The sequence below is a fragment of the Sminthopsis crassicaudata genome, chromosome 5 (genome assembly GCF_048593235.1).
Source record: "Sminthopsis crassicaudata isolate SCR6 chromosome 5, ASM4859323v1, whole genome shotgun sequence".
Lineage (NCBI taxonomy): Eukaryota > Metazoa > Chordata > Mammalia > Dasyuromorphia > Dasyuridae > Sminthopsis > Sminthopsis crassicaudata.
In genome coordinates this window covers 145263143-145407321 of record NC_133621.1, presented here as the reverse complement: position 1 = coordinate 145407321, position 144179 = coordinate 145263143, and the positions used below count along the sequence as shown (strand labels likewise).

At 33.8% G+C, this 144179-nt stretch overlaps 1 protein-coding gene across 3 annotated transcripts; it reads right to left on the bottom strand.

Moving 5' to 3' along the window:
- Positions 1 to 47432: 47432 nt before the first annotated feature.
- On the bottom strand, positions 47433 to 130869 carry ORC5 (origin recognition complex subunit 5). Of its 3 annotated transcripts, XM_074268425.1 has the most exons (15): positions 130611 to 130869; positions 127420 to 127512; positions 123781 to 123981; positions 122969 to 123043; positions 120074 to 120185; positions 117303 to 117433; positions 111360 to 111408; positions 111153 to 111243; positions 108069 to 108121; positions 105031 to 105143; positions 88779 to 88826; positions 85672 to 85782; positions 58168 to 58266; positions 53021 to 53133; positions 47433 to 47984 (listed from the first exon to the last, which is right to left on the bottom strand). In XM_074268425.1, the coding sequence occupies exons 1-15, from the start codon at positions 130680 to 130682 to the stop codon at positions 47939 to 47941; spliced, it is 1407 nt and encodes a 468-aa protein (XP_074124526.1). In that variant the 5' UTR covers positions 130683 to 130869; the 3' UTR covers positions 47433 to 47938. The 3 variants fall into 3 exon arrangements, with proteins under 3 accessions (XP_074124526.1, XP_074124527.1, XP_074124528.1); XM_074268426.1 differs by lacking the exon at positions 58168 to 58266; XM_074268427.1 differs by lacking the exons at positions 47433 to 47984; positions 53021 to 53133; positions 58168 to 58266; positions 85672 to 85782 and adding an exon at positions 87688 to 87802.
- Between the last annotated feature and the right edge of the window lie 13310 nt (positions 130870 to 144179).

The window sequence follows — 144179 nt, the reverse complement described above, 5'->3', positions numbered from 1 at the left end:
GAAAACTGGTTTTGGAGTCAGAATGATCTAGATTTTAGTCTAGTTTTTGACATATACTGATTGTTTCTCTGTGCCCCAGTTAATCCAGAGGGTATAAATTGCATATCAGGTGTTAATACAGTTAAGAGAGTTCACCACCCAGGGTTCCTTACACTAATGAAATCATAGGTCCAGTTTAAAAAAAAAAAAAAGACAAATATCAAGTATCTAGAGGAACATGGAACAGTGTAACAGATCATGCACAAAGTTGATCTTCCTCTTTTGCTGATCACATGTACCTATAAGGGAGGTGGTATTTTAAGATAATAAAGCAGTCCCCTTTTTTTCTCTCAACAGGAAAAACTAATGACTCAATGGATTCATAAAAAGGAATAAATGTACCCTCAGAGTTTTCTTCCCTCCTAGTTACAGACTGTCAGAACTGTTTCCAGACTGTTTTCAGGATAAGAGAACAGCTAAATTCATATAAACATCAGGTGCAATATGGCTATGATCACATGGCAGACAAAGCCATATTGCGAGTTAAATTGAGACTGGTTTGTGTTGCCTCTTTTGCTTTTGTTCTTCCCTGATCTTAAGCTAAAACAAATTTATCCCAAGATGGATGTGACCAGGCTTAGAGGTGATCTTGTGAGTTGTAGAGTTTTAGAGGTATTGGGTCTTTTTGTTCAAACAATTGGTGGAAAAGAAAAGAGTCTCCAGAAACTTCTCTAGCTGTCTCAGAGAAATCAGACACTAACAAGAGAACAGATACTAACCTGGCCTATTTTGCCAGAAGACATGAAGTTAAGACAGACAATGCAAAACCAAAGTGAACTATAAATGTCTTTATCAGGAGACCTACAGATTGTTTCATGCACAATGGAATAAGAGAATTACTACTGATACTTTAAGGGATTCCTTCCTCCCTTCCTTCCTTCCTTCCTTCCTTCCTTCCTTCCTTCCTTCCTTCCTTCCTTCCTTCCTTCCTTCCTTCCTTCCTTCCTTCCTTCCTTCCTTCCTTCCTTTCTTTCTTTCTTTCTTTCTTTCTTTCTTTCTTTCTTTCTTTCTTTCTTTCTTTCTTTCTTTCTTTCTTTCTTTCTTTCTTTCTTTCTTTCTTTCTTTCTTTCTTTCTTTCTTTCTTTCTTTCTTTCTTTTTTTTCTTTCTTTCTTTCTTTCTTCCTTCCTTCCTTCCTTCCTTCCTTCCTTCCTTCCTTCCTTCCTTCCTTCCTTCCTTCCTTCCTTCCTTCCTGCCTCTTTCAGAGAAAGCAAGTTATACTTCTTCACTTTCAAGGATGTGCTAAAAGGTGAATTCTTCTATTCACATAACAACACGATCTAGTATTCCAGTACCTTGATCTTGAAACACAAGAAACAATGGCTCTTCTTGGTAACTTGGGGAAGCATCAGATTATTGTTTTCCAACAAATATACTATTCATTATTTGAAGACTTCTCATCCTTCAAGACAAAATTCACATCCTTTCTCCTTGAATTCGTCTCTGACGCAATGCAGCTTTCCATTATCTTTCCATTATTAGCCCTTATACATCTGTATTGTCTATATTTTTCATATCTGACTTATTCATCTCATTGCATCCCTCATAATATCTTAGCCCAGACAGAAGCTCCCAGAAAGTCCTTTTTCCACAGTGCACTATCCTTCTGCAAAGGGGGAATATATACAGTGGCAGGAGGAGGAGGATAGAGGGAAGAGAGAAGGGAGGCTAGGCTTTGATTATAAGAGACTCCTTGGAAAAGAGGACAATCTAATGGAGGGAAAAATGGGCTACATTGTAATGTTACCTTTTTCTATGTAGAGGTCTCATCTTCCCAAATAGTAAGTTCCTCGAAGGCAGTATCTTAAATAACTTCCATTATCCTAAAACAGTATACTGTACATATAGTAGAAGGGTCAGGGTTATTAACTTTTTTTGGTCCTTAATGCTTAACATAGTACCTTCCTTGAACACAATATGTGCTTAATAAATGTTTGTTCAACTGATTTGTAAATGACCACTAAATACTTGATTGATTGAGTTAAAGCAATTATAGCATCATAAATTTAGAGCAGGAAGGTACCTTTGAGGTCATTTGGACCAGCCCAATCATATCACAAGAAAAAGTTAAGAGTCAAATAACTAAAATGACTTGCCCAGAATCATAAAGTTGGTAAATTTCTGAGAGGGGATTCAAACTAAAGTTTTCCCTACTCCTGGCACAGAACACCATAGCACAAATTTGGGTATCTTAATGATACTTGTTTACTGTAGGGAAGACAATGAATTTGCTCCAGGGTAGGGAAGCTCCACCCATAGACTTTAGGGTAGTATTTTCATCTCTGAGATGAAATTTTAGAAGCACAGTGGATAGAGCACTTGGCTTGGAACCAGGAAGTCTCATCTTCCTGAGATCAAATCTGTCTTCAAAAACATACTAGCTGCGTGATCCTGGGCAAGTCACTTAATCTACTCTAGAATCTTTGCCAAGAAAATTCCAAATGGAGTCGCAAAGAGTCGGACAGGACGAAAATGAGTAAACAATAGTTCAATCTTGGCTAAATGTATAGATTACCTTATTTTAGGAGAGTGCCACCTTTTCTATAAATTGAGTGAGTATGAAATGCTGGATAGCTAAGAAATCAAACTACCTGACCATAGTTTGTAGCTAATTAATACCAGGATATGTATGAGCCTCAGAATATCTGAACAGCTTGTCTAGATTCTCCTAAGAAGTCAATTTCCTACTGAAAACCAACAGACAGCTAGAAGCATATAGAAATTAGAATGCACAAGTGATTAGCAAAAGTTAAAGCAGAAATCACAGAGGCACAGATTTAGAGTTGACGAGACATTAGAAGCACTCTGTCTCCATTGTATAGGTGAAAAATCTAAGGCTCAGAAAGATAAAGTGGTTTTTCCAAATTCAGAGACAAGATTTGAAGCCACGTCCTTTGACTCTAAATTTAGTGCTATTTCTTCTGTATAACAGCTATCTCAAGGGCAGGCTGTATAAGAGAAATCACTGGTTCCATTGTAAACCTCCAGTAACTGGCTGCCTAGGACAGGGCTTTTGTGGAAAAGGAATCAGAGACTACAGATGGAGAGGGAAATATTAAACAAGGGTAGGGCTAAATCCTCAGCAATTGTTGAGAACCTGGGTCAGGACTGAGCCTTTAGGTGAGATAAGTTAATTAGCTTTAGCTGCTGCAGGTGGAGGTAGGATAGGAGGAAGGGTATCTTGATTATCTGGGGAAAGCAAATAGCCTTAAAATGCAGCATGAGCTAAGGTACAGAATAAAATTAACTGTTAAGCAGGACAAACTGAGAGAACATGAATATGACGTTCTTTGTTTGAATTTTTTATTTACTAAAACTCTGTGCAGAGTAACTAGCTCCAAAGTTTTCTTTTAAATAATGCTCAAAAGAACCAGAATACTGTGCACAATAACAGCAAGATTATTGTGATGATCAACTACGGCAGATTTAGCTCTTCTCAGCAATATGGTGATCCAAGACAATTTCAATAGACTTGGATGAAAAATGCTGTCTGCACCTAGAGAGAGATCTGGGAGACTGACTGTGAATTGAAGCATACTCTTTGTGCTTTTCTTTTTCTCTTTCTTATTTTTTTCCTTTTGGTCTTTTTTTGACAAATATGAAAATATGTTTACAAGGATTGTATAACCTATATCATCAGATTCCTTGCTGTTTTGGGGAGAGAGGAAGTATAGGAGGGAGGGAGAAAAATTTGGAACACAAAATCTTAAAAACATGAATATTGAAAACTGTCTTTACATGGTTTTGGAAAAATAAAATATTATTGAGAAAAATAAGTAACGCTCTATATTAGACACTCTTTAGACATACACAAAAGGTTTGGTATATTTAGCTTCTGCTTCCTGTTTCCTGGCTGCAAATTTGTCTATTTATTATCTGAAACCAAATGAATACTTACTGTGGTATAGGTGATTATCATTGATTGAGGGCAGGATGACAGGTCAGAAGCCCTTAGTGTGACACTTAACATTTCTCACAACCTGGCATGTTCATCACTGTAAGATATGGCAAATGATCTACTTGGGATTCACTCTCACTAGAGCCCAAGGAATTGATAGAATATGATCACATCATTTGAAATTCATGCAGCTCCTGCTATTGCAACTGTAAATCAAAAGGATGACACTCGAGCCGACAGGCTCTCCTTGGAATTGTATCTGTAAGTTCATGTTACGTTCAATACCTAGCTTTCTAGATAGGCTAAAAAAAATTTTCCAGTGAATTTAAATACTTACCCTATTAATCTCCAGCAGAGGGATAGGGCTTAAAGGGTTCTCTTTCAAATCTCTTTTATCTTACCCCCCAGGATGTGTCAACATTTCTGTAAAAAGGACCACTCAGGAGGGAGAGGCTTTTCTCCTTGTCCTATTCAGTCCTTCGTGTCTGAGTTCCAACAGGGGTGTTAATTAGTGACAGAACTGACCATGGGGAGTGAGTGACTTGGGCATCCTTGCACAAGAAATAGGAAATGAAATAAATCACCCCCTCATCTATAATAACACCGAAGAGATAGCAGGCAGCCACTATCCCTGCTGATATTGATTTGGACCAGGCTTGAGTTAGTAGGCTCCATGAAGGAGAGTAGAATAACACACAAATATAGTAGGCCATCATTTGCTTAGTTCGATTTCAGAGACCAAGTAGAAGCCCTTAAAACCAGAAAATATTTTATCTTACTATTGGCAATCTACTATTAAAGACATTTCAATAATATGGAATCCCAATAAAATCTGAAATTTATGATTCTTAGGACTTCCATGTAGAGACCTTCATTCTTGTGTTGGCTCATTAAATGCAAATACCATTGGTAAAAGACATTATTATTTCTACCTTAGTTGGGATGAATTCAAAATCAGAGGATTTAAAGAGAGCTTATAATTTTATTTCCTATGGAATGTAAGCTCTTTGTGGACAGAGACTTTTCATTTTTTAACTTTATATCCATCATATGCCTGGTATGAGTAGAGTCTTCAATACTTTTTTGAAAAGTCCACCCTTTTATTTTATGGATGAGAAAATTAAAGCTTAAAGAGGTAAAGGTGTTTGAAGAAAGAATGAAAGTTTCTCCTCTACCCCTATTTTTAAATCATTGCTTGAGTTTTTAGCAACTTGGTAGTTATAACAACAAGAAGATTATCTGGACAATAGCAGAAGCAAGATGGCCAAGTAGAGGCAGCAACCTAGCTTAATTCTCCCAACATTCCCCTCTAAAAACCTTTAAAATAATGTATCAAATTGAATTCTGGAGCAACATAGTCAACAAAAGATTGGGGTGTGAAATTTTTTAAGCTAAAACAACTCAGAAAGTTAGAAGGAAAGGTTTTTGACAACAGGGTGGAAGTTAATCTGGAGTACTTGCAGAAGAAAACCCAATGATGGCTCTTGGAAGTGGCTGCTGAAAACACCAATATAGAAAAAGTAGGAAGTTTGAAACAATGCCCACCCACCCATGTGAGCAGAGCTCACAGAGCTTAACATAAAGTTCAAAGAAAAGAAATAGGCTGGGAAAATGAGAAAACAACAACAAAAGAACCTGACCATAAAAATCAACTATGGTGATAGGAAAAATCAAGATACAAATTCAGTAGAAGATAACAATAGGAAGGCAGCTTCAAGCAAAGCCTCAAAGAGAATCCACTGTCCCTTAAGTTCCTTTCCTACCCATTGAGAAGGCAAGCAATATGATACAATTATATATGTGAAATCATGCAAAATATTATATGTATATATATTTAGCAAAAATAAAGCAAGATCTTAAAAAGAAAAATAGGTTTCATTATGAAATTGTTCATTAGTTCTCTCTGTCTGCAAGTGAATGGAATTTTTCAATTTAAGTCTTTAGGAACTGTCTTTTAAAATAATCTTAAAAATAAATATTTTAAAATATTTCAGACAGCTAATTAGTACTTCAATGTAAGCTCAGATCCTCTGGTTTTAAAACCAGTACTCTTTCCAGTATTCCACAAATAGAATTCTGTGAGCAAGTTTTTATAGTAGAAAAAAGAGAGGGTTCAAAGGTGGTGATGCTGAAGTCAAGGAGAAGCTACCACTATTATTAGTCATTAACAATAATAGCAAGTGTTTATGTAGCACTTTAAGTTTTGTAAAATGCTTTTTGTTTGTTATGTTATTTGATACCTCACAAGGGAGAAACTATTACTATCCAATTTTGCAGATGAAGGAAAAAAAGGTTGAGAAAATTTGAATGACTTGTCCAGGTCACATAGCTAGTAAGTACCTGAGAGAATGAACTCACTTCTTTTTGACTTCTGGTCTAAAACTCTATCCACTCTAACCATTAAGAGAAGAAGAACTGGAATACAGAAAAGTAGATGAAGGGCAGAAAGTTGGGAGTACTGAAGGCAAGCATCCTTTTACTTCCTAATTTTGCCTAACTCTGGCTCTATTGTCCTATTAGTCTCCTTCTGGTCAATATTTATCCAGAAACTTGTATGTTTAAGCATCATCAAGACTAGAAGCCACAGCCCCTCAGCTGTACCCCAGGAAGAAGATGAGATTGGCTTCCTGATATGGAGTGAAGTACAAAGGGATTGATACCACAGTCCAGCGAGAAATAGAAAAGGAAAGGGAGGGATCCCATGACACTGTAATGTTGCTGGTATAGCAGAAGGAGCACTGATTTAGTGTGTAAATTTGCACAAGTCAATTCAGTGAAGGCAAATTAGCTTAACTACATTCAATGACTATTAACTAATAATCATCTATTCTGTATTGTTCCTTGTATTAAGTCTTTCGCATAGAAAAATAGATCTCCAACACAGGATTTAAAACCAAATAGTTTATGATCTAGTAAGGAGGACAAGGACAAATTAGAAATGATTAGGTAAAAGTGAATTGAGAAAAGTGGAAATCCAGGATTTTAGGATACATTTTAGAAAGGAGAGACCACTTTTACATTAAAGGTGCTGGGGTAGGGGATGGAAGGGAAGAAAGTTTGTCTAAAATGGTCCTTGAAGGGAAATGAAATCTTCAACAGATGAGATGATGGAGAAAGTTGAAAGCATATGGAGAATGATATGAGCAAAGACAAGCAAAAAAAAAAAAAGACAAGAATGAGAAGCAAGGATAGGATAAGGAGGGGATGGCTGAAGAATTTTATGTTTCACTTCTCTGTGCCTCAGTTTCCTTAGCTTTCAAATGAGGAGGTTAGAATAAATTATTTCTGTAAGACTTTCCAGCTTTAAATCTTTTGATTAAAAGATTTATTCAATAAGCATTTATTAGATGCCTGCTTTTGTGCAAAGTGCTGTAGAGGTGTGTACATATGTGTGAAGTATGTATAGGGGGGTGGTAAAAACAAAAGAAACTTATAATAAAGCACAGTTTTTGTTCTTGAAAAGTTATGATTTAGTTGGAGAAATGTAATAATGTGTTAGTAGCAGAACAATGTGACCCAACCAAATACAGAATAGTAAAGGGGAGAAGGAGGGAGTTCCTTAATCTCTTTTTTGGTATCATGTATCCCTTTGGCTTTCTGATGAAGTCCATATTCTCAGGATAATGTTTTTAACTGATTTAAACAAGATGAAATCTAGAAAAGAAACTAATTACAATGAAATGCTATTACCAAAATATTCTTTAAAAATTCATAGGCCACATATTAAGAATTCCTGGCCTAAGAAGAACCATATATTCAGAGCTGGGAGGAACCTCAGAAGCCAGCTAATCCCATCGTCTCATTTTACCAATGATGAAACTGAGGCTCATAGAGCTTAAGTGATTGGTACAGGTCATAAAAGTAGTAAGCATCACAGGTAGGAGTTGAAGCAAGACCTCTATGATTAGAGAGCTAATGTCTTATCCACTGTATCTCTATCCTTTATCCACGTCTGCCTCCAGATCCTTAAGTGCACAGGCAAAGCACAGCTGTTATCAGATGGAAGAAAGGTGCAACAGAGAAAGTTTCCTGAAACAGGGATTTTTGAGTTAAGTTTGAAGGAGATTTTTGGACATGGAGTACTAGGTTGGTCAAGGACATCCTAGGTGGGCAATTTCTTCACAACTACTACAACATGGATCAATCCATGACGATAGATTTTGGTCATGTGGGTCTTGCATGGGTATTTTTTTCAATAACTCTAACTCTTAGAGGCAGTTTGTCAATAAACTGAGTCATTTCAGCTGTCATTAAAAAAGAATCAATTTTTACTTAGCCAGTTGTGAATTGCAGTTCTTAAGAGTTACCTAAAAAGAAAAACCTTCATTTTTTTTAAGCATGCCTTACTTGGTTATCTCTACCTAGAACCTACTTTTCCTACTACTTCTGTACCCAAAATTATCAATATGTATAGACTGAACAAATAAGTATCAACAACCTACACCCACATACTGATAGGGCTCCAGGAACCTTTTGACTAACAACTCTCCAGTAAACTCAAAAGGCTTTTGTATATAGCTCCCTTTAGAGAGGCCATGTAATGTTCTGATTGACTTCATTTTCCATCAGTTGCTCTGCTTGGTGTAGACCTCCAAACATTATGTCTCCATCCTCTGCCCCCTCATCCTTCTTAATTGTTAGAATATAAACTCCTTAAGGGCAGATTATTTTCCTCATTTATATCCCCAGTATTTAGCATAGTGCCTATCACACAAGTAGTGCTTACTAAATATTGATTAATACTAATAAAGTCTCACTGACTATCCCTTGTCTCTATGAGAACCTATGCACTCTGAAATTACCATCCATCCATCTATATATCCATTCATTCATCAAACTTGTTACATATAACAAATTGTGAAAAGCACTAGGTTGAGATGAAGAAGATAAATAAGATGCTTTCATTCCTCAACAAGCATAAAACCTGACTAGCTCCTTTATCCAAAATTTCTTCAGATTGGAAAGGACATTGAAACCTAAAACAGATGAGTAGATAGTAGCAGAGCATCAACCATCTGCAAATGAACTCAAATCACCTGGTCCTACTGAATTACAACTTGAAGGATACTGAAAAAACTTGCCCATTTGACTAGAAGACTGGTAGAGCTGCATGTGAACTGATAATGGATAAACATTGCCCTGGTTTTTAAAAGAGTAAAAGATAGATTCTTTAGACTGTAGACTAATGAGCTTGATTTCTCATTAGGATAGTGGGTAGGGAGCCAGATTGTAAGAAGTGAAATGGGAGGAAGCAGTGATAAAGAAGGGATTGTAAGTGTAGATAGATGGCTTTATCTAGGAAAGGAAGAAGAGATATAGGATGATATCTTGAGAGCATGACAGGGTCAGGGGGAGGGCTTTTCTTTTTCTTTTTGAAGGAGATATTAAAAATGGAAGAAGTAAGAGAGAAACTGAGACAGATAGATAGAGAGAGATTGATAGAAGTGGCAAGCTCTCTAAGGAGATGGGATCTGAGGCTCAAATAGAGAGATTAGCTTCTTGCTTGGAGACTGGGACATAAGGTTACAGAATGAGTGAACATTTAATGATGTTCTGATATGTGGAGTAGAGACAACTCATAGAGGATAGCTTCTATTTTCTTATTAAAGTAGAAGTAGAGGTCCTCTTCTAAGAGATGGAATATGATAGCATAAAATGCTTGCGGACAGAGGTTTGAAGAGTTTCTCTGAGAAATGTGATGATTTAGGAATGGAGAAAAGGGCAGCCATGCAGGAGTTAGGATCTCATTGAGACTAAATGACATGAATTTTTAGTTATGATTTTTTCCATCAACATTTAACTTCACAGGAGTTAGGTGTGAATGGGAGTAATGAGAAGTGAAGTTTGACAAGGCATGAAAAATAATATGACAAAAATATCAAAGGATCCAAGGGTAGAATATAGTAGATATTTAAACTGCTCAACTATACAATGGAAAGTTATAAGGATGTGGTTCCTGCAAAACAAGAGAAAGGAATTGTAAGGGTCCTTCTAAATGCGCGGCCACAGAGCAAAAGGAAATTGAGTGGCATAGAAGTAATCTCTGTGAATATAGGACTGTCCTGTGGGTGGGATCCTGGCCATATTGAGATAGCTTCATAATGGGTGATGGCTCTCTCGCTGGTTGGCTGTGTGTGTGAGACCTCATAGGTCCTTTATATGCCTACTGCAGACAGCAAGTTGCTCTCTTTAACTTGGCTCCCTAGCCTGGGGTAGCCGAGCCAAGCTGATGGATAGCCCAGAGAGAACTTTGTTTCCACTATGATGTGGAAAGGCCAGGATGGCATTTGGAAAAGCCCAAGCTGGGCCAAGGTTTGGGGCCCTGGGTACATTCCTTTCATTCTAGGTGCAGATCCAACAGCAGAGGAGTTGATCCCCACCAGAGACATTTATGACCTGGGAATCCAAGAGAAGGACCAGACAACAGCCCAGAGGGACCAGACAGATGTCAGCAGCCCTTCAGACGCTGATGACAGCAATGTCCCTCCTGACCGTGACACTAGACAGAGCAGACACAGCTCCAGTGTAGCAGCTGAAATGGACTGTTTTGGGTGATATGCAATATAAAGACTGTAAATGGACAATGGGCCTGCTTACTTCTCCCATGGCTACTTGCCATATGGTGGTCTGGGGAGAGGCTTTGCCCTATGCTTTCTATTGAAGGACTATGCATTTAAATTAGTGGGTAAAAAACCAACACACCCACCTGCCATTGTTATTGAGGCAATGTTACTGGACATGACTTTGCTTATGTGCACCTTTATTCGTGAAACTAGACTTGCTCTAGGATTGTAAAAAGTGCAATAGAGAATTGTGAGAATCTAGAATTGAGATAAGTGCAATAGAATTGTGATAAATGTAACTAGAATTGTGACAACCTACTTCACTGATATTTAATTGTTAACTAGAATTGTGATGTTTTATCTTGTTGACTTCCCACCTCAGTGTTGACGTCCTACCTCATTGGCATCCAACCTCTTTGGCTTATTATCTCCTTGAGTATGACTTTAATGAATGTGTTGAACACTTGGCCATTGTTGAGCCTAGTTCTCATTGTCATACTTCTTTTTACTGATCTGCTGCTTTGTACCGCCTTGGGCATAACACTCTGTCATCTCATGGATCAAGTGAACTATAGCTGGTGCTAAAAGTTTAGCTTGATGAGATGTGCGGATCCTGCAAAACAAGAGAAGGGAATTGTAAGGGCCCTTTAAATGTGGACACAGTGCATCAGGAGATTGAGTTGCCCAGAAGTAATCTCTGTGGATATAGGACTGCCCTGTGGGTGGGATCCTGGCCATATTGAGATAGCTTCATAATGGGTGATGACTCTCTCACTGTTTGGCTGTGTGTGTGAGACCTCACAGGCCCTTTATAAGCCCACTTCAGACAGCAGTCACTCTCTTTAACCTGGCTCCCTAGCCTGGGGTAGCCAACCCAAGCTGATGGATAGCTAAGAGAGGTAAGGAGTTTGGTAGTGAACACATGGGTTTTCAGACCAGGTGTTCACTAAGGAGTTAACAAGTCAGGGCATTAAGTCAGGGCATTATATGAGTAGGTATAACAAAGGCTTTTAAGATTACATGTGGCTGTTCTTGAGTGCGCTACAGGTTATTAAACTATTCAAGAAATTGTGACCAGAGACCTTTGAAGGCCTCAGGGGAGGCGAGCCAGGTAGAGTTGACACTGCAAAGGTCAGTGGTCAAAGGTATTCTGTTGGGCCTAGTAACTGCCAGGAGGGCATGTTACAGAAAGTCAGGACAGAAAATGGAGATTAGAAGTCCTGAAGGCTATGATAAGGATAAAGAATAAGTCCTGAACAGGGATTCTTAAATTTTTTTGTGTCATGAACTCCTTGGACAATGTAGTGAAGCCTATAGACCCCTTCTTAGAATAATATTTTAAATATAAAAAATAAGCTATATAGCACTACAAAAGACCCCAGTTATATGGAGTCTCCAGATTTTTTTCTATCATGCCACAGCAGACTGTGGAAGTCCATTCTGGCCTTTGATCTCTTCAGCCTGGAAGCTCATACCACCACTGAAGCCCCTTGTTCTGACTGGTTTATTCTTCCTAAAAATTCCATTTTAAGGAAAATTTCCAGGCCAGACAATCTTCATTCCTCTCCAGGACCACCCTTCTAGACTTCTTCTGCCATGTCCCTTAGCACAGGGATCTTCTCCTCCTCACCCTTTCAGCTTTATGGGTTGTCTCACTGGGTTGAATGTAAGCTTCTTGGCAGCAAGGGCTGTTGTTCTCTCTGTTCATATTTTTATCCCTAAGCTTAGCATAGAGCTTGAAGTTCAATATATGCTTAATAAATGTTTGTTGGCTTGACTTGCATTCATATTATGAAAGATAAATAGAAAATAATTTGTGTACTCAAATATCAGATCAAAGAGTGTGCCAACAAGACCTGAGTGGGTAGAATTCTAAGCATAAGCACATTGGATAAATTGAATATCTATAGCAATTATATTTAACAAAGGCTCTCTTTTTGTTAGCTTCTAAACTAGTAAAAATGTCAATGCTATTATTTGTATTTTTTAGAATGGGTGTCACATACATATTAGCTGTTCTTCATAAGTTAAAGGGATGAGTTGCTAGTAATGTTTTATGATTCAGATTTTATTTTCTGAAGACTTTAAAATATTTTGCATCGTGAATTTAATTATCAGCACACACAGATAAGGAAATATATGAAGAGATTTTTTAAAAAGATTGTGTGAAATAACAACAAAATTCATATGGAAGAATAAAAGGTCAAGAATTGCAAGGGAACTAATGAAAAAAAACTCAGAGGAAGGTGGTCTAAGTGTACCTGATCTAAAGCTATATTATATAGCAGCAGTCACCAAAACCATTTGGTATTGGCTACGAAATAGACCGGTAGATCAGTGGAACAGATTAGATACAAAGGACAAAAAAGGGTACATCTATAGCAATATAATCTTTGACAAACCCAAAGATTCCAACATTAGGGATAAAAATTCATTATTCGGAAAAAACTGTTGGGAAAACTGGAAATTAGTATGGCAGAAATTAGATATGGATCCACACTTAACACCATATACCAAGATAAGATCAAAATGGGTCCATGATTTAGGCATAAAGAGGGAGATAATAAATAGATTAGAGGAACAGAGGATAATCTACCTCTCAGACTTGTGGAGGAGGAAGGAATTTATGACCAGAGGAGAACTAGAGATCATTATTGATCACAAAATAGAAGATTTTGATTACATCAAACTAAAAAGTTTCTGTACAAATAATACTAATGCAAACAAGATTAGAAGGGAAGTAACAAATTGGGAAAATATTTTTAAAAACAAAGGTTCTGACAAAGGTCTCATTTCCAAAATATATAGAGAACTGACCATAATTTATAAGAAACCGAACCATTCTCCAATTGATAAATGGTCAAAGGATATGAACAGACAATTCTCAGAGGAAGAAATTGAAACTATATCCACTCACATGAAAGAGTGTTCCAAATCACTACTGATCAGAGAAATGCAAATTAAGACCACTCTGAGATACCACTACACACCTGTCAGATTGGCTAAGATGACAGGAACAAATAATGACAAATGTTGGAGGGGATGTGGGGAAATTGGGACACTAATACATTGCTGGTGGAGTTGTGAAAGAATCCAGCCATTCTGGAGAGCAATCTGGAATTATGCCCAAAAAGTTATCAAACTGTGCATACCCTTTGACCCAGCAGCGCTACTACTGGGATTATATCCCAAAGAAATACTAAAGAGCGGAAAGAGACATATGTGCCAAAATGTTTGTGGCAGCTCTTTTTGTTGTAGCTAGAAACTGGAAGATGAATGGATGTCCATCGGTTGGAGAATGGTTGGGTAAATTGTGGTATATGAAGGTTATGGAATATTATTGCTCGGTAAGAAATGACCAGCAGGAGGAATATAGAGAGGCCTGGAGAGACTTAAATCAACTGATGCTGAGTGAAATGAGCAGAACCAGAAGATCACTGTACACTTCAACAACAATACTGTATGAGGATGTATTCTGATGGAAGTGGAAATCTTCAACATAAAGAAGATCCAACTCACTTCCAGTTGATCAATGATGGACAGAGGTAGCTACACCCAGAGAAGAAACACTGGGAGGGGAATGAAAATTGTTAGCACTAATATCTGTCTGCCCAGGTTGCATGTACCTTCGGATTCTAATGTTTATTGTGCAACAAGAAAATGATATTCACACACATGTATTGTACCTAGACTATATTGTAACACATGTAAAATGTATGGTACTGCCTGTCGTCGGGGGGAGGGAATAGAGGGAGGGGGGGTAATTTGGAAAAATGAATACAAGGGATAATATTATAAAATATATATATATATATATTTAAAAAAATAAATAAATAAATAAATAAACAGATAAGGAAACTGAGAAAAAAAAAATTAGTTTCAGACAAATACTCCAGGGAATAAAAACATAAAAAAAAAAAAAAAAAAAAAAAAAAAAAAAAGATTGTGTGAACTTGTATTGCTGTTCAGTTGTGACCCCATTTAGAGTTTTTATGGCAAAGAAACTGGAATGGTTTGCCATTCTTCTCCAGCTCATTTTACAGATAAGGAATCAGACAAACAGGGTAAAGTGACTTGCTCAGGATCACATAGCTGGTAAGTGTCTGAGGTCAGATTTGAGCACAGGAAGATGAGTATTTGTGATTTTCAAAGATACATGTATCAAATGTAACTTAGTTTTGAAAATGCCCTGTTTCCTTCTGTACATTGTATCTTCTGTTCATTTTTAAATACTTTATTAATATTCTTTAGATTTTTCTTTCATCTCTATAACTATCAACTAAACCCCTCCAAAAAAATCCTCCCTTTTGTAGTTAAGAAATAAATATAGATAAGAAAAACAACACATTAGTCATGTTTGAAAATATGTTTTGAGAAAAATTACCCATGAATATATCTTGTAAATAAAAAGCTATAATAATAAAAAATATAACATGGGAAAAAAGAAAATATATGTTTGAAAACTTTGTCTACATATTCTCTCAACAGTACATAATAGTGGCTTAGCTCTAAAGGCACTTGGTAGTAACTCTTCATCATGTAATCCTAAGTGGCCTTTCTGAAAAGAAAAAGCAAAAGAGGGCTTAGAAAAACTGAAGCATGCTTTGAATTTTTTAAATGAAAGAATTAGGGTGAGGGGAAAAATCTTTCTGTCTGGGGAAAAATAACAAAGGGCTTTTTTCCCTCATTTGTTACAAACTGCCAATGATGAACACTCTGAGCACTCTAAAAATGAACAATTTATATCATCACGTCCTGGCAAATGATGAGACTTTTAGGTGAGGGGGGCTGTGCTCATAGCATTCCTTGGCTTCCCAAAGCAAGTGAAACTCATGAAGTCTTTGCACTGCCCAGAGACTCTTCCGTGAGAATCAATCTTAAGCTATGCTATGGAAGTTCTTCCAAAGGACTGAAGATCAGTAGGTTCATTCTCCTTCAGGAACTTCAGTAGTGTGGAAGGGAAATGAAACATATGCAAGTCTGATTTTCAAAGATGTTCATGAATAAAGATGTTTGTTTCCAAGTAATCTGCACTGCTCTTCACATCAGCAACAAATGGTCTTTAATCAGCAGTTTAAAAAAAAAAAGATAATCTTGCAAGTACCTTTTCTCCCTCTTCTTAAAGAAATCTGATTGCTGATTATTAAAGAGTACTACATACCTCAAGCAAGTCAAAAGGTAAGGAGAAGACTGAAAGGTGAGTTTCTGGCCAATGGAAATTCAGAAGGCAACAACAACCACTCAATCTGTGCTTTTAAGGATCATCTTAAAATTCTGCTTTATGAGAGCCTGATTGCTTAAGGTATACAGCAAATGATCACTGCAAAAAAAAGGAGAAAATTTGCACAACTATTGGAACATTATATTTATTTGGAATACATATGTGTATACAACTATATACACACATAGAGTTGATAGCTGGGTATAATGGATAGAGGACAAATCTAGAAGTCAGAAGTCAAGGCCTGGATTCAATTCTTGCTTCTGACAAATGCTGGCTCTGTCCCTGGGCAAGTCTTTTAACCTGTTGGTACTCTAGGCAAACTCAAATAGATTTGGGGCAACTAAACTGTAGATAAGAATACCTGCAGTCTACATATTGACTTAGGGAAACCAAATGAACAATATCTGTTTTATTGTATTTTTGTCTTTGTTAAATATTTCCCAATTACATTTGAAATCTGTTTTGGATTGCACTTGGAAGTGTTGTGGGTTAGGTGTCTATATAGGTTATAGAGAAGGCACTGAGTTGAAGTTTTTCTTCTTTTTTTGAGTACGATGTATAGTATTTATTATATAGGCTTTCTTTTTTTTTTCAAATTTCTGATAGTATTTTATTTTCCCAAACACATGCAAAAATGGTTTTCAACATTTATTTCTGCAAGATTTTGAATTCCACATTTTCTCCCTCTCTCTCTTACCTTCCCCCAAGACAGAAAGCAATCTGAAACAAGTATGTCCAATTCTTTAAAACATATTTCTGTTTTTGTCATGCTGTGCAATAAAAATCAGACCAAAAGGGAAAAAAAAACATGAGAAAGAAAAAAACAAACAAACAAAAATACTATGCTTTGATCCACATTCAGTCTGTATAGTTCTCTCTCTGGATGTGGTGGCATTTTTTATTCCAGCTGTTTTGAAATTGCCTTGAATCACTGTATTGCTGAGAAGAGCCAAGTCCATCTCAACTGATCATCCCATAATTTTCTTGTTACTAGGTAAAATGTTTTCTTGCTCATTTCACTCAGCATCAGTTCATGTAAATCTTTCCAGGCTTTTCTGAAATCATCTCTTATTTCTCATAAAACATCAATATCCATTATATTCATTATACCATGACTTATTCAGTTATTCCCCAACTAAGAAGCATCCACTCAATTTCTAGTTCCTTGCCACTATAAAAAGGGCTGCTACAAATATATTTGCATATATAGGTTCTTTCCCCTCTTTTATGATCTCTTTGGAATATAGATGCATAGAGATGCTGCTGATTCAAAGAGAATGCACAGTTTGATAGCTCTCTGAGCATAGTTTCAAATTGCTTTCCAGAATGATTGGATCAATTCACAATCACTAATATCACTAGTGTCCTAATTTGCCCACATCCCCTCAAATATTTATCATTATCTTTTCCTGTCATCTTAGTCAATCTGAGAGGTATGAAGTGTGGTACCTCAGAGTTGTATTAATTTGCATTTCTCTAATCAATAGATTAGGGCATTTTTTCACATGTCTAAATATAGTTATAATTTCTTCATCTGAAAATTGTCTGCTCATGTCTTTTGACTATTTATCAATTGGGTAATGATTTGCATTCTTATAAATTTGAATCAATTCTCTATATATTTTAGAAATGAGGCCTTATTAGAAATTGGCTGTAACATTTGTTTTTCAGCTTTCTGCTTCTTTTCTAATCTTGGCTGCACTGGTTTTGTTTCTGAAAAACCTTTTTAATTTAATGTAATCAAAATGATCCATTTTGCATTTTATAATGTTCTCTAGCTCTTCTTTGGCCATATATCCCTCCCTTCTCCACAGATCTGACAGGTAGACTATACCTTCCTCTCCAAATTTGCTTATACCATCACACTTTATGTCTAAATCATGAACCCATTTTAATCTTATCTTGGTATAGGGTGTTCGAGATTGGTTAATACCTAATTTCTTCCATACTCTTTTCCAATTTTTGTTAAATAACAAGTTCTTATTCCAGAAGCTGGAGTCTTTCGGTTTATCGAAAATTAGATTACTATAGTCATTGACTATTGTATCAGGTAGACCGAATATATTCCACAAATAATTCACTACTCTATTTCTTAGGCAGTACCAAAAGGTTTTGATGACTGCTGCTTTATAAAAAGTTTTAAATCTGGAACAGCTAGGCCACCTTCATTTGCATTTTTCATTAATTCCATTGAAATTCTTGACCTTTTGTTCTTCCAGATTAATTTTGTTATTATTTTTTCTAGTTCTGTAAAATAATTTCTTGGCAGTTTGATTGATACAGGACTTAATAAGTAGATTAATTTGGGTACAATAATCATTTTTATTATATTAGCTCAGTCTACCCATGACTCCAGTTGTTTAGATTTAATTTTATTTGTGTTTTGTAATTGTGTTCATACAGTTCCTGACTTTGTCTTGGCAGGTTGACTTCCAATTATTTTACATTATCTATAATTCAAGTTAAAGGTTTTCAACTAGAACTTTTAATACTATTGAAATCACAAGTTCAGTCCCTATCTGTGAGTGTGTGATTGTATGTGTGCATGTGTGTGTGTAATACACATTATAATGTTGCATAAAATACATGATGTATTATTTTAGACACATGACTGTCCTATCACATAAAGAAAACATTCTTTTCATAATGCTTGCCTAGACTTAAAAAGGGGAGTGATTAGACCACTTGTCTATATGATATGGTGGTGATTTCATTGGTGTATAGGTTACATTAGATGGTCACTGAAGTCCCTTCCATCTTTCAAATTCTATGATTTCCAATTTCTTCAATAAAATGAAAATTATTTGAATGTCACACCTTCATTTAATAACTGATTGAGCTCTGCTTTATCAAGTTCTTAGATTCACTTAAAAAACCAAATATATCAAGTGGGGAATGACTAAACAATTTGTGGAATATATATGTAATGGAACATTATTGTGCCATAAAAATGTTGAAACAGACAGTTTCAGAGGAAACTGAGAAATTTATGAACTTATGCAAAGTGAAGCAAGCAGGACTAGAAGAACAATTTATACTATAATATAACATTATTATAGTGAAAAAACAATTTTGAATGACTTCAGAAACTTGATCAGCCCAATGATGTACCAGGACTCCAAAAGGATGAAGATAAAACTAGCCATTCACTTTCTGAGAAGCAATGAATTAAAAAAAAAAAAAAAAAAACAGACACATTTTCAGACATGGCTAATGTGAGGACCATTTTTTTCCCTTTTTTCTTTTCTGGCCATTAAAGATTTTTTTTTTCTCAATGGGAGCAGTGGGAGGAACATTAATATAAATTATTAGTTACTGAAAAAATAATAAATTATCAGCTTTTTAAAAACATCTCAGAGTACAAGAGCTCAACAGATAAATTCAAAGATACATAGATATCTATATTCATATCCATAGGTATATAATACATATACTTCTATACATCATAAGTACATAGATAGATGGCTATATGCATACATGCATACATAGCTAGCTAGCAATTGATACAGCATCATGAAAGGCCCATGTCTTCTGGATCAATCAAATATTTATTAAACATCTTCTATTTGTTAGGCACTACTCTAAGTTTTAGGGTTAAAAGTATGAAGTTGGAAATGGTTCCCACTGGCAAACAGCTTATGGGCTAATAGAGGTTTAGAAGTGACCTTGACTAACAGTGAAGTCCTTTTTGCTAATATGCTACTGTAATGACTAAATCACCTTGGGTAAAGACAAAGTAGATTATATTTAAGCTGAATTACATTACATAGTGAATACAGCTTCATAAAAATTGCAATATTCTTGTGTGTCATAAGTATGGATAGTCTATTTGTATATGATTTAATTATTCTATGCAATTCAATGCCTATTTATTGAGCACTGATTCTGTGAATTACTTGAAGAAAGTTTTAATCCCAAACTCTTTTATTTCTGTCACTCAAGGTACTTCTGGGACATCTTCCTTCTCCTTCAGCTAGTTTCTGTGAAGAGAATGAAAACATTTTAATATGAACCTAGGCAAAACATGATTAAAGTGAAATCCCTAAGTGCTGAAGTAAATATGGTACTTTCCCCAAATCAAATAATATATTCCAAATTCAATGATGAGAATAACTACCATTATGTATCATTTTATAGTTTACAAAGTGGTTTCCTTTCAGAAATCTTGTGATGTACATGGGAATTCTTGTATTATCTGCTATTTGGATCATCTGTTCCATTATCTCTCTCATGCCACTTTTTAAAAGCTGACTCTATATGTACATGTAAATCTATATGTATATGTAAATACACACTCTGTATTCTGTAGCAAACATTGAGGCAGCTAAGTGATATGGTGGACAAAAACACAGGACTTGCAGCCAGGAGGACCTGAGTTCAAATCCAGTCTCAGATATTTAACCTCTTTTAGCCTCACTTTCAACTGAAAACTGCAAATAATAATAACTCCTCTGTTTCAGGGTTGTTGTGAAGATCGTGCTGTGTATTTATATGTATGGATGTATACAGGCTAGGATTTATAAAGTACGTTAAGGTTTGCAAAGCTTTTTATATATGCATACATACATACATAAATGATATGTAGATAAATGTTTTATATATTACCTAAGGAAGGTAAAATTTTCAAAAAAGGAAAACAAAGAAATTACATGGTGATTTTGTTGTATATTTGAAAGGAATAGCAAGTTATGCTTAGTAGGTTAGCAGTTTCATGTACAATCTTTTGTTGCACTATTGTATGGAAATGTTAGTTTTATTCCACAAATATGTATTAATATAAAAGGGAAAATTTCTATGTAAATATATGCATTATTACATGTACACAAATATATGCATATATACATATCTATGTGAACATACACATACATATATACATATTATGTGTGTGTGCCCCAAGTATTTATAGATAAGGAAATCGTGATCCTATGTAACTGTTGGGATATAATACAAGCCTCAATGGGATATTGTATCCTGTCACGCAATAGCAACAGCAGAAGCCATGAGAAGGAAAGTTCAGAATATACTAGAACACTACAAAAAATGGAATAGAAGAAATTCTTCCTTGCAAAGAGGTTGTGTTTGTTCACAAGCAAAAGAAGACAGGCTCCCTTGGTCCAATTGAGGATAAAGCTACTTAATATATTTCATCTTTGATTGTACAAGTTACTTCAAGTCCCCAGGACTATGGTTATAAAGAGAGAGAATTCACAGAAATGAAACCAAAAAAGGATTTAACAATCAAGTTAATTGCACTTGGTGACTATGTTCTCCCAGTTTTTTGTTTATATTAAGAACCTGAAATAAAACATAGTTTTCAGAAAAGCTTGGCCCCAGGACAAACATTTTCTTAATGCTATAATTTATCCTATTACTAAGATATAGATTCTCATAACCTCCAAAGAAATCCATAGATTATATCACAGTTTGTCAGCCAGTTGCTACTACCTGTACTCCCTGCAACCTTGTGTAGAGTATCATTTTGAGTTACTGGAAAGAGGTGTAGACCTTTGTCTCTTCATTTTGCTCTATAACACTCTCAGATGCTCCCTCTTCTGACCTAGTGGCAAACAATTTTGTTGAGAAGCTTAGTGTCATTGAATAGAGGATTTTTTATTAAGATTTGTGATTCTACTGTCATAAGGAAGTACCAGATGGGGGAAAACTTCTATCAAGGCAGACTGGCATTTACCTTGCAATTTCTTGTGTTAGTAAGAGGCCCAAGACACCAAGAAATAAGTTTTATTAAGGTTATCCCAGTATTTGCCTCTTTTTCCAGTGTTTCAAAGCTGCCTTTTAGTCATTGGATAAAAATGAAAAAATGGCATGTAAAGGTAAATTCAAAGTATTTTTCAGGTTTTGACAGACTGTCTATTCATCTGTCTATTCATTCAGCCAAGAATGTAGTGAGTTAGGCAGTTTCAGAAACCATTCCCCTTGTCCCCCCAAGTTTATTTTTGTCTCAGATCTTTCCCCTGTCCTCTCATCTACAGGGGAACATGGAGAGGATTTGGAGCTGACAAACAGGAAATCCTCTGACATTTTAAGAAACACTGACTTTGAAGTCAGATCAGCTGGATTCCTACCCTACCTTTAATGCTTCCGGTGTAATCTGAGGTGCATTCATTTTATCTGGCCTCATTTTCTCATCCCATAAGAGAATTAAGTAGATGATATCAGAGTTTTCTTCTAGATCTATGATTCCGTGATCTTATGAGTAGCCCCTCCATGGACAATAGTCAGGTACAGTCTAAACTTCATAGATTTAAATCCCATGGTATAAGTAATGTTCATCATAAGTTAACAGTTAAGGTTTTTGACTAATATCTTTAGTTCAAAACTCAAGTTTAAGCTTGAAAGTATGTTGACTTCTACCCAGAGTCTTTCTTCATGGACCTTTCTGTTAGGAGGATCTGAGACCATCTGTGTCTTCTCTCAAAACTGAAAGGAAGGGGGGAGGAAGAAACTCTCATTTTCTAAGCTTTCACTCATTCCTTCTCTTCATTCTCCATTCTTTTCACTCTTAAGCAGTCAGAAATCATTCTTTGTACTAAAGAGACAAATGCCCAGGCTTGAGTCTTGAGTTACAACAGTAAATATCCCTCCTGCTGCAGAAATTACACTTACTCCAAATACATTTTGTATATAATTTATATGTTCATTATGTCTGTTTATAAGAATATATGAATTATATATATATATATATATATATATATAGATATATTTGTAACATAATATATAAGTATAAAATGAGTGTATATGTATACCATGTATTTATGTGGGAGACAACAGGTATATATATATATATATATATATATATATATATAAAATAATATACAAAATATATTCACCTACCTGCTGTTTTCTCCTAGACATGTGATATACATATAAATGTTATATTTTTATCACAATTGTACATTTACATGATCTTTTCTTCATTACTTATATATGTACTTGTTGTTTAGTCCATAAAAAATAAGCTCCTCAAAGTACAGTGTCTGCTTCAATGTTTGTTGATTGAAGAAAATTTCTCTGGACCACTCAAGAACTTAAAGAGCAAAAGATATGAAATAATGAAGAAAGAGAAATGGTACCTTTATTCTAGGCAAAGGAAGGAGTATGAAATAGAACAAAAAAGTGAAGTCTTCTAGAAGTGTCAAGAAACAAGTCTCAGTTATGTAACTCCTATAATATTTATTGTTGTTGTTTGTCCTTCCTTCTCAAAGAGACCAAGACATCAGGAAGGTGATCTTATGAAATGCAAGTGAATTGGATTTGAGTGAGGGAGGACTGTGCAAGGTCACCTGCCTCACTTTCCTCTCCAGAGCCTTTTGGGTTCAGTGGCCAGATATAGATCAAGTTATCTACTACATGTGGAATCAAAGAATGGGGTAGAAGAGCATGGTACAATGTGGAGGTATATTTTTTTGTGTGCTGAATGAACCACATAGAAAAGGCATTTTGAGGAAAAGATCAAAGGAAGCATTAAAAGATGTAGTAGCTGTTACAAGTACCCTCATGGGAAGTCCCAGATCACCAGGTTCTAATTCCTGGTTTTCTGCTATCTTTCTTCTTGATTTGAGTGAGTTACTTCTTAACTCCCCTTGGAGTTGTTTCCCTAGCATGGACTCTATGATATCTAAGGTACTTTGTAGCTCTAACCATCTTCAAGTATGATTCTGTGATGGTGAGAAAAGTGTGTTGGCAGATCCCAAGCCACTGGTTCTTTGAAAGTTCAAGATGAAAGGTAAAGATTTATGCTGGGTCAGAAGCTGTCCATAGTTCCCACCACTTTTATCTGGGCTAGTGTTCCTCTGCAATGCCTTCTTACATGAATTGCTACCAAATAATTTTATTTTCCAGATTTCATTAAAAACAGACAAATAAGTAGCTGTTATCTTTTGACATTAGTAAGAAGAATAATTTGCATTTCCTTAGTTAAATTTCTACATGCTTTTCCCCTTTTGTCCTATTTCTTCTTCCACAATATGACCAATGTAGAAATATATGAGATTGTCTTGTGCCTAGGCGTGAAGGGGAAAGAGGAAGGAGGAAAAATTTGGAACTCAAAATTTTTCAAAAACTGGAGGTAGAAAATTATCTTTACATGTAATTGGAAAAAATGCTGCTAAATAAAAAAAAATAAATATCTACATCTGGTGTTTGGGCTGTTTTGAAAACTGCCATGGTACTTGACTGGCAGGTAGTCCATGGGACATCTCTCTGAGCTTCCTCATCTGTAAAATGAGGGTGATTACACTAGATGACTGCTAGAGTCTTTTCAGTTCTACATCTTCAGTCTCATTAGATTTTCCCCACCTTTAGGTCATGGGATAGAGCAAATGAATGTCTCTTTACAGTGTTAGGCTGTATTCCTCCCCTCACAGAGCCCTGTTTCCACCTAACCCTGCAAAATTATACATCATTTTTTGTCTTTAGAAACCTCTCTTTCCCTAGAGATACATTTTATTATCCCCACTAGCACTACATGCCCAGAGCCCTGCTTGCCTCTAATGTCTAACTTCTCAGCCCTATTCATTTAGTCCCTTTGTCTTAGGATAGGGAGGGAGGTTTGTTATATATTGCTTTTATAATGCTTTAATCATGGATTATGAGTTGCTCTACAGCTCCCCGAATGCCTTGGCAGGAGCTCTATATAAATAAAATTATTATTATTAAAGTCAATTAATCAGACACACAAATCACTTTTCAGTCTTTGGCAGGCCTGAAGCCCAGTGATAGAAGACAGAATTTTTTTTCTCTATAGTTAGTGTGGCAACATTTTAGAGTGTCAATAATGTGGAAATGTCACTCATATAGTACACTATTGGCAACTTGAATGAGATCCTGCCTCACAGGCAGAAATGAAGGCTGAATGCCTCCTTCCTTCAACCTATTAGCAAGAGTACAGAATGCTTTGATTAGCTGTAAACTAAGCTGTCCCTGCAATTAGATTCATTTTTTAAAGGAAGGCTAGCATGGAGGACATGTAATTAATTTGGGAGGTATTTTAATTAAACATAAAAAAGGAAAATTAAGACAAAGAAAAGGGTTATTGGAATAACTCTTGCAAGGATTAGAATCTCTCAGCACTCTGGGTTTATGTTCCTATTCCAAGAAGCAGCATGGAATAGCAGCCATTGAAGATGGTCTTAAAACTGGTAAAGTCCAGGCTCTACTTTTGATTATAAAACATAATGGCTGTGGATAACTCAGAGCTACAGGCAAGGTGCTGCCCTGCATTGATAAAGGAAGGAGTTTCTTTCACTGGGAGTTCACAAGTACATTCACTATTCCTTCAGAATGAAATGAAAATGAAGCTATCTTTGCAGATTATCATGTTTTTATTGAGATAGAAAAATATTTTCATCATCTATTGGGGCTGAAGAGAAGGTAGAACAAGGGGAAGTAATGGTATCATCAGTCTTTTTGAAAGAAACTTGTAATTGAGAAATATTTACATATATATACATACATATGTATATATAAACATAGATAACATTACATTTTATTTTTGGCAGGGAAACACAGAGTTAAGTCTCTTATGTTACTTAAGGTCACATAGCTAGTAAGTGTCTGAGGACATATTTGAACTCAGGACCTCCTGATTCTGGGACTAGTGTTCTATTAGCTGTGCCTTCTGGCTGCCCTCTAATTTTAAAATTGTCTTTTAAAACTACGTTAATATGCAGTCCATAGGGATCCTGATTTACAGATAAGGGGCCCCTGTTTCTGAATTTGACGTCCCTGAAGTAATGGATAAAAGTTACAATTCTGTTTTTGACACAATAGCTTCACGAACCTGGGGAAATCTTCCGCAGACTATTTCCTCATGTATAAAATAAGAAATTAACTTTATTATTTTTTTATTTGAACACAGTAAAATGTTTCTTTCTTTTTTAAAAAATTTTTACAAAAAATTTATGCATAGGTAATTTTCCAGCATTGACAGTTGTAAAACCTTTTGTTCCAACTTTTCCCTTCCTTCCCCCCACCCCTTTCCCCAGATGGCAGGTTGACCAATACATGTTAAATATGTTAAAGTATAAATTAAATACTACATATATATATGTATATATATATATACACACACATGTCCAACAGTTATTTTTCTGTACAAAAAGAATCAGACTTTGAAATAATATACGATTAGCCTGTGAAGGAAATCAAAAATGTAGGCAGACAAAAATAGGCTGCTCATTTCATTCAGCATCAGTTCATGTAAGTCTCTCCAGGCCTTTCTGAGATCATTCTGTTGGTCAAGAAATTAACTTTAAATAAGTTAAAAGTAAGAAATCAGATTGTTCTTCTTTGTCCTACCATTCCATCCCAGCCAATCCTATTCTACTTTCTAATACCCAACACTAAATAGCTCTAAATCTTAGAGCCTACTGAAGGTGAAGAAAGTTAAATGTCTTGTTCAAGATCACAAGGTAGTGAGTGATGGACATATTAGTCTAGAGCAAGCAATACTAGCGTATGGTTCTCACTGTGCTTGTTGTTCAGTCATTTAAGTCGTGTCCAACTCTTAGTGACCCTATTTGGGGTTTTCTTGGCAAAGATACTGGAGTGGTTTGCCATTTCCTTCTCCAGCTCATTTTACAGATGAGAAAACTGAGGCAGATAAGGTAAGGTGGCTTACCCAGAGTCACACACCACAGAACTGGTATGCTTTCTACTGTACCACCTAGCTGCCCACTGGTTATCATAAGGGTTTGGGAATATGGTAGAAAGGGTGAAATGGGGAGGATGTAGGGGAAGAATGTCTAGCATTTAGAAAGCAGAATAGGATTGGCTGAGATGGGATAGTAAGACAAAAAAGAGGAGTCTAATCTCTTATTTTTAACTTATTTAATCTTATTTTTAATTTCTTAGTTTTTCTCATTTTTATATCAAGTCTTGTGACCTGACTCTGGTTAATTTATGTGTGGAAATCCATGTACAAGCCAAGTGCTATTCAGGCAGAAGTGTTAGGCTGGAGCAGATAGAAGTCTAGTTTTGTCTTTCCTTCCTTCCCAGAAAAATCCTAAAAGGTGGTTTGTGGCGATTGTCTGTCCCCTCAGAGGATGCCAGAAACCTCCATTATGTTCGGGATAAATAAGAGACCATTTCAAACACCAGCCAGAGCACTTGTTCTCCAGCCTCACTGATGTGCCAAGAATAATCCAGGCTGTATTTCTTTTTCATCTGATTCTGACAAGGTGGTTTCTGTATCTTTCCCACCCACAGCCTAGCTAATGGAAGGCTCGGATGGGAGCTGACTGGCTGAAGCTCAATTCAGACAATCGGTTCTGCACAGGCGGAGATTCAGTCCCCTTCCCTCCCTCCCACACCTCTTGCTTACAGACCCCAGGGCGGATTTGTGCAGTGTGCTGCGGTGGGGCCGCACTCTAAAATGCTGCAACTGGTAGCTGACATCAATGGCAGCAAAGTGTTAAATAGGTCAACCTCACTTAGCTGCATGCTCATTTAACATAAAACTAAAGCAGCCAGTGTTCTAATTTCCATAAGCAAGATGTTACTGGCTGCCAATAGCCTGCTGGCTATGTCAACACCTACAGGTCTCAGGTAAGAGGTGGTGGAATATTTTGTTATTAATTAGTCAGATGCTGGGGTCTACTGGCCTGGTGGGGGAAGGAGTGACTCAGGGGCCCAGTTGCTGGTCCTACAAATACTTTAACATCTGTATTGCTAAGTACAAGTAAAGACCAGTTTAAATGTCTGATAAATGTCATCTTGTGACTCCTCGATGGGGAGTTTGAATAAACACCCAGATTACTAGTGAAAGCACCCATGGTGGCTGCTTAAACTTTCAAGTTCCATGTAGGAGGTTTGGTCCCCTCTTTATTAAGGCTGTGCTATCTCTGATTAAAATATACAGACTGTATTTTATGGGAGTATAACATCCTGCGAATTATCTGTCTTTGAGGCTAATTTCTTGAAGAAACCAAAGGAGAGATAGCTGTAATTGCATCTACAAGGGTCAAACAGACAGGCATTTTCAAGTGCTCACTAAGGGCCAAAGGGCTGAGCAGAGTGGACAAATAGGTGGTCAGGAATACTTGGGCTTGGACCTCTGCCATACACTGTTGTGTGACCCTGGATGAATCACAACCTCTCACTGCTACAGGCCACTCTTACCGATGAAGCTGTTGATCTGCATTGATAAACAGTGTCCTCAGTGGGCCTTAAACTGGCAAAATCAAAGATCAGTAATTTAAAAAAATATATTCCAAACAGCACGTTAGATGGCAGGGATACTGCTGGGAACTTTCTCAACCAAGCAGAACCTGGGAGTATTTCTCACCAGTTTTTTGTTTTGTTTTTTTTAAGATGGGAGGTTAAGTAAAAAGAGTATTTACAATGAAAGGGGGGAAATCATTACTTCTCCTATGAAACAGATTTGGTTTCTCCAAATTATCATCATTCAGTAGTAGTAGTAGACAAGTAAACACTTGTCTGACCAATGTGGTGTTAGGTTCCCATATTTGGAAGTGTTAAGTACTGAAACTTATAGCATCTTCCAGATCTAGGAATCATGGGGATTTTGTTCAGTAATGAAAATTCCCATGGTATTAAACCAGAATGATTTGAGTTGGATGGGCAACCTTGTCAGCCACCTTGGTCAGAATGAAGGTTCTTAGTCATATAAAACATTTTTAAAATGGCACTCTTCCCCTACCACATTATAAAACCAAAATCAAAACAGTCCCTGCCCTCAAGAAATTTGCATTCTTGTGGAGCAGGACAATAGAGAAAGGTATAGATAAAAGAAAATACAAGGTAACTTTACAAGGGAGAGAACACTAAAATCTGGGAAGGAATCTGGGAAATCTTCCCAAAGGTAGTGTAACTGGGTTATGCCTTGAAGGAAGATCTTTCTGAAATGCAGAATCAGGTATCAGTTATTCTGTGTATATATACACAGATATAAAGACATATATGAATTAGGCTTTGCCCTCAAGGAGCTGACAACTTATGGCTGCCAATCCATATATAAGTCAATCTAAAATATGCATAAAATAAATCATGGTAATTAGGGGTCTTCAGGAAAGGCCTCTTGTGGGAAGGAAGCAAGCACACCATTTATGAAATACCAAGTACTTTACAAATATCCTGTGATCCTATTCTCACAATAACTCGAGATTTAGGTGCTATTATTATCACCATTTTACAGTGGAAGAAATGAAAGCAGATGGTGGTTAAGTGACTTGTCTAAGATCACACATTAGTGGGTAAGTGAGGCTGGATTTTTTTCTCCAATAGCATTTTATTTTTCCAAACACATGCAAAGATAGTTTTCAACATTCATCTTTCAAAATCTTAGTTCCAAAATTTTCTTCCTCCCTTCCTGCCCTCCCCTAGGTAGTAAATAATCTAATATAGGTTAAACATGTGAATTCTTCTAAACATTTTCCATATTTATAATGCTGCACAAGAAAAATCACAACAAAAGGGGAAAAAAAAACATGAGAAAAGAAAAAAACACAATAATTAAAAACAAACATCAATTTTAAAAAGGTGAAAATACTATGTTGTGATCCACATTCATTCCCCATAGTTCTGTTTTTGGATGTAGATGACTCCATCACAAGTCTATTGGTCTGAATCACCTCACTGTTAAAAAGAGCCACATCCCTCACAGCTGATCATTACATAATCTTGTTGTTGCCATGTGCCTTGGTCTCCTGGTTTTGCTCATTTCACTCAGCATCAGTTCATGTAAGTCTCTCCAGGCTTTTCTGAAATCAGCCTGTAATCATTTCTTACAGAAAATAATAACATTTCTATAGCTTAACTATATTCAGCCATTCCCCAACTTAGGAGCATCCATTCAATCTGAAGCTGAATTTGAACTCTGGTCTTCTAGACTCCACATCTAGCTGGTCCCATTTATTGTGACTCCTTGCTACCTCAGGTAAAATGTATTCTAGTCCTGGAATTTGGATAAGATTGACAGTTGTGTGGATTGGAGGTTAGCAAAAAATAGAAGCGGGGAGATTGATTAGGAGAGCCGTACAGTAGCTCGGAAGAAGTTTATAAAAAAGGATATATGAGAAAAATGTCATGGAGATCCATTTGACAGGACTTGGAAACTGATTAAGGGACATCTAAGTGGCTCAATGGGCCTGGAATCAGGGATACCTGAGTTCAATTCTAATCTCAGACACTTACTAGCCATGTGATCTTGGGCAAATAAGTTAACCTCTGTTTACTTCAGTTTTCTCACCTGTAAAATAAACTGAAAAAGGAAATGGTGACATTATTTTTGCCAAGAAAACCCCATAGACAAATCCATGGTATCAGAAAGAGTTGGACACAAGTGAACAAACTTTAACAAAGAAATTGATTATGGAGAGTTAGCAGAGGGAAGTTAAGGATATAAAGAAATGATGCTTCTTTTTATATTATATTCTCTCTTGTCCTTTGTTCTCAGGTTTGGCATAATTAACTGATGTGAGGACACTTGTTATACATTAAGGAATTGAAGACAAGGTCCCAAAAGGTGAAAGATCCCCTTTAGAAATTGAATAAGTTGTAATTTGATAGAAGCCACTTAAGTGATATCAGGACATAGTATAAGGCACTTTGCTTTTCTATGGTGGTTAGATCCTCTAGAAGGCAAGTCATAGATAGGTATTCTTAAAATAGGCTTAAGAACAGATTTTAAAACTAAACTTCAATATAGCTGGTTAAATTTGTAATTGTATATGTTTTAATGGATGCATTTAAGAACATTATTTTTAGGAGAGATCCTTAAGTTTTACCAGAATGCCCAATGAGTCCATGGTGTACACAAAAAAGTTAAGACCCTTGTACTATGAATAGTAATTTGACTTCAGAATCAGGAAAACATAGTGTCACATCTAGCCTCATATAAATCCTTGCATGGTACCCTAACGCAAGTGACAAGTCACTTAAATCTCTCTGTCCTCCAAGAAACTCTTTCAAGACTCAAAGGTTCCAACCTGAACTGGAAAATAAAGGAAGTTTATTCATCTGACAATTTTCCAAACCAATGATCACATATCTAGACCCTGTTGTTTTGTAAAAAATAATTTTACTGCCTGCCTTTAAAACAAAGCAGATAAAAGGCATTTTGAAAACTGTGATATGTATGATATGGTTTTGTTGCACAATGCATGAGAATATTTAATACAAATCCAAAACTTTCATATTGCACAATAGATTTTGTACAACTAATAGGCATTTAATCCACATATAAGAGGTGGGTGTTTTAAAACTTTAATATTTATTTTACAATAAGGCATAATATAATTTGTAAAACAATAAAAAAGGGAGTAGCAAAATCATGCTGATTTTTTTGGGGAGAGGGAAATTCCAAGAAATATACAAATTTTAAAAATACCCATAAAACTCAGGCTCTTGGAAAATTCTTTCCCAATATAATGAATGCCATATACTTCATTTTCCCCCCTTCTTAACAATACCTTGATTAAGCTTTTGTGATGTTACTGGGCATTTATTTTCTGTTTATGTAGAGAGTTTCTCCATGGAGATATGTCTGTAATATGAAGGCATCCAATATAGAAAATGACATGCAATGCCTTTATTCTTCCAATTTAATTAATGCTATGACAACAACTTGGCAAAAAGACTAGGTAGAGAATGGCCTCTGTGGGGAGCTGCAGGTTATAAACAGAAAGGAAACTATCAGAATGTTACTAGGAGTCAACACATTACAAAAGAAAGCTTTCTTCACAGCACACATAAATTCTTAGTGGAGTAGGCAAATCTAAAAACTGGGTGTTTAGTCTAAGAAAAGCAAAGGATCAAGTTAATCATAACAGAAATCAAGGACTTTTTTTCAGGTCAAATTTTTAGAAAATTATTTACTGGGTTTGTTTCCACTATAAGAGGCAGGGCTCAGAGGTTCTCAGTGTCTCCCCAAAATCTCAGCTCTTCTAACACTTTGCTTAAGAATGCTGAGACAATTCTAGAGACTTTATCTCTAGAGAAGATGAATAATAATTTCTGAAAAAAAGTCTTTGTTACATTTCTCTACTTCTTGCTCCATCTCATTTTACATTAAGATTATATATAGATGTATATATATATATATATATATATATATATATATATATATATATATATATTCATTTATTTAAATACTTTAAATATTAAATTCCTTCATATTGGTTAATTAGGCAGGCTAACCTAATATAGTAGGTTTTTACATAATTTAACTTATGGTATATGTGAATACATGTAAAAATGAGATTATCTATAACAAAATCTATTATAAGCAACAGTCAGCTTATTCCTCAGTACCACTCTAAACCTGATTAGATAAGACTTAGTACTTAGTTTCTTCTAATGTTCTGGGTCATCTCTTTCTTTCATTGATGAGGTGTGGCCATGTCTAGTTTTCTGTGGCCCAGATTTGAAAGCTCCATGCTAGAAGGATTATTGTTGGAGGACTTTTCAATTTCTTTTTACCATTTATTACAAGTTATCAAAGTGGTAAAGCTATATGTAGTTTGTATGTATTTGTTTGCTTATTGTCTGCCTTATTAGATTGTTAACTCCCTGAGGTCAAGAAGTTGTCTTATGCCTCTTACTGTATCTTCATTGCTTAGCACAGTGTCTGGCATATAACAGGTGCTTAATAAATGTTTACTGACTAACTGAAAGTGCTGCACCAAAGTAGCATTTTTGGGGTATAGACTGGATTCAACAAAATGACTGTATGTAACATTTTAAATTATCATTGAAAATGAGAAGGTGGTTTAGTCATATCAGATTTAAAACCATATTATAAAGCAGCAATTATCAAAATCATTTAATATTGGCTAAGAAACAGAGTGGTGCATCAGTGAAATAGGTTAGGTATTCCAGAAACAATAGTCAATGATTATAGTAATCTATTATTTGATAAACTCAAAGATTCCAAATTCTGGGATAAGAACTCACTCTATGATAAAAATTGATGAGAAAACCAGAAAAGAAAATGGCAGAACCTAGATACAGACCAACATCTCACACCTAAACTAAGATAAGATCAAAATGGGTTCATCATTGACATTAAAAAGTGATACTAAAAGATACTAAAGTGACACCAAAAGCAAGGGATAGTTTATATGTCAGATCTTTAGAGAAGAGAGGAATTTATGATCAAACAAAAAATAGAGAACATTATGAAAGGCAAAAATGGATAATTTTGATTACATTAAAGTAAAAAGGATTTGTAGAAACAAAACCAATGCAGCTAAGATTAGAAGGGAAGCAGAAAGCTGGGAAACAATTTTTACAGCCAGTGTTTCTGATTTCCAAAATACATAGAGAACTAAATCAAATTTATAAGAATACAAGTCATTCCTCAGTTGAAAAATGGTCAAAGGATATGAATAGATAATTTTCAAATTAAGAAATTAAAGGTTTATCTAGACACGTGAAAAAATTCTCTAAATCACTATTGATTAGAGAAATGAAAATTAAGACAACTCTGAGGTACTACCTCACATTTCTCAGATTGGCTAAGATGACAGGAAAAGATTATGATAAATTGTTATTGGTGAAGTTGTGAACTGATCCAGCTATTCTGGAGAGCAATTTGGAACTATACCCAAAGGACTATAAAATTGTACATACCCTTTGCATCCAGTAATGTCTCTACTGAGTCTGTATCCCAAAGAAATCAAAGAGAGAAAAGAACCAACATGTGTTGGGTTTTTTTGGTAGTGTCAAGGAATTGGAAACTGAGTGGATGCCCATCAATTGGGGAATGGCTGAATAAATTATACTACATGAATGTAATGGAATATTATTGTTCTATAAGAAATGATAAGGAGGCTGATTTCAGAAAAGCCTGGAAAGACTTACATGAATTGCTGTTGAGAGAAGCGAGCAGAACCAAGAGAACATTGTACACAGTAAAAACAAGATTTTGTGATGATCAACTATGACAGAGCTTTTCTTAGCAATACAATGATCCAAGATAATTCCAATAGACTTGTGATGGAAAATACCATCTGCATCCTATGGAGACTGAATGCAGATTGAAGTATACTATTTTCACCTGTTTTCTGGGGGGGGATTTGTTTATTAACCTTCAGTTTTTATTTCTTTCATAGCATGACAAATATGGAAATATGTTTAAAATGATTGTACATGATTGTACGGATTGCTTGCTCTCTTGGAGAGGGAGAGTTCAGAATGGGAGGGAGACAAAATTTGAAACTCAGAATCTTACAAAAATGAATGTTGAAAACTATCTTTACATGTAATTGGAAAAATAAAATATTATTGAGAAAAAAAAGTCAGAGAAAGGGAGTATCAGTTCTGGAATCAGAAAGACCTAAATTCAAATCACAGCTCAGATAGTTGACACTTAATAGCTGTGTGACCTTAGGCAAATCACTTAATCCTGATTGCCTCACAGAAAAAGAAAGAAAAAAAAAAAAATGGAAAAGAAAAGTGAGAGAAAATCAGTCAATGAACTATTATTTATTTAGTACTTATCATGTTCAAGGCAATGTGTTAAAAACTTTCTTGTCCTCCTCATTACTGCAATGGGGGAAGAAAAAAATATATATGTAAAACAGAATGTACAAGATAAATACAGAGTAAATGGAAAGTAGCCTTAGAGGAGAAAGCACTGAGAGCAGAGTGCTATAAAATTGATGGAATCTTTTTCTTAGGAAACTGATTTGTAGCAAAAATAATCACATTGTAATTCAATATTTACATTATTGGGTATATAATATTATCAGAAAGAAAAAGGGAACTATCTATTCAAAGATATTTATAGCAACATTATCTGTAAATTTTACAAACTAAAAGCCCATGCTAAAAACAATCAAAATGATTTAACAATTACAGATCTAAAATGTCAGAAAGACTTGCATATGCTGATTTTATGCCCACTGGTAAGTCATTTGACCCTCAATGTCCCAACTAATTATCAGTCATTCAACCAACTAGCATTTTTTAAGTGCCTAATAATTGTCAGGCACTGTATAAAGAATTATGAAAGCATTTTGTATTAAGCGCGTGCGCACGCATACCCCCCCCCCCCACAGCCAAAACCAAACAAAATTAACCCCCAAAGCAAAACAAACAAACAAACCACCAAAAAAAAAAAAAAAAAAAAAACCCACAAAAGATCCTAAACAGCTTACTTTTCTAAGGCTTCCCTACTCACCCCTTTTTGCCTGAGAAATTTTTATATGACCTTGGGGATATAGATTTCTAAAATAGGCATGCAAATCAAACATTTACTGATAATAAATCATAATTTCATGACCTCCACATTCAATTACAAGACCCCTATAAACTGTAAACCAGTTTAAGAAGATGGAGACTAGTTGATTACAGCATCAGAACATCAGTAGAGAAGATTACCACAAATGGGAGTCCTTCACAGCCATCCCTCAAAAAAACCCTCCCCCTCAAAAAAAGGGAGGGAAAGAGATAAGATGGCTTCAGTAAAACAAATTCTGAGAAGCAGACATTCAGGGATAATCAGGAGAACAGTTTGAATAGTTTAGGAGTATTGTACTTTGAGGAGGTGCCTTGGGAAGATTGTCTCCTATGGACACTGTGGGAAGAAAGCAGGGAGAAAAAAAGAGAAAGCAATGGAGAAGAGAAAGAGGGACAACAGAGTAAAGAGAAAGAAGAAGAAAATGAAAGAAAAGGCTTAGATGGGGGTAAACTGCCAGTAAAAAAAAAAAAAAAAAAAAAAGGCACCTTTGAAAATGAGGATAATGAAATCTCACTATGCGGATAGATAGTTTTATTCTGGCGGATTTGGGCTTGTTGGCTAGAGGGGGGCAGAATCAGGGATTTCTGTGGAAAGTAATAAAAACACCAAGATTTTAGTAATATAAACAGTGAGGAAACAAGGTAGGATTTTAAGCCAGATTTAAAACTTTTAAATGCTGTCCAGGGTTAGGGACTCCAAGAGATAGGTGAGGGCCTCTGTCTTGGATGTTTCATAATAAAAAAGATAGCAAACTTCTAGAAAGTCAGCAATGGGTAAAATTTCAAGATGTTGATGGGGAGGAAAGTGGTATTTAACATAAGAAAGAAGAAAAAGAGAAGGCATTGGCTAATGGAAAATACTTCATGCTCATTTTAGCTACTTTTTGTTCTTTGCTGTCCAAGTTTGGAAGATTCAGATAGGTACAGGGAGATATGAATACCCTAACCACTCTTGGGTCTTTAAATTTTAATATCTTTGCTAGGAAACAAATCTAGAAATGAAAATGTCCCAGAGGCAGGGACCATCATGCAGAAACATAACATGAAAGCTTAGAATAGGTTATTTATTGTATATTTAGCAAGACTGAAATATCATAAAATATTGTTTCACAAACTGCTTTTGCTCCAGGCACAGAAAAAGCTAAGGAGGCTTAGCTAAAATGGAAAGTTTTAGAGATGTAGAAGAAAAACAACTGGATTCAGCAAAAGGATTGTACAAAATAACATTTTAAATTGTCATTGGAAAGTGAGAGAAAATCAATCAATCAATAATCCTTTATTTAGTGCTTACCATGTGTTAGGCACTGTGTTAAAGTCTTTCTGCCATTGCTATAACGGAGGAGAAAATATACACACAAATCAGAATATAACAAAATAAATACAGAGTGGGTGGGGCTAGAGTGCAAAACTATTGATGGAATCTTTTTTTGGGGAAAATGATTTGTAGCAAAAATAATCATACTCATTTTTGCTTCAATAGTCACAATATCGGATATATATTTTAAGAACATTATCAGAAAGGAAAAGTTATCTATTCAAAGGTATTCAGAGCAACATTAGCTGTAAAATTTATAACATAAAAACCTGCATGAGAAAAATCAAAATGATCCAATAATTAGAGAACAGGTGAAAAAACCTCTGCTACACTGGCATAATGGAATGCCTTTATAACTAATTTGTCAGACCCATGACATTACAAATCAGGGCCAATCTCTAGGATGTTTCAGTAATAATCTTGAAAGCTCATTCTCACCTCCCCCATTACCTCTCCCATTCTCAAGCCACTAGCAAGGGCCCTAACTAAATTTTAAAGAAAAGTCATTTCCTTTATAAGTATTTGGATTAACAACTGCAATAAAAGGTTTATTTAAGGCAGTAATGAACCCAGAAAAGACTTGCAAATCAGCCTCTAGGAAAGAAATGGAAACAATACCTTCTGGTTTACTTTCCCAGATAGTTCTTGCAAATTTAAAGCACCATTTAGAGAGATCCCTGCATCATAAAAGGAAATATGGGACCTGAGGGAAGACAGGCAATGTGAGGTTTGGTTTAGCTGTGGTTTCTTTCATTCAGTCCCTTAGTCCGCCTAATTCATATCCAGACCCATTCCCATCTTCACTCAAATTCACAACACAATCTGATCAGTTGTATACTGGAAACATCACGACTTAATTCTCAGTATAAGTAGTCTATGTATTATAATGGGGTTTTGCTGTCATTTTGCACGTTTGTCATAATACTGTTTTATTAACTGATATTAATCTGTATATATATGGGCAGCTAGGTGGTGCAGGGGAAAGAGCACTAAGCCTGGAGTTGGGAAGTTCTGATTTCTGATCTAGCTTCACACTTACCTCTGTGATCCTGGGCAAGTCACTTCACCCTGTTTGTCTCAATTTTCTCAACTGTAACATAAGCTGGAGAAGAAAAATCCCAGTATTTTGAACAAGAAAACCTTGGGTGGCAGAGAGAGCGAGCTATGGAGACTGAAAATGGATAAAAGCATAGTATTTCTACCTTTTGTTGTTTGTTTTTTTCATGTTTCTTTTCCTTTCACCTTTTCATCTGATTTTTCTTGTGCAGATAACAGATGTGGAAATATGCTTAGAAGAATTGCACATGTTTAACATATTGGATTGCTTGCTGTCTATGGGAGGGAGGTGGAAAAAATTGGAACAAAAGATTTTGCAAAGATGAGTGTTGGAAACTATCTTTATGCGTATTTGGAAAAATAAAAAAGCTATGTTTAAAATTAAATTTTAAAAAGAGAAAGAAAACCTTGGATGGGATCACAAAGAGTTGGACATCACTGAAATGATGGAACAACATACCTCTTTGTATTTTTAGACATATATCTATGTCTACATACCCCTACTGCTTTTAGTAGTGATTTATAACCTAGAACAATTATGCAATTTCATCAGTGTATTTGGTCACTGTCTTTAGCAGATTAATATGTTCAAAATGAAAGAAGTTTCCAATATGAACCCAAAGCAGCATCTCTAAATAGCTATGGCTAAAATCATCCTGCTGTGACATATATTCTAATGAATGTTTCTTTTTTCATGGGGCATAATAAGAGTTATGCTTGTTTTGCACTAAGAGATTTTGCCAGGGATCGGCTAGGCTACCATATTTCAAAGAGTTGAGAGCAAAGGTCAAGTTCAGACCTCCACCACGGCTGTGTCAAAGTTTCTTTCTACTCTCTTCCTCTCTCATCTCCATTCACTTTCCATTTCTCTTGTTTTGGCAGCTCTGCCCAGTGCTCTGTAGATGTTTTATGCTTTTATTTATCTTAAAACAAAACAACCCTTTATTATCTTTTTCACAAAAGTAAATAGCTTTTTAAAAATTAATGAAAATCCATCTCGATTTCTCACTTCTTTTTTTCCCCATGGAAAAAGAGAAACAAAACCCTTGTAACAATTATGCACAGTTAAGAAAAAAAAAAAAAATTCTCACATTGGCCACGTCCAAAAAATATGCTTCAATCTGCACCAAGAGTCTGTCACTTCTCAGTCTCGGGTGTGGTAGCATGTTTCATCATGAATCCTCTGGAATCACTTTTGGTCATTTTGTTCATTGCACTTCTTAAGTCTTTCAAGTTATCTTCACAATTTCTTTATTACATAAATTGTCCCATTCTACTCAATATACTCTATTTTAGGCCACACAAGTCTTCCCAGGTTTCTTTGAAACCATCTCCTTATTATTATTATATTTTAATTTTTTATTATTGTTTTTTATGTACAAAATATATGCATGGGTAATTTTTCAACATTGACACTTGCAAAAACTTCTTTTTCAACTTTTGCCTTGCTTCTCTCCACTCCCTCCCCTAGAAAGCAGGTAGGCTCATACATGTTAAATATGTTAAAGTGTATGTTAAATACAATATATGTATACATATTTATACAGTTATCTTGCTGAACAAGAAAGATCAGATTTAGAAAAAAGATAAAAATAACCTAAGAAAAAATAATAACAGAAAGAATGGAAATGTTATGTTGTGGTCCATACTCATTTTCCAGTGTTCTTTCTCTGGGTGTAGCTAGGTCTGTTCATTACGGAACAATTAGAACTGATTTGGATCTTCTCATTGTTGAAGAGCCATGCCCATCCCATTATAATTTTTAAAGCACAGTACTATTATATTACACATTTCATAATTTGTCCAGCCATTTGCCAATTAACTGCCCCCATCCTGCCTTAGCTTCTAGTCAGACAGCCCCAAAAGGGCTGCTATAAGTAGTTTCGTGCATGTGTCTTTTCCCTCTTTCTTTTGATGTCTTTGGGGTATAGACCTAGAATTCTACTAGAGATAATGATGGGTTAAAGAATATTCATTCATACTGTATGAGGATGTATTCTTTTTTTTTTTTTTTTTTTTCAGGAAAAAGAACTTCCTTTTAATTAAAAACAAAACAAGAACAAATAAGAAGATTGGTAGCATAAATGGGGAGGTAACACATATGGGAATTAGGGATCTTTTTTTTTTTTTAATTCATTTTTCCAAATTATCCCCTCCCTCCCTCCACTCCCTCCCCCCGATGGCAGGTAATCCCATACATTTTACATGTGTTACAATATAACCTAGATACAATATATGTGTGTAAATACCATTTTCTTGTTGCACATTAATTATTAGCTGCCGAAGGTATAAGTAACCTGGGTAGATAGACAGTAGTGCTAACAATTTATATTCACTTCCCAGTGTTTCTTCTCTGGGTGTAGTTATTTCTGTCCATCATTGATCAACTGGAAGTGAGTTGGACCTTCTTTATGTTGAAGATTTCCACTTCCATCAGAATACATATGAGGATGTATTCTGATGGAAGGGGATATCTTCAACATAGAGAAGAGCTAATCCAATTCCAACTGATCAATGATGGACAGAATCAGCTACACCCAGAAAAGGAACACTGGGAAATGAGTGTAAACTGTGAGCATTTTTTGTTTTGTTTTGTTTTTGTTTTTCTTCCCAGATTATTTTTACCTTCGAATACAATTCTTCCTTTGCAACAACAACAAGATTCAGTTCTGCACATATATATTGTACCTAGCATATACTATAAGATATTTAATATGTATGGGAATGCCTGCCATCTAGGGGAGGGGGTGGAGGGAAGCAGGGGAAAAATTCGGAACAGAAGGGAGAACAAGGGATAATGTTGTAAAAAAAAAAAAAATTACCTATGCATATGTACTGTCAAAAAAAATGTTATAATTATAAAATTAATAAAAAAGAAAAAAAAAAAAAGAATATTCATTCACATGTTAGATCACAGTTCCAAATTGCTTTCCAGAATAGCTGGATCAGTTCAGAGTCACCAACAGTGAAATGTTATGTTTTCCTATAGATCCTCCAGTATTTGTCATTTTCCTTTTTTGTCCACTTTGCCAATCTGATCAATGGAAAGTAGAATCTCAGAATTGTTTTAATGAGCATTTCTCTAGTGATGTGGGATTTTTTTTTATATGATTATCGATAGTCTGCTTTGTCTTCCTCTGACAACAACTTCATATTTTTTGACCATTTATTAAGGAATGGCTCTCATTTTTGACATGTGAATCAATGATTTTCTGTCAAGAACTTTTTCCCATTCATAGGTGTGCAAGGAATTTTCTTGTTCTTCTAATTTGTTTCTAATGTGATAGTTTACATCCACCATGTTTCTATTTGGATCTTATCTTGGTAAAATGATATAAAAAATGTTGTTCTCTGCCAATCTGCTTTCCAGTATTTCTAGTGTCAAATGGTGAATAGTAACTCTAGTAGCAGTGGATCTTTGGGTGTACTAAACCATAGGTCACTAGCTTCACTTGCTTCTATGTTGTATACCTAATCTGTTCTCTTCATGGCATTTAAAACTTTCAAATCTAGCCTACTTTTCTAGGTTTATTATAATACACTACCCTAGGACACTAGACAAATCTTCCCCATCCACCACATTTTAGTTCTCACCCTTCCTTTTGCTTTTGCTCTTGTCTTCCCAACTCAAAAATGTCTCCCTTCTGACCCTGATCTCTTCTAATCTTTAGCTTTCTTCAAAGCTCAGCGCCAGTGACACAATGCCTTTCATGATTCTCTCAAGCTTTTAGTGCCCTCTAATACATCTACAGCTTTTTTTCCCCCTCTGCAAGCATCTTTCCCTCATCCTTCTCTTATCAACTGCCCCTCTCTGCTTCAACCACCCATTCACAAAACTTTATTGCAAAAATAACACAGGTCCATATATACATACTCTAGAGAACAATGAGCAGCAGTTGCCTTTTTATATGATCCTCCCTGTGGTATTCTAGCTTACTTTAATTAATTTTAAGATCAATTAAAAAATTCTGTTTTGGCATTCAAAACCCTATATAATCTGTCCTTTCCCTACATTTCTATTCCTCCTGTACTTTATAATTCCTTCTATTCCCCTCAATCCCACCCTGAACTCGTTTTCCAGAAACACTTGGTACACCTCCTCCAAGATATTCCATAGCATGTTCCTGGCTTGAAATTCTTTCCTTCCTTGTCTCCAAGTCCTGGCATCCTATACACACACATACACACGCACACACATGTAAATGATTATTTGCTTGTTGTCTCTCTTGTTAGATTGTAAACTAAGTACAAAGAGTAGGGACTATCTTTTGCCTTTCTTTGTATTTTCCACTTATAACACTGTACCAGACACATAGTCAAATGCTAAATAGCCATTACTGATCGACTGGTGTCAAATATAATCACTGAGCCATTCTTCCTACTGTTCTTATAATAATGAATTTTTTTAATCTATCAAAAAAAATTTTACTTGCTTCTTTGTTGACAATGAGAATAGACTACATATCTACATAGACATATGTGTATATGTGAGTACATATATTCAAGAGTGACAGCGAATTCATGTTTCACTTCTCAAAGTGACTTTCAGATTTGATAGTTGAATGCTTTATTCACCATTTGGCCATGGACATCTTTCTTACACAAACTCTATTCTCTAAGTATTCTCCGAAAGATCTATGTAAGGAGTTGTAGGGATATGACATGTATTTCATTGTACTATTTATTTATCTGTAGGTAATCTCTCCTTTTAAATTCTTTTAAATTTAAATTTTGCTAGCATGTAATTGTATATGGTAATTTCTGATAATTGTTTTTATTACTCTTTTGTAGTGTGCTATTTTGATTTTCACCTTAATCAAATTTACTGATTTATTAGGATTTTTTAAAATTAATTTCTAGTTTTACTTATGGAGGCAGTTGAGTAAATCAGTGGATAGTGTTGGACCTGGGATCAGGAAGAACTAAGTTCAAGTTTAGTCTCAAGATACTCTAGCTGTGTGACCCTCAGCAAGTCACTTAACCTGTTTGCCTGAATCCACTGGAAAAGGAAATGGCAAAATCTCTGGCAGGAAAACAACATGGACAAGCATTAGCATGCTATGGTATATGGCCTCATAGATAGAACAACAATGTTTTATTTGTAAATAATAATATTGTTTTCAATTTTTAAATCATTTTTTTAATGGTATGGAGGAAGCTTCTAATTTCCTGAATTGTAAAAGTATTTTTTAGTAGAACATCCAACTTCCTGATACTTTTTTTCCTTAAATTATTGTTGACAAGTACTTCAATAGATATATCCTAAGGACTACTTTTACTAAATTCCCAAAGTTTGGGTATGTGGTCTTAAATTGATTTAAAATTTTGATAAAGTTACTGTTTCTATGATTTGTTCTTGAACTCACTCATTTTGAATATTTTATTATTCTCTCTCTGTGAGTCTGGAATCTTTCTTCAAGCATTCTTTGATTATTTTTATTATATTGAAGTCTGTAAAGAATGTTTAATATTTCTACTTTTAATATTTTTGCTTTTCTTGGGTCACTGAAGTTATTTTATTTTGATAACTGTATTTCAATATATTTAATTTCTTCTATGGCCTTACACATTTCATTTTATGAGTTTAAAAATATTGTCTTGCTTCACCAGACTACCAAAGTGATGCAGGACACAAAAAAGGTTAAAGAACTCCTATTCAAGAGGAGATTGGGCTTGGTTATAATATTTCACAATGTAACCTTCGCAGGAATATCCAGGATAATTTCTCTATGCCTAAAATCTAGAAAAGGCTTTTAGCTCCAGTGAGGCATTTGTAGTGCACAGAGTTTTGGTTAGGATTTTTGGTACTCAAGGAAAAAGGCATAAATTGTATACTTAAATCAGCTATACTCAAAATATGAGAATACAAGAAATAAGACAAATTCATTTCCGTGGGAGGATTGGCTCTTTACATGAAGGCAGGGATAGCACAGTGCTGTTGAACACATAGTATGTGCAGTGTATGGGGAGTTGTGTTATCTGTTAAGCAAACCCAGGAAAAGGTTCATCTATGGTCTAGTTGCCGAGTTGGAAAGAAACATGAATTTGGTAGTTTTCCATTTTACCCAAATATTAGTGTTAGCTAGGTGCTAAGATCAATTGCTTCTATATTACTGAAAGAGTAAAAGTGCTGCCAAAATATAAATATGACAAATTAAAAAGTGAGTTATCTTTAAAATAATAATTTAAAATTCTAGCACTCTCTAAATTTTAGTACCTGAGGAAATCTTTTGGTTGCCTTACCCAACTTATACCTTTTCAACCACATGATTTATTGAAGAAGGAATATATATGCATCTTCTCCAAGCTATATTTTAACACTGGTCCTCTTAGATTTTATTTTCCCTTTCTGTTTTTTACTTAAGTATTCAATTTGCTCTATGTTTATGAAAACCCTTTAAGTGATAGAATCACCCAAATAAATTTTAGCACAGAATATTTACTTTTAAAGAACCAATGTCACAATTTTTCTATTAGACTTGAAGTCAGAATCAGCAATGCTTCTTAAAGTTCAAAATGGTAATGTATTTTTAATGGCGAGAACAATTTTTTTTTTAAGAACATGCAATTATTTGCACTTTTAGTGAGAGTCAAAAGGTAATGATAATAGATAATACTTAATGTCTATCAAGCTAAGATTGTCAAATTGGCTCCTAAATTCCTTTAAAGACCAGTGAAGGTAGTGAAAATTATAGAACATCCCATGGATAATCTGATGCAGCGAAGTTTCCCCAAGACCTTGAGGGTTGCTGTCAGTTGTTGTACCTGATGTTTACTGAGAGTTGAATGCCTTCCTAACTTCCCCATCATTATTGTGCATCAACATGCACGGGAATGTTGCCGTAGGAGAGCTTTCAGGTTAAAGGAATGAATGCACTGATGATGATTTTCTTTGCTCTACTGAATTATTCCTTCCTCATACTGTGCCTCTGAATGTCATTGCTGCAAAGTGAACATCAAGTGTATATTCAATGTATTTAACTGGAAATTTGATTGAAAATTTGATATCTCAATATGAAAGATGTCTTTGAGCTCTACTAAGCATTTCCAAAGAAAATTATGTCAGCAGATTAAAATTACATACAAAATTAGCTAATTTTATGCTCATAAGATAGGCAGTCATATTCAGGGATAGATGAAGCATTCAAAAACTAGGAGATAGCTGAGTACCAACTTCTAGTTTAATTATTTCAAATGATCTAAAATATGAAAAAAAAAGTTAGAAGAGGGAGCTTTCAGGTAACAAACACTATAACAATTCTCTAATTTATATAACTAGGTCTATTTTTGAATTATATCCACTGCTGCTTGAACTATATCCATACCATTTGGGTACGCCATGTACTTTAGAAAATTCTGGGTTTATAGTTGATATTGCCACTAAAAGCCATTTACTCCTCTTCTCTTCTTTCCTTGGTTAGAATAAGAAATGTGCCAGATTTGCTTTCACCCAAAGTTTATGCCCATAAAACTGTGGGCATTGAATGTGGTTCACAACAAAGTATTTTCACCTTTTTTTGTTGGTTTCGTGTTTTTCTTTCTTTTCCCCAATTTCTCCCCTTTTTGATCTGATTTTTCTTGTGCAGCATGATAAATGTAGAAATGTGTTTGGAAGAAATGCACATATTTAACCCATATTGGATTACTTGCTCTCTAGGGGAGGGAGGTGGGATAGAGGGAGGGAGAAAAATTTGGAACATAAGGTTTTTGCAAGGGTGAATATTGAAAACTATATTTGCATATATCTTGAAAATAAAAAAGTTACTAAAAATTAAAAGAAAAAAGTTAGCAACATTGCAGACCTATTTTCTTTACCCCTTAGATACACAATTAGATGTCCTTTTAAGTAAAGTTCTTGGAAGTCAAATACTATTTCTTTGTCTTTGAGTTTTCCAAAGTCTAGCACAATGCCAGACAATAATAGATGTTTAATAAATGTTTGTTGAATTCAGGTCATATTTTAAGTATGATTTGATGTCATTCTCCACCCTGAGGAAAAATTTGGCATTGAAAAGGACCTTCAGTTGAAGCTGTTCACTTTACAGATGAGAAAACCAAAGCCCAGAAAGATCCAGTAATTTGCCCAAGTTCACAAAGGGAAAATGTGAGCCTAATTCTTCAACTTAAATGTGAATGGATTAAACAATCTAACAAAACAAAAAAGAGGGCCAGCAGGGAAAAACAAAACAAAACAAAATAAAACAAAAAACAAATTCTACAATCTCTTGCTTAAGAGAAACAAATCTAAAACATATAACATTCACAGAATAAAGATGGGATAAAAGAGAATCAGATAAATTATAAAAAGCAGGGGCTACAAAGCTATCAGACAAAGCCAAAACAAAATTCACCACATAAAAAGAGATAAACAGGAAAACTGTGCTCTGCCAAAGCCATAAGTAAATAAACATCAATATTAAACTTGTATGTAAATTCCTTTGCATGTAAATGAATTACAAGACGTAAGTAGTCACACAACAATGGCAGATGATTTTAATCTCAAGATAAACAAAAAGGAAAATAAAGAATTCAATAAACTGCTGGAGGAACTAAAACAAAAAAAAAAACATGGTATCTTCTAAATAGTATATATTTATGTAAAAATTGACCTGAATGTAAGGCACAGAGATTTCCAAGGTTATACAGATGATAATAATAGAGTGGGACTTGAACTCAAATTCTCTGACTCCAGAACCAGAACTCTTTTTATTGTATTACAAAGACCCACTCCTTAAAAGAAATCTTACTGACTTGGCATGGATGTCTAAAATTCCCAGCAGTAGGAAGTCTTATTATTGGTTATCTATAGGCTTCCCATGTGGAAATGCAAATATCCCACAAAGGCTAACATCTTAAATACTATAAGATTAGCCTTCAATCACAAGATTCATAACTTGTCAAGACCCAGAAGGAGATTCAAGACATATAATTGGATAAACCAGATGAAGAGATGATGACCTAGATCACAGGTGTCCCACTTGTGGCTCACAACAATTCTAACTATAACCTAAACTACATTAAAATATAATCAAGAAATATTTAACAAAATAAGTAAAAATATAATAAAACTATGGGCACCCAATGTGAGGATAGAATATATGTTGGGGATGGGAAAAGGAGTCAGGCACTGAAAAAATATGTTTCAGTTCTCTTTCTTGCTTTTGGTTGCTATCTTCACCTCTTATGTATTAGCACCAATCTATCTATACCCAGATGAGCAAAAAACTTTTTGAAAATATATTAAATCAGAGTATTTTAGGAGTAAGAAGCTACACCATTTGGTGTTAGCTTTATTTGAAGTGGCTGAACCAAAACGACTTCATTTTTCTTGAAGCCTGGGAATTCTGCTATGGAAATCTCCCAACCTTCTCCATGTGTATATCACTGGTCCTACCTTACTTAACATCAGTAGTGTACCCCCTAGTAATGGTTAGAATGAGGCCATTAAAGAAGGTATATACGCACACTCACTATGAATAGTGATCTTTTTGGAGAGGAATTTCTTTCCTTGTTCTCTTCTACAAAGAAAAAGGTATACTTTATTTTTCTCTTCTTTCTCCTTACCTGCTTAAATACAGGGTATGCATCAAGTAAATAATTACTCATTTAATCTGTACTTTGTGTTAGTAAGTTATAGTTCCAATGTGACAAGTAATTGTTGTGAACTAAGATTTCTTATTGAGAGTACATAATGTGAGTTTTTCTTCAAAAATGGTATGAAAATTCTATTTGTACCAAAATTTAAAACTAGGCCGTGTATCAAGCATTCCAAATGAACTTAAAACAGTTTTCAAATATTCAAATGTTAACTTGGAAGTGCCTTCAAAAGACCAAGTTAAGACAAGGAAATTAGAATCAAGGTCTACAGTTAACAGGCAGTTTTCAGTGTAAAAATTTTAAAAGCTAGTGGTTAAAAACAAAAGTTAATCACATTAATAAATTCCTAGTTTGGACAGTTAATTGCAAGTGGATGTCCAGATAAGTATCACACAAGTATTTTCCAGGTTGCAGTTATTACAACTGGTCAGAGATGCAAAGTTGATCTATGTACAATCAAAACTACCTTCTGTTCGGAGAAAATTACGATCTATACAGATAAACATACATAACCATTTGGATTTAGATATAACCTGATATTTATTACATTTCACAATTCCAATCTCTTAAAATGGTGGCCTTAGGAAAAAGCTGCTTTGGCAGGCAATTGCAAAGACTCCTGCGGAGGGGAAGTGAAAAAACTGGGCATACAAACAAGGGCTGCTGGCACGTTCAAAGCGCAGGGGATAGTTCACAGAGCAAAATGCAGTCCTAAGTAAATGGGTTTCAGGCAATTTCAGTGTTAAGATAACATCATTAAGAATAGAACAGATTGTGCTCAAACCCTGCTGTTTATAATTAACACATTGCTTCCAAATACTCCAGGGTCTCTGGTAAATAGTCCTCTGCTCAGATCCACCCAGACCAATCAGAGTATTTTCATCGGATGCCATGCTGGGCCAGCACCTGTTTGGACAAATCCAATAGAGCCAAAACACTCCTCTCCCTGGCCAGCTAAGTGATGGATGAACACAGCTTGGCTTAGTCACTGTCACAGTGTCCATATGTGAAGCTGGGAAGCTTGTTTTCACAAGAAATCATACAAGTATTTTATTATGTCGAAGTTCACCGTCCTATAAACAAAAACACAGAACCTGTTAGTATCACCACTCTTGGATTGCTCAGAGAAATATGTGTTTAGGGAAAGAGCATGTAGGAATATTCATAATGAATGCTTCACAATTCCCGGGTGCCATGACACTGCACATAATACTGATAAAGCTTGATGCCAATTCTTTGAAATGTTATTAGCAAAACAATATCTGAATAAAGTTTTTGCCAGGCATTAAGTTTTTTGGGGTATTTTAAAGAAATAAAGTTAGTTATAATTGTGTTCTAACTCTATTTCAATTATGCCATAGAAAGTTGAAATTTAATCTGCCAGCTACTTGTTTTTTGTCTAATAAACAGGATAAAGTAATTAGAGATGCAAAAGTATTTAAATCTTTTGTGCTGCTGAACATTGTTTATCATCCAAACCACCTGTTTAAGCATTACATACTGCATAGCTCATCTGTCCTCATTTATAGTGCTCATTCTTTCAGTCTTTTAACACTAGTTGACCTGTGTATGCATTGTAGCTAAATCTGTAAAATCCAAGAATGAGATTCAACAGATAGATGATATGAATGTGTATTTTTGTACTCTGATGGCAGGCAGAATAAAATAACAGTGGGGAGAGACATGTAATTATTTTCTTTTCTTTAAACTCATTCTTCACTACAAATATTCAGACTTAGAGTTTTATTATTTGAATAAATGATCAAAATAATTAGATATAATGATCTAGCAATAAGTATAAAATGAAAAGCTTAACACTGAATGCTGCAAAAATAATCATCTATATGAGAGCGGCATATTAAAGATTTGTTAATTGCATCTCTTTATTTATTAAACCATCATACTGAATGTTTCTGGCTATCATTTTGTAATTTATAAAAAAGTTTCTGGCACATTATTAACACAAAAGATATTTTAAAATTCTTAAAATAGCCAATAATGGAAACTATTTGTGAAAAACTAGTTAGCAACAACTTAAGTGAGGCCCCAGGATGGCAGTGATATCTAATGGAGGACAAGGAAGAGCCCAAGTACCTTAACTTGCCACTCTATGGAACGTTAACCTTACCAAACAGAAGAATCATGACCAAAAAGAATTCTTATGTAACTGACACAAAAACAGAGTTATTTTAAAAAATTAACAGATAAAATATTTTAATGGTAGATGAAGCATTTGACTATACAACTCTTAATTCCCATCTCTACTCCCCAACTCTACTAGCCTTTTTAATACATATTTTTCTTCTCTTTAACCTAGAAAACCTAGGTTTTAGAACCTAGAAAATTTAGAGAGAAGAGGCACAGATGATAGAAAAGATTTGAGTAGTAACTGAAATGCCCTTTTTGGTAGAAGGAGAAAGAGGGTTTTTTTGTTGTTGTTGTTTTTTTTTTCCCCCCCTGAGGTATTCAGAACATGGCAGGTGTTTTGTTTTGTTTTTTCCTATTATAAACAGAGAAAGAATTCATATTAGCACATTCCTATGGACCAAACTAAAAACCAACTTCCAATTTCAAGAACTTCTAAGTGAATTTAATTTTAGGGCTTATTGAACATGTACTTTTAAATACATGTTGAGTAAAACTAGCTTCAAATGATTAAAAAAAATAAGAAAGCTAACCAGTTTTAATGTATTAATCATTGATTAAAAAAAAAACAATTTAAATTTTAAGGAAATGTTTGGATGTTGACCCAGAATGAATGTTAGCTGAGAATGAACAGCCAAATCCATTCCCTTAAGAAACATACATTTGTCAAGATAACTGAAACTCTTAATATCCTCTACTGCAGGCGATCTGCCAACTGATCCCAGCAGATCACCTTCCAGGGTATTGGCAGCTATAGGAAAATTTAATAATATGCTATATTGGCAGCATCAAAAATGATATAAGGCAGTCAAATTCATAGCAGGCTATAACAACTCTACAGTTATAAGAATCCTGGATTAACAAGCTTTAGATCAATTTATTCTTGGACAAAGTTTTGATTTGTAAAGGAGAAAATGTGCTTTGCAAGTACTTTCTCTAACTCTTCTTGGCTTTTCACATCTATCAAGTTCAGTAAGCACAACTGTTTCTTCCTTGAAGAACGCAATGCATATTGATTTTTTTTTTTTTGATGATTGATTTCTTTTTTAAAGCAAACATCATAAAAGAAACAGGACACGAGTATGATAAAGAAAAAAGGCAAACACTTCTAATGGTGATTTGCCTAGTGCCATTTTAAAAAAAACAATATAAATGACCTTAAGATGAGCTGAGTGTGCAGTTTGGGTATATTTAGTATTTTTTCTTTATATCCCAATCTTCTTTGTGTCTTTTTCCTTTATAAAGTAATGTCTTCTTCTGAGGACTCGTTTTATTTCTTTCTCCCTCTAAATGCATATTGTAGAACTTTTAAAAAATGATTCATTTGATAACCTGAAACTTTATAATTGTGACAAGAATACTGAATCAAATGGTTCTATTGCTTATTCCCACATACATATCTGAAAGGACAATCAGGTTTTAAGAATGCTTTAAGTATAACACAGCTTAATCTCAATCATTCATGAGCAGTTTATTCTGGTTAAACATTCTGGTGGCTAATTTATAGTTGCACCTATAATGGGTTATATGTGGTTAATTTTCAGATGAGACTGACATTTTGTTTTTCTTTTTTGTAATGGCCACAATTACAGCGAGGGAATCTAATGTTATTAAATAATTTCTATTCTGTTTTCCTAGGTAAATTTATATGAAAATTTTAAAGTTTTCCTGTAATGTAACATCTCCCTTAAAGGGGAAAAAAAAAAGAATGCACTTTTCCAGAGCACTAATTATGAAAATTTTGAAAACTGTTTAAATAAAAGAATCCTTAATGAAAGCAAATACAAAGAGGATGACTTTAATGACTGCCAAATCACACCTTCATTGCTAAAGTCCAAAAAGTGTCTACTCCTTGCTTGGACCGGACGGCCTGATTGGTGCAAGCGTTGCTTTTGTTTTTTTCTGTTTCAATAATAGTCTCGTGATCAGAACAAATGCTATCAAAAATTTTAAATCCATTAGAAAACATTTGCAAAGGAGATTTAAAACAAAAATTCATTTCAATGAAAATATGCTGCTTTTGGGAGTTAGGAGGTGAGCAGAATTTAGGATTTAACACAATTTTTAAAAAGGACTTTCTAAAAAGTTCTACTGTACTCAAAACAGTGTATGAGTCACAGAAAATACACAAAGAAAAATTTTCAGCTCTGTCAGGCAATATGTATAATGGAAAAACTGCTAGATGGTGAAGAACCCAGGATATTAGAAATTAGAAATACATAAGTTAATGGCTCTATGACTTTGGTCAAGTTAGCTTTTATGACAATGAAGGGGAAAAGAACAAGATAATATCTAAGATCCATTACAACTCTAATGCTTAATTTTTCTGTAGCATTCTACTTAGTATTTTTCATCCCTACTCTTCCACTGATGTAAAATGCTTAAATGAAGAATAACTTGTTTCACAAAGATTATTACTTTCTCTGGCCAAATAAGTGAGAAGTAGTTACTTCTAAGACAGTTGGAGAAAACTGTTAAAAAGAAATTTTACTTTACTTATTTAATGGTAATATTTGCATTTCAATGAAGTTTAAGAAGTTTACAGAAGATGATACAGAAGATAATATAGAAAATGTCCCTTAACAATAAAGATTTAGTAAAAAGGGTCTAATTTCTGTTGGTGAAAAGTATCTACATTTAGGCAGGATTGCCTAAATGGACAAGTATTAAATCTACAGTCAGAAAATCTAGGTTCAAATCTTATCTCTGACACTTATGAACTATGTGAAGCTGAATATAATAGAACCTTTACTCATCTATAAAATGGGAGTAACAATATCTATCACAGATAATTTGTGAAGATACAATAAGATGATGCTTTTAAACCTTGAAGTGCTTATTTGTGTTTGATAGTTTTATTCTTATTTAGATGTTTATTTTTTGTGGGATATTCCTCTCTTCTGGTCAGAAGACCCTAAACTAGAAATCCCATAACATTTTCATAAAGAGAACAATGTGTTTTACTGTTATGGGCAGGTATATGTCTGATAAATATAGATTAATGAAGCTTAAAATTATGCAAATCTAAATTAATCTATTTCTATACAATGAATTTCAACTTGAACTACTTTGAAATCTAAATAATAAATTAAGTTGCAAGATATATAAAATGGTGAAAAATGAAAAGGGAGTTGGGCAAGAAGGATATTTTTATGCTTTTTTAAGTACAATGAAATCAAAAGACTGGATATGTAAAGTATACCAAAAACCAATATGGATTGGTGTGTGTGTGTGTTTGCGTGTGTGTTTGTGTGATTCCACAAACTACAGATCCCTTACTCTGGTTGGTCAATTTGTACACCTGTAACACTGGTGTGTGAATTTAACAAGTGATAAAAGATGTATGCTCTACTGATGTCAGTGGTAGAATCATCTTATGTGAAGCACACAAATTTGGAGAAAGAGTGATTTTTAAAGTGAGTACAATTAAAAAAAAAAAAAAAAGTACCAGCACTTGTAACCCAAGGGTGAGAGGAAGTAATCTTTTTTTAAAAAATGTGACCTACAACATATTTCAATGACGCTGGCATCAGTTAAATATTCCTACACTTTCTGCACCAATTTGCAAACTACATATAAGAAAATTATTTTAGAGTCATATTTCATTTTCAATTAAACCGGTATTATCCATATTGATTGCCCATTTTATTCATTAGACTAGGTTCTGAACGGCTTAGCTTTTAGCTATTTTCAAAACTCAAATACACTCTAAACTTCTAGTGGTTAAAGGCTAATGGATAAAGATTCACCCACACTGAGGAGAGTAAAAGAAAAAAAGGATGTTCTATGAGTTCTGAGGACATTTCCAAAAGTGACATAGACTTCCACTTGAGGGGTTCTTTTTCATTTCTGGGAGTCAAATGACTCTTTTTTCTTTTAAGTAACAAATATTATTACTTTTAAATTTATTATACAACTTATATAACTTATAGATCATTACATTAAAAATCTATTTTTGGCTGACCTTGCAATAGCTCTGACGAAGTCTAAAGACACAGTGCATTTGTATTTTGGTCCATCAAGCTGGTCATCATGGCCAACCAAAGTTAACAGCTGAAGGGTCACAAGTGAGGTAATCTAGAAATGAGAAAGTATAAAAGTTTTAATTGTTTATGAAAAGATGTATTATGTCATCATTTCCAATCACAATCCAATATAATAATTTTAAATAAAGATTTTTTTTAATAAAGAATCTAAAACTGCAAAGGTAATTACAAAGAGAATACAATTGCTTTTAAATTTATATAAGACTTACATCCAGAGACCTATTTAACTAACATAATGACAAGCATCTTTAAGGATTTTATCCTTGGGGAACACTCATTTTCTTTTCTACTGAATGAAATACTTTGTTTCAGAAGTATGAGCACTGCCCTTTTAAAATAAGAGAAATCCAAACAGTTTCCCAAAACACATAAATGTTTTTGATGTTCCTATCCAAATACAGCAAGAGATCAAAAATCTACACTCCATGGGAATCAAACAATGTGTGGTCTTTAACTTTTCTTTCTCTCTCTCAGATTTAAGGACTGGAAACAGGCAGGAGAGTGAAAAAAAAGCACCAATAACTAACTAACCTGTTCTTTCTCCTTTCCCTGGGTTAGTGTTGCTTTAAAAACTTAATAATATCCAATGAGTCAGAAAAATAACCTAAGGCTTAGATTTACAAAAGACAGATTAAAGTTTGTCAAGTTCAAACCAAGTAATGGAACAAAACAACTTCCATCTCATAGGACCATCATCGAGAGGATTAAATCTTTTAATCCAGGAATGATAGGTGCTCCAAGCACTAAAAGGCTTATTAGCTCAAGTTCATTCTATACTAACACCTAATGTTATCAGACTGCAGACCAGCAGGAGACAGGGGAAAGAAATGAGAATACATAACTTTGATGATATGCTGAGTGATCTCATCTAGGGATGCCCAATAGGAAACAATTCAACATAGGAAATAACTGGTAAAAATTTCATTAACCTATTCATTAAAATTGGAAACTAAATTGTTCACTTAGGAGACTAGCACTAAAGTGTTATATCCATTAACGGTGAGCAAAGAAGAGTGAATAAAACAACTTGTTTTAGTTTAAGGAATTTAGGATTTTAATAACTTACCTTCTACTCTGAACTTCCTTTAGTTTTAACAACTTCAAATTTGTCTTTTTATTATTTTTGTAAGAGGGAAATATGACTTATAAACTCTATTAAATCAACTCTCTATTCAGTCAATGAAGAAGCATAACAACCTGTTATTACAGCTGCTCTTTTACACTCTTGTGCACCATTATTGGCTAATTATTCTGCCAGATGTGCTTGCTGTTGGACTGGCTCCTTTTATTCAGGGACTACCAATGAAACAAAGTTATATCTCCTAGAAAGGATAAGCATGAGGCTCATGAAAACTTCTAACAAAAACACCTTAAGTTTAGATAGCTCTTAGACTGAGATCTCATTTAAATATAATATATAAATTTAAAAGTTTATCTTGTACCATTACAAATAATTAAATGTTATGTTAATAATACATATAATAAAAGGGGGGCACAAAGAATATTTAGAATAGGAGTTATAAAACTAATTTTTTTATTTTTAAGAGAAGCATAAGGTTGTTTTGATGTAAGATTCAATGTCCTTCAAATTAATACTATATTGATGAGATAAACTTTCTACATCAAATCTGGAAGGAACTTTGGATCCTCTAGTTCATCTTCACTTTAAAATCAAGGAAATAAACGCTTAAGAATTGAATGACTTGTCTAAGCCATGCAGTAAGTTAGTGACAGAGCCATCCTTTCTGCAATTTGGGTCTTCTGATTATTAACCCAGTGACAATTTTATTATAAATGCTGTTTTTTAGAACAGGCATTTTTATCTACCAGCAACTTAGGATGAAAAAACAAATTATCATTATATAAGAGCATTTCTAGCTAAGCTCTATCAAACAGAAAAAGATTCTAAGCCAAGGATCACATCCAGTAAGGAAATCATAGATTTTGACAGCTGAGATATGCCAAGGAGAAGGATGACTGCAAAAGCTAGGAATGAGGCAAAGAGAAAGGAGGAGGGAAAGATGTCCCTCCAAGACCTATTGATAGTGTGAACAGAGATGGCACTAAGAGGAAAGGTCAAGAAACAAAAATGGATGGGGAACAGAGAAAAGAATAAGCAGTGATGAAGAGCTACTACACAGCAGGTGCCATGTAAGTGCTTTACAACTGTCCAAACTGGCTAAAACAAAAATTGCAAAAAAATATTGTACTATGAAATAATGCTGGAATCAGATTATGGAAGGCCTCAAATTTTAGGAAATGTAATGTTTATTTTATTAAGTCAGCAATAAGAGGTCATTGATGAGAAGTAAATTTTATCAGAATAAATACCCAATTATGTATAATATTCTAGATTATAACTAATAATATTTTCTTCCACAAACACATTGATATATTTTTGAAATTGGTCTGTAAAAGTTTTAAGACAAAAATTTTTGAGCTAAGGTTAAATTCCCATAAGTTAAAATCAATGATCATTGCAGAGATCTAAAAATATAAATACAAATATTCAGAATCTTTGAAATAGTTTAAAAATAGATTAAATACTAAAATATAGTGTTATAACATTTCCAATGCTCTATCTGTGGAATATTTTCCAATTCTAACTTCTTACAACATCCAACATGTTAGTACTCTCAATATCATTTTACTGTTTAAAAAAAAAATGGTATTTTGCCAGCTTTCAAAACTTTACTGACAAATCTGCAGATAAAGAGAAGATAGATATATGTCATTGTATTGTTCCATATCCACACCATTTCATATTTAGTAAAATCTGAAGTAGTTTTTCGAATTAGAAAAGAATATAGAATATTCTATTGTAATAACTGATTATAAATGCCTGCATTAAAATTTCAAAAGAAATTAATATTTTGATTTCTATTCTTTAATATCACAACTTGTCTGGAAACTGTATGCTAAGTGTGAATCTCCATCTTTTAATATAATAAATAAATACCAAGTAAATCCTCTTTTGGGGTTTTATTAATTTGTAACAGACAAGCAGCATACTATGAAACATCTGTACACAAATTTAACTTGGTTGCCTACACTTGTCTAAAGTCCTCTGCTACTGGTAGTTAAGTGTGTACATATTACACAACAATGTAACTAAAAGCAGTTTGAAAACCAGATGTCATTTAGAAAATGCATTTTATGCAAATTACCCAGGACTAGTCTTATAGAGTTAAATTCAAAGACTCCAGAGCAGGCTATGTTAACATTAAAAAAACAAAACCACAACCAAAAAAAACCTGTTCTGAGAGACCTAAATTGTTTACATTCTACTCTTTCAGAAATCAGTAAAGAAAAAAAGAAAAAGTAGTGCCATTAAGCCAATACGGCACTCCTGAGTAAGATAGTTCATTAAGTAAAAGAGACTTAATAGAAATATGAGAACAGGGGAACATGGAGATTAAAAAGGGAAAAGATTTCAAATTGTAAGCAACCTTATGGTTTGTAGGAAACAAATCAATGATAAAGCTTAAAACTGACTACTTACCAATGGGGTCACTGATTGAAACTGAGTTATTCTTAACTGGCAATTTTATAGCAAAAGTTTGTTTCCATTTATTGTCATCCTGTTCTCATTTCCAACATTGCTTTGCGATGACAGTTATGGAAATTCTGAATAAAAATTATTTTGTATATATTCCAGAATTTAGCAGATTATCTCTAAGTTAGAGAGAGGATGAAAGACAAAACAGAAATCTTCACATGTTCTATACTGCCACAATATGGAAGCCTACAGCTCTTGATATTACAGTTGAAAAAATTTTATATTAAAGTAAAATAATTCACTTAATATCCAACAACTACATAGTTAAAGGCAGAGCACATACTAGAACTCAGATGTCCAATGCTTTATTAGTAATTTGGTATTTGCCTGTCAGATTGGCTAAGATGACAGGAACAAATAATGATGAAAGTTGGAGGGGATGTGGGAAAACTGGGACACTAATACATTGTTGGTGGAGTTGTGAAAGAATCCAGCCATTCTGGAGAGCAATTTGGAACTATGCCCAAAAAGTTATCAAACTGTGCATACCCTTTGATCCAGCAGTGCTACTATTGGGCTTATATCCCAAAGAAATACTAAAGAGGGGAAAGGGACCTGTATGTGGCAAAATGTTTGTAGCAGCTCTTTTCCTAGTGGCTAGAAACTGGAAGATGAATGGATGTCCATCAATTGGAGAATGGTTGGGCAAATTATGGTATATGAAGGCTATGGAATATTATTGCTCTGTAAGAAATGACCAGCAGGATGAATTCAGAAAGGCTTGGAGAGACTTGCATGAACTCATGTGAGTGAAATGAGCAGAACCAGAAGATCGCTGTACACTTCAACAACGATACTGTATGAAGATATATTCTGATGGAAGTGGATATCTTCAACATAAAGAAGATCCAACTCACTTCCAGCTGATCAATGATGGACAGAAACAACTACACCCAGAGAAGGAACACTGGGAAGTGAATGTAAACTGTTAGCACTACTGTCTATCTACCCAGGTTACTTATACCTCCAGAATCTAATACTTAATGTGCAACAAGAAAATGGTATTTACACATATATATATATTGTATCTAGGTTATACTGTAACACATGTAAAATGTATGAGATTGCCTGTCATCTAGGGGAGGGAGTAGAAGGAGGGAGGGGAAAATCTGGAAAAATGAATACAAGGGATAATGTTATAAAAAAATTACTTATGCATATATACTGTCAAAAAATGTATAATTATAAAATTAATTTTAAAAAATACATCATTACCACACACACACACAAAAAAAGTAATTTGGTGTTTGAGGGAGAATGAACCAAAATTGGTCATTGCACATGTATTTACTAATTACCCAAAAAATCTACCAAACTGTAACAGAAAATTGCAAAATTAGGTCAGGTATACTCTATCTCATAGAGACTTGCTTAAAATAATAGAATGTTAGGATTAATCTTCCTGATGAGGAAGGAGTAAGATGCTCAAACTTTAGTATGGAAGAGAATTTATTCTACTCCTACAGCATGGAGCATGGTAAGGGCCAATGCAACAGTCATACTTACAAAGATGAATAAAATATGAAAATGGCAACTATTGGAGATGCTATGGAGGGTCAGGCACAGAGATGTGCTGTTGGTAGAGATGTAAATGATCCAATTGATCTGGAAAGAAATTTGCAATGACATCTCAAGAATTACTGAACAGTGCATACTTTTCAATTCACATTATTCACAAGGTATATTATCCAAAGGGATCAAAGCATTCACGTGTGTGTGTGTGTGTGTGTGTGTGTGTGTGTGTGTGTGTGTGTGTGTGTGTGTCTTTTGGGACTATTTTCCCTTTGGAATCTAATTATTATTTTAACTTCTAGTTCATGGTAAAAAACTTAATACATCCTCTTCCCTCTTAAAAAACTTATAGTTTTAAAATCTTTGTACCCACTGTGTTCCCAGATTTATAATATATACGTTATGACTAATGACTGAACATGGCTACTTGTCCTCAACTAAGGAACATTTACTGGTAAATTCATGAATTAATATCCTTTAGAACGACTGCCAGAAGTTAAATTTTTGTTTTCTTAATCAATCACTATTTATTAAACAGCTATCATGTTTAATGTTTAGGCACTGTGCTAGGAGCTGGATACAAAGACAAAAATGACATAGTCACTGTTCTCAATAAATTTATATTCAAAATAAACACCTTACACATTGAGGACAACTATCATTGTCTTTAAAAGTACTTTATGAGGTTGGATTCCTGTTAAAGAATTTAAGAGGATAGCTTCTTGTAAAATATAAGCATTTTTTTCCCTTATGATAAGTAGTAATAACTAATTAATTTAATTGAAACTCTGGGGTCAAAATTTTATAGCATTTGGCCAAAAAGGAATAAAAATATTGGAAAAGCAAAAAGGAAGTATAATGTGAGCTAAAATAAGTGAAAATTACAAAAACAGGTCAAAGTAAAAATATGCAAATGTGAAAATTGAAAAGAATAAGCAGGATCTACTCAACACATATCATGTTAACTGAGGTATCTGATCTTTAGACATTTTCTGGAACTGTTCTAGAATAAACAATTAAAATTGGCCCCCAAAATAGTTAGTATGGTTGTAATTTTGTACCATAAAATAAAAGTGTGTGTAAAGAACTCTACTTCAGAGATTGTAAAAGTCTGGATTGCAATGGAAACAGTAGAGATAAATTGTTTTAAAGCTCTGAGGTTAAGAAAGGTGAGATTAACCAAATAGGTCTAATCATTTTATACCATCTGGAAGAAACAACAATAACAATAACAACAAACAACAAAAATATGTAGTCAGTTTATCAGACAACTATTTTAATTAAAGTTTCATCCAAGAGAATTTTTAATGTGGTAGAAGGACACTAATGGGATTTTCTACTGGGAATTTTTATTTTAAAAGCCTTTGGAGAAAAAGGCTCTTTGAGAAATGAACAATCATTAATCCACTGAGATGGCACAGAAATAAACTATTTTCTGATATTTATCTAGAGAAAAAAAAATTTAATCCTAACTATTCTGGATCAGGTCACAGATCAATTTTGATAGCCAGTTTTTAGGGAAAACATATAAACTGTTACAACAGAACCAGAAACCATAGACAACATCTATCAATAGTAATTTGTTAAATTATATCTGTCTCAAACATTGTCAATTTCTAAATAGAACAAAAACCAAACAATCCTGTCCTCAAAAGTGGAGCTTATACTCTACTAGGAGAGAACGCACATATGTATGTACATACATGTGCACATATGTCCTTGTGTGTATATAAATAAAGGCAATGGAGGAGGTATTAGCTAGGAAGGTAGCTTCAATCTAAGTTTTGAAAGAAATGGGATTCTAAGAGATGACAGTGAGGAAAAAATACGTTCCAGGCATGGAGGGCAGTCAGTTCAAAGGCATGGAAATGAGATTTGTTATATAGTGTGCAGAAGACTGTAATCATGAGCCTGGGAATACTGGTTAGAATAGGGGATTAAATAAAAATTTTTACTAAACATTTACTGTGCACTAGGCACTGTGCTAAGTGTTAGGGATAAAAATATAAGCAAGTAAAATAGTCCATGCTCTTGAAGAACTTACCTTCTTGGAAAAAAAAAAAAAATATTCTACCATTTAATGAAAAACAAAATAGGAGTATTTCCGAATAGAAAGCAGAACAGAAAAAGATTATATATGAAAACACAGATCTCTATTGCATACAGCTTTCTTTTTAAAAATACAAAAACAAACATGTCACATTCAAAGCTTTGTTATTTGTCTATTTCCTTTTTTACTTCCTTCAGTTCTCTTGAGTGCATTTTAAAAAATGCTTCAATGACCCTGTTTTCTTCATTAGCAATATTATCCCTAGCTTCTCCACTTAACTCTCACCCAAATATCTTCCCCCAACTATAAAAAGGAAAAATGCAATCCTAACAAATAAGCAGTCAAGCAAAACAAATCTATACATTTAACACGTCCAAAATTATCTTAATTCTTGTCAGAAAGTAAGTAAACCTGTTTTCTTATCAGTTTTCTCATTTTAGTCATTGTACTAATCAGAATTCTCAAGTCTTGTTTTCCTTAAGTCTTTCATGTTGTTTTCCTTTACAATGTTGTTACTGTAAATATGGTTTTCCTGATTTTTAATCTACATCTGTAGTCTTTTGGAGTCACAGTGAGGGTTGGTTGGATCAGGTGGATACCAAAGGTGGAAAGCAGCCTTCATCTCAGAAGTACTGCCTACCAAACTGGAGGTAGGTTTTCAGAGCCACTATGCTCACCTCAGTGTTGTATTCCTGTAAAATTCAGACAGTATACTAACACCATGTCAGGAAATTGAATTCCTCCCATGTAAACTGTTTTAGGAAGATTTTATCATCTGATACGATAAGGTACTAGACATTAAGGTCTTTTCCTACTAAACTACCAAGCTGTTAAACTGCAGAGACCATAACTTTTGAAGGACTAGTGATGTTGTTTGAGGACTAATTGTATGTTTGCCTAAAAGATTGTTTTATGGAGAACTCATGTAATGAAGGCATTCACACAGTAGTCAGAAGTGATACAAGGTTACTTTCAAAGTCTCGCTGAAGAATTTTGGAACTGATTATATGACATGGGAAAATGCTGGCAAAGGACCATATAGCAAGTTTGTGCGCACATTCAAGAAGAAGCTGTACTCTATGAACAAAGCAAAAATGCAGTAATAGCCTAAAAGAAATGTGAGATGTCCAAATTTAAAGATATTTCCACTCCAAAAGTTCACATGGACCATATGACATTTCCACTCCAAATGTTCACGTGGATCATTTGTGCTTGACTTGTGATAGAGCATTTTGTTCTTATATTGTTCTGATCAGCTATAGTAGGATATACCATACTTTGATTCCAATGTAAGGATTTCACTTTAGTCTTCTTCAGATTGTTGAAGACAACAACCACCCAAACAACCACAAAATGCAAGATTTGCCAGGTTTCTCTGAATTTATTCTTTTTGCTATGTAATAATATTCAATTATTCACATATTATACTTTATTCAGCCACTCTTAACTGATGGGCATCCCCTTTGTTTTCAATCCTGTATTACAAGAAAAGGTACTGCTATAAAATTTTTTGTAGAAGGGTCTTTTTTCTTTTATTATAAAAATTTCTTTGGGCTTTCACCAGGTCAAAGGGTATACAATTTAATGACTTTGGGGCACAGTTCCAATTTGCTTACTAGACTAGCTGGATCAATTCACTGTTAAACCAAAAGTATTAATTTGTCTGATTTCTCACAGCCTTTTAAACAATTGTCAGTTTTCTTTTTTTGTTATCTTTGTCAATATAACAATTGTGAGATGGAATTTGAGTTATTCTATTTTAATTATTTCTTAATTATTAATCATTTTGAACATTTTTCCAAATGGTATTGTTTTATAACCTTTGACCACTTTACAAATTTACATTTTCCTTAACATAATGGGGAAAAGACAACACATAAAGGGATGCTACAAAGGGTGTATGTATGTGTGGTAGAGAAATGTATGATCTGGAAACCATCAAAAATTGGCATTGGAAGATTGGTTTTAGGCAAAAGAAATATAAATATCATATATCAGAGTTCATGATCTTAGGATGAATCCAGGTTCCAAGGGAATGGGACTTAGGAAAATGGCCACCGGGAAGTTGGAATAACTTGAAAATGACTACAGCATTGATATAGTCAGATTTATGCATTAGGAAAATCACTTTTTCAATTGTTTGGAGGATGGACGGGAGGGGAGAAGAGAAAAACTTAAGGCATACCAATATGCTAGTAGAAACTGCAAGCTGAAAACAGAGACAATACTCCTCAAATGAAAGACTACCCTAACTCTTGAAAGACTACCCTAACTCTTGACATCTTTTTATTAGTTCTGCTTTGCAATTAGATTCTACAACTTCCTTTTTCTTTATTAGAATTCTAATGCTGCATTAAGGCTTTTTTTTTTTGGCACTAGGGCAAATTTCAGCCCTATAACAAAATCCTACAATCCTATCCTACTTTCTGGCTCTGTGTTGGAGAGGGAAAAGGCAAAGAAACAATGTTACAGAAAGTTTAATATGAGACCCAACTAAATCATTGTATCCAGAGTATTTATAGATAAAAACTGGAAGGAAAACAGAAAGTGCCACAAAATGGAAATAGCTTTGTCAGAGTTTCTATAGTGATCTATTCTCATCATCAAAGAGAATGGAATTACCACACTTGGAATCAAACAGGAGGAAATGGAAATGACACTTAAGAAGATAAAATTGTGAAGAGAGGCTGGATCAGACTAAAAACATACAAAAGAAATCTGCAGTTTATAAAATTTTGAAAGCATTCAGTGCAGTATTTTTTACAAAAAAAAAAAAAAAAAAAAATTAGGTGACCATGTTCATTTTTATTTTAAAATTATAGTTTAAGGTAGCTCTGTCTTCTCTTATTCTTTTCCTTATTGTTCTAGTTTTCTTTTCTCTTTATTAGTTTTCTCTACCTCTTTTCAAACTAAATCCTTTTACTTAAATCAACAACATAGGAATAAAATTTGCTTTTCATCAACTTCACAGTGATATTTTGAAGATCTGTATTTGTGAATGTTTTCAGTTTGCTTGGGGAAAAAAGGCCCCAACATCATAATAATGACAATATATATATATAAAATATATATATGTGTGTGTGTGTGTGTATAAAAATTCTTTAATGCCATATGATTTTAAATTAGAGCAGAACACACTAAACACCTAATGATAAGAATTTATAATCATTTCATTGTTTTTAAAATGAGTCTACTGTTAGAAGAATAGTCACAAAAACACTATTTAAAAAAATGTTATTCTTCAAACCAACAGGGCATTTTAATATGGTTTCTGTGATCTTGCTTTAAATGCAAAAAGTAAAATTCACCTAGTTAGGCACTACAGAAAATTTAGATTATTGAATTAACTTTTTTTATCTGAGGATAAAATTTAATTTTAAGAAGAATCTGATCACAAATTCAGTATCACCAGGGATTTGGAAAATGAGTAGGACAATTACTTTACAGCTCTGTGTTTCCTAAATGAGCACTACATTGTGCATAGAATAGCAAATATTTAAAGCACATTTAAAATATGTGACACAATCTAGAGAATCAACTAAAAAAACTATTAGAACTAATCCACAACTTGAACAAAGTTTGCAGGATACAAAATAAACACATATAAATCATTAGCATTTTTATACATCACTAATAAAATCCAACAGCAAGAGATACAAAGAGAAATTCCATTTAAAATAACTGTCAATAGGATAAAATATTTGGGACTCTATCTGCTAAGGGAGGGTCAGGAACAATATTAGCAAAATTACAAAACACTTTCCATACAAATAAAGTTAGATCTAAGCAAATGGAAAAATATTAAGTGCTCTTAGAGAGGTTGAGCAAATATAATAAAGATGACAATACTACCTAAACTAATGTATTTAATTAGTACTTTACCAATCAAACTCAGAAGAAATTATTTTACTGACCTAGAAAAAATAACAACAAAATTCATCTGGAAGAACAAAAGGACAAGAATTTCAAGGGAATTAATGAAAAGAAAAGCATATATTACATAAAGCAGCGGTCACTGAAACCACTTGGTTGTGACTAAGAAATAAAACAGTTGGTTAGTGGAATAGTTAGGTTCATAAGACAAAATAGTTAATGACTATAGCAATCTAGTATTTGACAGACCCAAAGACCCCAGCTTTTGGGATAAGAATTCACTAGTTGACAAAAACTGCTGGGAAAACTGGAAACTAGTATGGCAGAAACTAGGCACTGACCCACACCTAACACCATATATCAAGATAAGATCAAAATGGATTCGTGATATAGACATAAAGAATGATATAATAAGTAAATTAGAAGAATACAGGATAGTTTACCTCTCATATCTATGGAGGAGGAAGGACTTTGCAACCAAAGAAGAACTAGAGATCATTACTGAACACAAAATTGGTACTTTCATTTTATTAAGTTTCTGTACAAACAAAACTAATGCAGGCAAGATTAGAAGGGAAGAAATAAACTGGGAAAGCATTTTTACATTCAAAGGTTCTGATAAAGGCCTCATTTCTAAAATATATAGAGAACTGAGTCAAATTTATAATAGTTCAAGCCATTCTCCAACTGATAAATGGTCAAAGGAAATGAACAATTTTCAGATGAAGAAATTGAAAGTATTGTAGTGATATGAAAAGATGCTCCAAATCACTATTGTCAGAGAAATACAAATTAAGAAAACTCTGATATACCACTACACACCTGTCAGATTGCCTAAGATGACAGGAAACTATAACGATCAATGTTGGAGGGGATGTGGGAAAACTGGGACACTGATGCACTGTTGATGGAACTATGAACGAATCCAACCATTCTGGAAGCAGTTTGGAACTATGATCAAAAAGTTATCAAACTGTGCATACCAGCAGTGTTTCTACTGGGCTTATATCCCAAAGAGATTTTAAAGGAGGGAAAGGGACCTGTATGTGCAAGAATCTTTGTGGCAGCCCTCTTTGTAGTAGCCAGAAACTGGAAACTGAGTGGATGCCCGCAATTGGAGAATGGCTAAATAAATTATGGTATATGAATGTTATAGAATATCATTGTTCTGTAAGAAACAACCACCAGGACAATTTCAGAGTGATCTAGACAGACTTATATGAACTGATGAGCAGAACCAGGAGATCATTATACATGGGAACAAGAAGACTATACAAAAATCAATTATGAGGACATGGCTCTCTTCAACATTGAAATGATTCAAACCAGTTCCACTTGTTCAGTGATGAAGACAGCCATCTACTCCCAGAGAGAGAACCATGGGAACTGAGTGTGGAATACAACATAGCATTCTCACTCTCTGTTGTTGTTTGCTTATATTTTGTTTCCTTTCTCAGTTTTTTTTTTAAATTCCTTCTTTTTCTGATTTTTCTTGTGAAGCAAGATAATTGTATAAATATGTATACAAATATTGGATTTTAACATATATTTTAATATATTTAATATGTATTGGACTACTTGCCAGCTAGGGGAGGGGGTAGCGGGAAGGAGGAGAAAATTTGGAACAAAAGGTTTTGCAAAGGGTCAATGTTGAAAAATTACCCATGAATGTTTTGTAAATAAAAAGCTTTAATAAAAAAAAAAAAAAAATATGTGGTACAATGTTGATTGACTTCACTGAATGATAAGGTTAGAAACCAATGAGTAAACTAAAATAATGAAATTTTTTTGTTTTCTATTTTAATTTTGTTCCTCAGAAATTCTTTTTATTTCATTTCTCATGTAAAACTGATTTCTTTAAATGCTGTTTTTGATTTAATGTGGTCTCTGAACTTCATTGAAGACAAAAATGTTTACTATAGAATCAAGAATATGAGAAAAGTTTGATGAATGCATTTATGAGAACAGAAACACAGAAATTAAAATTCAATTAAAATGTCATTTAATATATCTAAGTTTAACATCTACCTCAAAGAGTTTCATAAATCAATTTTATAACTAAGATATTAATTATTGAAATTCACCTAATAGCTAAACACTCAAACCACAAATAATTTCATGCAAACAATGTGTAACAGCTAACATGTGATCAACTTATTGCTATCTTCACTCTGTTCCCCTGGCAATTTTTCTTGAATGAAAATTGTACTTTTACTTTATATATGCATTCTTTTCACTGGACTTTTCTTTGTAGATGTTATTTCCCATCTAATACAAGGCAGGAAAACAGCTATTCACAAAGAAAAGGAAGATGAAGTGAAATCAGGAAAGCACTTTTTTTCCTCTTAACTGTATGAATCCCTGGGCACGTCACTTAACCTTTCAATGTTCTAGGCAAATAAGAATGCAAGTTTCAGAGCAGGTACCAATCTCCTCCAATAAAGAGATTCCTCATCCTGAAGTGCCCTGTTCCAGGGAAATTACAGACCCATTTTTAATACTAATTTATAAATTAAGATTTTACAAATATATATTGTGCAAACATAATAAAATGAACATGTATGGGATTCTGTCATGAATATCTTATTTAGAATAAATTGTCAGTATTCCCAATTACTGTGTACATATTTTGTATCTATTCAAATGTGTACATATAGGCAAATAAACTATTAGAGAACAAATTTAATGTAAAATTTTAAGTTTAGTTATAAAAATGACCAAAATTATACAATATATAATTATACAATAAATACATTTTTCTAACTGTTTCTAACCATTTTGGGGGAAGGAATTTCAAGTGTCCATTTACCCAAAAGTGAATAACCAGTAACCTGTTAGACCAAGAAAAGGAATTTTTGTGGTATATCACATTTATTGTATTAAAATTATGATTGACTGATTGATGGATTTTCTGAAGCAATTAAGGTTTAAGTGGCTTGCCCAGGATCACATAGCTAGGAAGTGTTATATGTCTATGGTCATATTTGAACTCAAGTCCTCCTGACTTCAAGATTGGTGTTCTACCCACTGCACCACTAACTGCCCTAAAATTGATTTATTCTTAACAAATCCATGCTGTCTCATGAAGGTTGCCTGGGAACTTGAAGGGAAAAATCTTTGGAAATAATTACTTTCTTATTGAGTTAGCCTTGTCTAGATAGTTGTCTCCTTCAAAGACCCTAACTACGCTGTGGTTTTAGACACATTTTTATTCCAGTGCACAGTAGCTTTCTCTTTCACTTATTTTAATGTTAGTATATTATACTATTTTTAATGTTACTAGGCTACCTGTCTCAATAAATATTTCATTCTGTTATATATACCTGAAGAAACAAGTGACAGTGACAGGTCTAAAGAAAGGTCTGGCTAAATGAACAGACTGAAAAAACACTACAAAAATATTTAGAGAACTGATGGATAAAGTAAGAAAAAGCAGAGGACTAGGGAAGTTGACCTTTGAATACAATGGCAAAGTCATCTTTGAAGACCTTATCTGGGAGGCCTGATATGATGTGGTGAGCAATGTGTTTTTTAATATACTTGGTAAACCTAGTTTAGTTGTACATGCTATTTAGAGAAATATAAGAGAATGGGAAGAAAGAGGGGGGAGAGAAACAGAGAGAGGGAGAATGAGAGGGAGAAGGAGAGAGAGAGAGAGACAGAGAGAGAGAGAGAGAGAGAGAGAGAGAGAGAGAGAGAGAGAGAGAGAGAGAGAGAGAGATCTCAACAGAGACCCTCCCTAAAACAGGGAAGCTAATCCAAAGAATAGTAGAGGGAAACACATAATTTAAACTTCACCATATTGAACTTAAGTTGAAAGAAAACTGACCATCTTGTTTGAGATAATTTCTAGAGAATTATTTATAAAAACTAGAGTTAAATTATCAGACAACTAGACAGGTATTGTGTAGGGATGGATCAGAGTTCAAAGAATATATTACAGGAGCAGCTAGATGGCGCAGTGGATAGAGCACCAGCCTTAAATTCAGGAGGACCCGAGTTCAAATGTGCTCTCAGACACTTAACACTTCCTAGCTGTGTGACCCTGGGCAAGTCACTTAACCCCAGCCTCAAAAAAAAAAAAAATATATTACAAATGTCATCAAATCTGGAACAAATTTATTTACTTAGAAGAGTAGAGCTATATCTGTTGATGCAGAGACTGAAAAAAGAATTTTAGTAGCACTTAATTTCACATCAACTTTTATAACATTTGAATTACATAATTTGTCATAGAACTTTAGATTTAATCATTTTAAGACAAATTCTTTATAAGAAAGAAAAAATCAAATATGATGGACTTACAAATTAATAGTGAATGAGTATGCAACATTCCATACCAGAATGAGTGAAGTGTGTGTTTCATTGTCTATTCTCTGGGACCTACACTGGAACTCTGATTGCCTTTTACTGTTATTTTTATTTATTTATTGTAGCCATTGTGCATATTATTTTCCTAATTCTGCATTAGACAAATAAGCAATCTCATGTTTTTCTGAATTCCATTCTATGACTATGCCCAAGTCATTTACCAACTGATGCATGCCTACTTAATTTCAAGTGCCTTATTAACACCAAAAGTATTAAGGAAAAAAAAAAAGTGACTTTTTTTGGGGGGGAGGAGGGAAGAGAGGAAGGAGGGAGGTAGCGTTTGGCCATCCTGGTATGTATGTATGTATATATGTGTATACACATACACACACATATATATGTATGTAGTAGGATTCATAGGTCAAAAGCTATGAACAGTTTAGTGACTTTCTGTTCCAAATTGTTTTCCAGGATTACTGGACCAAATTATAGCTCTAGCAACAGCTCTAGCAATGTCTGTCTCCCCATAACCTCTCCAATACCAACTATTTTCATATTTCATCATCTTTACCAAACTGATGGGACCTCGAAGTTTAATTTTCATTTCTCTTAATGATCTGTAGCATTTTTTATGTGATTTTTTTATGTTCATCTGCATATCTTTTGAAAACTGTTCATTTCTTTTGATCACATCTATTAGGGACTCACTCTTGGTCATATATTGCCAATTCCATATATTGTAGATATTAGACTTTTATTAGAAACATTTGATTATTTTTTTAAGGGAACTTTTAAACTTTGAATTTTAAAAGGCATTAAAAAAACCTTTCTGACTGTTCTAAATTGAGGTTATTTTTTTGAGAATTTAAAAAAGTCATACTTTTAACACAAAAACTAACAATAAACTGCTTTTTAATTCACAAATAATGAAGTAAAAGAAAATTTTCTGAAAATTCTTTAGCACAAATACTAAAAACACTCCAATAACTGAAGTATTAGAGGACAAATTACCAACAAACAAAAAGTATAAATACAAAACATTTTGTGCCTATTTATTGAAGAACTGGGATCATCATTCTAATTTCACTATAGATCCATTATGATATTTTTTCTTTATTATTTTTATCCTTTGAAAATTTATTCTTTTGTCAATAATTTTCAAATTTTAAAGGAATGAACACTGCTTTCCACAGCTGCCTTACTTGTCTATTAATCTATGCCAAGATCTGCTGCTTCCAATTCAAATGACTGAAAAGCAACATAGGGGGATGGATGATCTTGTTCAAAGTAGGAATCTAGAAGCAGGCCTAAACTAGAAGTAAAAAAAAAAAAAAAACAACTTATATCCTGAATTTCATTCTCTTTTATTCCATTCTTTTCAGTCATATTTCCTTATAATTTTCAGAAAAGAAATTGTATTTTTACCTGAAGAACAATTTTGTCTATTCTCCTCAATATAGGATTTATATTATACTAATTATATGCACTTTATTAAAAATTTAATTCAAAAATTCTGTGAAAACTGACCCTAAAGTCATTATTCCAGCCTTAATAAATAAATCAAAACTCTTCTTGTATGCAGAATAATTTTAGATATTTAATGTATAAATGGGGCTATGCAATATTTGCTTAATTAATCTTTGCTCTATTAACAGATATACCAGATGTACTATTATGTTCTTTGTTCTCATCTAAGTAGGGGATGAGCTGATTAGTTATCTCTAAACAATAGGAGTTCATGTACCACAGTGAGGATTTTCCCCCCTTAATCTGAGAGGCAATCACTAACAAGCTTCAGCTGGAAACGCTTGTTGTAAACACAGTGTGAACCTGCTCCTGGACTAATAAATGATGTTCCTTCTGTTAACAGAAGCAAATCAATTTTCAACTGTAATTAATTTTTTACACACTCATTTTTGTATTTTCATATTAGTATATTAAATCAAATTTTTTCATCAAACCTTGTACACTAACCCATATACTGAGCTTTGAAATATGTTCAAAATTCTAATGTTAAATGATTTAAATAACATGTAACATTTTATATAAATCCACATAATCCAAAGAGAATTACACCTGATCTAATTTCAGCATAGGACAGTATCATATCTGTCTAAAGAAACTTATCACAATTGGGAGTGGAGGGAGGTGGGGAAAAAGACATGTAAATAAAGGTCATTATTATGGTGAGTTCAGAGAGATCTTAATTCATCAACAGAAGCAGGATGGGTGATGGTTCCAGACTCTGCCACTCTTAGGATGTGGCTTATGTTTGTGAGCTATTATGAAAGTAGAAGTTACATCTTTCATTAACAAAAGCTTTCTGCATCAACAATCATGCTCCTCTCAGCCCTTCATCACTATACAGGCCCAAGTAAGTGAGAGCCCTCCACAGAGAGAAGGGAGGAGCTACTGTTAACATCAATGCAGCCCAGACTTCTGCCAAAACTTTGGATCTTCACTAGGACTGTGTCAGAAAGGAATGATGAAAAGGCCATAAGGCTGCCCAGGTCCAGCGGTTTCTTTATCCATAATTAAGTCTTCTCAACTAATCTATGCCAAATGATATTTAAAAAAAAAAAAAAAAAAAAAAAAAAAAGAGTAACAAAGCTCTGTCTGGGCCAATTCTTGCTCAAATTAGTGGCCTTCATTACATGACCTTGCCCACAAAACTATACTAGCAATTCTGCTACTGTTTCCATGTTAAAGAAACTCTACTTTTCCTGGAACATCACTTCTCTTTTCTTCCTTATATTCCCCTTGGAGGGCCATTTTTAGTCATCCTGACCTCTATCTGGTCACTGACCCAGATGGATCCAGAGGAGAAAGGAACTTGTACAGTCCTCCCACATTCAAATCCGATTCACTTGCATGTTCCTCCATATGCATATATCCTGTTAAAACATTTGTTATCATTGCCAACTTCAGGATTACTATTCTTTTATAAAATGGATCAGTACCTGGCTGTTTTCCTTTTCATCTAAATTTTGCTCTCATACCTAAGAGACTTAATTATCACACTCATGTCTTTCCTGGTCTCTCTCCCTATTTTACATCTTGCAACTTCTCAATCTCTTTACCTATCTCCACCTTTCATAAAGCTTTTGATGAAAAAGTGGTCTCTGTTTATCAGTGCTAACTTCTTTCTTTCTACCTTTGGTTCCATCCTCTCCCTGGTCTTTGATCCTCAGTTTTCTCCATCTACTGTTTTTTTCTTTTCTGCCTACAAACATGCCCAAGTATGCGGAGTGGCTCTAGGGTGACAGTTTAGGGTTCTGGAGGAAAAAATGTCCAGGTGTTTTCATTAAAAATGATCAGAAAACTGAAGATGAATAGGCAAGGCTGAATTTCTTAAACTACTACTGCTTTGACTACAGATTTGAGTGCAATTTTTGGAAAACTGTGGAGTATTTTCTTCCTTCTGATGCAGTCAAGTTGATTCAGTGATGGAACCAGAAGCACCTCCAGTCAGGGTTGCTTCACACAGGAATCAAGCATGCTCCTGGCATGCCCCCTGCACTTTGGTACCAGCTTAATACTATTGGGGTTGCAGATCTTTTCCAATTCTGCTGATGCTCAAATTCTTCCTTCTTGACGATTTGGTTCTTATTTAGGCAAGTGATTATTTTATTACATTTGTCAAGAAATTTCTGTTGTCTTCATCACTGATTCTGCCTTGCAGTTTTTCATCTTCTACAGTAGCTTTCATGTTGAAAATATAAGATTCAAAAGAATTCTTGAAAGACACTTTGTCTCTCTGCTTCTCATCTTTAACCTTTCTTAGCCTCCTGGAATATACAGTCAATGTCTTCTTTGCTCAGACTACCTTTGTCAATGGTGATGGTGAACTTATTCTCCTTGCCTGTGCTCTTATCCACAGCAGAAACATTGCGGATGTCATTTGCATCAATGTCAAATGTTACTTCAAAATGAAAAACACATATGGAGGGAGGGAGATTCCTGTGAATTCAAACTTGACAAGCAGATTCTTATCTTTTGTCATTGTTCTTTCACTTTCACAAACCTGAATATGCACACCTGGCTGGTTGTCCGAGAAGGTGCTAAAAGGCCTACATCTCCTTAGTGGTATTACATTTCATCAAAATGTCTTAACTCCACCAGTGGTTTCATTTCCAAGGGAAAGAGGAGTTACATCCAACAGCAACAAGTCATGCACATTTTCAGATTTATCTCCAGACACGATGGCAGCCTGGAGCAGTTACACTATAGGCAACAGAATTCACACTCTTGCTGAGCTTCTTGTCATGAAGAAGTCCTGCAGAAGTTTCAGGATTTGGGGGATTCAAGTGGAACCAATCACCAAGACAATGTCATGGACTTGTGATTTATCTAATATGGTATTTCTTAGGATCTTTGCCTTTATAGGGTCCAATGTGCCATGAAGAAGTCAGCATTCAACTCTTTAAAATGAAGCTAGGTAGGAGGCATAGAAGCAATGGTCTGAGTAGTGGAAGAGATCAAGCACTTTGCATTTCACAAATGGTACACAAATAGCAGATAGCCCTCCTGTTCTCATTGATGTCTTTCTTGGGCTTTTGCAATGAAATGGCTGACCTTGCTGTCCCTTCCTACTATACCTCTGGGATCCTACTCTGGGTGTCACTTTGAGCTACATATTTCCACTTCTGTAATATTAAAAGTTAACAATTAAGATTGATTAAACAATAGTTTAAATGTTTTATACCATAAATCCATCTTATGTTTTAAATTACTGGCCCTTCTAATTCTTCTATAAAGTTCCCTTTAGGAAAGAGACCTGTATGTGTAAGAATGATTGTGGCAGCCCTCTTTGTAGTGGCCAAAAACTGGAAACTGAGTGGATGCCCATCAATTGGAGATTGGCTGAATAAATTATAGTATATGAATATTATGGAATATTATTGTTCTGTAAGAAATGACCAGCAGGATGATTTCAGAAAGGTCTGGAGAGACTTAACATGAACTGATGCTGAGTGAAATGAGCAGGACCAGGAGATCATTATATACTTCAACAACAATATTATATTGTGATAGTCCAGTCTAGCTCCTCTGAAGGGCTCAGAATAAGTCCCTGTCAGGATAAGCAAAAGTCCTTGCCCCAGGTTGTGGACGCCAATATGTAACGTACTGTTGTCTCCAGAAGTTGCCGATCGCTTTCTGGAAGGAGATCTGCTGTGTCAACTCAAATCTCTTGGACAGATTCTTCTTCCTGTAGAGAGCCGACTTCCCTTCCTGCAGAGAGCAGCCTCAAATCTCGTCCAGACAAAACTCTGTCTTTCCTCCAGAGCTGCCCTCTTTTATCCTCCCAGAGAATGGGCGTGGGATAATGCAAGGGCTTCTGGGAAAAATTACTTCAACCAATGAACTTGCTCCTCGTAAGCATGCAAGCTCTTCCCAAGGAATTCACAATTAAAACTCCCAGTAAAGGCCAGAACTAGAGAATTGTCAAGAACGGACTTAGCACTTAGTAAGAACCTAATATCTCATTATCTCATTAGCACTTAGTAAGAACCTAACATTATATGATGATCAATTCTGATGGATGTGGCCCTCTTCAACAATGAGATGAACCAAATTAGTTCCAATAGAGCAGTAATGAATTGAACCAGCTACACCCAGTGAAAGAACTCTAGGAGATGACTACATAGAATTCTCAATCCCTCTATTTTTGTCCGCCTGCATTTTTTAATTTCCTTCACAGGCTAATTGTACACCATTTTCAAAGTCCGATTCTTTTTGTACAGCAAAATAACTATTTGGACATGTATATATATAGTATCTAATTTATACTTTAACATATTTAACATGTATTGATCAACCTGTCATCTTGGGGAGAGGGTGGGGGAAGGAAGGGAAAAGTTGGAACAAAAGATTTTACAATTATCAATGCTGTAAAATTATCCATGCATATATCTTGTAAATAAAAAGCTATAAAATTTTTTTTAAAAAATAAAGTTCCCTTTAGGTCACCGAAACTGACCAGCCAATCATCTCAAGAGTAAATCTCTCTGTACCAAATATGCTCTGATTTTTGTCAAAACAGAGAATACTAGATTTAGAATCAGAAGATCCAGATTCACATGACAGTTGCTAGCTCTGAGAGTTTTGTCTGTTACTTTTTTTTAAGCCACATTTTCCTTATCAATAAAAGAGAATCAACAATTTTTATCCCTATATCACAGAAATGTGAAACTTTAAGATACTTTGGAAGATACATACACATGTTTTTAAGTGCTATGTTACTATAAACTAACATTTACCATAATATTAAATAATAATATTAAAATATTAAAAAGATTTTTAAAAAGTACCAAAAATATTTCAATAAATCTGGCAGAATTAACAAATAACCACTTTCTTGCTAATAGAGAACTTTTCATAAGCTAACTTTCTGCAGGAAGGCATACAAGAAAGGGTTAGGAGTAGAAGGAATAAAAGGAGGAAAAGATAAATTCCTGTATTGGATATTAAGGATCCTAAACAATTTCCAGAGCTCAAAAACACTTGCCAGTTCATTAACTGCTTGTTAAAATTCATTAACTGACTGAAATTTGGAACCTGGGCAGAAGGAATTTACTATTTTGTCCACAAACATCTGTTTCTCAGGTTAAAGTCACTGTCTACAAACATCAAAATCATATACTCTCCTGAATTTCATAGAATCCTTGAGCTAAAAGGGGTCATCTGAAGGTCATCCAGTCCATCTTGCCATAAAATCTTTGACAAATGGTCAATTATCTGTATGTATCCACTAGGAATACATCCAGTAAAATGGAAGCCACTACCTCATTCTACTTTTGAATTTTCCTCTTCAATTAAGAGATTTTTTTGCTTGCATTACACCAATATTTGACTCTGTGTAATTTCCTCCCACTGGTCCCAATTCTTCATTTTGGGGATGATCAGAATAAAGCTCATTACTTTTTCATACAATAAGCCTTACATACTGAAAGACCACACAGATATGTTCCCCTTCTCCAAATGTTTTCTTCTTCCAGCTAAACAAACTCTCACATGTGATTTCCACTCTTGTCACACCCTAGTTACCTTAATTAGATGTGCTTTGTTTTGTCAAGGTGTCTGCCAGATCTATTCATATGTAATACTTAACCCAATTCATGGACCCTTCTTTGCTTTGAACATTGTAGGAAGAAAGACTGTGATAAGGAAAGTATAATTACAGACTGAAAGCTGGTCTTTAAAGCCCCAGGCTCAAATTCTGCTCCTGACACATATTAGATGTGTGACCACAGACAAGAAATAGAATCCTCATTTACCTATACCAATTCATTAAGAATATATAGTTACATAACAAGATAACATGATGATCAATTGTAATGGACTTGGCTCTTTTCAACAGTGAGATGATTCAGGTCAATTCCAAATCCTAGAGTTGTGATGGAAAGAGCCATCTGCATCCAAGGACAGGACTATGAGGGCTAAATGTGGTGGATCACAACATAGTATTTTTACTTTAAAAAAATTTTTTTCTTATCTTTTTTTTTCTCTTTTTGACCTGATTTTTTTCATGTAGTATGATAAATGTGTAAATATATTTAACCTATGCTGTGTAAGGGAAGGGGAAGGTAGGAAGGGAGAAAGAAAAATCTGGAACACAAGGTTTTACAAGGATGAAAGTTGAAAACTATCTTTGCATGTATTTTGAAAAATAAAAGCTATTATTATTTTTTTTAAAAGACTATATGGTTGCAGTATGGGTTCCCCTACAGTAATGAAATCATAAGTTTGGATTAATAGTACTTGCCCTGTGCCCACAGAATTGCATTAGCTTTTTTGCATATTCTGCAACATTACTGACCCATATTGAGCTTATAGGCTTTCACTAAATGGCTGTTTTAGTCAGGATGGTGTAATGAAAAGAGTGATTCATATATTTAGAGTCAAGAGCTTTGTATCTGAATCTTGCTATTGATATTTATGTGCCACATAATCATAAGTAACTCACTTAACTGTTAAGCTGTTTCCACATCTGTAGATTCCTCACAGCATTGTTAAGAGGAAAATACTTTTGAACCCTTAAAGCATGTTTTTAAAAAGTGATTACAATTTTTAAAATTTTTTTTACTTCTATCTTTCTTTAGTTATTGACTTTTCAGTATATATTACTTAATCATATAAACAGTTTAATGTTTAAGGTTATATTTACTGTAATGGCTTACATTGCATTTTTACATTTAAATATCTGTAGAATCCATCATCATTTTAGTACTACCAAACGTCTTATTTTTAAAATCTTCCTTATGCTTTCAAGACAAAATGTGCCAAGTACAAGAAAATTTACTAGCACTGAATACATTTTTCATAAAGTTATGAATGTATATTTATATATGTGAACAATATATTTGGGATATTTATTGGAAACAATCCTTGGCTTTGAGAGTAGCAGCTATAAAATACTGCCTAAGGGAAAGAATAGTTACTGACATAGTATTGTTATAGTGAAGTTGAAAATATAATTTATGTAACTTTTTTTTTCATCCCTAAGGCATTATCTTACATGTCACTTTTGAGTTATGGGTCCATTTTCTAGACTCAAGCAAAAAACAACTTTGGAGAAAAACCTTGATGTATTATCATCATCACAAAGGGGAAGCTGCTATACCTGAAGGATCTTAAGATCAAATTCAGAAAAGGCTATAAAAATAGGCACAAATATTCCTTAAAACAAACAAACAAAAAAACAACCCACAAGGCTTTTTTTTCTAGCTAAAGGGATCAAATAAATGGTAATGCTAAATGATCTGTAGTAATAATTGACAATCAGCATTTCAAGTGTTACTTAAAACAGTGCTACCATATAGGGATACAAGTCAATTTTTTGTACTCTTACATAAAGAATTCTAAAATAATTTTTAAAAACCACGGAAACAGGCACTTTACCTGAGACTGGTCTATAGGATTTCTCTAGCGGTAGCACAGTAATATACAGCAAAACCAGTTGTAGTGAAAGACATTTAGGAATTTAATTTACTGCACCACTGGAGACAGGCATTGTTTTGGTGATGCTCTTTACATACTGAAGAGATAATGTGTCTCTCTATCAAGTAATACTCATTCTGATCTACTAATCAGTTAAGAAGATATTAAATAAGGTCCTTTTAAATTTTTTAAATGGTGACTGGGAATGACTGGAAAATATCAAGTCCTTCTGAGATTTACAAATTTAAGAGAAGCAAGTTTTTGGTTGAGTATTTTGGAAATATTATGCTATATGTGTGTTTATCCATGTGAATATATTTTAATCCTGAGTTCTAATAAAAATTTAAAGATCCCCAGGGAAAAAGACCAATTTTAGCCATACCACTTTAAATGATATTAAATATTGGGATTTTGGTGTGGGGGGAAAAGCTTCTTCCAAGCTGAAGGTATGATAATACAATTCAATAAATGTTAATGCAACATTTAGATACAAATCAGTTTACACAAGCATGATAACATACAATGTTATATTTCCGAGAATTTTACAATTTACCCCAGGTACATGCAGTCTCACTTAATTCTCATAACAATGTTGCTTGGGATTATAATTTTGAGAACAATTTCTTTTTATTTCATGAAATTCAGTTACCTTTTGAACCACAAAGAACTGAGCCATGAAAAGATACAATATGCAATCAAATTTTATAAAAAATGCTTTGAGTCACCCTTCTCATGCTCCAGATATATGATTTCAATGGTGTAGACAAATTCCTGCGTGGAAAAATCTTTCCACTGATAAAGATCAGTAATTCATCTATCAAACACTATCCTCAAAAACTTTCTACACACTGAAAGTTAAGTGACTTGCCTAGATCATAAATATCAGAAGCAGGCCTTTCATCCAGGTCCTTTCTGACTCTAATATTAGCTTTCTACCCACTATACCACATTGCCTAAGTTACATGATTTTGATGATAAAGATTTATTTCTCTTAAGCTTAATTGTTTTTCTTCCTTACAAAGAAGAGTTTATTGAGCCAAGGTATATCAGGAAATGATTATGACACAAAGTTAAAGGTCTCAATACAATCTAAAAAAAAAGAAAAGAACCTCTCAGATAATTTAAAGAAAAAGAAAAAAGAAAAGAAATAAATAAGGAAATGAGTAAGAAAAGAGAGTAAAATTGTAGTCATAGCTTAACATTTACATGATCTTACTATGTGCCAGGCACTGTGCTTAATGCTTTACAATTATTATTCTATCTGGTTATCATAACAATACTGTAATATTATCACTCCAAACATAGATGAGGATACTGAGGTTAAGTGACTTGCTCAGGAAAACACATCTATTAAGTGTCTGAAGCTTGGATATAAATTGCAGTCTTTCTGACTCTAGGCCCAGCATTCTATTCCCTGCACCAAAATATCAGGAAGAAGTCACCAGAAGGAAAAACATTTTCAACAATACACTAAGAATTAAAGCTAAATCTAACACAAAATACATGAATTTATATAATAAAAATTAAAATGAAAGATGTGATGTCCATGAAGGAAAATCATATATGTGAAATAAAAAGTTGATCACCATTCAGAAAAAGACAAATTATTATATAACATCAATTAATGTAGAACCAGATTGGAAAATAGGAATAAAAAAATAAAATCAAAATTAAATAAAATTTGCTGGAAGCCATATCTGAAGTGATAAAAAAAATGTAGCACAAGATAAAAAGAAAATCAATGGAAAAAATTACAAAGGGGAAAATACACTCAAAAGAAAATGGAATGAGAAGATAAAGGATGAAGTGATCCAAGAAACTCTAGTGTACCCAAAACCTTGAGTAAAGAAAATAATGCTATTTTCCAAGAAATACCCCAAGAAATTTCTTGGGTCTAATAAAACACAAATTACAAAGCAATAGAATCTACAGGGCACCTTCAGAGAAATCAGCTTAATACACTGTGATGGAACTCAAAAGAGTCACCAAAAAAAAAAAAAAATTCTAAGGGTATATATATATATATATATATATGTATTATACTGATAAATAATTTACCTCTAGGGCATACATACATACACACACACATACAAGAAGTATACATGTAGAATATATATGCATGATGAATTGCTTATTGATACACATGGAAGATTTCTTATATAGAAATTTCTCTGTAACACCAAAATCATAGGAATATACACATAATCTTATATGATTTGTGAGCATATATGTATATAGATAGATATGCACATATTTCTGTATGTACATACAAATTATGTTGATTCCATATATCCGTACATATGTGTATGTGTATATATAAAAACAACAAAGGTCACTTTATTTGTTGGTCCTCAGATCATTACCAGCAGATAAAAAATTAAACCAATTTGTGTGCTTGGCAAAGGCATCTACTTATTGTCATGGAAAAGATAAGAGTGAAGAGGTGTTCTCCACAGATAGTGACATCCTCCCAATGTTCCAATTTACAGATATTATTGATCTGGTCACATCAGAATAAAAAGAAATCTCCTGAATAAAATCAATAATTACTCAAAAAAAAAAATACACACAAACACAAATGTTTCAAAATAGACATTAAAGTGAATCTAGTGTTAAACAGGAATAAAAATGAGTTGGACTTTGGGAAATTAAAAAAAAAAATCATTTTAATGATCTTAAAATTTTTCCTGAAACAAAAGTTATCTTTTAAAAACCAAAAGTCTTCTAATATTTTATATGGCTGCAAATTCTAGATTACCAATTTCTAAAGAATTAGAAAGACGAATCTCATAGGACAACAGAAAGGGACATGCTATATGTGAGCAGGCTAAAATATGTTACAAACAAGGAGCTACTCTAGAGAACTAGAATAAAGGATATCATCAATGAAATATATAATTGAAAGGATGGGAATTCATTATGGAGTGAAAGCAAGGGATAACAAACACATATTGCCTTGCCAAAAGAAAGCAAGCAAAGTCCCTAGAAACTGGGTAACTACTCTGTAGTAAACTTATAGGGAGAAATGGACAAGCGCTACCTAGTTTTTTAAATGGCATAACTGAAGGGAATACATAATGATTGATTGTTACATGCAACTGAGAAAAAAAAAACCTCCATCATTTTTAGTAGTACCTGGATTCATTTTCATATGATTAGTTGCTCTCCAATCCTTTATGCAGAAAAACACAGTACATTACTTACAGAAACTGGGAAAATATATCTTTAGAAGCAAATAACTAAAAAAATTTGACATCCAAAATGTATATCATATGAATACTAATATGTAAAAGAACTACTATATCATAACATGTAAGTGGTGAAAGGATAGGAAAAGTCTCAAAAGAAAATATAAGTTTGAACAAGAATTACATTTTTTAAATTCTTACAATTTTTGATAAGCAAGGAAATGCAAATAAAAATAACTGAGATTCCACCTAATATCCATCAAATTGTTAAAGATGATAAGACAATAAAATCCAATGCTTGTGTGGCTATGATAAAATAGATGAATTATTTCATTACTGTTACAATTGAGAATTTGTTTAACCTTAGAAACCAATACAGAATTATATAAAAAGTAAGAAAAATGCATATTCTGGTTAATGAAAGGAGTAGGAGGAAGCTTAGATTAAAAAAGAGGGAAAAAAAAAAAGGATTCCACCAGCACTAATAAAACCCACAAAAACTAGAAATAAATAAGATACTCATTATTTGAGAAATAGTTAAACAAATATGGCATATGAATTTAATAAATTATAACTGTACCGTAAAATAGTTTTATGTTCCTAATTTCATTATAAATAAATATCAGAAAGAAAGAAAAAAAAAGTGACTATTATTATTATTTTACATTGATGGTTCTGTGGTATTTAAGCCACAATTTATTTTTCAATAGATTCAATGTAATGAATTTCTACATCTGAATTGTAGGGAAAAGTAACACTGATTATGCATGAAGCAATTTAAATGGATTGAAATAAAAAATGGGATTTAAACTAATATCTATATAATATATACATATATATATACACACATATATATATATATATATTCAAAATGTTAACTTAAGCATAGAGAAGCCTTAATAAAATCATTTATTTTTATCTAAATATCATTTCAAAATATTCTTCATTTTCCACAAGGGGAAAAAATACAGAGACAAACTTTATAAGGTAATTATGGTAAATAGCACTTATAGGATATTTAATTTATAGTTTACATTTTGTGGATGGAGAAGAAAAAGAAAAGAAGAAAAAGCAACAACTCCAAAAATTAAAGCCTTGTCAACTATTAAGGAAAACAATGAGGAAACATTCATTTTTATTTATTTTTTTAAAAATGACTAATATTAACAATTGTTGATGAAATGAATCTTTTAATTGTACTCAAAGGTACAAATGTTTTAAAACAAATCAGAGGTTTAGCAAATGTAAAAATTTAACAAAAATTCAAAATCTTATTACTTACTGAAGAAACTTTAAAAACAAGAGAAGTTCTATGTGAATTTCATATTGAAACTTCTAAAAATTCAAGGAACATGTCAAATTGCTTGCCTTCTCAATGAGTTGGAGGAAGGAAGGGAAGAATTTGATACTCAAAATTTAACAAAAAAAAAAAAAAAAAAAAAAGGAAAATGTTGAAATTGTTTTTATATATGATTGAAGAAAAATATTAAATATTAAATTTGAGGCACAGAAGACAAAAATATTAAAGGGGATAGTGAAAACTGAAAAAAAAAATTCAGGGTAAAGCCAATTAAAAATTTTTTTTCTACTCAAACTTTTTTCAAGGTAGTGATTTTTAAAACATATTTATGTGAATTAGAAGAAACCAATTATTGCTGTAAGCTTAAAAAATTGTGTATAATTTACTTTAAGGTGAAGAATACATTTAACATAGCTGAAAAAACTGTCCAGCTTTTGTTTTGTGTATTAAAGTTTTCTTCACATAAGAAATGAATAAGATGAAAAATCATTTATCAATGTCAATGTTCTTTCCTCAAACTATATTTTCTAAATCATTTATGGTATTTTTCTAAATACAAAAGATTTTATTAACAAGGATTAGTAATGAGAAAAATGAGTGATTTAAAATATTTCCTGTGACAATGCTGCCATCTAGTGTCCATACAGTTAAATTATTATTTTTAACTGTTTAGTAGGTATTCTCTTCAAAGGAAGGCCGCTATAAATGGATAGTAAGCTGACCAAGCAACCAAGAGTACTAGAATTAAAATCCTACTTCTGACATAGCTGCTGTATGATCCTGAAAAAATTAATTTTACAGGCTCTTGAGACAACTCAGAAAAGGTACTGACTACAAAGGGAAATCTAGTTCTTGACCAGGAAAATAATGAGTATCTTTGAGGGGCAGCCAGATAGTACAGTGGATAGAGCTCAGGAGCCCTGAAGTCAGGAGGATCTAAGTTAAAATCCAGCTTCAGACACTTAATACTTCCTATGTATGACCCTGTGTAAGTCACTTAACTCCAACTGCCTCAGGGAAGAAAAAAAAGAGTATCTTGATGTGAAATCACAGGTGTATTTTCCATCCACACTGAACTTTGAAGGGATTAGGAAGTATACATAAACTAAGTAATGAACTGCTAATAGCCATAATCATCTACACTAAGAAAATCTTTAAAGCATTTTCAAATGATTTCTGAATTTATTTCTTGTAATTTGTTTCTTCTGTTTTCTATTTTTTGCTTAATGGTCTCTTTTGACATTGTAAAGTAGACAGGCATAAGCTAATCACTCTCAAGGCTTTTACTACTAAGAGGACAGCATCAACCACCACCACCACTTTCTGAATCAACAAATCTTTATCAAGAACATCTATATGTTCCGTACCAGATAAATAAAAGCAAAAAACCGAACAATTTCTACTCTTTGAGAAGTTTGCATTGGCAGAGATGCTTAAAAATAGAATAAATATAGAACAAATACAGATGTTTAGGAAGAAAAGACTCCATGTTAAAATTGATAATTTGAGCTCTCTCTCGAAGAAAGTGAGGGATTTTTTGAAAAGGTGAAGAGGAAATTCTAGGCAGGAGGTACAATCAGCAAAAGCAAAAGGGGGGAGATGATTTGGCTTATGACTCAGCTTAAATTGTGGGTCATGACTCTGTCTCAAAACTGAACATGGAGATTACAAAATTATGACACAAATGTGACAGAAAATATGTGTCTATCAAAAAGAACTTCTGCATCAGGATACTTGGTTTAGAGTTCTGATTCCCAACACTTATTTAAACTTTGTGATCATAAACAATTTAAATCTTTGAGGCTGTTTTCACCTCCATTTTTTAGTTCTAATTAACTAAAATTTGCTACTTACATATAATTCTTATTCCAGTAACATAAGTGAAATCAAATTTTTGATTGGAAGTTCCCTTTCAGTAAGTGAAAACTAAAAAATTTGTTTTGTTTTGTTTTTTTGAGGGGGAAAGAATTACATGCAAAAGTGACCAGCCTATAATATTAACATTCCTTCTTAAAATGAAGGTCACATGAAAAAAAAATTTTTTTTTTCTCAAGACCTGCCTGTTCTGGCCCATATAGTCTTTATTTTTATAGAACTGCTGCCACCTAGTGGCAATAATTCACTTAGTGAATTATTTTTGAAACAGACATTAACTAAAATTTTTGATAATGGCTGACTTCCTAATACCAACTTTAATTAAGCAAAACAATGTTTAACAGTTTCTTTGAGTACTACAGAAATACAGAGACTCACTTTCCTCAAATAATGTTACAGAAAAAATAATTTCCTTGTCTTGAATCTTTACTCACTGCAGCCCAACCTCCTCCACTTTGATATCAAAATATAGGTCCTCATGTATAGGTCTGAAGAGCTACCTCTCTATTTAATAAAATCCAGTAGATCCCTATTATCTCTGGAATAAAATTTTAAAAGCTCAGTTTGGCTTTAAAACCTGAATCTTTCCTACCATTCTAACACTACACCTTTTATTCCTTCTCAATATATTCTATGATCTAAGGACACTGGCCGTCTCTGGATGTTCACAAACACGACATTCCCTATCCCAGTCTCAATTTTCACCACCTGTTCTTCATCATTTCTACTTTCTGGTTTCCTTCAAGTCTCAACTAAAATCCTACTTTCTACAAGACCAGCGCAACTTAAATACTGCCATCCCTCTAGAGTCACCTTTATCGTTTGCAGATGATAGTTGTTTGTACATTTTCTTTCATATCAGAATGATCTTCTTGAGGGCAAAGAGGCTATTTTTGCTTGTATTTTAATTCCTAATCTTTTAAAGATGCTTATTAATCAACTTATTAATTGATCAAATTGAAATGTCAATGATTTATACAATAGGGGGAGATCTCTGAAGTCAGAGAATCTAGATTCAAATTTTACCTTTTAAAATTGCTAAATAACCTTTACCTATGAAAATTACTAAATAAATATTTATAAAGTGAAAATTAGATGGCCTCTAAATTTCAGATCTATGTCTTCCAAGTCTAGCCCTATGATCTTGTAATTTCTGATCTTAATTATGGGCATTAATTCATATGGGCATTATTATTTCTGATTTTAATTATTTAAATTTTATAAGTAAAGTTTCATCAGGTAAAAAAAGTGAAAATTAATCAAGCCTAAAAACCAACAATTAGCCTGATTCTCTATGCTTATAATTTTTCTCTAAATAATACTAACTTTTCCTGAATTTTGACTTCTTTACTTAACTCTGAGATATAGGAAAAGAACATCTAATTTTTCTAATGATATCAATTAAAATCAAACTATATTTCCTTCACAAGAAGCATCTTAACAACAAGCATCTGCACTATGTTCTCAAAACAAAATCTAAAAATTCCATATGTATATATATCTCCCAGGAAACTCCACTTTGTATATTCTCCCTTACCTGGGCTGCCTTGGTTTAGTTACACAGAATAAGATACACCTGACATTGTCTCTCCTCTCCATTTCCTGCCTCCTTTTGTATTTTGTCTCTCCACTTTAAATTATAAGGTACTTGGTGACAGGGACTACTTTTGTTTTTATTAAATGTATCTTCAAAACGTGGCACAGTTCCTGGCATACAACAAGCACTTAATAAGTGTTTACTGGATGGACAAATTAGATTATTACATTCTCCCCGAGTCTACACCACAAACTAAACTAGTGAGAAGTACTTAATTTTTAAAAATACACATAAAACACTTTCTTCTTTCACATAATTAACACCATACATTTTTTAAAGTGTGATTTTTATCAGATATAGTGTAACATTTTGAGGAACTCCCAAAAGGTCATGGAAAATAAGATAATACAAAATCTATACTCACCTGGGAAAAGATATTTGCAGTTGGAGCAACTCTGCTGTCTACAATACTGTATAATATTGCTAACAATCTATCCAGAGGAAATGGCTTTGGTCCAAGAAGATGATTGCTAGTCTGTAAAAAAGAGATCAATTAGATAGATTTTTCCTAGGAGCTGAGCACCCTTATTTATTGCACTGCAAAATTCTAAAATCAATATATTTACACTTTATGTAGTCCCTGAAGGAAAACTTTGAAAACTATTCAACCTAAAATCTCTTAACAAATTTGACTGAGGACTGTAAATCAAACATCTACAAGACTTCATGGTCAAGATTTAAAAAAAAATTTCATTTAACATTTTCTGGATTTCCTTCCATTTCCTCTTTTAATACTGGCATACTGACAGGGAACCAAGTTGCTTTTCTTCACTACTCTTAAAATTTAATTATGATAAATATCAGGGGTTATCATATCATTCTCAGATATCAGTTAACAGCTTAGGAATGGCTCACCTAAAGTAAATTATAATAAATATTTTATGACCTGTGTGGAAGATGCTATTTGAAAAAATGGAGATGGTAGTTTTGTAAATATCTTGAGCCAAGGCCTGAAAAACTGTATTTATTTACAAGCAAAATAACATACAAATTTCATCATATACCACTTTGAGAGAAAGATAAATTTTAAATGAACTATGATTAGTGCTCAATGAGGTTTTACCAAATATACTACTTATCAGTAATAAGGAAATATTTTTTATAAAAATTAGTATTTTTTAGAAAGTAAGATAAGAAGTAACTTGGAAGTGGACTTGGAGTAGTAGGACCTTTGAATTTGAAATCCAGTTCAAATGTACTATAGGGTAACACATTTCTCTTCTCCAGATCTGTTTCCTTATTTGAAAAATGAGTCAATCAAACTTAAATGATTTTTAACATTACTGTTCCGTCGTGTTCAACTTGTCATGAGCCCATTTAGGGTTTTCTTGACAAAGATACTGGAGTAGTTTGCTGCCAGTTCCTTCACCAGCTCATTTTACAGATGAGGAAACTGAGGCAATCAGGGGTAAATGATTTGCCCAGCCCAGTTAGTGTTTGAGGCCCGGAAGATGAGTCTTCCTGACTTCAGGCAAAGCACCATATCCACTGGGCCATCTAGCTTCATAGTTCTTTAACACTACTTCTTGGCAAAAGCTTTATAGTACAGAGATAATATCCAACCCAGGATATAAGCTCTGACTCATTTTAGAAAACTGAAAAGATCTTATGATTTTCATCAGCACCATGGATTCAATAATCATCTCTACAAGGATGATTCTAAAATGCACTTAGTCCTAACCCTTCTGCTAGGCTCCAGTTTTCTATCTCCCTGTTCAATTGTATCATCTATCCCCCCACCCCACCCAAACCTTCTGTCTTTCTAACTTCCCTATTGCAGTCAAAGACATCACCATGCTCTCAGGCACACCACCTGGATGTCTCTTCAAGTCTTTACTTCTGTCTCTAATAGTTGCTGGGCTGATTTTATCTTTGCAAGATTTCTGGATGTGCCCCTTTCTACCTTCTTATCTGATCACTCCACTGACATCCTCATCAGCTGTGCCTAAACTAGTGCAATGATCTGTTAGCTGGTCTCCCTGTTTTCTCTTTTCGAGGCTATCCATCACTCAGCTGACAGTCATGTTCCTAAAGCGGAGAACTAACTATGGTATTCCTCGCCCGAGGATTTAATAAATTCCAGTGGCTTATTATCGTCAGGATCAAAGTGAACATCCAATTGAGCATTCACAATCCTTCTTGGCTTGGCCCTTCCTTCTTTTCCAAGTCTTCTTGCACCTTATACTTCTCTCTACCCATATATGCTGTTCTCTTGTAACAGCACTTCCTTGCGGCTCCTCCCACCAGATATTCTTGACTTTCCATACTTTGCATCCCTACTGGCTGTTACCTTAGTCTGGGATGTTCTTTTTCATCTCAACTGTCATGCTTCCTTGAAATCTTAGCTAAAATTCCACCTTCCACAATAAGTTCTTTCTGCTTCCTTTTAATGCCAGTGTCTTCTCTCTGTAAACTTCTCTCCAGTGTACCATGTTACCATCATATATGCATGTTATCTTCATCATTAGACTGCAAGCTCCTTGAGTTCAGGCCATCTACAAAATGTGATAGCACATCAAGCTTAAAGATTCCAACAATTGATCTTGCAAATGGGGGAATGAACTGAACCTATACTGAACCTATAACACATAAGTTTGCACTGGGAGACTTTAGGGTGTTTTGAAGTGAGTAAAAAGTACTCAAAATATTTATATTTTGTTGACACCATATTTTTGAAGCAACAAAAAGAAGTTATAGGGCAAATGATCATACTTTGAATAATTTTGTCATATTTCTACTTTTACTATTCAGAATTTTTATTTTTAGCTTTCTTGAATATTATTGTTAAAGCAATTTGGATAATGTATAATTACAAAAAAATTCTCATATTTTTTTCTATTAATGTGAATTTAAAAGTTTTACATATTCAGAAATGTGATCTGATTTTATGCAGAAAGCCAAACTTTTGCTTTTGATGTCAAAATGAAAACATAAATGTTATTTAAATGGTATGGCTTTTGTTTCTTTTTCTACCTGATACTTTGATCACCAGCTATTTGGTGTTTTATTTGGTCTCATTTTTTACTCCTAATCCTATAATTTGAAGTACAAAAGTAATTTAGATTCTTTGATGTCATGGGACAATCCAAGAGAAAAGTAAGATAGCTTGGCTACACCATCTTGAGGTACTACCAAACAAGACTTAAACTTTCCGCAATATAAAGTTTAATGAGTTGCCATGGCCAAAACGTTTTATGTAGACATCTTTCTGGTGAAGAATCTTCTTATACTTAAGTAGAATGGTCTTGATACAAGAGATTTGCAATGTGTATGGGAACACAAACAAAATATTTCCATCTTCAAAGTGCCTGAAAGAATCAGAGTTCTTCTGGTGAAGCCTTAAAAAAATCAAAACTGGAGTAAGGTTTTAGAAAACTTCCTAGGCCCATCAATTTGCTTGAAATACATAAACCTAAAAGAAATGTACACAGCAAGTTTTTTTTTAAATAAAAATAATAAAGATATAAATACCTTTTCGTGTTTTTTCATAAAACTAGCTTTCTTGATTTTTCCATGATGCTGAAAATGAATAAAAAAAATAAAGCTAAAATAAGAATCAACAATCAACCAAGAAACAGATGTACTTATATGTACTAGCATTGGAGATATAAGTATACAAAATATAATGTGTTTATTAGATGTATATACACATGGAATAAATATAAATACAAAATAGTTCAATATTAGGTAATTTGACCATTTACATGATGGAAATCCACATATGACACAAATCACAGTTTGATTTATTGTTTTGTTAATCACATAGACTTAAGTGATAGAGAAAATTTTAATAATACACATTAAACTTAAAAGTATGTCTGAGCATTTTTTTTTTGAGACACAAACATTTGCCAGTACAACCCTGAAAGGCCACTAGTAGATAAAGTGAAAATGAAAGGTTTCCTAGGAGGTAAAGTTAAGGCAAAAGGAGTGTGTTCTTGCCACAGGGGAACTGCTATAAAGGTAGTGATAGGGCATAAGAGTGTAATGCAATAAAGAGAAGATCAGTTTGGATAGATCTAGGCGGAGAGCAGAAAATAATGTACAATGAGGCTAGAATGATGATTAAAAGGAAACAAACAGCTTGGCAAATTATAAAAGAATTCCAAATGAAAAGACAAAATTTTTTGAATTTGAACTGTTAAATCCCATTCACAGTATACTCTTATAGTTTATGTTATTCCTGTAATTCAATATGTCAAAAAGTCTGTGATTTTATCAGTATAGATATTATATCCTTTAATGCAAGAGCTCAAGCCCCTCAAAATTTTGAGTTGCTATAACCATAATATTTTATCACTTGATAATGAACCTTTTGGTGAAAAAAGCCTTTTCCAACTTTGTGTCACTAATAAACATTTATTAAATGTTTGTTAACCTGACTTATAAATTTTAATTCTTATTGATGTGAATTGAATAAATATGAATTAGAACTTGGAAAAGGTTGAAATTTGTTTTTATGTTATCTATGACCAAAGAATTCTCTAAATAAAGGTACAGAAGTCCTTGTTAACCTTAAAAGAAATATTTTTTAAATAATTAGAGCAATCTATTTCTGTGAAAATTTTGATGGATGTTGCTAATTTCAAATTTTATCTAGTGCTTAAAGCACATCTATGAATTCTTGCTTAAAAATATTTTGTTAGCAGTTAGTTGTCCAACTTGATCTACTTACTATGTTAAATAGCTTTTTCCCCTACCATAAAACATTTCTCAGATAACATCAAGAAGTTAAATATTTCAAAATAATACATTTTCGGAGTTGAAAAAAAATGTCAAAAGCCATTTGATCTAATCTGTCAATGACCAAGAATACCTTCTACAGTATTTCTAACAACTGATGAAACTGGACAACCCAAACACTCCTGATGATTCATATGGGATCATTTCCCTTAGCCTCAGTTTCCTCATTTGGAGGGAGGGAGGGAAAGAAAGAGCTTAATAGCCTCTAATATCCCTCCTAACTAGATCTAACTAGAACTATGATCCTGTTGGGAGTAGGGAAGTGACACAGCTGGAAATATCAAAGCTTGATAATGAAGATGAAATCTTGAGTTACAATGAAAATATGCATTGCTATGTGATCTTCTGGTGTTTTTTAAGACTATTTTGTAATTCTGACTTGGAAGGCCATTTTAATTTGCTGAGGAAATACAGCAAGCTTGCTGAATGATCCCCTACAGCTTGGCCTCCCCTGGCTATGTACCTCCACTAAGTCACCATCTTCTACCCTGTATCTTGGTTAAAGGTAATCAATATCAAGATGGTCCACATTAAAACATGGAACATTCCCTTTCCCTGAATCCATGCAATTGGGAAATCTCCTTGAAGAAATCTATATAAAAACCATCACTTAAATTCCCCGTCAGTGCAGTAATCACTGTCAGTCACTTGACTGCATCATTGTCTTGTACCCTAGGATGATATTCAGACATCAGCTCTTCTATTCCACAGGTATATCTTAATTCTCTTAGTAACCTGTCCCCCCAAGGTATTTCCATTCTCTCTTCTTCCCTTCTCCTATACTTCTTGTAATTGAACCACTTAGATAGCAAAGAGGTTAAGCATGAAACACTGACCAATATTAAGACTAACTTTTTTGGCAGCTGCGCCCCACGGATTAGATAGGACAGGCAATCTCATTGTCATCTAATTTTACCAGAAAAAAACGAGGACCAGGTCACTAAACTCTGTGCTTCAACAGCAAGAAATTCTTTCCCTTTAGGTACAAAAGGTATTAACCAAAGTTGGGTCTAGGACTCTCAGCAGCCACACTGCAAAGGTACCACCTGCTTTTACTGAAGAGGGCCTTGAGTTCAAACATAGGAGTGGTCCAACAATTAGAAATTCCTACCCTCAGGTCCAAATGTTGCTGATGAAGACTGGGACTAAGAGCCACACTTTTTAAAGGACTTCTATCTTCACTAAAGGGAACAAGGACTAGGAGTGTGGCCTGACTTGGTGATGGAATTCACTTCCTATTTTGTCTCTTAGATCCATGAGACCAGAATAGTACTCTTAGCCTTAATGTCTATGCCCTAGTGGAAGGGAATTCTTTCTCAACCATGGTCAAGGAAAGGCTTGTATTACTAAAAGTACATGCAAAAAAACTTGAAATTCTTGGCAAGAGGGAGAGAATGGTGAGGTCTTTTTCCGTTTCTAATGTTGAAAATGAGGGGTGGTGAGAAATTAAGGGATTTTATATGGTTAAGAAGATTGTACCTGTGAAAAGGATTTTGACTTCTGTACTACAACCTAAACAAATGAAGGAGTAAAAATACTGGGGAAGTGCTAAGATATATATTTATCTTATAATAATAAAACAAGCTTATATTATTCAAATGACCTTTTCTTCATATTTCAAGATCTTTCTACTTGCATGCAATGTATACCATTTATTTAACCATTTAGGTTAATTTAACCTAATTTAACCATTAGGCGTCTTGGGAATTTGAAGTAATGGTTTTTCTCTCCTCCAATGATATAAGGACTGTTTTAATAAATCTTCATTATACGTACAGAAGCTCACAAAAGTTTCTTATATTTTCTTTCCTGCATTATGATATTCAAGTTTTTTAATTGGTCGTGCACATACTATCTATCTTCAGTCATTTACACTGACCTTTGTAGAATTCATGTGTTCTTTTAACATTGTTGATTTTTCCTTTTTTATAATTTTGTGTTCTAAGTATGTTAAATTCTTTCACTTTAGATTTTCCAACATGGATTCAATTTCTTTTCTAATGTGTTTAACTTTGCTTTCAGAATTACAATTTTTGACTTATTTTAATAAGCTTTATTTATCTTTTGAACTATTGTGGAGTTTCTTGTTCTTCTCTACTCCCTTAAGGAATCTTTAAGAGCCTATTTTCCATCAGGCACTACTGCTTCACTTTTCCTTAGGATTTTTTTTTTTTTTTTTTTTTTTTGGTATTCTCTTTGAGATTTTATTCATTCTTTCTGCTTTTAAGATCTGTTAATTCAATTGTTTAGGACAGGAACTCTGCCATTACAATGACTAAGCAATAATCTATACTAAACTTAGTTCTGGAAGCAGTAACTGATGCTGATTCAACCCAGTCATATGAAGGGAAGGGAGAAAGCAGAGGAAAGAATCAGAAGGGCTGCCAGAGTGAACAGCTGCATAAAGCTTGAAAGAAAGGAGGCTGACACCTAGCTTCCTATATTCTGTCCCATGGGCTCATTTACTATTATATTAGCAATATAATTGCTAAACTTTTTTTTAAATCTTTTTCTTTAAAGCATAGTTTATTCTAACCAGTTCATTTCTTTTTTTTAATGGTTTTTTTTTTTTTTGTCTCTCATAAGATTTTTATTTGGTACAGAATGAATTATTATTTACTTTATTATTTACTTTACATTTATTTAATTAATGTATCACTTGTCCATCTGCCACATATCTCCAGAAATCTGGGATTGTTTTTCTGTGTGTGAAGCTTTTTAGTTATTTTATTGCTCCTTAGGAAAGCATTTTTTGTCATCAGCATTTTGTTTTGTTTGTTATTTATTTTAGCTGAATTTTTATTTATGTAGTTTTTTTAATACTATTTTTACTCATTGGTATTTCTACTGACTATTCTTCATGGGGATACAAGAACCCTGATTCCATTTTAAACCTTTTATTCCATCATCTCAATCTGACAGCGCTATTTTTTCCCTACTGAGAATTTAAAACCCTCTACCAAAATCCTACTCAAATACTTTATGATGGTATGGATATCATCTTGGTTTTTCTAGAAAATGCCAACAGGATGAAAGCATTAAAAGGTTCTACAAAGTTAGAATTCCAACAATCCGAGGTACTAGTGGCTTCATTGATATATATTTTTTCCTTCCACTGAAGCAAATGACAAACAATATATGCCTGCTTTACTTCTGAAATTCTTGTCCAAACTCAGAGGGTGCTGATAAGATAAACTTCTCACCATTTGATAACATAAGGATTCCAAAACAACACAGACTGTCCGATGGCTTTATTACCCTCTCAACATGAGCAACCCATCTTTTTTGCTCATACAATTAATTAATGACATTGTTTTCATTTTGCAGCCTACTCATGTCTCTATTTGGCTCCTTCTTGTTCTATTCTACTTTCTTTACACTGAGAATGTCAAGACTGAAATGATTCAGTTCAATCAGTAATATCTCTACTTATTGGTCATTGGACAATTATCTCATATTTAGAGTACCAAATGCTAAATTAAAGTTCATAACCAGTTTAAAAATTATGAAATCCTTGGTATTTTTTGCTTCCTTTTTCCCACTACTATTATACATCATTTTAGAAGCTGAAGAAGACTGACCAATAGCAAGGAGTCAGTTTTTATTTTCATAAATTTCATGGGCAGTTGGGACCAAAAAATTACCAGTGTCCAGCCTACTGATGAGGAGACCAACATAGAAAGGTTTCAAAAATAGATATGGAACTGAAGAGGGGCCCCAAAACTCTGAAAATCCTTAAAGGAGAAAATCTCCTTAAACTCTACCTCAGTGATGGACCTAGCCCCAAGGACAAACACTTTCATCTTTGTTATATTGGTGGGGTCAACTCAGTCCAGAAACCCATTGAATTAAATTCAAATTCTAGCCCTAGTTGAGGCAAGAAGCCAACTTGGGACTCCACCCACAGGTCCCCTTTAGCTAAATCTTTCATTATAATAAGAGCCAAACTGAAATCCTCTCTTGGCAGAGGCTCTAAACATGCTAGCTATACCATGCTTGGCATCCCAGGGAGCTTCTGCCCACTGGAATACTCTTTTCCAGTACCATCTATTTCCCTAGCCAGACTTTAACCTTACTTCCAATTCCCATAATAAACCTCTTTTATCAATCTAGGTTTTTGGGTCCTAAATTACAGAGAACTGCACTGCTGGGAGTCCCCAAAATTCCCTACCCTTGTGCCGAATCCCAAGGGGGTGCATGGGAACCAAACCTCCCCTGAATCTCAAACCTGCCACTAAGATCTCATTTAACACCTTGACCACCAGAAACTCTAATCTCATTTAGGTTCCCCAAATCTAAACTTTATAATTTGGGTTCCTGACCAAAAAAATCCCTGAAAATTAGACATAATTTGGTGACTGAATGGAACCCCAACTTTTTTCAGGGCATTCAGAACCAATGTGGGTTTTGAGCTGTTGGTGCAGTATTCTTCCATATATACCTGCACTCTTTCTTTTGTCTCACCCTATCTCTAAAGGTAGTGGGCACCCAGACTGGGTCTGGGCTGTCGGCAGTATTCTCAGGTGGAGAGTATTTGCATTTTCATACTCTCATTTTTAGAGATAGTGAGACCAGGAAATAACTCTGGACAAGGTAAAGGACCTTTTCTTTCCCTTTCCCTATCCTGCAGTGGACACCCAAGCCACTCGGGTCAGGCTTGTGTCGTTTTTTTAGAGCGCTATACTTTTGCACAATTCTTTACGAATTGCTGCGCACTGACAAAAGGTCTCCTTTTGTCTCACTCTCTGTCTCTAGAGATATGAGAGAGGCTGCAAGAATTTGGGAAAACTAAAAGTTTTTACCTGTCCACAATCTAGACACACCTCTGCCTCTAAAATCCTTCCTTGAGCAGATGCTTGACTTGAGTAAACTCTCTCAGTTCAACCCCTCCAGAGACAAAGGACATTTCTTTGCATCTCAAGGCATTTCCAGACTTTTTTTTTTCTCTCTCAGCATTTCTAAACTTTTTTTCTCTCACCAGAAAACCCTGCACTCAGGCAAGAGCTCAGAGATAAAAGAAGAAGTGTCTCTTTAACAACCCCCCCAGACCAAGGAGACACGTGGCTGTTCTGGGGACCCCACCCTTCTTGGGGGTTCCAGGTCAGCACTCTCTTTGATCTGTTCTGGGGAGATAACCGGATAAACTTAAGAGAAGCCGTGTTTGGGCCCTTCTCCCACTCCACAGTTAAATACAATTTATGTTAAATACACCTTTAAATTAATTCCAATCTCTCTCCACCCACTAATTCTCGGGAGCCCTTGAAAGGAGCATCCTTTGCATTTTACTAATCTATTCTTAAAGATGCTTTTTTTCTTTCAAATCCTGGGGCTGATACTAATACTTCTGCCCAAGGAAAGAAACACATCCAGTAGAATCTTTTCTTACAAAGCTGAAAAAAATTCCCACCCTAAAGAGAGACCTGGGACCCACCCCAAACTTCTAAGGCCAATATACTAAGGCCAAAACTAGAGGAGCCCTTGATGTTTCTCCCACTCTGCTGTAACAAACAGCTGGTTTTTTTTTTTGTTTTTTTTTTTTAAACTCTCTCACCTGACCTAAAACCTGAGACTCTCAGCTCTTTTCTTAAGGCAACTTCTGCCTCCTGAAATGACACTCAGATCAGAGGTGCCTTTCTTAATACAAATCTCTTCTAGACTTAGGCTTGTAGATGTCACGGAAACTGTCCAAGGAGACTCCAGTCTCTGTCCTGTGTTCGAGCAGGAGGAACACTGGAGGAACTGCCTTTCCACCATAACATTAAACTGCATTATCTTGTTTGGCAGCCCTGACAAATGGGGACACATGCCCATCCGTAGACCCTGCCTCACAAATGACATCAAGTCCTCCTGCCTACCCAGACTTTCTGAGTCCACACCCTTAATTCCTGCCACCCTAACTCAACCCCAGGAGGAATTAGCTTTCCTGGAAATTTAGAGTGAAGGCACTAAACTCTAGGCTACTTTATGCCTCTTACTAATCTTTTGCTCCTAGAATTTCCTCTTATACTTTTCTTTGGCATTCGATATTGTTAGAGGGGCCATCAGCATTCTTACAGGCAGCCCACAGAAGGGACCTGATGCATTTCCTGCTAAAGGCCCCATTCCTGACTGTTGCCATCACAACCCTGGATGACACCCCTGTTTTAACCTGCTCCTGAGATCTGTTTTTTCTAGGATTCAAACTTTGGATTCTCAACTTCCCTTCAGCCTGGAGAACATGGGAAGACTGATTGGGGACAACTGACCGGGACAAACACCCCTTAGATGCTCTGCTGCCATCTCCAAACCCCACACCTTACCACCTGGCATGAACCCCCCAAAATCTCTACCACCCTTGCCAGCTGGAAGCAGTTAAGAGGAGATTGTTGTCCCTTTATCCCACATGCAATTGGAGGTAACTGCTTGGGGGGGGAGGGGGAATAAAGAGGGGACCCTGGAACTCTAAAAATCCTGGAAGGAGAAAATCTCTTTAAACTCTACCTCAGTGATGGCCTTAGCCCCAAGGACAAACACTTTCATCTTTGTTATATGGGTGGGGTCGACTCAGTCCAGAAACCCATTGAATTCAATTCAAATTCTAGCCCTAGCTGAAATCCAGGGAGGAGCCAATTTGGGACTCCACCTATAGGCCCCCTTTAGCTAAATCTCTCATTATAAAAAGAGCCAAACTAAAATCCTCTCTTGGCAGAGGTTTCAAACATGCTAGCTATGCCATACTTGGCATCCCAGCCTCTCTACCCACTGGAATACTCTTTTCCAGTGCCATCTTCTCTTTACCCTGACTTATTTCCCTAACCAGACTTTAACCTTACTTCCAATCCCCATAATAAACCTCTTTTATCAATCTAGGTTTTTGGGTCTGTAAATTCCTTTACAGAGAACTGTGCTGCTAGAAGGAATTCCCCAAAACTCCTTACCCTTGTGCCAAATCCCAAAAGGGTATAGGGGAGCCAAACCTACCCTGAACCCTGAGCCTGCCACTAGACCTCATTTAACTCCCTGAACACCAGAAACCCTAATTTCATTTGAGTTTCCCAAATCTAAACCTCATCACAATCATTTTTCATTCAGTATCTGTCTAATTTAGAGGAGTTCATCACCAAAAGGTATGTTTTTAGCTTAATTTTTGGTTCCAATTACAGCATGAATGGCTTGTGATCTTCATCAAAGAGAAAGCTCCTCTCTTCATGAAGTAAGAACTCTTTATCCTATTAATAGGATATTAATAGAAACAGGAATAAGAATTTTGTTAGGAATATCCCTAACAAAAGTAATCCTAAAGTGCCTTCATAGGTTAAGCATTTCCCCCATCTCCATAAAAATCTGCTTACTGATTTATACTTTCAAAGCAATTTTGAAAATGTAACTACAATATATTAATATGCATTTATAAACAAAAGCTTTGAGTTCATAAGACTAGTCAAGAAGTCACATTTTTTGAGGTACACAGTACAGCTAAATTGTATCGACAAAGGATATTTAAAACATATTTACATGTAGAATCCACTTCAATAAATCCTAGTCATATTATTGTTCCGAAGTTCACTAAAACATCAGATGTGAAACTGAAATGTAAAAAATAGTATTCCTAAAATTATTTTCACAGCTCTCATATCCGAATAAGTTGATTTAAAAGAACAAAACCAAAAATACTGCAAAGTAATTTCATTAAGCAAAATTAGAAACCAGGGAAATGCTTAAAGACTTTAATACAAAAATCTAGATTAGAGTTACAAGTATCAACAAAAACTATGAAACTTTTTTTCATTTTTAAAATTCTCCAGGGCCCTCTTAAAGTGAACTCTAAAAAGAAGGTAGGATTTGGCTAGATAGATAACATTCTATTCAGAAAGAATATCACAGCAATTACTGAAGATGATAATCTACAACAGATGAGGTAATAATAAGGAGACCAATCTAACCAGAGTGTACATTTTTTTCTCTTATATTTTACACACACAGATCAAGTAACTATAGTATTATGAAGAGATGGGCTGCTCATTTTCTTGTAGAAAACCTCGGATTTATTCCCAGGCTATCAATTCTAAATTCAATGACCTTTGTTACATTTTATTTATAAAAAGATATTTTTTAAGGAAATAGTTTGCCATTTCTTACTTTTCATCTCTTAGATTGCCTCTGTATATTCTATAACATTTGTTACCTCTTGATTTATATATGAGAGACCATCAGCTATGTGCATTATTCTGATCCCTGGGGTAAAAGAAGATAGTAGAAAGGAGGAGAGAAAGAAAGAAAAGGAGAGAATGAAGGGAGAGAGGAAAGCGGGGGAAGAAGGAAGGAGGGAAGGAAAGAGAAAGGAAAGGAGATAAACAGCATGAATAACAATCCACTGACAACCTTTGAAATGTTGGGGGTAGGAGCAGCTAGGTGGCGCAGTGGATAGAGCACCAGCCTTGAATTCAGGAGGACCAGAGTTCAAATCTGGTCTCAGACACCTAACACTTCATAGCTGTGTGACCCTGGGCAAGTCACTTAACCCCAGCCTCAAAAAAAAAAAAAAAAAAAAATGTTGGGGGTAAAATGTCAAAGGCCTCAAACACATGTGATAGACCCACTTTGGTAAAATATTGTGAGGACATAGGAAAAAGTCACAGAATGGATTCTGATCTGTATTACTGAAAGGAACCCCTAAATTGATGACATCACAAATATATTGAAGCATTTAAGATATGTTCAGCTATGCTACACAAATGTGCTATATAAATGATCCTTTGCATATTTACAAAGTGGTTTGGTTTTACTTCCTTATTTACCAAAAATCACATTTGGCATTCACACATTAAAAAAAAAAAAAAAAAAAAAAAAAACCACCAAAAAATACTTATGCAATACTCTTGCCAATTTTATTCACTGCTACTCTCTCAGTTGCAAAACAATACAATACAAAGGATCAAAGGTAAATACAATACAAAGCAATGAATTAACTTAAGTACAAGTATTTGTATTGGTCAACATTCTCAAAAACATACACCTTCTTTGTAGGCTTCAACTTATTCTTGGCTAATGGCAGAGCTCAGATCAAGGGTGGAAAAGGAATAAATAGTTAAGAACAGATTATTATCAAAAAAAAAATATGACTCTTAGATTTTTAACAAAAAGCTGATAATATTGAAATTGGAAAAAACCTAACATACCTATATTCATTTTACAATACAAATTTTTATTAAGTGTATAAGAGTCTATGTAAAAAACACTGTGCTAAGAGAAATTCAAGGTCTAGATAAGATACAGTTCTGGCTCATTTGGAATTTGTAATCTAGTAAAAACTCGTGAATACAGATAATTTTAAATGAAAGCATTTTCTCTAATTTCCATGAGAATACTTTATTTCATTCAGTGACTCAAGAAATATTAGTGTATAAAGTACATAGGTTTATGACAGACACAGCCTACTGTAGTGACAAGTTAGGAGAATTGTAAATCAAAATTCTGCCTTAGGACTTAATAGCTATGTGACCAAAGCCAAGTTAGTTTGCATAATGGGAACTAGGTTTTCTCATCTGAAAAATGGAATATGCTTAGAAGCCCTAACTGTGAGAATAAAATAATATAATATAATATACTTTGTAAATGTTAAAATGCTATGTAAATGGCAGAGATCATTATCAACTTTACTCAACTGAATCTGTGATTTTGAATAGTTGTCCCATTCAATCATGTAGAGTGCTTCATTCAAGTCTGCCTAAATCTTGCGTAACTCTTGTCTATGTCCTTCAATAAATTCTATATAATTTCTAACACTAAAAAGATATCAATGAAGAACTTAGGCTGTCAATCCATAATTTCTAGAATCTATCTTTTTTGTTCATAAATTTCCTATTTGAATGAAAGATGAGCATTATTATTCCACAAAAACCTGAAGACTCTTCCCTTTTACAAGAACTTATGTCATAATAAGAATACATTTCTGAAATTCAAGACATTATTTTCATTTTTTATTATTCCCATGAATATCCTCTGGTGAGTAAACTAATAGCAACAAAGTTATGTCTATAAACTATAATGAGGAAACCAAAGTATCACTCTTTGAAAATAATATGGCATACTTAGAGAATCCTAAAGAATCAACTAAAAAATTACTAGAAACAATTAACTTTAGCAAAATTGCAGGATATAAAATAAATCCTCACAAATTATCAGCATTTCTATATATTATCAACAAAGTCCAACATCAAGACATACAAAGAGAAATTTCATTTAAAATAACTGTAGATAATATAAAATATTTGGAAACCTACCTGCCAATTCAAGGTCAGAAACTTTATGAATACATTTACAAAACACTTTCTACACAAATAAGGTCAGACTTAAACAATTGGAAGAATATCAATTGCTCAAGGGTAGGCTGAGCTAATATAATAAAAATGATAATTCTACCTAAATTAATCTACTTATTCAGTGCCATAACAATCAAACTGCCAAAAAACTACTTTACAGAGCTAGAAAAAATAATAACAAAATTCATCTGGAAGAAAAAAAGATCAAGAATTTCAATGGAATTAGCAGGGAAAAAAAGCAAATGAAGGTGGTCTAACTGTACTAGATCTAAAAGTATATTATAAAGCACTAGTCATCAAAACCGTTTGGTACTGGCTAAGAAATAGAGTGACTGATCAGTAAAATCATTGAGTGATTAGTAGTAGATCAGGTTCATGAGACACAACAGTCAAGGACTATAATAATCTAATGTTGGCTAAACACAAAGCCCTCAGCTTCTGGAATAGAAACTCATTATTGGACAAAATTTCTTGAGAAAACTGGAAAATAGCATGATTAAAAAAGAGGCTTTGATCAACACCTATACTGAGATAAAATTGACAGGTTCATGATTTAGATATAAAGAATGATACTACATTAGAAATAATTCAGAATTTTAGCAAAGTTGCAGGATACAAAATGAATCCACATAAATCCTCAGCATTTTTATACATTACCAACACAATCCAACAGCAAGAGATACAAAGAGAAATTCCATTCAAAATAATGGTCGATTGTATAAAATATTTGGGAATATATCTACCAAAGGAGAGTCAGGAATTATATGAGCAAAATTATAAAACACTTGCCACAAAAATAAAGTCAGATTTAAATAATTGGAAAGACATTCAGTGCTCTTGGATAGGCCAGGCGAATATAATTAAATGACAATACTCCCTAAACTAATCTATTTATTTAGTGCTATACCAATCAGACTTCCAAGAAACTATTTTAATAACCTAGAAAAAATAACAACAGAATTCATATGGAACAACAAAAGGTTGAGAATTTCAAGGAAAGTAATGAAAAAAAATTTAAGTGAAGGTGGTCTAGCTGTACCTGATCTAGAACTGTATTATAAAGCAACAGTCACCAAAACCATTTGGTATTGGCTAAGAAATAGACTAGTTGATCAGTGGCATAGGTTAGGTTCACAGGGCAAGATAGTGAATAAAAATAGCAATCTAATGTTTGACAAACCCAAAGATCCCAAATTTTGGGATAAGAATGCATTATTTGACAAAAACTGCTGGGAAAACTGGAAATTAGTATGGCAGAAACTAGGCATGGACCCACATTTAACACCACATACTAAGATTAGATCAAAATGGGTCCAAGATTTAGGCATAAAGAACGAAATCATAAATAAATTGGAGGAACATGGGATGGTTTACCTCTCAGACTTGTGGAGGAGGAAGGAGTTTGTGTCCAAGGGAGAACTAGAGACCATTATTGACCACAAAATAGAACATTTTGATTACACCAAATTAAAAAGTTTCTGCACAAACAAAACTAATGCAAACAAGATTAGAAGGGAAGTAACAAATTGGGAAAACATTTTTACAGTTAAAGGTTCTGATAAAGGCCTCATCTCCAAAATATACAGAGAATTGACTTTAATTTATAAGAAATCAAGCCATTCTCCAACTGATAAATGGTCAAAGGATATGAACAGACAATTTTCAGATGATGAAATTAAAACTATTTCCACTCATATGAAAGAGTGTTCCAAATCACTATTGATCAGAGAAATGCAAATTAAGACAACTCTGAGATACCACTACATGCCTGTCAGACTGGCTAAGATGACAGGAACAAATAACGATGAATGTTGGAGGGGCTGTGGGAAAACTGGGACACTGATGCATTGTTGGTGGAGTTGTGAAAGAATCCAACCATTCTGGAGAGCAATCTGGAATTATGCCCAAAAAGTTATCAAAATGTGCATACCCTTTGACCCAGCCATACTACTACTGAGCTTATATCCCAAGGAAATACTAAAGAAGGGAAAGGGACCTGTATGTGCCAAAATGTTTGTGGCAGTCCTTTTCATAGTGGCTAGAAGCTGGAAGATGAATGGATGTCCATCAACTGGAGAATGGTTGGGTAAATTATGGTATATGAATGTTATGGAATACTATTGTTCTGTAAGAAATGACCAACAGGAGAAATACAGAGAGGCTTGGAGAGACTTACATCAACTGATGCTAAGTGAAAAGAGCAGAATCAGAAGATCATTATACACTTCAACAATGATACTGTATGAGGATGTATTCTGATGGAAGTGGATATCCTCAACATAGAGAAGAGCTAATCCAATTCCAATTGATCAATGATGGACAGAATCAGCTACATCCAGAAAAGGAACACTGGGAGATGAGTGTAAACTGTTAATTTTACCTTCTGAATCCAATTTTTCTTGTGCAACAAGAGAACTGTACGGATCTGCACACATATATTGTATCTAGGAAATACTTTAACATGTTTAAATGTATATGACTACCTGCCATCTAGGGGAGGGGGTGGAGGGAGGGATGGGAAAAGTTGTAACAGAAGTGAATGCAAGGAACAATGGTGTAAAAATTACCATGATTTTGTTCTGTCAATAAAAAGCTATAATTAAAAAAAAAAAAAAAAAGAAATGTAATCAAATAATCCTGGATGGTAAAATGCAAATTTTGCTAATTGCTAATATTATTAATAATTAATAAGAAAGTATTCGTTTATAACCAATAAAACCTACTTCAGTAAAAAAAAAAAAAAAAAAAAAAAAAGAATGATACTACAAACAAACCAGAAGAACAAAGGATAGTCTACCTCTCAGATTTGGGGAGAAGGAAGGAATTTATGGTCAAAGAAGAACTAGAGCACATTATGAAATACAAAATGTATAATTTTGATTATATTAAATTAAAATGTTTTTGTACAAGCAAAACCAATACAGGCAAGATTAGAAGGGTAGCAGTAAACTGGGAGAAAAAAAATTTACATTCAAGGGTTCTGACAAACCCCTCATTTCTAAAATATATAAAGAATTGGTCCAAATTTATAAGAATTCAAGCCATTCTCCAACTGATAAGTGGTCAAAGGATATGAACAATTTTCAGATGAAATTAAAACCATTTCTAGGCATATTTAAAAATGCTCTAAATCACTATTGATCAAAGAAAGGCAAAGACAGACAATTCTGAGGTACCACTACACATCTCTCAGATTGTCTAAATGACAGGAAATGATAATGATAAATGTTGGAGGGGATGTGGAAAAACTAGGACACTGATGCATTGTTGGTGGAGTTGTGATCCAACCATTCTGGAGAGCAATTTGGAATTATGCCCAAAGGGCTATAATACTATGTATATTCTTTGATACAGCAGTGTCTCTATGGGGTTGTATGCTAAAGAGATTGTAAAAAAGGGAGGGAGAGAGGAAGAGAGAGAGACAGACTATGGGGACTGAATGGGGATCACAACATAGTATTTTCACCTTTTGTTGTTTACTTGCTTTTTATTTTCTTTATTCCATATTCTTTATTTTTTTTCCTTTTTGAGCTGATTTTTCTTGTGCAACATGATAAATATGAAAATTTAGAAGAATTGCATTTGTTTAACATATACGGATAACTTGCTGTCTAGGGGAGGCAGTAAGGGAAGGAAAGGAAAAAATTTTAGAACACAAGGTTTTACAAGGGTGAATGTTGAAAATTACCTTTGAATATATTTTGAAAATAAAAAGCTATTTTTCCCTAGGGATCACATAGGAAAAAAATATTAAAGAATAATCCACATAATTTCCCCCAATTTAAAATAATTATTTAAAACTCATAACATACTTACCAATGTCCATATACAATTTCTAATATGTGATGGCAAGACCACAAATTTGTTGATAGTCTCATTGAAACTACGCTGAAGTTGTTTTAATACTTAAAGGACATGGGATTGCTTGCTTTTCATTCCACTGAAAATAATTATCATCACCTTATGTTAAAACTGGTGAATATTACTTAGAATGTGAAAGAATATAATTCTCTTTCTTAATTTACAATTCAGTTTCATGTTTGAATTTTCTTATAAAAATTAAAAAAATTATTTTTAGCTCCTTTCCAAAGGACAGATTTTCTAGGCTTTATCATCAATCCAGAGTTTCCAACTAAATATTCTCCAATTAAAGATTCCAAATGACTTTAATGCTAACTCAAAGACGCATGTTTTTTCCTTTCTAGAAGATTAGTCTCAAAAAGGGATATTTTAGTTTATGATTTTAGCAGGGGAAAAAAATAAGAGTTCTGATTCATAATTCACAAGATACCAAACTGTAGGAAGAATTTTACTAAAAAATTTTTACCAAAAAAGCCAGGAATATTGTACTTAAGTTTTTGATGTACCATACTTCAATCAAAATTTGATTTACAAAGAATTCAAAGTTAAAACATTTCCTGAATTACTTCCCATATTGTAATTGGATGCTGTATATAACACACCAAAATTCCAGATTGTGAACTCAATGCAAACTGTATATAGGAGAAAACCATATATGTGTGTAAATATATATATATTATTCTACTCTCTTCAATTTACCCTCACTTCTTTAAAAAATTTACAGTTTTTGCAAAAGTACTTAATTCACTGCACTTTTAATTTTTACGGAAAAAAAAAAAAAAGCCCAAAGTAAAATATTGGAAATATGTAGAAATTACCTTTAGGAAAAATCTTTTATCTGTTCTTGTTGGATTATATGAAGCCAAGTACGCAGCAATTAGAATGAATTTGGAGTAATATGGAAGTTCTACATGAGCATGTGCAGAAAGACCTATGAAGAATATTTTTATAAGGCTCATTAATAATAAAACAGATTACACTCACATAGTACTTTGTAGTAAACAAAGTCTTTTTCTTACCACAACCCTGTTCAATTGGTAGAACAAGCATCAGATTCACTGACTCAGAGATGGACAGGTCCTTGGAAGTGAATTCACCCACATTATACCTGAGTAAGAACTTTCCTGAAGAATTGTAATCCACCTGTTGTATGAAGATCTTCAGTAACAGACAACCTATCTCCAAAGAGCCCACACCACTTTGGGATAACTATTGGGAATTCCTTCCTTATGTTGAACCTCTCTACCTTGACTGGTAAACGCTTTAGGGTCCCTTAGAATATGTGTAGTCTCTCTTCATTGTTATGACTCCTCTTATAGCTGAAAAAAATCTATCATTTCCTCCTCCATGTCTTTTTTTCTCTCTCTAGGCTAAGGATTCCTCCTCTAAGCCTTTTATTTTCTCTAGGATAAAGAAGAAATGTTTTTGAAAGGAAAATAAAAATGTAAGGAAAAAATGTAAAATATTCTTGTCATTTAAAAACATTATTCCCAGGGCAGCTAGATGATGTAGTGAATAGAGCACAGCCCTAAAGCTAGAAAGACCTGAATTCAAATCTGACCTCAGATATTTAATAATTCCTAGCTTGTGATCTTAGGCAAGTCACTTAACCTCAACTGCCTCAGCCAAAAAAAAAAAAAAAAAAAAATCTCTTATTTAAATACTATATGTGAGTTTCATTTTTTTAAATTATGAAAATGAAAAGAAAATCAATTAAGTTTGTTTAGGGCTCCAATTATTATCACAAAACTGTAGGTTTATGCAGGGCAATTTTATATCTTTTTTTTTGTTGTTGTTCCATAATGCCATACTCACTATATTTTTGGATAAAATTGAATAAAAATGGGCAAAATTTCCTTATTTTACAAATAATCATGAAATGTGTTGCACTTATACTATGACTTAACTGTAAAAATGATAATGTAGTCCAATATTGCCTATTTTTACAAGTGCCAGATATTTGCTTCCAGTTAGCCACATGAAATGAGGTAATAGAATATATACAATATTGTATTCTTAAGCATTGCCACAGAAAAACAACTGTTTTGACACTTATTTTTACAAAGATATTTTCAATTAACTAACAAATACTTATTAAGTACCTATTTTTCTTCAAATTAAATATGTACAAGTCAGTCAGTCAACAGGAATTTATTAAGTGCCTATTATTTACCAAACACTGCTAAATGCTGGTAATACAAAAGAAAGACAAAAAACAATTCCTTTTCTCAAGGAGCTAACAATAATGGAAAAGACAACATGCAAAGAACCATGTATCACAAAATATACGCAAAAAGCTACTAGTAGTTAAGAGGGAATTGTGCTAAGGGCTATTCCTTTCTCATAGAATGCTATTTCCAAAGGGTCTGGATTGTTAATAGCATTTTTAATGAGAAAAGAGGTGAAAATGCAAGTTTTAAAATGAAAATTGCAAATCAAGTATAATAAAATAGGATTTTAGGAAATACTGACTTTGTACTTTTTAGGGTAAATGAAAACTACCAGAAATGGCCCCAGGCTACATAAAACACTTAAAAAAGTGTGTTCAATTTATAACGTTCCTGTATTAAAGAGGGCAAATCCAGAACAGTGTATTTAATACCCAATCCTAACTTTAGCTTTAGCTGTTAAAGCTTTTACGTCCTGTTGACATTTAAAAATAGCATTTAAACTTGACTAATATGAAAATATGTTTGAAATAATTGCACATGTATAACCTATATTAGATTCCTTGCTGTCTTGAGGAGAGGGAAGGCAAAATAAAGAGAAAAAAATTTTAACTCAAAATCATACAAAAATGAATGTTGAAAACTATCTTCATGTGTAATTGGAAAAATAAAAGAATATTATTGAGAACACACAAAAAAGTAGCAAATGAAAATGAAAATAGCATTTATTTGTTCATTAAATTGTAACCATTGTGTTTTGACAATTAATTTTAGTTTTAATAAAACAACATCAACTTCCAAAAATCATCCTAGATTTCTAAGGTTTATCTTTTTAAAGTTAAAAAATCATTTTCTAAAATAGGCAACGTTAACTTTCAGTCAATTCTTTTGACTGGAGGTAAGACAGTAGAATTATCAGTGAAATACCAGGTTAAAGATGATTGTCCAACCTCATTTCAATAATGGGCTTCATTACTTTATGTAATTCATACTGCATGTGTATGAAATATATATATATGAATATATTTGAAAGTATGTATTCATACTTTATGTAAAGTATGCATTCTAACATGAATATTCCATGAATATTTATTCAGTAAGATGCTGAAGTTAAAAATCTAATAAAATTAGACACTGGTAGATTAAAATCCATACTGAATTATAGCAGTATTAAAAAAAAAAAAAAAAAAAAAAAAAAAAGTCATTCTGACTATGTACTTTATTGCCAAAAGAATAGTAATGCTGCTTCTTCCAGCCCCCTTCCAATACCAAATCTCAAGAGTAAGAAAACTGGAAATTTTCTGATATTTCAGTATATTTCTACCTCATTAAGGGCTATTTCCACACTTGGTAAAGTGTTCGGCAAAAAGTAAATGGTTATTAAAGGGTTATTGCCTCTTTCTGCTCTCCACAGTTTTCCCCTGGGGAGCACCAACGCATGGTTCAGTATATGTCAATGAAAAACGAAAATACAACAACCAAGCCCCAAAAGCCTGGTAGCTAGCAGTAGAGTCATTAAATAAAAATGAAGGAAAACAGGATTTCATAGAATCTTTTCTCTAATAATTTGCTGAGGTACCTCAATACCAGGAATGGTCCATTAACCATTCCACTATACATATTTTATTAATAATTAATATCTGAACCCAGTTATAAATATTGTTAAATTATTCTAATGTTTTTGATACCTTTCAATTGTCCCATTTCTGTGTCATCTTGCTGTAACTTTTCCCACTGTGAACTAAAAAATTCAAGAAAAGAATATAATAAATTAGCTCAATGTACTTGAAAAGTTATCCTTAGGAAAATTGTAAATTTCTAGAATACAGATGTGTGTAATATCAATTAGTTTATAAAGAAGAGATTTCTGAATCAATATATTGTTATAATCAGTTTATAAGCCACACATTAAAAAATGACCTTAGAACTATATAGTTATACTTTTTGACTCAAAATGTATATTAAATAAACTTATCATTAAATTATTATTCCTATATTCAATAAATTGTGATAAGTACTAGGGATATTATTACCAATATTCACAAAAGAAAAACAAATCTCTCTCCCAAAAGATTTACTATCATTAAGGATAGTCAAAAGAATGTCCTGCAGGCTTCTCAAATCATTTTCTAAAAAGGAGCTTTAATTATTATTGGCACTATTATTATGGACAGTTTGCATTTATATAGCACTTTAATATGTGCAATGTGTTTTACAATTGTCATTAACAATTGATCTTCATAATAACTTGCTAAGTCATTCTTATTCTCATCTTAAAATTTTTTCTCAGCATTACTGAGTAAGCAAGTATCTAAGGGGGAATGCTGATCTTCTTAATTCCAAACTCAGCCATCCACATCCCAGATTCAGCTGTGGTTCATGACCCTATATAGGGTTTCAATACTCAATGTAGGGATTATGAAATTATGATTTGTTTTCAATTACTATTTGATTTGCATACTATTGTATGCACCTATATACCTGGGGCTGTATAAAAAATTTCTTGAGTGAAAAGGGCTCATGAGTGGAAAAAGTTTTAAGAAGCATTGCTCTATATCAGAGGTGTCAAATTTATAGACCAAGTATGACCCAAACCAGATTAAAATAGAACTAAAATTTATTTAACAAAGTTAATAAAAAATATGATAAAATATGGAGAATGTAAATTTGTGATTTCTAAGTGAACAGATGGCCCACTGAGATGTTTAACAAGTTTACTTTAACAAGTAAACTTCAGATAATGATATATTAAACTCTTCATTTCTAGCATGGGAGGGAAGCACTGAATTTGGAGCCTGGCTCCAATTTTTATTCTTAGTTTTATAATCTCTTTTCAAACTACAGTTTTGTTAGTTTTATGCAGTCTCTATGTGGAAATCTAATTTATTTTGCTCCTTTTCTTTCTTATTCATACAGGCAGCTTAGTCATATAAACTTGTTTCTAAAAACTGCAATAACTGTATCCCATCGATTGTGATATTTCTGTTATTATTTTTTAAATACTCTGGCTTTGTCTTCCACTATAATTCTAGCTTTTTTAGCATTATATTTTATAGTTTCCATGTCATTTTATATATTTATTTCATATTATTTAATTATGATTTCACTGATTGATCTGAAAACAAAACATCTAAATTTCTATTTTTTTTAAATCATGTATGCTGTTACCACTTTTTATGAATATTCTGGGTATTTGACTTAGTTTTCTTTATTAATTGTTGTTTCCAATTGAAACATGTTTAGATATGATTTTAATTAATTTAATTTTCTTTAACCTAATAATATATTTTTGAAATTCCTCATTATTATTGTGTTATTGCAGCAGAATTTTTTAGGGCTAGACAGGTATGAAGAATGCACATCAACAGAACTCCCAAGAAGCTGTCCATCATGCTAAATATGATTGAAAGTAAAAAGAACAAGACAATCTATGGATTTACTGAGATAAAAGTCTCAAGTAATATGGCTTGACTAAAAAGAGCTGGAAAATCATTGCAATTATTAAATAGACATGAAGAACAGAATGGAGTTTTGGGAGCAAAGTTTTCCATGCCAAATTAGCTTGGAAAGCAGTCAGAAAAAAGCAAGAGATATTCAGGATATACATTTAGCTATTACTCAAAAGCCACATTTTACATGTCTTCTTGAGAAAGGTTGCACACTTCAGCTATATCCAACCCACATTATAATCAGCATTAAGGGTCATCTTATTATTTTTTAATCAGGAAAAACAAAGAAAATATATCAATATAGCTCCAAGTCAATATTTTTAGAAATACTTCTTCAAAATTCATCAGGTTGTGTTTACCAGGAAAATAGACACATCTCAAAGTACTTTATGTAATTCATCTTAATATACACTATTACAGACAAATGAAACATCCCTCTCAAGGTAAACATTTTAATCTAATTTTTAAACAGAGAGGACTAGTTGCTAGAAATTTAAGCTTTAGCTAAAGCTATCTTATTTTATTCTCTTGAAATCACCTTAGAAGACTCAGAATTTTATTACAGTTGATCCAATTTTTAACAATTTGTTATTCATTATGACTAGATACCATTTTTCAATATCAGTAAATTATGTCAGATAACAGTTTAGACTAATTTATTAAAAGTAATGTGATTAGAATATTAATTAGTCAAAGCATAGAATTTAAATTTCAAATAACATTTTTAGGTTACATAACCAGATAAAAGACCCATTTTTCCACACAACACACATTTAAGTGTAAAGAAACATTTCTAAGTATACCCCCAAATTTATTCATTTTCAAATTTTAACCAAACTTTTTGGAAAAGAAATGAATCTGAGAAAGACTCTTGGATAAAAAAGATTAAAGAAAATTCCTAATTATGGTTTTTACTACATAGGTGATCTAGAGCACATGTCCATTTTAATATAAGAATAACATAACTTTTCCTCTTGATTTATTTAGGATACTGTAGATTTGCTTTTTAATATAAAATGAAAATGTTTAAAGAACATGAGAAACAAAACTAGTTCCTCTGAATATTATATTCCTGCCTACTAATTTTGAAATTTTTTGAAATTTGAAATTTCAAAATTTTGAAAAATTTTGACACTTCTCAATAAAATCTTAATTTTCATGTAAGAAAAAAAAATATGATGAATTCTATTTCTTTCCAGCAGATTATCAAATATCATCTCCTAACATGAAAAGTGAAGAATAAGAACTTCATTTTAACATAATAAATATCTAGATAATCCATACTGTATATTCCCCAGAACTTTGGCAAAGAAAGAAACTTACCTTGATATCTCCCTGAGATAAACAGTATGCATAGCCTTCTTCAAATGAGGTTCAATATTTCTCCACAATTTACGGGTATCACGTTCATTAGCTACGTTAAGGAAAAACACACACACACACATAAAACAAAACACCAAACTTTAGTAACATAAATCCTAGAAAATAACTATGCAAAAGTATAATTAAATACAAATAAAAGACATTTACCTTCTCCTTTTACCACAGGCTCACAATACTTAGAAAAGTTAAGAGCTGCCTATATTAAAAAAAAAAAATATATAGGAAAAAGTTATTTCTAAATAATTACTATTATACTGTGACAATTTTTAAAAAAAGTTAATTCATTAAGTATAATAAAAAAAATCCAGGTAGAAGATTGTTACATGGCTGTACAATAAGTACTTTTAGACTTTAGAACATAACTTTGAAACAGTGATTTATAAAATAGTACTTCACAGACCTAAATAGGAACAACTTTACAAAGTCAAGTATAGTTTTACAATTCACAAAATCTACCAAAGTAGTTGGGTCTAATTAATAGCTAATTTAGCCATTAATAAACATAGTTTCCATTTGAAAAGGAATTTCAAAATTCCTTTAGTCAGATTTGTCAAATACATATGCTTACTTACTTCCAAGTAAGTACTTACTCCCTTACTTTGCTTATTTACTTTCAAGAATTTCACGTTGAAATAATGTGGTCTACACATATCAATCAATAAGCTTTTATCAAGTGCATACTACATGCTAGATACAAAGGACGTAAAGACAAATATATTAATTGTTAGTCAAAAATATGACTAAATTAATAAAATGAACTAGCACTCAAAACAAACATAACAAAACATTTATTGACTCTATTTTCCCTATCATACCTTAATAATACAATTGGACTAAATTTTCTAAAGTACCACTTTAGGGGTAGAAAACGTTAAAACAACATCTAATAGTAATTTTCCCTTCAGAGTATTGCCCTACAGCAACTCCATCTAAATTTTTTTTTTTTTATTAATAGGTTTAAGAAATGGGTTCGTTAATGAGCGTAACAGAAAATTAAGGACTTCCCAAGAATAATAATTTGAAGAGAATCCCAAAAGTTAAACCTCTCACTTGATAATTCTAGACCCAATTTCAAGGATCTGTTATTCACTAAGGCTCTGGGAAGGAGAACAAAAGACCTGCTCTTCTAGTAGAAATATCTGATCTCCTGGACCTTTACTTCTTAGAAGAAGCTAACTAATTAATGAACTGGAGACATTCTAAGGGATCTGTAAACTGAATAATCTCTATTTGTCTAGGAAGCCTGAGGTAAACCGAGCCTCCTAGGTTATCCTGGTTTTAATGGATTACTTACCTCTAAACAAATCTCTTCGTGAGGGGATTATATGGTTTCTTATAAAATCATTAACTAAGGTAGATTGAGATTTAGTTTATCTGGGAAATGAAATAGGGTAAACAGTTGTAAGCAGTTATAAAACTGACCATCATAAAATTCAGGTCAAAATTTAACAAGTTCATGTTATTTCCAAGCATTATTCTTGTGGTCACAACTATATAACTATATAACTCACTTCAGTCTCTGTGGAAATTAACCTCTCTAGACTGGTTTGGAGTCCAGTCTGGAGATGTTCGCTTCTTGAAAAATTCTAAAAATAAATATTTATATTCTTCATTTGAGATTTCTCTGAGTATTTGTAAATTGGATTTGCCATACTACACACTTAATAAACTATCTGAATGTTAGTAACTCATGAATTAAATAAAAAATTTTTTCTAGTTAAAAGATCAGAAATTTAATCTATAATTCATATATAACACTAATTACCTAATCCTATATATTTTTCTTCATCTAAGACAATGTTTTCAATTGTTTAAACATAATTTTTTTTTAAACTTTAAGTAAAACAAGAAGTTTTTTCCTTAACAACGAAATGATTTTACAAGAACCCTGCTTACCAAATATCATAAATTATCAAAACCAACTATATTTTAATGTGGTCTGTGACACTATTCCTTTGGTATTCCTCCTGTCCTGTCCCTAAATTCTGGTACCTTATTTCTTCATCAGCATAAAAAAGTAGAAAGAGCACTGGTTTTAATGTGAGAGAATAGGAGTTAAAATCCTGGCCCTAATATTTGCCTGTAAAACTGTTGGAAAATCAATTTGATTCTTCTACAATCCCATTATCATATCCTTCAAATGTTTCCTAACTTTGTAATCCATACTATGAATTTTCTATTTCAATTTCACTTGCCTCTAGTACTTAACATTATCTCCATGATCAGACAATATTTGACTTGCCAATCCTCTAAATATCCAACTCCCTCATGTAATTCCTTATCCCTAAGTAATCGTCACCATTTATAATCTCTGCTCCTACTTTCAGCCTACTAAGTATCCCCAGAAAAAGTCAGGAAATGACATTGTTCAGAAACCATGGAAAGCACTGTCAGAGAACCTCTAATTGGGCACCTTCTCCAGTTTTGGGGAGTGATAGTTTGAAGAGTTAAAAGATTCTGCAAAGTGGTTCCTAAAGACAAGAGAGTCCAGTTTTAATATAGAATCACAAGAAATATGGGAATCAAATATTGGTTCTTTTAATGTACAGGTGAAGCTTGTCAGGAAACTGCTAAAACTGCTTTTGCTTCAATGTTTATAATAGTTTGCAGGGGAAGAATCTGGCCTAGAGTCAAACTTATTAGATGAGAGAAATAAAATGTTTACATATTTAAGAAGTTTTGAACCAACAGTAAACTTTTTTTTTTCAATTCTATTGAGAATAATTATGGAAAAACTTAGCTACTTTAATAAACTGAGGCACCAGTTCTAGTAATATACCTGCCCATTCAGAGGCTAGAGTGATTATAACCTTAACTATCTTAATACAATTATAAATTTTTTTTAAAAATAGCATCTCTACCCTTGCCACTATTCAAGACCTGATTGACCTATTAATCTAAAGAGAAAAAAAATCCATTACAAAGGTCATGTCCTACACTTAGCAGTAAAGGTGTGAAACTAGAGTAAGGACCCTCAGACAGATAGTAGTTAATACTTTAAAAAGAAGGCAAATGGATAACAAAAGTGACAACTAACAAAGAAGGAGAAATGATAGCAAGTAAACCAAGTCACACAGGCAGTTAGTAGCAGAGATGGTATTAAAGGAAACAATAATATTTGGTTGACTGTCTATTATATAAAAAGATGAAGCAATTCAACTAATTTCTCAAGTGTTATACTAACCCAAATATTGAATAAACAACAAATAACTAAAAAAAGTTTTTTTAATGTAGTCATAAGGGATTGAAAGTTATACTATTTAATAATATAAGAATTGATACTCCAATTAGAGTGTACACCTAATCTTTTCACCTACCAAATCTACTTACTAAATCGCTTACTTTGAAGGAGGGAGGGAGGAGGAGAAAGGAACTGAATGCAGGCCTACACTTATGTATATTTTTACTAACTCATCCCAAAATGTTTCAATTACAATTTTTTAAAGCTAATGAAATAATTTTGACCAAAATAGATAAATAGACACAAAAAATCTTTTCCATTCATCAAAGCATCTCTTTGAAGAGGGGTAAAAATCCAAGAGAGACCTTTTTTTCTCCTATGGTTTGGGAAGATGATTCAAAATGGTAATTATTATAATTCTTTAAATATATCTTTTTTTCATTTATTAATGAAACTTCTAAATATTACCAGTATCAATGACATGAAAGTATACTTTGAAGTTATATAACAATATTATGATCTAGACCTAAATGATATTTCCTTTGTCCAGAAATAAAAACACTTACTAGGTAATGTATTTAATTTTCTCTGTTTCTCTTACCTAATCTTTATCAATTATTTTGAGAAGAAAAATAAAGAACATCCCTGCTTCCCTCCCATCAAATCTTTTTAGGAAGAGAGCAAGAAATATTAGACCTTAGCAAGAGATATTAGACGCCAGCATATCTACAATTCTATGAAGAAATGACCCTAGTTGAGCTGAAGGTATCGCAACTGGCCTTTTTGCTTCTTTTAATTCATTTGTGACTCACTAAATTTCCTTTTTTTAAGATTGAGTTACAAAAATTATCTTTATTCAATATGGGTGTTTTCTATTTTTTGTAAGTAATCGTTTAATTCATTTAGTTTGCCAGTTTTTCAAATAATTTTCCTTATTTCTTCATTTCTTGTTAATCTTTCTTTAAAATTTTTGATACTGGTTTTCCTTAAGGAAAAAAAAGTCAAAATAGCTACTTGGTTTATTTATTTTATTGGCATTTTCCCCAAACCAGTTTCTATTTTCATTTAATTTTTATATGTTCAAATTTTGTACTCTCAGTATTTTATCTTGAATCATTGTTTGTCTACACACCCACACCCACACCCATACCCACACACTCTCTCTCTCTCTCAGTGGTCTTTTAGCATTTCCAATTAGGGATTTAATTTATAAATTTCTAAATATATATAAATTATATATAATATATATTGTATATAATATATAAACAATATAAAATAATTATTTACATAATTATATATTAATTATATAATATATATTATATATATATATTATAATATATATATATAAATATATAAATTTCTAAAAATTTAGAAAGGATATAGTTATTTTTTCTTTAAAAAGTCTTTTAATAGGCAATTAAATGATGTAGTGGATAGAGCACCAACTCTGAAGTCAGGCGGACCAGCATTCAAATATAGCCTCATATATTTAACTTACTAGCTGTGTGACTCTGGGCAAGTCATTTAACCCCAATGACTGCTCCCCCCTCCAAAAAAAAAAAAAAAAGATGCTGAAAAGATTTTTTTTAAAAAGTATTTTAAGACAGAAGTTGATATATATTCAATCAATATAAGCGAAGAGTAAAGAGAACTGGAATTCAGTTTCTTTTTAAAATATGTTTTCTTCTATTTAGATAAAAACTTAGCACATATAAAAGAAATCCAAAATAAATGAAGAAAGCCTAAACTTTTGGTTACTAAATCATCTATCATCTTTCTTTTACTCTTTATAGGTAAATATGTGGCAGTTAGTTTAAAAAAAAAAAAAAAAAAAAAAAAAGCTCATTCTTGGAATGACCTATGAAAAATTGAGTATAGAAAGTTGAAAGTAAGGTGATCATGTCAAAATATTTACTAAACCACAAATTCAGGGCACACAGAAACACTTTTTATTTCTATGGCACCTCTCCTTCCCACTATTTATATACTTTGCTTAAGCTCTGCAACTCTGACCTGGACTGTTGCAATAGCCTTCAAATTGGTCTTCCCATTAAATTTTTTCCTGCTTCAATCTATCCTCCTCATAGCCAAGGAAATGATTATCCTTTAAGTCCAGGTCTTACCTGTACTACTCTTATACTCAATACAGACCAGTGACTCCGTACTATGATCAAATATAAACTCCTGTTTAGTTTTTAAAGGTATTTACAACCTGGCTCTTCTTCAGTTTCATTGTATATTAGTCTCTTTCCCACATTAGTGACCCAATGAACTGGCCTTCTTGCTATATTACATAAGGCACTTCATTTGCCATTTGTATACCTTTCACTAGCCTTCCCTTATGCCTAGAAGATAAATCTTTCTTAAAGAATCCATTAATTCCATAACTCAAGCACCATTTTCTACAAAAAGTCTTTCCTGATTCTATCAACTACTAGTACCCACTCCTCTCTATTTTGTTATATTTATTTATATACACATATGCATGCACATATGCAAGTATATATGTATATATACTTTATGTATTTATGTACAGGTCTACCCCAAAAGTACAGAATTTCACTGAAGGGAGGGATTATTTAATTTTATTTTTATTAATTTTATTTTTATTTTTTTAATTAATTATTAATTAATTAATTATTAATTTAATTATTATTTATTTAATTTTTTTTTCCTCTATTCCCAGTATCTTGCATATAACAGGCATTTAATATTTACTGACTAATTACACCTATAGCTTTTTAGTACAGAAAAGAGATAGAAATATAAACCAATGAGAATAATGTGGTATGAGAATAAGTCCTTAGCTCATGCATTATATCATACTTTTAATATTTTACAGTGAAATAAAAGTAATTTCAAACAAACAATTAAAAAAACCCCCACAAAACCCAACTATGCTCACTCACCAGGTGTCTGAGCTCTTTCAGGTCTCTACAGACAGTGTAAAAAACACCAAGAAGAATATTAATGTAGGCAGCATAGAAATCAGCTGAATACTCTGGAGGATGATCATGAGACAAAATCTTTTGAAGGTGCCCTGGTCCATAAACACAAATTTGTTCTTAATGATTTTCATAAAGCATGTAAGACATACATTTTACAACATTTTATTATGAAACAACACAGGAAACCATGTAGTTTTAAGAATCATAAATCCATCAGAACAGGAAAGGAACATTAAATTTTGAAACCACGATGAGGGAACCAGGAGAAGTGGAGTTGTGTAACCATTTTAGTACTATAAAGTTTCTTAACTGATAAGAATGACCAAATTCTAAATTAGATTCTAAATTAGAAATTACTTCTAAATTAGATCTTAAAAGTCTTATTTACCTTGGGGCAGTAAATATTAACTTTAAAAAATCTAAAAGAACCCAAGGGTTGAATTTTCTATTATGTTAGATATTCTAAGTAGATAATAATTTGGTTAAAAAAACATTTATTTCATGGAACAAAAAGAATTCCAAAATTCTAAAAAAGTCCACCAATTTTCAAAGATTTCATTCCTCATCTTTTTCTTCCTTCTTTCTCTTTTAAAGAAATATTCTTCTTTCTCTTACATTGAGATACTGAAATTTCACCTTTCTTGGTTACAAACTTTCTCATATGCCTATAGAAATTTAGAATTAGAAGACTTACTTTTTCTATGATCTTCTCATTCCTAATCTCTGAATTTCTAATCTCATTTCTCTGCATCATTTGACATTATTAATCATTCTTTTCAAAGGTAATTTTCTCCTCTCTTGGTTTGAATGAAACTACATTTTCTTGCTTCTCTTCTTAGCTGGATTCTTTATTAAATCATCTTCTATGTTGTTCCCCTTAACCAGGGTCTTTACCAGTCCTAGATCCTGGGCCATTGTACTTTATATATACTCTCTCAGGGATCTCTTTCTTTAGTACCATTATCTTTATCAAACCACAGGGTCCTTTTGTTCCAATTCTAGATCAGCACCTGCTGAACAACTCCATCTAGACTTTCCATGGGCATCTCAAACATAATATATTAAAAAAACAAAACCCAAAATTGCCAAAAACCAAAATTGCCAAGTAGCATTGAGAGCCAAGACAACAGTTTCATCACTTTACCTTGTACTTTACACTTTTTTTTTGACTCAGAATATTTTTATTGAATAAAATAAAATACATAGAATTACAAAAGAAACCAACCATATAAAAATCTAGTTATTAATAGATATATTTATTATATATGTATATATTAAAATCATGAATACCAAGTAAGGGATACATGCTCCATACTCTCTCCTTCAGTGGTCTCAGTAATCACCTTTTTTTTTTTTAATTATTATAACTTTTTATTGACATGTACTTTACACTTTACCCCAAGTGTAAAGTATAAATCTCATCTCCCTAAAGGGATGTTAATTCCTTAAAGAAAAGGCACAATATAAAGAATTTATACACACATCTAGATATACAAAGATATGTTTGTTTGTGTTACATATATACATATACGTATATAAATACATATTATATATATATATGAAAGAGAGAATATATGATAAAAGTATTCAGTGGAAAGAATAATAAGATTTGAGTCAGGAAGATCTGACTTCCAATTTGGCCTCAAGCATTTACCAGCTGTGTGATCTTTGGCAAGATATGTAATCTATGTCTGCCTCCATTTTCTCATTTGTAAAATGGGAATCATAATAGCACCTACCTCCCAGGATTATTCTGAAGATTAAATAAGATACAGTAAAGCACTCAGCACAATACCTGGCACAGAGTAGGTACTATATAAACCCTTATTCCCTTGTGCCCCCTTTTTTTTTCTTGTTATTGGATAAGATGGGATGGAGGGTAGGTGATGAGGGGAAAGATATAGATGCTCAAATTATTTCAACAACAATTAACATAAAGTGTAGTATTCCTTTCCTTCAATGAGTTTCTTTTCTCTCTTTTTTTTTTGTTTGTGAAAACAGGTAAAATTTTTATTAATAACTGCAGCTAGTTAGATCAAGGGATCAGGGTGATAATAAGGCCAAGAATCTGAGGCCAAAGCTAGAATAATCCCTAAAAATCTCCTTTAATACTCCTTTATTTTACAATTTGGGAAATTAAAGCTCAGAGAGATTATATGACATGACCACATTTTGTTTTTTTTTATTGTACCATAATGTTTATTACATTCCATATTAAAGTTATATACCAACATACTAAATGTTTAGAAAATCCATAACTATACTGAGAGAACAAGTGAAAATATGTGGATAAATCAGCAAAAATCCAATCCCTATTGAAAAATATACTAAAAGTTCTGATGGTAGGTCAGACTATATTATTAATCTACTGAACCATTCAACTACGTAGTAATACTAAATAATGCCAATAAAATCAGGCCCTTTGATATACATGGTAAATCACACTAACAGAGAAGGAAGAATCTCATAGAATAAAAAGTATCATTTAAATGTTCACAAACACACAGTTTCTACATATATGGGCAAATATATATGCTGATACAAGGATCATTATACTTGAAATGCTTTTACTGACTGCCAGATTCTGACAAATTTCATTTCCTTTAAGAGTTTTTTTTTTAATTATCTCCTCATTCAAACACATTGATACTATATTGTCTCCTAAACATTAATAATTATGTTTCCATTTAAAAATTCATTTCCAAAAGGAATTTTTTAAAAAGAGCATTTACCTATGCTATAATCAGGGAAATACATGATGAATGGTTCAAAACACCCAGTATTTGGTCGAAATTTTTCCCAAACAATTTGACTGAGAAATATAACAGTCACATTTCTGTTGGTCTGGAAAAGAAAAAGAAATAAAAGGTGACCTTGTATATTGAAATTGTAATCAGAATAGTGATTCCACTTGGATTTTTCATTCAGAAAATTATCAAATTTCCAACTTATTATAAAGTATTTACATATTAAAAAGCTAACTGTAGACATTCTAATCAAGTTACTCATACATTTGCAAATTTTCATAATTATCCAGAATTTCTATAAAACTCTTGTATTTGTAATTGTTATTCAGTTACTTTATTGGAAACATATAGCTCACAATAAATGAAAGAATGTGCCCCTCCAAAAACAACTGCATATTTCCATAACAAAACTGGTTATGTTTAAAAAAAATTATTATTTTAGTTACCAATAATGTAAAAAGTATTACTTTCTAAAATTTTTTCTTTTAAAGTAAAATGGAAAAATCAGAAAGATTACAAAGGCAGATTACACATAAGAATTACAATCCATATAACTTCAGAAGCATTAAATAAAAATAATGAATATTTCAAAGAACTCCAGGCCTGTTTTAATTTTAATAATGTCTACATTATTCTCTTGGAAGACAAAGACAACACATATGAACAAATTAATAATCATTTCATAGAAGGCCTATGGGCTACATCATACAAAGAAAAAAATCACTTCTAAATGCCTCTTTTCATCTATCCTAGAAACCCAATGGTTTAAAAACAAAAATCTATATTTATTCTTCCAGGAAAGAAATATCTTTGGGAATTCTGAAAATGGTCTAACTAAAAAACACTGAACCTTTTCCATTAAAAAAAAAAAAAAAATGCTGACTTATTTTTAAAAATATTGGGAGAAGAACCTTGGAAGAATAATAGAATATGTTTCTTGCCTTGATTTATGATGGGAAAACATCTGTCTATTTATCTGGAAGAGCATAAAGTATACAATGAATTTTATTATTACTGAAATTTTTATTTGTAGTCTCATGTGAAGAGCAAAGATCCAAATATTAACATCAAAAAAATAATGATGGAGGGTTCATTTGGAAGAAGAACATTTCCTCAGGCCTAATACATTTTTTCTTGCTTTATGCAAAGTCCTAGGAAATATATTTTCTTTGTTGGCACAAAGGAGAACATTAATTGTTTTCCCACATATCTTATGCTCCTTTGTCTTGTTTTCCCCCTGTATTCAAAAAGGTCTTTAAATAGTATTCTCAGTAACTTTTCAGTTACTTTCTCATTTGGATGGAAAAAGCCTCAATACAATATTTGGATTATGAATCTGGGGTTAGCCTATCTGGTAAATGTTGATATGATGAGAGCAGATAGAGGGATAGCATGAATACCATAATACAGAAACAATGGAAAACTAAAAATGCTGGAAAGAAGATTTATTGATAATGGGGTCTGGCTCCTAGCATCTAGAAGTCTAATGGAACAACAATATGTTAAAACTAAGAAAGACAAAAGAAAAGATCAGTGGTATGATCAGAGAGATCAGACTCCAAGTCTCAAGGCTACCAGCAAGCAGTGATGATGGGAAATCTTCCATCACATACATTAACATGGATAGAAAAGAATTCCAGCAACTTTAAGGTTTCTCCTCAAAAGCAGAATAGGGCTTGAGATGAAAAAAATTAGGTCTCTTTGAAATCAACCTCATCCCCCAGCCTTAGTCACTGGAGTAAGCAGTTTAAAGTAAGCATTGAAAAGGCCCCAATTAATACTAAAACAAATTACCTTATATTTTTCCCCAGAGGTGAAAATTCTATTCCCTTTCTCAGTGTAGCCTGAACAAATGCCTATGCTGTCTATCCCTAATCTCTTATCTCTTCCTCAAAACCTCCCCTTACCTGTTACTATTCAAAATTCCTTTACCAGAAAATAATACTTCCAATTATATTTAAAGTCTTTAAAAACATAAATAGAATTTGGAGAGGTAACACAATAATATGAATGGGTTTTAATCAAAGTATATAAATGATAACATGAGATAAATTTTCATAGAGGAAAAGGTTTAGAAAGCAGAAAATCACTGGGCATACCTCAAGGGCAAAGGGGAACAGAATAGACAGATAAGACACAAGGAAAACTCTATGTACAACAGGAAGGTAAAGATATACTATGTTAGTATTTTCAATATAATAAAGAAAAATAGTAGATAATGAAATCAATTTCATACATGAACAGTAAAAAACTGAAGGGAAGACTTGTAGAGGGATCAAAGTGCTTTTCTGAGGTTTTCTGGGTAAGTCAGTTCTGAAGAAATATCCTTTCCCCACCACAAGAGATTTCTGGGAAAAGCATTCAGGACAACTTAGTGTGATAGCCATGGCTTGAACATCCAACTCATTTATATGCAACACTTTTAATGGAACTATTTTATATTACCTAAGTGTCTCAGAGAGGCTCTTTGCCCAACAATATTAAGTCTATTTCACTTTCAAACTAGATGCTGCATTTATCTTAAGCATTTTGCTTTCATTAAATAGTATTTAAGAGTTCAAAGTGATAAATTATTATATTCAATTAACATGTGGTGTATGCTTTATAAAATATCAATACTGGCAGAAATAAGGATACAAAAGAGAAGATAAGAATTCATGTCAAAATATTAATTAAAAGTAAAATGTTCTAAGTAGACACAAATCCAAAATGTTTTAAGTATTCTTTTCTGAAATGTGTACTTGAAAAACTATGTGTTAGCACAAGTGAAACTGATCCAATTTTTTTGTAATAACTTCAATTTCCCTATTTTGTAAATCTAAATTTTCATTTAACATTTTCCTGAAATAAGACCCACTTCTATTTTACTTAATCACTTACCAATTCCTGTAACCTAAGAAATGCAGGTAGTAAATTTGCTTCCATTTCCCTTAAATATTCTGCTTTATCCAGCACCTTAAAAGAAAAAAATTTTAAACGTAATAAATTTGAGCAGAGTAAAAATCAACTTAGACTATCAAAACTATGTAGCACAGTGATCTAATCTTTTCATTATGGTCCTATAATTTACACCTTAGGTTCTCAAAGAACAACTTCTACTTCTAGTTCAGTATCAAATATCCTCTTCCAAGCCAAGCTCTGCACAACTAACAAAGCTTTTTTATGAAAACACAATTCTAACCATGTCACTCCTGACACAAATCTTCACTGGCTCCCTTGTACCTCCAGAACAAAATATAAAATTCAGCTCAGTCATTTATAACTCTTCACAAACTGCCTATCATTTACTTTTCCTGAATTATTTCATATTTCTGCCTTTTGAAGCCCTCTATCTTCTAGTCAAACCAGCAAACTTTGTATTCTCTAAACCAGTTCAAATTCTATATTTATTCTTTTGCACAAATGATTCTATATCTCTAGAATTCATACCCTACTCACCTCATGTACCACCTACTTCAGAAAGCCATTTCTGTGTCTCACTTTAGTTGTTAGTGCTTTTTCGCTACTCAACACTCTCTCTCTCTCTCCCTTTCTCTCACATACACACCCACACACCCTTATTTGTTGGCATTTTATACATATAACTTATAAATCCATACAGAAATACACATAAAAATTAATGTTGAAACCTAAAAGTAACCCTAATAAAAGGATCATTAAAAAAAAATAAAGAACATAGTTAAATTACTTACAATATATACAGTCTGATCATCTACACCCTGGTCTTGAGTCACTTTTTTAAACAAACGAACAAAATCATTAAATGAATCACAGGCTATATGAGAGGTACATTCATCTTTTGAAGGAGTGAGACAATTCAATTGATTTAAAATGTGCTCCAACAGTATCCTTGATGTAAAACATTCAACACAGTTCACAATAACATGTGGAAGCTAAAATAAGAAAGAAAATAAACAATAAGTAAACAAGTTTGACAATTCAACTTTTTTCCAACTAGAAGTTGTTACAAAACCAATCATCAGTCTTATTTGTTTAACAATCTGTATAGTTATTGAAACACCCAATTCCTTAAAACAATAATAATTTTAATAACTTGTGGTCAAGTGAAAGCTTGAGCTATAGTCCCAGTTTTGGCACTAATATGCAGTGTGGTCTTGGGTAAGTCACTTTGATAATTAAAGTGTCTTATTTGTAAAATGAGGAGTTTGAGCTAGATGGTCTCCATTATCCCTCCCTATTCTAACATTCTATGGTTCTAAAAGCAAAAGGCCATGTCATAAAGTTTGGAAATAAACACAAGACCATGTACTTGGTTGGGTTTGGGGTCTACCTTTACATAAATTTCTTATGATGAAACATAAAAGTAAAATGAGTAGTTTGAAAGAACATGATGCAAAGTTCCATCCTTATAGAGGAGGGTAAAGAAAGCACTCATTGATGTAGAATGATATAGAGAAGGTTACTGTCATATGGTTTTGTTTCATTTGTTTCATTTATGTGTAAATGGCTTTTTTTTAAATAAGAAAAAAATATAATAAAAGTTAATAAAAAGTTAAGCTATTATGTTCCAAATATAAGTCAAGCCTATTGAAACAAACTATTTCAGGATTTATTTTAACCAAAAGATAGAACCCCCCCACAGTTGGTAGTTATTCTGAAAGAGTTACTTGGCTAAGAAATTCAAGAACCCTGTGGCCACTTTGATGAACCTCTCTGAATTAGCCCTTATATATTCTACTGCTGATCTAAACTTAAAGCTTTTCCAGTTTTGTTGGACCTTCTAAAGCTTGCAATTTTCTGGCATAGATTACAGAAGTATGTGCTATAAGACATCAACAACAGAACTTCAAAGAAAAATTCTAAATGTAATTCAGGAATATTTATAAAAATATAAATAAAAAAATTCTGAGATACCACTACATACCTGTCAGATTGGCTAAGACGACAGGAAAATAATAATGATGAATGTTGGAGGGGATGCAGGACATTGGGACATTGATGCATTGTTGGTGTAGTTATGAAGGAATCCAACCATTCTGGAGAGCAATCTGGAATTATGCCCAAAATGTAATCAAACTGTGCATACCCTTTGATCCAGCAGTACTACTACTGGGCTTTTATCCCAAAGAAATATTAAAGAAGGGAAAGGGACCTGTATGTGCCAAAATGTTGGTGGCAGCCCTTTTTGTAGTGGCTAGAAACTGGAAAACGAATGGATACCCATCAATTGAAGAATAGTTGGGTAAATTGTGGTATATGAATGTTAGGGAATATTATTGTTCTGTAAGAAATGACCAGCAGGATGAATACAGAGAGCCTTGGAAAGACTTACATGAACTGATGCTAAGTGAAATGAGCAGAACCAGGAGATCATTATACACTTCAACAACAATACTGTATGAGGATATATTCTGATGGAAGTGGATATTTTCGACAAAGAGAAGATCTAATTCAGTTCCAGTTGATCAATGATGGACAGAATCAGCTACACCCAGAGAAGTAACACTGGGAAATGAGTGTAAACTGTTTGCATTTTTGTTTTTCTTCCCTGATTATTTTACCTTCTGAATCCAATTCTTCTTGTGCAACAAGAAAACTGTATGGTTCTGCATACATATATTGTATCTAGACTATACTATAACATATTTAACATGTATAAGACTGCTTGCCATCTAGGGGAGGGGATGGAGGGAGGGAAGGGAAAAGTCGGAACAGAAGTAAGTCCAAGGGATGATGTCGTAAAAAATTACCCAAGCATATGTTCTGTCAATAAAAAGTTATAATAATAAAAAAAAAATTTTAATAAAATAAAGATTTTAAAAACCCAAGTATTTATATTAGGAATTTTATGAAAAGCAGCAGATATAATAAGTTACAAATGATGAATATTAATTATTTAAAAGTAAAGACTATGGATAGGAAGAAAAACCAAAAATGCAAGAGTTAGCTGAAAAGGAGGCAAGATTTGGAAGATTGAAACAAGTGAACTTAAAATATTTTATATCTAAACATTTTAAATTCTTCTCTCTATCCTATTTACTAGACTTTTAGGACTTATTATTTAAACTTATTAACTAGAAACAGTTAAAATAATGAATATTATCATATTAGCAAACTATAACATGGATATGAGATGATGTTATTATGCAAATTATCTGTTAATTTGTAAATAAGGAAATTCTTTAGACCAAAATAGATAAAAAAACGATGAATTATAAATTATGAATTAGTAGTAGGGATAATCCTGAGGAACAGAGGTAAAAATGACTTGCCCAAGATCACACAGTCACTTATGTTTGAGAAGTAGTTGAACTCATATCTTTTTAACTCCAAACCCAGAGCTTGATCCACTGTACCAAACTGCCTTTGTAGATCACCAGATATAAATGCTATATATATTTACTGTTTTTAAAAATAATTTTGAAGCATTTAAACTAATTCTATATTACAAATTAGAATTCAAATGGTAAATTTTGATATTTTTATTTTAGACAATTTACACTGTATTACCATTATAGAACACTGAAATTCAATGGTTACACAGTTTATATTTAAACTATTATAGAAAATATTTCAATTTCCTCTATATTTTATGTAAGTTACTTAGAATATATAAAAATGAAGAATCTGAAAATTATATTTTCAGACACAAGCCTAATAAGATCTACTTAAAAGTTCTTACATTGAATGAGCAATATTGTTTTCATTAAAAATTAATTAGCTTAATAAGAAAGTAACCATATAGTTACATTCTCTACACATGCTTCAAGAAGTGGTAGGTTATAAAATATAACCTGCAGGTACCAATTATTTTTCTGTATTCATAAAGAATCATTAGTTCTTGAGGCACTATCCTTCTGATAACTTCTCAGTCTTTTGTAGCCAGGATACTTCTTTCAAGGAATGAAATAGTTACAGAAGCAGCTCTCTGCCTTTGGAAATAGAGGGCAACAATGAAAAGATAACATTGTTATTCACATTTTGCTACCAATTTCACAAATATTCAAAGTGACACATTCTCATGATAGCAGTAGACAGTAATGGGATGTAGCCTACTTTCTAAAATCTTCTATATATCCCAACCTAAAATGATTTTATTTATATATTTTATTCTTGGCACATTCTAAGAAGGACTCATTGAAGATACTATATAAAATGTTCCTGCCTCTGGAAAAAGTCAAAACGGCAAATCTGATACAATAGGGTTTAATAGTTATTTATCTAGTTACTAGAGAGGTTATAACACAAAATTTTCAATTATAACACCAAACATAAGATATGTTTATTTTTAAAGCAAATCAGTAGTTATTTTCTCCCTCCACATGTTATTAACCTTTTAAATCTACTTATGAGTATAATATTACTCTTACCTCTGAAGTTTTCATCAAAGTTTTCATCACATAGGTCTTTCCACTAGCTGTATGTCCATAAATAAAAATGGATGGGAAGCTAAAATGATGACGCTAAGGGAGAAAAGTAATGATCAGTTTACATTTACAAAATTTACAAATACACTGAACTTTAACTTTACCAAACTTATATTTAGCTTATTTTTTCTTATCAGTTCAAAACACTGCAACAAAAAGAGCAAATGCTTTGTTGCTGAATAAAAATGAAAAATCCCTAAGAGGGATTTTAAGAGGCCACCAGGTCTAAGGCACCATCCAAAGGAAAGACTATTTTATTTGTCAGCCCAGATACTTCTAAAGCAAGTCAGTGATAAAATCTGTTTATAATATTCAACTCAACAAATATATATTTTTAATGTCTATGTGCTCCTCTTAACAACTCATAGAAATAGTAGCTACTCAGGAAACATATAAATATTTTCAGTGATTTCTACTCATATAATCAACACTATAAATATTCCTCCTTTAAGAAATTAGGTAGGTAGAATATTCTTGTGATCATCAATAAACTTTTTTTTTTCCTGAGATAATTGGGGTTAAATGACTTGCCCAGGGACACAGCTAGGTGTTTATCAATAAACAGCTAGGTGTTTATCAATAAACATTTAATGAAAGTTACCCAGCAGTTAAATCAAAAACATGTCCCAGGACAGATTACATCTCAGTTAAGATGAAGTTGATCTTTAAAAAAAAATTTTTTTTTTAATTGATACTTGGTTTATAGCTTGTTTTTTCAATTGTTTCAGTCATGTCTGACTTTTTGTGAACTTATTTGGGATTTTCTTGATAAAAATAATGGAGTAATTTGCCATTTCCTTCTCCAGTTCATTTTATAGACACTAAGGCAAACAGTTAAGGGACTTGTCCAGGGTCACCCAGCTAGTGTCTGAGACCAGATCTGAACTCAGGAAGATGAGTCTTGTTGATTTCAGGTCTGGCACTCCATCTATTGTACTCCCTAGATACCCTTTATATAGGCTACTTAGAATAGCTATGTGCTAATTATTAGAGTAACATATCAAGATAACTGCTAAACATTAAAATCTTATACGATCAATTGATTTTCAACAAATTAAAAATCATATGGCATTTTTCAATATACATGTGCTTCTTGATATATTCAATGTGTACTGTCTGTTTGAGGATTTCAGAGTAGAACCAATATTGCACTTCTATGGAACAGCTTCTCCACATTCAAATTCTACTTAAGCACAGCCTAGAGATCTCATTCTCTGAAACTCTAGAGCATGTATTGTTTGTATAATTACTTTGGCTAAATCAAATTATTTATTAAATAAATCAAATATTATCTTGTAGTACTGCACTGCAGCCATAATTTCAATTCTACAAGAATTTATTAAAGAACCTACTGTGTCCAAGGCCAGAGGTTAAGAATTCTGTGTGGCCCCACAAGGCAGGTCTTAGACTAATGAGTGGATGTCAAAGAGAGGAAAACTTTTGTTTCAATACAAGGAGAACAATCAGAGATTATAAAAATAGAATGGGCTGCTTTGTGATATTTTAATTCTCCATCACTGGATGTTTAATCAAATGTTAACGACAAAAGGTTACCTAGAGGAATCACCTAAATCTGGACTCCATTTTTGCAACTACAGAAGCAGGGGGGTGGGAGCGGCAGCTAGTTGGTGTAATGGATAGAGCACCAGCCCTGAAGTCAGGAGGACCAGAGTTCAAATCTGGTCTCAGATACTTCCTAGCTGTGTGACCCTGGGCAAGTCACTTAACCCCAATTGCCTCAGCAAAAAAAAAAAAAAAGAAAAGAAAAAGAAAAAGAAACAGGACCCAGAGGCTAAATGATGACCAGTATCATACATATTACTGGCAGGGCTGGGACTGAAACCCATGTCTTCTTGGCTGTCAATAGTTTTTCCACAACACCTAATCAATATTCAGAGACAGTAGTGGATATTGTACAGGGGAAATTGTGTAAAAGTATCCCTTCCAAATATGACATTCTATGAATCAAGTATGATGACCACATGTTGAGTAACAATAAAACGAAGTAGAAAATTATCTGATATATTAGCGTGTTTCACTTTATATTATAATAAAATTATATTTTATAATTATAATTATAAAATAATAATTATTTTTCCTTCCCCAAGATTTGCTGGGGCTAGGTGGTCGCGGTGGATGGAGGGGCGGAACGTTTGCCAAGCCTCTAAAGGTCTTCCTCTGGCCAGCGGGTCTTTCACCTCACTGCTCTGGTAGGAAATGGTGAAGTATTTTAGGGAGCAAGTTTCTGGATTCCTACACTTGAAACACAGCTTCCCTGCGCCTCATTTGCCTCATCCGACCACCTGCCCTAATTGAACCGTGAATAAAAGTACAGAACGCCTCCCAAATATACCCACGCCTCAGACGGGGTTCACCCGGCAAGTTGTTTCGTGCTTCACCCCAACAAATAAATTCAACTTTTCACAAAGATTCCTGGTAATAATTCCTTGCAGCTAGAGCTCCCAGCAGAGAACTGCAGTTTGCCGAAGTGCTTTGCAGAGCTGCTGCGGTTCCCTGCAGGCTTTACACTTTGGAAGTCGAGGCTTTCAAAAGCTCTAGAAAAAAAAAATGTTTTCCCAAAATCTATTTCCTTAACCTAGTCCAACTGTGGTAAGATTTTCCTCAGAATTTCTGACTTCAGTTTGGGAAACCGGTGGGTGTGCGGGTGAAAGAGGAAGGGACGGTAAGAGAAGAAAATAAGAAACGCTGCATGGTGTCATTCGACCCTCACAGTAATCCTGCGATATCCCCTCCCCCCCTCTCTTTTTTTTTTTTTTTTAATTTAACAGGTAAGGAAACTGAGGCTGAAAGCTCGAGCAATATGCCCATCACAGAGCTAGAAGTCTTGGGCAGATTCTGAATTTGGGTCTTCCTAACTCTAACTCCAGAGCGCTATTCATTCCGCCAAGTAAAAAATAAAAAGATAAAAAGGCCAAAGAAACGCCTGAAAGGAGCAGCCAGGTGGTGCAGGGGATAGAGCACCAGCTCTGGAGTCAGGAGGACCTGAGTTCAAACGTGCCTCAGACACAACACGTCCTGGCTGGGTGACCCTGGGCAAGTCACTTAACAATTGTCTCAACAACAAAAAAAAAGTCTGGAAATTAAAGTTTAAGTAAACATTCAGCGAACAATACCTCTCCGAACAAGGCCATCAAAGTAGACACTTGGGACTCGCGACAAAGCACCGCGTTCTCCAAAGGAAACATCGCAGCCGAGAGTGACAACAACCGGAGCCCGAGAGGAAAGAGCAGCGGCTGCTTTAAGAGGTTTTAACCAGCTCACCCAAAAGACCGCCACACAGACCCGAAAGTCCAGTTGAGCATCCGCTCGACGCTTAAAAAGCCCCGGTCCAACCTTTCCCAGCTTCAGCAGCCTCTACGGCCGGACGCCGCTACGTCGACGTCCTACGTCACCACGCCGGCGTCACCGTTCGACGCGGGGCGGGACCTGGCAGACACCGCTTCCCGAGGGGTTTGTGGTTCTTCCCAAGACAGATGTGGAGGCGGGTCCTGGAAGAGAGACAAAGGAGAGGGCCAAGATCGCCCCGGTCATCCAGAGGGAGAGCCGTAGGGACATCCCTCAGTCTCCAGCTTGCCGGAAATAGTGCCTCTGCGGGTCCTCCTGGACCTGCGGCTCCTCCAGGAAAAGAGGCAGGGGCGGGAATCGAGCCGGGGCAGTTGGGGTTTGGGAAAAGTTTGCCGCGTGTGGTAGCTCTGCCCCTGATGGCCCCGGCTTCTGTCTCAGATTCCTACTGAATGAACGGGGGCCAGTTTAATATCGATATACACACGGTAATAGAAATTATATGTAAATGTAAATATGTAAATAAATATGCAAATGTAAATATGTAAATAAAAATTACGTATACTTATGTAGGCGCCTGTGCTTTTTTGTGTTACTTACATAAATGTGTATGGATATCTCTGTTTTCATATCTGTGTGTGTATATAGAGCCCATACGTGTGGTATACACAAGTTGTGAATGTATATAATACGCCATCCTGAAAGACTAGTAAATTACATATAAAGTTGTGTGTATGTGTGTAGCACAGTGCCTGGCATATAGTTAACACAATAATAATAACATGTAATAGATGCATGTTTTGTCCCTTTTTACTGTAGCAGGGGGTGAACGCATCCGAGACATGGGGGAACCATCAGTGAAAAAAGTAGAAAAGAAATACTCTGCCTGTCCGGTTACCAGTCAAAAAACTTAAAAAGTAAATAAACGAACAAAAAAACTAACCCCAAACTTCCTAATGCCATACAAATACTCTTATTGGCCAAATACCTCTCGTTCTTCATTCTGAGCTCAACATTTCTCTGTAAGAGGAGGACAGCTCAACTGGCCAGCGCTGGTAAATTGTTACTTTATGGATCAAGAGGAAGAGAGTTGTGGGTATAATGTGTGAAAGGCTGGCAGTGGTGTTTGAATTACCGTATTAAGTGGGTTACGTCACTGCCTGTAAGATTGTGGGGCACGGGGTAAATTCCTGAGCCTCGGCTTCTCCATCTGTAAAATGGAGACGATAGCGCCTGTCTCACAGGGATATGATGGAAATCAACGAGAGAATATGGAAAGTTCTAGGTCACAGCTGCCATTATTATTGGTGTAACATTAAAGAGGTGGTAAAACAGCTAACATCAGAGATGAGGTTGTTAATCCTAAAAGAAGATGGTAAAGCAAAGGGATAATTATGTTTTTGAGGAAACTTAGCCCCACTTGAGTTTTTCCCCATAATTGCTACAATTAAGAAAACTTAATTACTGAAAGCATCCATCCTTGTAGAGACAGAGTTCAACACCATTCCAAATGTCAGTCACGTTACCCCATTAAGTAAAGAGCTTTAATTTGAGTATAATTTGTTTTTTGCAATACCGAAATATTCTAATACTGATTTGTAGTGTAAGATGCGATGATGGTGGAGTAGGCCAGAAAATGGCTCTCCAAATTTTCTTTACAAGAAAGACTGAACTCAGAGGAATAAGCATGGAGTAAAGCAGTGATCCTCCTAAGAAAATTTAAGACCGGAGCAAAGATCTGACCTCTAGGGGTGGAGGTTCAGTCTGAATGAAGTATAAACACCCCCAGGCTAATTCTGCAGAACAACAAACCCAAGGGACATCTAGATGAAGAAGAAGCCTCTGCTTCAGAATTTTACCTAACAGATCTAAATTCAATAAATTAAATTCATTGTCAACTCAGTTAAATTACTAAAAACATTATTTTTCTGAGTTAGAAAAAAGACAACAAAGTTCATTTGGAAGACCAAAAGGTAAAAAAGATTTTATAAAGAAAATAGATTCAGCAGGATCAAACCTTAAACTATGAGGGCGAGCATTATTGAAGTGTAAAAAGAATAATTTCAATTATTTAAATTAAAATTTTCTTAAATAATTAAAAGATATGTAGCCAAGAACAAAAGGAATGCAAAAAATTGCATTTTGATAATCTCTCAGGTAGGATGTAATTAGGTTGGAATACTGCTGTGATTGATTTAGAAAAAACTTGGAAAGACTTAGAACAATGGAGAAAAATGATATCCATCCTCTTAAATAAAAAGAAATAAATTGATGGGGTGCAGCTTCAAGATAATTGCAATAATCCTGAGGGCCCCCCTCCCAATTTAGCTATTGTTTTGCCAATCTGTTTGTCAATGATCCTAGGCTCCTAGTCTTAGGAATACTATAGTGTAGTCCTATAAATATTGCTGACTGCCAGATTTGTTATTCAATGATAACGGTTTCTGAGACAAATGGTGAGATGTATACCAAACTACTACTCAATCCCACCTCTAAATCATGAAATCTAGTATTGAGGTGCATACCAGACCACTCCTCAGTTCTACCTCTAAGCTGTAAAATTAACATATCAGTGACATGAAGAATTAAATCTCTCTATCTTTTCCTATAAATTTATCTTCTTACTCCTGGTTCTTTGCTAAATCCTTTTGGAACTTAGCCTACTAAAATTATAATTAGCTTTTCACCTTCACTTAGAGATGGGTTCAAGCCTGTAACTTCTTTTGAGATACTTCACAACATTGGTCTGCAATCCCAACCTTTTGGAGTCTCCTTTGAACCTCAAGAAGATGGCAGGTGGAAATAAACATAGCATGGTCTTACATATATGTGTATGATTGTATATGTTTATGTTTATAGATATCTATGCATATATTTGTGTATGTATATTTATATATACATATATGTATTTATGTGTATTTTTGCTTAATTGTAGCCTTCTTTAGGGTAGAAAAGAGAGGAAAAAATAAGTAAAAGTGCACAGCAGAGAACAAAAAGAAAGCCAACAAGGAAGTAAAAACAAAGCTGGTTGATTTTGAGAACAATACATGGTATTAAATAGATTGGACATGAGGCCTTCTCAGAAAACTGACCCCTGCCATAATTTAGGGCTACAGTTCCAAGAAATCCCCCCACTCATGTTTGTATACATGCTTAATCTCACACAAATTGTTTTGTAATCTATAGTTCCCCTGTTCTTGCACCTTGAGCACAGAGTGGATTCCTATGATAGACTGTGAGTCCTAGTATAAAATCAGGAACACCTGGTGGTCCCAGATGAAATAAAAATTGTTTAAAAACAAAAATATTGTTTTTAGGTAAAAACCCATGCTTTGCTGCCTGTGCTTTGCCTCCCTGAAGGTGAAACCCTTTTCTTGAAGGAACTGAATAAACTGCTTTCTGCTCTGGCTCTGAGAATGTGATTTTGAATTATTTTGGGCTACTGGTTGCTGCCCCACACAGTTTTCTGGGGGCTCATCTGGGATTTGTGTTCTACACTCTCTCTCCTCTCTCTCTCTCTCTCTCTCTCTCTCTCTCTCTCTCTCTCTCTCTCTCTCTCTGTCTCTGTCTCTCTCTGTCTCTCTGTCTCTGTCTCTCTCTCTCTCTCTCTCTCTCTCTCTCTCTCTCTCTCTCTCTCTCTCTCTCTCTCTCACACATATCACTTCCAAATTCAGGTATCTTTTGAGCTGCCCTGATAGTCTTTGGATTTGATAGCGAGATCTCATTGTGAGAAAGTTGGAACTTGAAGAGATGGATTTCCCAGAGCAGAAACCAAAAGAAACTCTTGACAGACTAAGAGAGAGAGCCCAGTTGTCACTGAGAGGAATAGTCACCCAAGATATAGACATATAATCTACATATAAAAGCTCAAAGGGGGCCCTGGGAAAGGGGTAGCACCTAGTAAGACCCTCTAAGTGACTAAGGGAAGGGGGCTACCCCTCCATAATTGGCTTGTGCCAAATTCAGTAACAAAGCATGAAACACTGAAAAATAAGAAAAAATGATAAAATACTATTACTCCATATGGGGAGGACATGATCTAGGAAGAGGTACTATGTGGTCTAAGTATTGATCTAAAGACTGGATTTGTCAAAAGTTAAATTTGTCAAAAAGTAAAAAGGTAAATACTAAGGAGCCTTTCAATCTGAAGAAAGCACCTATGTAGCACTTAAGAAACTTAAAAGTAGTTTGTGTATGAATGTGAGTCTGTGCTTTTTGTTTTATGTTTTTCTCAGTAAGCTTAATTATAAAGTAAAAGAAATGACCATTTGGGGATTTAAAAGTGCTTGTTTTGTGCATCTCAATGCAAAGTAACCTGAATTTTTCTTAAGCTTTCAAGCTTCTCTCCCTAGAGGGGACTGAGGGACTGACACCAGAACTGCTGTGTGTGTGGAGTTATGTCCAGTCTAGCTTCTCCAAAGAACAGAAAGTTCCCCTAAAAACCCCATGCTTTGGAAGTTAGCCTCAGTTTCTCTCTAGATGGGTCCCTATGTTCCCCAATCCCCAGAGTTCCAATTTCTCAGTTGACTCTGGATTCTGTAAAAAGTGTAGTCTATTTCCAAGTGGTTTGGGGAAATCTAGGGAAATCTATTTTACACTTTAAAATTCTCCCCCCCCCCTTCCCAATACAATATTTCATAGAGAAAAATACAAAATTTAAGGGGGTAGAGAATGAGGAGCTATTGCCATTTTGCTCCAAGGGGCAATTTTTATTTCAGGTCTCAAATAGTTTACTGCCATTTCAGAGATTTCAGGTAGTGGAAGAATGGAGTTTTTGAGGGGAAAGAAAAGTTTTCTCAAAAAATGTGACCTAAATTATAATGTTTAAATGTAGAATTACTTTCAATTGATGTATTTGGGAATAAGATTTTAGAAATATTGTGTGCATTAATATTGTAGTATAGCTACTAGAAGTTTAAACCTGTATTTAATTTGATTATGGTTATTAAGACAAAGATCTTTGATAATTTGCCTAAAGAGGTCACATGTTTGTATCTCCTAAAAAAAGAAACAGAGAAAGAGAGAGAGAGAGAGAGAGAGAGAGAAGAGAGAAGAGAGAGAGAGAGAGAGAGAGAGAGGAGGGGGGGGGGGGAGGGAGGAGAGATATTGGAAGTCACAGCAGAGAGGAGCAGAATATTTTGGCTGGCACCAAAAGATGTGGTTCTAGGCCCCTAAAATGAAGGGATAGAATAGAAGAATAGATACCAAAAAATGGTACATAAGAAATAAAGTGTGAGAGCATAGAAAGGAGTTTTAATAATCAATGAAGGAAAGGGCAAGTTTCTTGATGGAACTTGTCATTTGCCAGGAGAAAGGAAACACCCAGTGAGATTGCCCTTAGCTGGCAGGCTAAACACTGAAAGGGACTTAGCACTCCAAAAGAATTAGTTTTTGGAAAGGAGAGCGGAAAGCATAGTAGAATTAGGAGAGACACCATGTAGCATGGGGGAAGGGGAAAGGGGAAAGGAAGTTGGTTTGAGAAATTGAAGGTTTTGAACACCCTTTGCTCATTGGGTGGCTAATTCTTAGAAATGAAAAACAAACCCACTTACTGGACCTCACCCCCCCCCCAACTTCTGCCACCCCACCCCTTTCTGGTTAAATGAAATTACTTTAGCATTAATTGCTTCTTTTGTTTAAAGGAATAGCTTACATTTACTTGGTGTTAATAACTGAATGTTTTTATTTTTCAAGTCTGTGGTTTAAGGCAAAGTCATTTGTGATACTATATCAAGGGTTCAACTGCTTAGCAATGCCAGGAACTTCTAAGAGAAATTTGTTAGATTTTTGTTTAGCTGCAAATTCTTTGAAAGTCATTATTTCAAAATCCATTCAGCAAATATCTAATATTTATTAAGTGTATCATGGTCTTGATGAGGGTCGTCACAGGGCAGAGAGTGGTAGGAACCCCCTTCTGGTCGGTGCAGATCCTTCGAAAATAAATTTATGAACCTGAAAAGTTAAACTGGCAAAAGAAGTTTATTGGCACTAGGAAGTCAGCTTTTGCTTAGGAAACTGACTTCCTTAGTGGCAAGGTAGCAGATAAATCCTCTAGCAGAGAAATCGCAACAGAGAGGTAGCTGGGTCCTGTTAGGAAAATAGGTGAGAGAGATAAAGAAGGAGTAATGCTGAAAAGAGAATGTCTTTTCAGCAGGCAGGGTGTTGCAGCTATGCCAAGGGAGAGAGAATATCCTTGGCATGATTAGATCCTCTGCAAGGAATGAACCCCAAGTTGCCTCTTTTTGTAGTTGAAACTTTGGCTGGAGGCTGGGGGGGGCAGTTTGAATTAGAACATTTTTGGAATTGAATAGAAATTTTCCATTTAAATGAGTTGGATAGAAATCTCATCTCCAGCTCTGGCTAAGTAGGAGTGGTCCTCAATTCAACTATTTCACACCTAGATAACAGAATGAAATCTCTATCTTAATTCCCTGGGGTGGGTCTCTCAGGGAAGAGTTTCCTAAGCTTTCCCCGCCAAATTTGGAGAGAGAAGAGAGAGAGAGAGAGAGAGAGAGAGAGAGAGAGAGAGAGAGAGAGAGAGAATTTCAGGGCTCCCCTCATCAGTCTCATTGTTTAATGAATATGATCTATAGCTTTCTACTCTATAGGCACATGGGATAGTTTAGGACAGAAGCTCTCAAACTACGGCCCTCGGGCCAAATGCGGCCCTCTGAGGAAGTTTATGGGGCCCACGGGGTTATGTATGGCAATGGTCTGAAGGGCGGAGACAGAGTGTGAGTTTTTGTTTTTACCATAGTCTGGCCCTCCAACAGTCTGAGGGACAGTGAACTGACCCCCTATTTAAAAAGTTTGAGGATCATTGGGGATTTAAAACCTGATTAGTGAAATTTACAATTGAGATGAAATCTCTTGGGATTATAACTGTTATTTTTTTGAGTTTTGAATTTGGGAATGATTATCTGATGAATTATGTTAATAATCCACTATTTGAGAGCTGAACTGAATAAAGTAGGATTGTTACTAAATGATTAGTTGTCAACTGTGCTCTCAGGCTGAGCCTTGGAAGGATCAGTTTTGATGCTATTATAATCATGCCCCTGCTTTTTCCTCTTACAGCAAATTTCTATAATCAGAGTAAGTGGTCAATAGAAGTCATAAGCACAGATCAAGTATGTAATATTTTGTTTTTTTTGATCTGAAAATATGTAGTCATTATATCTTATAATTAGGTAAATGAGTATTTTGACTGGGTCATCTATCTGTTGCTAGATGTGGCTATATGAAATAAGGTCCTTTAAGGACCTTATGTAAACGTAAAAACAATTGATAAAACTGTCTGTGGGATTTGTTATTGATTATTGAAATTGAAGCTGAAATATCTTTTATATGGTTTAGAGAAGAGGCTTTTAGTGAACTTAAGTTTTCTTAGAGAGATGTAATTTATAATATATTTTGTTTCATCAATGGGAAAGCCACTTTTATTTATAATGTAGTCTCTAAAAGAGAGATGCTGCCTAACTACATAATCTTCAGGGAAGGTATAAGCATACCTCCCAAGAATGAGGATTCTGCTCTTTGTACTTGTTCTCCTCTAGTTTTCTTAGGTTTGTTTTCCTTTAGGCTTTGAGCAATTCTCTTTCAAATGATCAGCACTAGATAGCTGTATTGACCAACTTCAGGAGTATGACTCAGTTCACAGGATCTTCAATCAGTTCAAGCCCCTTCAAATGAGATACTGTAGTATATCCCAGCTCAAGTTCCATTCTCAGAAAGAAGTAGTTTCAGAAAATGAGATCACTGCCCCATTCCCCAAAAAACTTTGGGCCCCATTTGTTTGAGAAGGAACTGGAAGTAGTTGTTGAATAGTCCCCAAATTACCCAGTGTCTCTGTAAATCCCCTATAAGGAGTACATCAATCTTGTGAAGGAGGAAGATTAAGTAAGATTAATGGTATTCTACTGCTGTAATAATATTTAGGATGAGGACATCAGGTTAAGATTTGGGTTAATATTACTGGGAAAGGATATTGCAAACAATTCAGTTTGATACTTGTCAAATTATAGAATTGTAGAGGCTTGACTAGTAGATACAATTGTGTCCTAATAGAGAAAGAGGTTTTATGGAACTGCTTGTCCAATTTGGAATAATGCTTGTTTTGCAACAAGGGCTAGACATTTAGAAAATGCAGATCAAAGAGTAAGTGGTTATGCATGTAATAGCCATAGATCTCTTAGGAAATTTTGTAATCAAGTTAAGGACTTAAGGCAAGTGATAGACAACAATGCCTGGGTAGAATTAGTAAAGTACTCTGTGAAAGAGTCTGAACAAAAAGCAATTTCTATGTCTTTGCTACAGGTTGCCCTATGTCCACATAGTTCCATTCCCTTTGGCTTTGGGTATGGAAAAAAACGCAAAAGTGAATGCTTCCTGTTCACAAAATAACATTCCTGGAGAGAATTACAATGTTTTATAACTAATCCCTTACCCCTGGAGATCAATCAGCTTATCTCTCATGGAAGGTAGCATGTACCCAAGCCTGGAATGCAACTGAGGATAGTCCTGACAATGAGCTTACTCCAAGCAAATTTTGGGTGGTATTGTGGAGCCAACATTCTCAAACCTGCTTTTTCTGGGAACTGAGTGGGCAATCCAATTGATTATTCTTTTTATTTTGGCATTTGATGAAAAAACAAAAGACTGAATCAGGAAGAATTAAGTCAAGGATAGTAATTGATGAATTCAAGGCTAGAAATCTAGTTCTGGATTCAGGTCATTCCTACTCTGGTGAATAAATGTTACTGAATATATTATACCAGAGAAGCAGTGAAGGGAATAACAAAATAGTTAGTTAGATACCACTAGCAGGATAGCATGGGAAAATTGAATGATTCTAAAAGGTTTTGGCAGGAAGAGAAGGAACATGTGTTACAATTGGAAATAATTTCACTCTTAATACAGCTCTATCAGAAGAATTAGCAGAGAATTCAGGGATTAATTATCCATCCTATGTAAAGGAACTGTGCAGGGAGTAATGGACTTGTATGTAGGGTGATATAAAAAATTAGCCAATGGTGAGGAGTTAGAAAATGATGTAGAATCCAAATTTAAAGAAAAAAGAGAAAACAGTGGGATTGTGAGAAATAGATGGGCATTTGTTTTTTACAGTTATGAAAATTAAATTGGAGAAATTAAAATTAAATTAGAAAAATGAAATTCACAAGGACATCAAGGAATAATCAAGAGTGGAGTTCATTTTCTCCCAAAAGAATTTAAGTTCCTTAGAAGCAGGAACTGGTTATGTAATGAGAGGTGGAGATTCATATTCTGTAACATCCAATTAATGGGGAATCAGGAGTGGGAGCCCATAGTCAGAAAGATAGGGGAAGTCCTGATGGTAAGGTAGATATAGAAGTTGAAATATTGTATCAGGATTAGTGTAAGAAGTCATCAAATGGACACATAAAGAGGAGGAATTAAGTGGGATTCACATGAGGTTTTCTCAGAAAATTGATCCCTGCCATAGTTTAGGGCTATAGTTCCAGGAAAACTCCCCTTGCTTGTACCCTTGCTTAATCTTGCACTAATCACTTTATAATCTATAGTCCCCCTGTTCTTGTATGTACCTTGAGAGTGAAGTGGATTCCCATGATACACTGTGAATCCGGATATGAAGTCAGGGACAGCTGGGGCCCAAGATGGAGTAAAAATTGTTTTAGGGATAAAAAACTGTTTTGCTGCCTTGCTTTGCCTCCCTTCACTAGAATATACTAGTGAAGGTGAGGCCCCTTTTCTGCAGAAAGTGAATAAACAGCTTTCTTCTCTGGCTCTGAGATATGGCTATTTGACTTATTTTGGGTTAGTGGTCACTGTCCCACACAGTAATTATCATGTTGTTTTTCTTGAAATGGTAATTTATTGTTTTATATTGAATGCTTTTCTTTGATCTGCTTTGAAATGGCAGTTTTTTCTTCTTTTCTCATTTTGTATTTAAGTTTAAAATTAAAAAAAAATAAAAATAAATATTCATAGTGTATTCTTGGCTATATAGACAAATATAGGCAAGTATTAATGTACCTTAAATTATAATCAGATTGCTAAAAATCACTTCTATGGCAAACATTACACTACACACTGAAGATACAAGAAAGGAAAAATACCCTTGCTTCCTATCTGAAGTGTTAAGTCTGACCATATATTCATAAAAAATCAGAGAGAAAAAGGACCCATTATAAAAATACATTTATTTTAACTTTTTTTCTGAGAGGTTGTCCATCAATCAGGGAATGTCTAAACAGCTTATTGTATATGAATAGAATGAAATACTATTTTTTAAGAAATCATGAAAAGGAAGCTTTTATGAACTGATGCAAGACGAAGTAAACAAAACCAGAATAATTTAAATAACAATAGTGTACAGATAATCAACTTAGGAATTCAACACAATGAGCTTCAAAGGACTCCTGATGAGACATACTATCTAACTCCAGAGAACAAGAGATCTTTGCCTCAGTGCATATTGAACCATATTTTCTTTCTTTCTTCTTCTTTTTTTTTTTGAGGGGCATGGTTCAATTACTAATTGGAGATTTTATTTTTCATAACTATATATATTTGTAGTAGGCTTTTTTCATGTCTTCTCAGCAGATAAAGAAGAGAAAAAGAAGGAAAAGAATATGAAACTGAAAAATGAATTTAAAAAATTTAACAGATTCGTATGACTGATTGGGAGAAACTGGCAAACTCCCATATATTCTCCTGTGTAGGAAGCTGAGACTATAGACTACCTTGAGCTTCTGAGTTCTGAGTTAGTTAGCTAAACTATATTGTTGTTTGACATTTGATAGTGAACTTTCCAATAAGGAAAAAGTTTGCTGAAGGAGAGGTAAACTAACTAGATTGGAGACTGAGTAGGTCAGAGGTCTTATGCTAGACATTATGGGATTGGGCCTCTTCATATCTCTGTATGATCAGCCTGGTCAAGATGGCAGATTGTGTCATAAAACTAAAAATAATTTTAAAAATAACATTACAAAACCAAATCTCATTAATGACAATATTGTTACTATTAAACTCATTTAACATATTATGCCAAAGTTATTTAACTTCTTACTGGTGTGCTTATACTCTTGCTAAAGTGAGTGAAATCTAAGATTTATATTGCCAACATAAATGTTGTTGATCCCCAAACCAAAAAAGAATAATCCTTTGGAGAAGAAGTAATTTCTTCAAGCAGTTTACACCTTTTTTTTTTAAATGATTCTACTCTCTTTGATATCCCTTTCACTATTTTTATAGCAGCTGTTCCAAACCTTAAACTCCCTATATTAGCCTTTCCCTATATAGTCACTTAGCTGAGGATCTCCCCTCATGCTTCATTGAAAAAAAATTAACAATAATCAAGGAATGCTCTCCTTTTTCTCCTTACCTTCTTGAATCACTCAGACATCTTTATCTACTATCATGTTCAGCTTGGTCTAGAATTAAAAATGGCCCTTGCCAAGGCCACAGTCTCTTAATGAGCACTCTAGATTCTCATCCTCATAGTCTTTTTCAGTGACTTGCATCCACTATTATACTTATTCTGTTTAATCCCTATTTATTCTTTCCCTATTCATTTTTGCAGCATACAAATATGCCCATGTCTCTCACATTTTGAACAAATTCATATTTAATTCTGCCTTCTAGCAATCATCCTATATCTTCTTCTCAGCAAAACTTGATAAATTTATCTACATTAGGTGCCTTTATTTATTTCCTTCACACTCACTCCTAGCACTCTTGCACCTCACAGTTAGCACTTGATATCTGGCTTTTCACCTAATCATTTAATTGCAAATGCACTCATCAAAGTTACAAAGATATTTTGTCACTTTAATGACCCTTTTTCATGTCTCATCCTTTTTGACCTTTTACATTTTACACTATTGATCATCCTATTCCCCTAAATAATCTTATTTTTTATAATACAGTTTTATTTTAAATAACATTGCTTTTTCCTTTCTTCTACATTGTAATGCCGGAGAAACTGAGGCAAGACAGAGATTAGTTCTTAATATTTTAATAGTGGAGAATTTGGGCTAGCTGAAGCCAGCTGGCTAAATGGGACTCTTGTCTCAAATTATCCAGCACCAAGTGATTAATTCCAGAGACTTTTATAGGGCTCCAGCTATCAGGGAAACAAAGGCATAATTCCAGGCCTGATAGGATGGGGGTCAAGAAGGTTGGGAGCTGGAGACAGAGAATTTAGGGCAGGAGATAGTGAGCAATACTCAGATATTTGAGATGAGCCACCTGGAGTTTTATGATTCACTGGAATGTAAGAATGTCCAGAGTTTAATGGGGCAAGGAAGATGGTGGGTTGGCCCTCACAGGAAAAGTGAGGCAGGAAAACTGAAGCATTACATTCCCCACTCCTGCTAGTGGGTATACAAATCATTGAATTATCTTGGAGGGTCTCAGCACCATGGTTTTGATCAACCCTACCTGGAAAGGATAAACCAAAATAAAATTATGGCAAGGGCAAGTCTCTCCCTGATAACCCCAGAGTGGTTAACAGCATTCCTCGTTTAAGGCAGCACAAAGGCCAACATGTCAGGTTTTCTTCAGTTCTGGAGCGCCATCTCAGCCAGAGAATCCAGTTTGAGATGGACAATTCAGTGAGTTAGGTCTGAAGTCATTTGTGCACTTAACTCAACATCTGCCTTAGAGGGAGCAACAGTGCTCAAGGAAGTTGTTCTAGCCCTTCTAGGACAGTCACTGCACAGCTGTCCAAGGGATTCCAAGGGGGAATGGCTCCATTTGTCCCCACCCAGAAGGACAGACAGGGTAAGGAACACTGCTACTAGGACTCAGAAAGGATTCAGATTACTGAGCAGAGTGTGGGAGTATGCACACTTAGTCAGACCCTCACCAAGCAATGAACCTTCAGAGGCCTGGTACCAAACTGCATTCCTTTTGAGAATGCTGAAATACTAATTAAGGAACTGGGGTTACAGGACTGAAGAAGTGGATCAGAGAGACTGTCAGTCACAAGACAGGTGCCTATACCTTGGAGATTTTCAAGGATGATTTCTAGTTGTTCCCAAGAACAAGTAACCAGAAAATGGTCCCAGAAACTGAGTCTGCCAGGGCAATTCCAACACAATAAGGAGGTTCAAAGTTAAAGCAGAGCCAGCAATCAGTCTAGCTGGGGTTACAAATAATAAACCAAGCAAGGGGTAAAGATAAAAAAGTACTGCTGGGAGGGCTTCTTATTTAAATTGGTAAGTTAGGAGGGGCAGTAGTGCCTGGGAAACCTTCTACCTGAAGTCAAACTTTCGTCAAATCCACTTCCCACCTCTCCCTAATCCCTAGGTGAGTTGTTTGATGAAGGCATTTTCCCCATTCTTTCAAGTCCTTTTGGAAAAATCTACCAGCTTTCCTGATCTCTTATCTCTTAT

Coding starts and splice junctions, on each gene's coding strand:
- ORC5 (XM_074268425.1), bottom strand. CDS start 130,682: ATGTTTCCTTTGGAGAACGCGGTGCTTTGTCGCGAGTCCCAAGTGTCT. Junction 117,434..120,073: donor TTTCCCTGATTATAGCATAG/GTAAATGCTCTT, acceptor TTTATGGACCAG/GGCACCTTCAAAAGATTTTG. Junction 105,144..108,068: donor AGAAATGGGACAATTGAAAG/GTATCAAAAACA, acceptor TATTCTTCATAG/GTCTTTCTGCACATGCTCAT.